At 48.7% G+C, this 135,237-nt stretch overlaps 41 protein-coding genes across 41 annotated transcripts; 22 read left to right on the forward strand and 19 right to left on the reverse strand.

Annotated features, from left to right (window-relative positions):
* Nucleotides 1–468: 468 nt before the first annotated feature.
* On the reverse strand, nt 469–1,115 carry PEX2_020520 (uncharacterized protein; the record flags this gene model as incomplete). Its single annotated transcript, XM_016739327.1, has 3 exons — nt 469–744; nt 807–914; nt 1,113–1,115. The coding sequence occupies 3 exons, from the start codon at nt 1,113–1,115 to the stop codon at nt 469–471; spliced, it is 387 nt and encodes a 128-aa protein (XP_016599266.1).
* A 2,935-nt stretch (nt 1,116–4,050) lies between these two features.
* On the forward strand, nt 4,051–5,077 carry PEX2_020530 (Short-chain dehydrogenase/reductase SDR; the record flags this gene model as incomplete). Its single annotated transcript, XM_016739328.1, has 2 exons — nt 4,051–4,165; nt 4,227–5,077. 2 exons carry the CDS (start codon nt 4,051–4,053, stop codon nt 5,075–5,077), a joined length of 966 nt encoding a protein of 321 aa, XP_016599267.1.
* A 179-nt stretch (nt 5,078–5,256) lies between these two features.
* PEX2_020540 (NADP-dependent oxidoreductase) lies at nt 5,257–6,528 on the reverse strand (the record flags this gene model as incomplete). Its single annotated transcript, XM_016739329.1, has 5 exons — nt 5,257–5,732; nt 5,782–5,913; nt 5,967–6,137; nt 6,190–6,305; nt 6,353–6,528. The coding sequence occupies 5 exons, from the start codon at nt 6,526–6,528 to the stop codon at nt 5,257–5,259; spliced, it is 1,071 nt and encodes a 356-aa protein (XP_016599268.1).
* Nucleotides 6,529–7,799: 1,271 nt separating this feature from the next.
* PEX2_020550 (uncharacterized protein) lies at nt 7,800–8,484 on the forward strand (the record flags this gene model as incomplete). Its single annotated transcript, XM_016739330.1, has 4 exons — nt 7,800–7,965; nt 8,021–8,146; nt 8,203–8,358; nt 8,411–8,484. The coding sequence occupies 4 exons, from the start codon at nt 7,800–7,802 to the stop codon at nt 8,482–8,484; spliced, it is 522 nt and encodes a 173-aa protein (XP_016599269.1).
* A 1,275-nt stretch (nt 8,485–9,759) lies between these two features.
* Nucleotides 9,760–12,353, reverse strand: PEX2_020560 (OPT family oligopeptide transporter; the record flags this gene model as incomplete). Its single annotated transcript, XM_016739331.1, has 5 exons — nt 9,760–10,294; nt 10,344–10,512; nt 10,568–11,459; nt 11,512–12,026; nt 12,089–12,353. 5 exons carry the CDS (start codon nt 12,351–12,353, stop codon nt 9,760–9,762), a joined length of 2,376 nt encoding a protein of 791 aa, XP_016599270.1.
* A 6,104-nt stretch (nt 12,354–18,457) lies between these two features.
* Nucleotides 18,458–19,880, forward strand: PEX2_020570 (LysM peptidoglycan-binding domain-containing protein; the record flags this gene model as incomplete). Its single annotated transcript, XM_016739332.1, has 3 exons — nt 18,458–18,475; nt 18,573–18,742; nt 18,800–19,880. 3 exons carry the CDS (start codon nt 18,458–18,460, stop codon nt 19,878–19,880), a joined length of 1,269 nt encoding a protein of 422 aa, XP_016599271.1.
* Nucleotides 19,881–21,455: 1,575 nt separating this feature from the next.
* On the reverse strand, nt 21,456–23,320 carry PEX2_020580 (Amino acid/polyamine transporter I; the record flags this gene model as incomplete). The annotated part of the gene is made up of 6 exons (XM_016739333.1): nt 21,456–21,920; nt 21,990–22,327; nt 22,383–22,757; nt 22,806–23,002; nt 23,060–23,130; nt 23,180–23,320. The coding sequence occupies 6 exons, from the start codon at nt 23,318–23,320 to the stop codon at nt 21,456–21,458; spliced, it is 1,587 nt and encodes a 528-aa protein (XP_016599272.1).
* Nucleotides 23,321–23,766: 446 nt separating this feature from the next.
* Nucleotides 23,767–25,111, forward strand: PEX2_020590 (uncharacterized protein; the record flags this gene model as incomplete). The annotated part of the gene is made up of 4 exons (XM_016739334.1): nt 23,767–23,958; nt 24,007–24,111; nt 24,169–24,536; nt 24,586–25,111. The coding sequence occupies 4 exons, from the start codon at nt 23,767–23,769 to the stop codon at nt 25,109–25,111; spliced, it is 1,191 nt and encodes a 396-aa protein (XP_016599273.1).
* A 574-nt stretch (nt 25,112–25,685) lies between these two features.
* On the forward strand, nt 25,686–27,059 carry PEX2_020600 (Transferase; the record flags this gene model as incomplete). The annotated part of the gene is made up of 1 exon (XM_016739335.1): nt 25,686–27,059. The coding sequence occupies one exon, from the start codon at nt 25,686–25,688 to the stop codon at nt 27,057–27,059; it is 1,374 nt and encodes a 457-aa protein (XP_016599274.1).
* A 296-nt stretch (nt 27,060–27,355) lies between these two features.
* On the forward strand, nt 27,356–30,684 carry ams1 (alpha-mannosidase; the record flags this gene model as incomplete). The annotated part of the gene is made up of 2 exons (XM_016739336.1): nt 27,356–30,006; nt 30,057–30,684. The coding sequence occupies 2 exons, from the start codon at nt 27,356–27,358 to the stop codon at nt 30,682–30,684; spliced, it is 3,279 nt and encodes a 1,092-aa protein (XP_016599275.1).
* Nucleotides 30,685–31,023: 339 nt separating this feature from the next.
* On the reverse strand, nt 31,024–31,996 carry PEX2_020620 (chromatin modification-related protein EAF6/MEAF6; the record flags this gene model as incomplete). Its single annotated transcript, XM_016739337.1, has 3 exons — nt 31,024–31,290; nt 31,395–31,622; nt 31,799–31,996. 3 exons carry the CDS (start codon nt 31,994–31,996, stop codon nt 31,024–31,026), a joined length of 693 nt encoding a protein of 230 aa, XP_016599276.1.
* A 334-nt stretch (nt 31,997–32,330) lies between these two features.
* Nucleotides 32,331–33,159, forward strand: PEX2_020630 (low-affinity Cu transporter; the record flags this gene model as incomplete). The annotated part of the gene is made up of 4 exons (XM_016739338.1): nt 32,331–32,429; nt 32,490–32,694; nt 32,805–32,982; nt 33,042–33,159. 4 exons carry the CDS (start codon nt 32,331–32,333, stop codon nt 33,157–33,159), a joined length of 600 nt encoding a protein of 199 aa, XP_016599277.1.
* Nucleotides 33,160–33,358: 199 nt separating this feature from the next.
* On the reverse strand, nt 33,359–34,974 carry PEX2_020640 (putative F-box and JmjC domain protein; the record flags this gene model as incomplete). The annotated part of the gene is made up of 2 exons (XM_016739339.1): nt 33,359–34,553; nt 34,688–34,974. 2 exons carry the CDS (start codon nt 34,972–34,974, stop codon nt 33,359–33,361), a joined length of 1,482 nt encoding a protein of 493 aa, XP_016599278.1.
* Nucleotides 34,975–35,516: 542 nt separating this feature from the next.
* Nucleotides 35,517–37,049, forward strand: tif1 (putative eukaryotic translation initiation factor 4; the record flags this gene model as incomplete). The annotated part of the gene is made up of 5 exons (XM_016739340.1): nt 35,517–35,550; nt 35,715–35,789; nt 35,852–35,920; nt 35,980–36,338; nt 36,396–37,049. 5 exons carry the CDS (start codon nt 35,517–35,519, stop codon nt 37,047–37,049), a joined length of 1,191 nt encoding a protein of 396 aa, XP_016599279.1.
* A 94-nt stretch (nt 37,050–37,143) lies between these two features.
* On the forward strand, nt 37,144–37,380 carry PEX2_020660 (uncharacterized protein; the record flags this gene model as incomplete). Its single annotated transcript, XM_016739341.1, has 1 exon — nt 37,144–37,380. The coding sequence occupies one exon, from the start codon at nt 37,144–37,146 to the stop codon at nt 37,378–37,380; it is 237 nt and encodes a 78-aa protein (XP_016599280.1).
* Nucleotides 37,381–38,476: 1,096 nt separating this feature from the next.
* PEX2_020670 (fumarylacetoacetate hydrolase family protein) lies at nt 38,477–40,140 on the forward strand (the record flags this gene model as incomplete). Its single annotated transcript, XM_016739342.1, has 5 exons — nt 38,477–38,532; nt 38,639–38,850; nt 38,972–39,377; nt 39,639–39,776; nt 39,882–40,140. 5 exons carry the CDS (start codon nt 38,477–38,479, stop codon nt 40,138–40,140), a joined length of 1,071 nt encoding a protein of 356 aa, XP_016599281.1.
* A 1,277-nt stretch (nt 40,141–41,417) lies between these two features.
* Nucleotides 41,418–41,960, reverse strand: PEX2_020680 (glycosyltransferase family 1 protein; the record flags this gene model as incomplete). The annotated part of the gene is made up of 1 exon (XM_016739343.1): nt 41,418–41,960. The coding sequence occupies one exon, from the start codon at nt 41,958–41,960 to the stop codon at nt 41,418–41,420; it is 543 nt and encodes a 180-aa protein (XP_016599282.1).
* Nucleotides 41,961–44,753: 2,793 nt separating this feature from the next.
* PEX2_020690 (cytochrome P450) lies at nt 44,754–46,173 on the reverse strand (the record flags this gene model as incomplete). The annotated part of the gene is made up of 5 exons (XM_016739344.1): nt 44,754–45,144; nt 45,213–45,484; nt 45,533–45,780; nt 45,837–45,988; nt 46,049–46,173. 5 exons carry the CDS (start codon nt 46,171–46,173, stop codon nt 44,754–44,756), a joined length of 1,188 nt encoding a protein of 395 aa, XP_016599283.1.
* Nucleotides 46,174–47,122: 949 nt separating this feature from the next.
* Nucleotides 47,123–48,591, forward strand: PEX2_020700 (wax synthase family protein; the record flags this gene model as incomplete). Its single annotated transcript, XM_016739345.1, has 2 exons — nt 47,123–48,009; nt 48,063–48,591. 2 exons carry the CDS (start codon nt 47,123–47,125, stop codon nt 48,589–48,591), a joined length of 1,416 nt encoding a protein of 471 aa, XP_016599284.1.
* A 471-nt stretch (nt 48,592–49,062) lies between these two features.
* Nucleotides 49,063–55,207, reverse strand: PEX2_020710 (Oxoglutarate/iron-dependent dioxygenase; the record flags this gene model as incomplete). Its single annotated transcript, XM_016739346.1, has 12 exons — nt 49,063–50,652; nt 51,852–52,341; nt 52,400–52,557; nt 52,608–52,836; nt 52,892–53,013; nt 53,066–53,247; nt 53,316–53,546; nt 53,608–53,819; nt 54,051–54,360; nt 54,434–54,761; nt 54,831–54,992; nt 55,049–55,207. 12 exons carry the CDS (start codon nt 55,205–55,207, stop codon nt 49,063–49,065), a joined length of 4,173 nt encoding a protein of 1,390 aa, XP_016599285.1.
* Nucleotides 55,208–55,771: 564 nt separating this feature from the next.
* PEX2_020720 (non-ribosomal peptide synthetase) lies at nt 55,772–72,298 on the forward strand (the record flags this gene model as incomplete). Its single annotated transcript, XM_016739347.1, has 5 exons — nt 55,772–56,367; nt 56,433–68,284; nt 68,355–69,449; nt 69,512–70,520; nt 70,597–72,298. The coding sequence occupies 5 exons, from the start codon at nt 55,772–55,774 to the stop codon at nt 72,296–72,298; spliced, it is 16,254 nt and encodes a 5,417-aa protein (XP_016599286.1).
* Nucleotides 72,299–72,468: 170 nt separating this feature from the next.
* On the reverse strand, nt 72,469–74,134 carry PEX2_020730 (uncharacterized protein; the record flags this gene model as incomplete). Its single annotated transcript, XM_016739348.1, has 5 exons — nt 72,469–72,771; nt 72,826–72,977; nt 73,030–73,600; nt 73,646–73,976; nt 74,025–74,134. The coding sequence occupies 5 exons, from the start codon at nt 74,132–74,134 to the stop codon at nt 72,469–72,471; spliced, it is 1,467 nt and encodes a 488-aa protein (XP_016599287.1).
* Nucleotides 74,135–75,099: 965 nt separating this feature from the next.
* On the forward strand, nt 75,100–76,434 carry PEX2_020740 (uncharacterized protein; the record flags this gene model as incomplete). Its single annotated transcript, XM_016739349.1, has 1 exon — nt 75,100–76,434. The coding sequence occupies one exon, from the start codon at nt 75,100–75,102 to the stop codon at nt 76,432–76,434; it is 1,335 nt and encodes a 444-aa protein (XP_016599288.1).
* A 3,588-nt stretch (nt 76,435–80,022) lies between these two features.
* On the forward strand, nt 80,023–82,905 carry PEX2_020750 (putative cell wall protein; the record flags this gene model as incomplete). Its single annotated transcript, XM_016739350.1, has 1 exon — nt 80,023–82,905. The coding sequence occupies one exon, from the start codon at nt 80,023–80,025 to the stop codon at nt 82,903–82,905; it is 2,883 nt and encodes a 960-aa protein (XP_016599289.1).
* A 985-nt stretch (nt 82,906–83,890) lies between these two features.
* Nucleotides 83,891–85,422, reverse strand: PEX2_020760 (PWI domain-containing protein; the record flags this gene model as incomplete). Its single annotated transcript, XM_016739351.1, has 5 exons — nt 83,891–84,161; nt 84,239–84,768; nt 84,918–85,088; nt 85,155–85,245; nt 85,319–85,422. 5 exons carry the CDS (start codon nt 85,420–85,422, stop codon nt 83,891–83,893), a joined length of 1,167 nt encoding a protein of 388 aa, XP_016599290.1.
* Nucleotides 85,423–86,425: 1,003 nt separating this feature from the next.
* Nucleotides 86,426–89,058, forward strand: PEX2_020770 (serine/threonine/tyrosine protein kinase MPS1; the record flags this gene model as incomplete). Its single annotated transcript, XM_016739352.1, has 2 exons — nt 86,426–86,445; nt 86,490–89,058. 2 exons carry the CDS (start codon nt 86,426–86,428, stop codon nt 89,056–89,058), a joined length of 2,589 nt encoding a protein of 862 aa, XP_016599291.1.
* An 819-nt stretch (nt 89,059–89,877) lies between these two features.
* On the reverse strand, nt 89,878–90,932 carry PEX2_020780 (rRNA-processing protein NSA2; the record flags this gene model as incomplete). The annotated part of the gene is made up of 5 exons (XM_016739353.1): nt 89,878–89,893; nt 89,952–90,164; nt 90,247–90,789; nt 90,845–90,855; nt 90,930–90,932. 5 exons carry the CDS (start codon nt 90,930–90,932, stop codon nt 89,878–89,880), a joined length of 786 nt encoding a protein of 261 aa, XP_016599292.1.
* Nucleotides 90,933–91,382: 450 nt separating this feature from the next.
* Nucleotides 91,383–92,168, forward strand: PEX2_020790 (mitochondrial 54S ribosomal protein bL21m; the record flags this gene model as incomplete). Its single annotated transcript, XM_016739354.1, has 1 exon — nt 91,383–92,168. One exon carries the CDS (start codon nt 91,383–91,385, stop codon nt 92,166–92,168), a length of 786 nt encoding a protein of 261 aa, XP_016599293.1.
* A 332-nt stretch (nt 92,169–92,500) lies between these two features.
* PEX2_020800 (uncharacterized protein) lies at nt 92,501–95,609 on the reverse strand (the record flags this gene model as incomplete). The annotated part of the gene is made up of 3 exons (XM_016739355.1): nt 92,501–93,146; nt 93,211–93,839; nt 94,206–95,609. The coding sequence occupies 3 exons, from the start codon at nt 95,607–95,609 to the stop codon at nt 92,501–92,503; spliced, it is 2,679 nt and encodes an 892-aa protein (XP_016599294.1).
* An 867-nt stretch (nt 95,610–96,476) lies between these two features.
* PEX2_020810 (fungal specific transcription factor domain-containing protein) lies at nt 96,477–99,730 on the forward strand (the record flags this gene model as incomplete). Its single annotated transcript, XM_016739356.1, has 12 exons — nt 96,477–96,577; nt 96,626–96,893; nt 96,968–97,064; nt 97,118–97,201; nt 97,427–97,537; nt 97,603–98,048; nt 98,098–98,243; nt 98,300–98,320; nt 98,381–98,459; nt 98,507–98,777; nt 98,855–99,029; nt 99,094–99,730. 12 exons carry the CDS (start codon nt 96,477–96,479, stop codon nt 99,728–99,730), a joined length of 2,436 nt encoding a protein of 811 aa, XP_016599295.1.
* Nucleotides 99,731–101,410: 1,680 nt separating this feature from the next.
* Nucleotides 101,411–103,549, reverse strand: PEX2_020820 (putative C6 transcription factor (OTam); the record flags this gene model as incomplete). Its single annotated transcript, XM_016739357.1, has 2 exons — nt 101,411–103,148; nt 103,227–103,549. 2 exons carry the CDS (start codon nt 103,547–103,549, stop codon nt 101,411–101,413), a joined length of 2,061 nt encoding a protein of 686 aa, XP_016599296.1.
* A 1,496-nt stretch (nt 103,550–105,045) lies between these two features.
* PEX2_020830 (DNA-directed RNA polymerase II subunit RPB4) lies at nt 105,046–105,692 on the reverse strand (the record flags this gene model as incomplete). The annotated part of the gene is made up of 3 exons (XM_016739358.1): nt 105,046–105,173; nt 105,311–105,438; nt 105,502–105,692. 3 exons carry the CDS (start codon nt 105,690–105,692, stop codon nt 105,046–105,048), a joined length of 447 nt encoding a protein of 148 aa, XP_016599297.1.
* Nucleotides 105,693–106,060: 368 nt separating this feature from the next.
* Nucleotides 106,061–107,672, reverse strand: trm5 (tRNA (guanine) methyltransferase; the record flags this gene model as incomplete). The annotated part of the gene is made up of 4 exons (XM_016739359.1): nt 106,061–107,028; nt 107,077–107,154; nt 107,213–107,314; nt 107,378–107,672. 4 exons carry the CDS (start codon nt 107,670–107,672, stop codon nt 106,061–106,063), a joined length of 1,443 nt encoding a protein of 480 aa, XP_016599298.1.
* A 789-nt stretch (nt 107,673–108,461) lies between these two features.
* Nucleotides 108,462–109,561, reverse strand: PEX2_020850 (Zinc finger, GRF-type; the record flags this gene model as incomplete). Its single annotated transcript, XM_016739360.1, has 2 exons — nt 108,462–109,321; nt 109,405–109,561. 2 exons carry the CDS (start codon nt 109,559–109,561, stop codon nt 108,462–108,464), a joined length of 1,017 nt encoding a protein of 338 aa, XP_016599299.1.
* Nucleotides 109,562–109,944: 383 nt separating this feature from the next.
* On the forward strand, nt 109,945–111,261 carry PEX2_020860 (ankyrin repeat domain-containing protein; the record flags this gene model as incomplete). Its single annotated transcript, XM_016739361.1, has 1 exon — nt 109,945–111,261. One exon carries the CDS (start codon nt 109,945–109,947, stop codon nt 111,259–111,261), a length of 1,317 nt encoding a protein of 438 aa, XP_016599300.1.
* A 230-nt stretch (nt 111,262–111,491) lies between these two features.
* Nucleotides 111,492–114,600, reverse strand: PEX2_020870 (PX domain-containing protein; the record flags this gene model as incomplete). The annotated part of the gene is made up of 7 exons (XM_016739362.1): nt 111,492–111,719; nt 111,789–112,932; nt 112,980–113,076; nt 113,134–113,758; nt 113,829–114,137; nt 114,196–114,425; nt 114,498–114,600. 7 exons carry the CDS (start codon nt 114,598–114,600, stop codon nt 111,492–111,494), a joined length of 2,736 nt encoding a protein of 911 aa, XP_016599301.1.
* A 932-nt stretch (nt 114,601–115,532) lies between these two features.
* Nucleotides 115,533–118,269, reverse strand: ace1 (putative C2H2 transcription factor (Ace1); the record flags this gene model as incomplete). Its single annotated transcript, XM_016739363.1, has 5 exons — nt 115,533–116,721; nt 116,781–117,056; nt 117,110–117,354; nt 117,432–117,685; nt 117,765–118,269. The coding sequence occupies 5 exons, from the start codon at nt 118,267–118,269 to the stop codon at nt 115,533–115,535; spliced, it is 2,469 nt and encodes an 822-aa protein (XP_016599302.1).
* A 2,764-nt stretch (nt 118,270–121,033) lies between these two features.
* On the forward strand, nt 121,034–125,567 carry pex6 (AAA family ATPase peroxin 6; the record flags this gene model as incomplete). Its single annotated transcript, XM_016739364.1, has 3 exons — nt 121,034–121,223; nt 121,290–125,031; nt 125,117–125,567. 3 exons carry the CDS (start codon nt 121,034–121,036, stop codon nt 125,565–125,567), a joined length of 4,383 nt encoding a protein of 1,460 aa, XP_016599303.1.
* A 1,793-nt stretch (nt 125,568–127,360) lies between these two features.
* PEX2_020900 (uncharacterized protein) lies at nt 127,361–128,542 on the forward strand (the record flags this gene model as incomplete). Its single annotated transcript, XM_016739365.1, has 1 exon — nt 127,361–128,542. One exon carries the CDS (start codon nt 127,361–127,363, stop codon nt 128,540–128,542), a length of 1,182 nt encoding a protein of 393 aa, XP_016599304.1.
* A 1,352-nt stretch (nt 128,543–129,894) lies between these two features.
* PEX2_020910 (GABA permease GabA) lies at nt 129,895–132,224 on the forward strand (the record flags this gene model as incomplete). The annotated part of the gene is made up of 15 exons (XM_016739366.1): nt 129,895–129,980; nt 130,043–130,076; nt 130,135–130,204; nt 130,268–130,509; nt 130,563–130,677; nt 130,728–130,806; nt 130,861–130,895; nt 130,945–130,973; nt 131,035–131,092; nt 131,145–131,346; nt 131,400–131,477; nt 131,538–131,666; nt 131,716–131,863; nt 131,921–131,999; nt 132,055–132,224. The coding sequence occupies 15 exons, from the start codon at nt 129,895–129,897 to the stop codon at nt 132,222–132,224; spliced, it is 1,554 nt and encodes a 517-aa protein (XP_016599305.1).
* Nucleotides 132,225–132,621: 397 nt separating this feature from the next.
* On the forward strand, nt 132,622–134,084 carry PEX2_020920 (questin oxidase family protein; the record flags this gene model as incomplete). Its single annotated transcript, XM_016739367.1, has 4 exons — nt 132,622–132,828; nt 132,914–133,059; nt 133,125–133,252; nt 133,315–134,084. The coding sequence occupies 4 exons, from the start codon at nt 132,622–132,624 to the stop codon at nt 134,082–134,084; spliced, it is 1,251 nt and encodes a 416-aa protein (XP_016599306.1).
* Between the last annotated feature and the right edge of the window lie 1,153 nt (nt 134,085–135,237).

A 135,237-nucleotide genomic window follows, 5' to 3' on the forward strand; every position in this document is an offset into this window, starting at 1 on the left:
CCCCCCCCCCCCCCCCACACATATTGAAAATTTTATAGCGACGGAGGGATTCTAGCGGTAAGTTGGATCTCGCACTTCGGTTCCATATGGAAAGTAGTTCTGATAGCTTTGCAGTCTTAATCGAATGGGAAAGTCTGATTGTCATTGTGCTTTCTCCCAGATTCAAAATCGCCTTTCCGCGGCGAGCACTAGGGCCAGACGCCTTCGATTATCAATCATGCAAGGATACATATTTGATGGTAGACTAGCGCGAAGAAGAACTGATGAACTCATTTCCGTTGACTTTCACTTAAATTTCATTTACCACAACTGTGGATGAACAAGGTAATTTCTAGCCTCATATTTGTTCAAACCCATGAAGTGATTGGCTACGATATTGTGTTCTCTGGTACCTCGTCCTTCCATCCTCACGACCTTATCAAGGCATAAATTTGCCTCAGATGAACCTTCTGTTGTGTTTGTGATAACTTAAGTTGACTCGTTCCTTTCAGTGCCATTAGCGGAGATAGTCGGCTCGTTGGCCGGAGTGGTCTCAACAGCGTCCTCGCTCGGCATCGACTCGGTGATCGGAGTAGCCTCAACAGCGTCGTCTGTGGGCACCGATGTCTCACAGTATAGAGCCAGTGGAGATGGCTTTGGTTTGCGGAGCTCGAGTGATCGGAGTGGGTGCGCTACCTGCCGCTTTGCGCGACCCCTCAGGCCTAGGTGAGCAAATGAGCCCGGTAGGGTCCTAGTAATAGTGACCTAGAATTACTCAATAGTAATTAATATAGGTGAAAGGTAGCATTTAACCATATAGAACTTACCGTAGTAATGGAGGGCTTGTCCTGGCTTTCATCGTGGAAACCGCGGAATGGACACTCTCTCAGCGGGTGGCTGATTTGGCCACATGCTGGACATGGGCGTTTGGGTGCCTGTAGATATACGCAGATGAAGTCAGTTACCAGCTGAACACTGAATGGATATCTGTGTATTGAAGTCTGTATGGCACGATCTCCCGATGTATATAAGCAGCCCTATGATGGTAGTTGCACTCACCCAGGATCGCGGGTCACAAACCAAGGCTCACAATACTAGCAGGGAACTATAGCAGACAAAGTGAAATAGCTTACCATTGTAGAGCTGCGGGTGTTGTCACCCAGAATGGATAGGGGTTGAGAATTGGGATGGAGATGGAGAAAGGTTGATGTAAAGAGGTTGATGTAAAGAGGTTGATGAAGAGAGACTGATGAAGAGAGACTGATGAAGAGAGACTGATGAAGAGAGACTGATGGAGGTGAGGTGGGATAGGGAAATAGTTGTTAAGATGATTGTAGAAGCAAACAAGAGTTTGAAAACACAAGTACTAGGTATTTGTAGATATCTCTGGCTACGACTATAGATATACAGACATAAAAACAGGGCAAACAAACGACAAAGTGAGTCAATTAGATCTCAGTTTCCATCCAACTTTAACTCAGATTCCATTGAATAATACGGGGCACTAATCTCACAAGAAGTGCCAACGATCATGATATTTGTTTAACCACAAGTGAGGATTTAGGTGGTAGACCTCTTGATGGAATCATTCACTTTCAAGTCCTCACTCGTCCCGCTATCAAAACTTGCCCCATGTTAGCGTTCTATTGTGGTAGATCACGAGGACTAAAGCCTACTAACTGTGCTCAGTGCTCATATCGAAGTAGTGCGACAGGTCACCGATGTGTTGTTAGTCGCAAATTTCCTCGGTTTCGATCTCCGTGGTAAGACACGGCAATGAGCTAGCGTTTCCTAGCGAGATACACATATTTTGTTAGTCAGAGTCCGAATCAGGGCTCGCAGAGATATTGTATGTCGGTAAAATAGCATTTTGCGTGCTACTGGACATGGAAGCTCTAGTCCCGAGATGCACGACCTCGAAAGTCAAACGAGAAGACATAGGAGATGTAAGCCTAGTTAAAGAGAATCCATACAGTATTCAAATGCAGACCTGCCGTTGCAGTGTCTCGCTCACAAGAGTCTCCCGGTTTACGCAGGTGAGCTCCTCCATTGCAGAGGGGAGCCGAGGGCGCCATGGTGATGCTGGAGAGAGGAATTAGAGAATGGGAGAGATTATGAAGAAGAGGAAAGAAGAGAAGCAAGATCTCAGGTGGAACCGACTTTGGGTCAAAATGGAAAGACTGAAGATAGGTATCTGAGCCTCAGGCTGTGTTAGGTCCGATTTGCGAAAGCTGTTTGGGCTCACTTTCTACTCAGATTTCCTGTTCTCTTGCATCTCACGCAGCCATTGTGGGACCAAGGCACCGGGTGTCAATATGTCATCTGCGGAATTGGCCTTGACTTTGGGTTCAGCCTTGGCCATGAGGTTCCGGTTTCAAAGTGCCCTCCAGTTTGGATGAGACCAACAGCCCTTACCAGTTGGTAATCAAAAAGGAGCATTTGTAATCTCTCACTTTTAATTCAGATATGAATCAAATTTCATTTACCGATATGGTTTGTATGTACCTAGATAGACACAACCCATTTGTAGATGTTTTGTTGAGCCTCCTAATGTTGGAACTAAAAGTGGAACTTCAGATATCACACCTCACACTGGTTATCATCCTTGTTGCCCTTTGATGCCTCAATCTCACTATGTACGGGAATTAGCCTCAAACCAGATTCATATGAGACTGGCTTGTAAATTTTTGGACTTACTTTATGTTTTCAGTCGTGGAGTGGGCTCCCTGTGCGCCGTCAGTCGAATGACGATCATGCCTCGACAAATGCGAAGGGAAAACGTGCGCTGACTCTATGTGTGGTGGAACAAGCAATGGGATCACGGATTCCACGTGTCGCAATGCGCGGGGTGCTAGTGGCACTGGTGGGCGATGAACAGGAGAGTCGCCAGGACGTGGGAAGGGGTTGTTGGGATTGGGCCGATTAACCATGTTGAGCCGGCGCTAATCGGACTTTATTAGTAACTATACTCGGAACATTCTTTAGCCAGGGGTTTTCGTCTTACCTGGAAGGTCATCATCCCACGTCTGAGATTTAGGAAGACAACGAATGGGCATTCCGCATCTAGATGACTGCTGCTATGGCAGATTTCGCAATGCACACACGCTTCCTAGATATATGCATATTTCAGGTTAGCCAGTGGTCAAATATAGAAAAAGCATTGTGAAATGGTATAGCATTATGCATGTCAATAGCTATGGGAAGCTCCAGGTCCAAGATACAACGATCAAGGATAATTGGAACCAAGTAAACCTGGCACGCACTGTTAATATACAAACTTACATCTGTAGTATCGCGTTCACCAGTCCCATTCCATTGCCACTGATCATCCCCGTTGCTGGGAGGAATCCGGGGTGTCATGATGAAAAGTTGATAAAGAAAAGATTGAGGGTGGGCATTTGAGAGAGAGAAGGGAGGAAAGAGAAAGAGAAAGAGAAAGAGAGAGGAGCAAGATGTCAGTCGTCGGTGATCTGCCAAAAAAGTGAAAGATTCCAGGCATATAGACATCTGCACCTCTTGGGTTGAACTTTCGGATGCCATTTACCTGCTACTCAGATGTTGCTCACTTCGTCTAATTTGCTTTCTTTTTACTCGATACAGACTCTTAGCTTCCGCGTCGATGCTTGTTTCTTTCATAAAGCACATTTCTAGCATCACCCTTTTCACTGAGATTTCACCTACCAAGAACCACCGATCACCCACAACGACCAGAGTCACGCCACGCTGTAAAATGCCTACAACAATATAATGGGAGAGCATGTGGCTAGGGGGCTTAGCATAATAAGATAAAGTTGAGCTTAGCCACGTACCTACCTAGACACTTTGTCAGCCCTGAGAGGCTATTGAGGTGGCTCCGTGGAAATTTAGTCTACGGAGGATACGTACTTCTAATCCTAATATACCGTCGGGGGTCTCGGAACTTTGAAGGTTCTGCCTTTATAACAACTTTCAGTTCAGCTCGGGGAGATACATAGTTAGCTCGGTACATATATTGAGTCTGTTAGCATAGGGTATAATTAATTCAACGCCGAACGCAACCCAGCCCCCCAACATTTCCTACCCTTCATCAAAATGTCTGGATGGATGATAGCTGCAATAGACGCACTTAACTATGCGGGTGCAGTAAGCTTCACACCTGAAAATGATATCCCAGATCTGACTGGGAAGGTCATCTTGGTCACGGGCGGTAGGTTACACTATATTCAATGGTGCATTGATGCCGCATCTAACACTATTCACTTCCACAGGAAATGCAGGTTTGGGCAAAGAAACGGTCCTCCAGCTGGCCAAGCACAATCCGAAGAAGATTTTCCTCGGCGCGCGTTCAGAAGCAAAGGCAGAGGAGGCCATCAAGTCGGTGAAATCATCCGTTTCAAACGATGCCGAAATCAGCTGGATACCGTTGGACTTGATGTCAGGTAAATCGATCAAGAGCGCAGCGGAGCAAGTGAACGCCCAGTCGTCCCGTCTCGACGTCCTAATACTCAATGCTGGTGTGATGGCTCTGCCCCCTGGGGAGACTGAAATGGGCCATGAAATCCAGTTTGGCACGAATCATACCGGGCACTTCTATCTCACCAAATTGCTGCTGCCAACAATGCTCAAAACGGCCGAGGAGCGTGGCTCGGATGTCCGCGTCGTGTCACTCGCTTCTGTGGGGCATAATTTCGCGCCAGCATTCGAGAAAATCTTGAATCAAGAAAAATTGAAGAAGGTTAACACAACTGCTCGGTACGGAGCGTCGAAGGCTGCCAATATTCTCTTCGCCGCGGAACTCAGCAGGCGGTATCCGTCAATAACGTCAGTGGCGGTTCATCCAGGTATTATCGTAACGAATTTATATGACGCTTTAAATTCGCAATCTGTGTTTGCTGCTTTGGGCTCAAAGATTTTGCGTTTCTCTGCTTCAACAGTGCGCCAGGGTGCGTTTAACTCGCTGTGGGCTGCTGTTGGGGCTAAGAAGGAGGAGCTCACAAATGGAGGATATTATGTCCCAGTTGGAATTTTGAAACGTCGAAACAAATGGGCATGCAATGAAAATATGGGGAAGCGCTTGTGGGAGTGGACTGATTTGGAGCTCACCAAGGCCAATCTCTAACAATATTATCTCTTTGTAGGCCGGGGCATGATTTCAGCACAGATTGCCACCTAGCTAGTTGATAATGAACTTGAATACTTTCTGCTATGTGGTTTTCAATTATATGTCCCTGCTTGATTGTGAGCAATCTTGGTATACATCTGACGGAGGTTCATTTTGAGATATATTAGTTGGACAGATCACGAATCGGCAACTTTGACAACCAACTTCCCAAGACCTCCCTTCCCACTGTAAACGACCTGGCATGCTGATCGCACTGCTTCGATGTCCGAAAGCTCAACAGTGTTTCCAACTACCGTTCTCAGCCTGCGCCCCTCAACATAACCTCTCAACTCGTCCAGATCTTCACCAGTCGATTCCAGAAACATATATGAATACTCAACACCATATCGCGATGCCCTGAATTTACGGACATAATCGGAAGCATTAAGTCCCATTCGTAGAGCAATAGGAATGCTACTCTTCTGGGGAAGATCCGTAACTGAGGATTCCTGGAGCTGGTTGCCCGATGGCATGGTCGAAATTGAGACAATACATCCGGATTGTTGTTTCATTAGGCAGAGGTAATCCATTGAAGAACCCACTGTGTCGAAGAGGAAGTCCACGGAGCCAGACTTAATAGCCTTTCTTGGGTCGGATTTTGTGTAGTCGATTACTATCAATGTGTAAGCAAGTGTTTATCCAGGAGGAATTTTAGTTCTTACTCTGATCGACTGTTGCTTCGCCTAGTAGCTCCATGATCTTTTCCACCTTGGAGGTCGAGACTGTGGTGATGACCTTGCCTGCATGGAAGACATTCTTTGCCAATTGGCATGCAAATAGACCTGTCCCACTCACTTTCATCATGTTAGACTCATACACGACAGTTTGCAGGACAGAAGCAACATACGGCCGGCGGGCACAAAGACAGTCTTTCCAGCCAGATCTCCTTTGTATTTTCTGAGTGCTTGAAGTGCAGTCATTGCTGCCAGAGGGATTGAGGCTGCATCCTCGAAGGACAATGAAGGTGGCTTCAGGGCAATGTACTTCTCTGTACATCTGACAAATTCACTGCAAGACCCTAGTATTCAAATGTCAGTGGGATCCTATTTGATCGTCGCGCCAGCACATACCTCGAGAAATCTCCGGCAGTCTAACATAGACTTCAGCTCCCACTTGAAATCGGGTCACATCCGATCCAATCTCTGTGACTATACCGGCACAGTCATAGCCAATTTTATATGGAAAGCTTTGTATGTTAGCTACACTTTTCGCAATGTATATGGAGTCGCATACGTGTCTTTCACCGCCAATTTCAACATTCCACCAGCTTTCTTCACGTCAATTGGATTGATGCTCGCCGCATGAACCTTAATTATCACATCTTTTGGATCAATGATGTCCGGCTTGGGCAACTCAGAAAGCTGGTAGCCCGATGGCTGTGAGTATGATGGGATGTTCAAGGACAACATATCCGGTTGAGATTTTCTGGGAGATGTAGAAATGCGAAAAACAATGTCGCGACCACACTATATAAATGGATTGAGGGTTGAAGTGAAATTTTAGGTTAAATGCCGGATGGTCTCATACCTAATATACGATTTCCTCTGCCACTTCTTGGCGTTCCCTTTCCGTTTTAGTGGTCAGATCTTGCCGCTTTTTGCTCACTGAGCAGAACTGAGCACGCCTCGAGGAGTATTACATAAGCGCTCTGCTCTGCTTAGCTGAGCATCACCTGACACTCAGCTGACTCACGACGCGACCTCAATAAAATGCACTACGCTAGTCTGGATCACGTGCCACCTTATTCTCTAGATTGTCCCATCAAAAAAGCACTGGGATCATCAATCATTCACCCTCGTTATCTTACTGCAGTCAATTGCGCCACAAATGAAGCCTGCTAATTGATCAACCAATTAGTATCATATACCATAGCACATACCCCTGAGAGCAATCATTCTAGTACCCTATAATATCCCAATTAGGAAATTGGTACTAAGGAAATTAAGTGAGTCTGCTTATGTTGTAGGCACTCGCATTCTTTTTTGAGGCAAGGCAACTGGTGATAATCTTTGCGGGATTTGACAGCAAAGTCATCTCTAGCGCCAATAAGTTCATACTTGTATACAACATATGCAATTGTCATCTCGTTGTGGGGCTTCGAACTTTCGGCCTCTAGGAGCCTGCTAGACTGACGATAGTTCTTAGACATGCACTAAATTGCTTGGCCAATTGCTTATTCGCTCGTAGTCCACTAAAGTTCCAAGAATTTAGACTAGCACTGCTACTGCGCAATCCGCAAAATTGGGACAGGCCCCTCAGTAAACAGACAATGGTACGGTGGCAAAGACGGCAACGAGAGAAGGAGCATCACATTAATGGCGCTCTGAACAATGCTCGGAGGCTTGCTAGTGAAGACTTTGCGCGAATCACGATGCTAAGCGCATTTTTGCAGCATGATCTATGCTTGACACTAATGCATCTATCGAATCCTCCAATTGTAATATTAGCAAATCCAACCAATTCCATCAATAACACTCGACTTACTACTCCGTAGTCAGCGTAGCATTGCATGGTACGCATGCTTGCGGGGCAAAATATGCAACAGTTACTATGATGATAAGCCATTTGTTCACATGTGGCTTTCCCGCGTAGGCAATTTTGTATAAAAGCAGGGAGACTCCTCGAAGACACTGAACTATTGATCTCTGTACCTCACCCATCCCATTTCTTGACTTGCAAAATGAAGACCAGCATCACTCTGCTTCTCAGCGCGGCCTTCGCCGGTGTCAGCATGGCCTGCTCCACGCCGGGTAACTTTATAGTTACCTTCTATGGCTACCCAGACAATTCTCCTCCTGGCCCCGGTACTGCCCACGACTGTGGAGGCCGCAACTTCGTTGCTGGGGGTATGATGCTTCTTCAACAACTGCTGGCTCCTTTGACTAATGATTCCTCTGGCAGGCACCGGCACCCACTCTGACCCCGTAACAATCGCAACAGCGCCTGGCGAGCTCAAAGTCTGCGAGACTGTGTATCTTCCGCTTCTGAAGAAATACGGTCGTTATGAGGACGATTGTGCGCAGTGCAGTGAGTATACGGTTCTCCTAATCCCCTAGTCAGCCCCTTTACTGACCGGCCTGAAGTCACCGACCACAAGAACGGTAAACCTCACATTGACATCTGGACCGGATCGTCCACCACCAATGGCGGCCAGCACCAGATTGATTGCGAAGATGATCTCACCTTGGGCGGCCGCTACTCTATCGTGCGCGACCCGCCGACTAACCTTGCCGTCAACGGTACGTTCTTAAGCATCAATTAACATTCTGAACTTCCACTGACGTATTCCAGCTGCGCCTCTCTTTGTGCCCCCTAAGACCTGCCACACGCAGAACGTTTACCCTGACAACGAGGCCCGTTGCTAGGCTATCATTGCCTTGGACTACATGCGGCAACAGGAGCATAACCTCTGTAGGTATACAGTGGATATTTTAGCACCGCATTCTTTTATGTGTTAGAATACAATGTGTCAAATTGAAGCAACCACCTTGAGAAAGAAATTGTTCAAATCTATCTATATATATTATTTAGCTCACCTAGTTGCGTATGACTATGCAGGCGCTTCTTTCAACCGAAGCAAGAACTCGAAGCCAAACGCCGAGTCTCAAAGAGTATACAGATGCCATAAAGAGTGTGGAACCAGCCCATTCCTGTAACCCAAAACCCCCAAAATTGCAAGCCCATACCCAAACCCATACATAAGAAATTAATAAATGATTGCAGTAGAGTGCACCTTCCACCTTCCAACTCCCACTTCTTGCTTTTCACTCTCCCTTCATAATCTCTGCTCTCCTCCTGCCTCAGTTTCAATTGATGTTGATGTTTTTCGTGGCCAGATCATCGGCATGATTGTCAGCCCTGGCTGAGTTTCTAGCGTCACAGCTTTGTTTTTGTCATTGGGTAATACCCATTGTCTCCCACACCTAGATCCATTGCCGTAAGGCCTGTCGATTCGTCGTCGTCCTCGGTTTCAATATGTCGGAATTGCTGGAGAAGACCTGTTTGGTGCATAAAGTTGACCACGTAGCGGGTGGCCGAGTATTAAGGAGGTTCAGTGCTGATAACACGATTTTTGCCTGGTAAGTCAGGCAGTGACACCTCATAGTCTCATGAATCTCAACATTATGCAAGATCACAATTCTCTGAGTCCCGTTCAAAGTTATTCTATTAAAATTTGCATGTAAAACATGTTAAGGGGCGTCCAATAACAAGTTTCTGGCTTGTAGCCCAGCCAACGGTGAGTTACTCATTGGCAAGAAACTGAAACCCAAGCTTAAACCGGCGCTTGGAACAGCAATGTGCTCGGGCTTGTTGTTAAGAAGTGCCAATGAAAAGTTTTACCTGGTAGATGGAGAAGGAGCCTTTTGATATTATTGCAAGGTTAATTAGAACGGATCTACAGCATAGAGTTCAAGAGGGTGAACTTGGAACAACCTTGGAAGGCGACACGATGTCTTTGATTAACGTGAGTTGCAGAAGTAGAGATTATAATTCACGACCAGTGTTGCCAAGTGAGTGCTCTGTCTTTAACAATACAACCAGCTGGTCCTATTCTAGGCTTGGCTGAAAGAACATATAATTATGCCAGGATATGAGTGAAAACACGGAAACGTAACGGAAAGGCTCAACAACAGCCTCTTTCAACCCTCAGGATTGTACAGGCAGTAGTCGTAATTGTTGACACGGTTACCTGCCCACGCCGGGAAAGCAACTGAGTTTCCAGAACCACCGAAAACTGCAAATGTGGCCAAAAACACCATCACCTGGGTGCCACCGTCCAGTGCAGCAGACAAAAGGTAATTCCACTTCGTAAACCATTGAGGTCGGTAACGTCGCAGATAGAATTGACCGAAAGCTCCCAGAATGTAGTAGCTGGTGACAGAAGCGTTCAGACCAACAAAGAGGTATCCAAGGTACCACAAAATAATAGATGTGTTGAGGTATGCCCAAATTCGCTGGCGGGGGAAGAAACGGTGCATGATGTAGAAGGGCAATGGAGCGAGGAAGCCAATCAAGAAAGATGCTGTGACCCATTGGTAGCGAGCACCAATAGAGAACATCTGGGGAGCAATAGACCAAGCAATGGCAAGAGTGTTGAATTGCTGGATTTGGGCGCCAGACCAAATGTTGGTTCCTTCGGCGGACTCGAGGATAGTTGCTTGATTTTGGACAATGCTGAAGACAAGTTAGACTAGATATCAATCTTGCAAGGTTTTTGACTTACGTTATCATCATGACATAGTTGAGAAGGGCCCCCATAACACAGCCAATGACTTGAGTGACAAACGTAGCTTTTGGTGACAGTTTGTTCTGTTGAGCCAGTTTCAGATCACGGAGAAGAAGTAATCCTTGCGTGATACCATTGTAGGTGTATGTGGTAAAGTACATGTTAGCTGGGATTTTGTTAGTGGAAAAATATCAAAATTTTGAAAGTAGCGGAGTGCATACCCAAGGGACGTCCAGGCATCATGTAACCCGCAAGCATTTGGAAAATCGGCTGCAAGTTGTATCCGAAGCCCGTAATGGCATACTGCGCTCCAAAGAAGACCATGAAAACGATAAGGAAGATGGTCGCGATAATAAAGCCCCACCACGGAAGAGTGGACTTCATCACGTATAAGCATACAAGACCAGTGATCCAGCTGGCAGCAAACACTAAGAAATACCAACTGCTCGGGACTTCCTCGTAGTCAAGCATCAACTTATAATGAGGGTCAATTAGAGGGTCCTGACGAATTTGCTCCTTCTCTTCCTCAGTGCGACCACCGCCGTGACGCCAGAACATATAAAGGGAAGGGTCCAAGATCTTCTTCAAATTGCTCATTGTCATCCAAGCCCATCCAAGGCTGATTTCAGCGTAATTCCAGAGGAACATGTGAACAATAGTGGCAGTGAGCCCAGCGTTGGATGTGATGAGATAGTTCACGTATGTTGCGGTAAGATAAGGCGCTCCAGCCTGCTCTATCAGAGTGCTGTTCACAGTGAAGTCTGCGTTCATGATTGAAGTCTCATCGTATGGGACAAAGTTGGTCGTGTTTGAGCTCTGGTCATAGAGGAGTTGAGACATGAAAGGGAAGTCCTGGGCTCTCCAAATGTTTCCGTAGTAAAGTGCCATGGAAAGGATAATACCTCCGAGATAACCGATGAGACTGTTGACCAAAGTTTGCAGCGGCATCCAAAGTGGTGATCCGAACCCGGCGATGTAATTCCAGTCAAAGCAAACTGACAGGAATCCCATGCCCTCGTTACCCTGAGAGCCTCCGAACAGGTTTGTGAAGACGGCGTTGTGTTGATCAGCCAAGCAGAAAATGGAAACCGCAGACAAAAGCGGGAAGATGTACTAGACGTTATCAGAGCCTGTATCGTGGATTCATGTGGTTGAGCAAACGTACCTCGGGGAACCACTCCCAGCAAAAGATTGCCGCAAATACGATCCAGAATACCTTGAATCTCTGTCTGGTCTCCTCCTTCGGCTTGTGCAGGGTCTCCATGACAGTCGTGATGGGTAGATTAATGGGGTACAGCATTGAGGTCGGGTTCACCAAAACATTCCGCATCATGCCTGCAACACCATATCCAATGAGTTGTGAAGAAAGAGTAATGAAGATTCCTGCAGCTTGATTAGGATATCCTCCGTAGTAGAGTTTTTGCACAGCCAAAGCTTCCGTTGACAAGGCCGAGACGGCTGCCGCTGATGCCATGAGGACTGCCGCAGTGTGCTCCTTTCGGTTCCACGGGAAAGGGTTAAGAAAACGGCCAATGACACCTCTTCGGGGGATGAAGGTAGACATGGCCGTACCCATAGTTTGAGCAAGGACAGTCAAGAACATGACCGAGACGTAAACAACCTGGGGCTTGAAGTACATGATTTCTTGCAAGACCGCTCCAAATGCGGACAATCCAAGACCTGATTTCGGGTAAGCGGACATGCTAAATTATCACAAGGGACACCGCAATGGAAGGGCTTACCAATGAAGAACATGCGGAAGGTCCATGGATTGAGTGTTGGGTCATCGTCGACTTGAATGACATGCGTGACAATCTCCTCCGCGGTTGTAAGGGGAGCTGCCCCTTTGGAGAGAGATTCGGAGTCGTCGTAACTCGGAAGAGGCACTTCCTGAATAGCACCGGTCTTATTCATATCTCCGCCCTTCTCCCCAAGTTTTTCGCTGATCATCCCCGCAGAGGTTTCGTGCTCAACCAGGCTATCTGGGTTGGTTGGCGTCGCCGCCATGTTGAGGAACTGACAAAGGTTGTGATGTCTCAGGAGTCAGAGGTGAGATGGGTTCATGCCAGGGTCAAGAAAAAATTGTCGGGTGGGGTCTTCTGATATATCTTTGATGAGCGACCAACGCAAGAAATGACATTCCTATTCTGGTTTCTAGTCTCCGGGGCTTAAGCACATGGTTTAGCCATGGAACCCAGCTCGTGGCGTGATAAGAGAGACTGATCTATAGTGTTTGCAGTGGGACTGGAACAAGCACTTGTCCTAAAAGAGAAAGTCGCCACACGCTTTAGATTCCCGCACTCACATGGCCTCAGTATCGCCGACGGGGGGCCGTGGAGCAGCATTCAAATGTATCGCTTTGACGCCGATAGCTATCTATTCTCATTAGCGATTAGTGTGGCGTCTGATTCGTCCGTTGTGTTAGAATAAGTTACTAAAAATGCTTATACGTAATGTGGATTCAACGCTAGCCTATCTGCAATCCCAAGGAGGAGGAGCGGGATCCGTCGGAAATGGGGCGAATTTGCAGGACTTGAACCATACCACACTCCATAACATTAAACCGTGGGGATACATTGGCTGTCTTATCTGCGCTTTGACCAAGGAGCACGCTACTAGAGTCCCAGGGAGCTTGGAGTGGGCTAAAACTAATATAACTAAACGACGGTACCCCGACGGAGTCCGCAACTTGGTTGAGATTCGATGAAAGGGCCATTGATTGGGATAGAGCTTTATCAACTTCTTTTCTCAATCACCATCATGACAAACCTGATTCCATAATTATTTTTTTTTAAATAGAGAGAACTAAGGTAGAGAAGGAGGGCAATCTATTGGATTAACGGATGCTATACCGAAGTGAAGTCCACTAATGTTAAGCTTTTTCCAGGCCCAGGTCCAGGTCCAAATCCTATTTCCCTTAAGCTAATCCAAGCATTTCCGTTCTCGGAATTAAGCACATTCAAGCATTTTTCCAAGCATTTCCCAAGCATTTCCCAAGCAATTTTGTTTCGGAAAAACTCCACGAACCCCGCAGTTGAAAAATAGCGTGACGTGGCCAAAGCGGCCCTCGTACGGAAGGCCCATTTCTGGTTAAAGCGGTCACATAGTCGTCGCCACTACTCCGTATTTCGTACCTCGTATTCACTTCCGAATACGACTCTTCACGTTCTTTACTTTCTCCTTGGTCTTTTAAGGCATCTAGGGCTTTGGAATTGAGGATTTCTGTGTTGTTACGCGACATATTTCTCTACCTCAGGCAGTGAGTGAGATATCAGGAACGGTTAATTCCATCTAAGTTTCGACTTTACCCATTTTTAATTGACAGGGTGGGGCTCGCAATCACCCTTTTCTGGCACTTCCTCCGACTGGCCCCGTGGGTGAACAAATTGCCCTTCACACATTTATCCTAGCGTCGAAGACACCATCCCGAGTCTCGTGCGGTTTTGCAGTAAACCCCAGACCGTCCCTTAAAAGCCTTCGAGGCAGTGACGGAAACTCTTACATTCCTTGCTCTGGCACATAATGGTGGCCGAAAATTTGGTAATATCGCAGATATGAGCAGTACAGTGCTAGCGTCTGTGTGGGCGCAGCTATTGAACCCAACTCGCCGAAGGCACAAGACATTGGAGTCGGAGTTCCGGGGAAATAAAAAAAGGCACCGTAGCACGAGTTTCCCAGTGTGGAGTCACCTAAGGCATATTGGGAATTCCAACCGCGGATATGTCTTAGTAGGACCAATCAGAAGTTGTTCAAGAAAAACCAAAGAGGGGCATTTAGCTTGCCTTCCATTGGATATCACAAATGGGGTTTCTCTTTTTCAGCATCGAGGTGATAATGGCAGCCATGGCGATACTCGAGGAGAATCTAATTGTCCAATCCTTTGATCTTGTCTTTCTCTGGTTCCCCATAGCCCTAGCCCCTTTGGTTCTAAGTATCATCTGCGTCGTGATAGGTCGGTAAGACACCAGAAAAATATTCAAGCTCAAACTTTATTTCATCTACTTCTCTCACATATCGTGTTTTCAGTTTAATAATCTCAGCAGACCATGTCCTGAAATCATGAGCTTCCATTCGGCCTGTGCTCATGATAATCTACCATCAAGGATTAGGATTTTATGAGCTTTGGAATCCATCCGAATTCAACGATCAAGTTACTATCTGTTTCATTCGGCTGGCACCCCTGACGTACAATTGTATAGAACCTCATTTCATCTAGAGTTTAGCAGCGTGATAGTATGTCCTCTTGGTCTTTAGTATCCTCCTATTTTCATCGCAGATAGATTCAATATCTGCATGAGCATGAAAAACATAGCTACTCTTTTCCAATGGCTTTTAGTGCGTGGGTTATCAGCTAAGGCGGGTTTCAGCTGAGGGAGACTCGCTAGGTCCTTAAAATCTCGCTTACATAAGCTCAACATCATTCCAAGGTTAAATAGATACTAGAATCCCTAAATTCCCTAAATTCTCTAAACCCCTAATCATAACGGGGCCCTAATAGAGAATACAGCGCTATAGAGGTGAAACATAAACGGGCGTCCACGGGTCTTCTTCCCGATTAGCTAAGTTGGCAGAACGGCCCCGTCTCCCTCAGCATTCTACGAGTCTCCTTCAACGAAACCCGCTCTTCGAGACCATCAAAAAGTACTTCACAGATGCATAGTATTCTTATTGTGGGGTCAGGTGCCCTTTTAGGTATAGACTGAGTCTGGACTGAGTGCTCAATAATGCCCCCACCTGGGCAGTGCTCCGATCAAAATCTGAGTAATCAGTGGACCTGACTAACATATCATGTGACTTAATATGAGTCGGACTGGAGTTTACTCAGCGAGCCTGACTCTGAGCGCCCTCATTAAAGCGGCGCCATCATAGTTCACCTCCAGACCCACAGCAACGGGTCAACTATCTATCCGGTGCATGCCAAGTGCTAAGATTATTCAACATGTCTCGGGTCTTTACCTCAACAGGTCGCAGAGATTTAATCAAGATGGAATCTCCGAGAGATCGTCAATTACTCGAAATGATTAGTATTGCGGGAAGGGTTTGCAGGATGTCTTTCAATACCAAGTTACCCCACAGACAACTACAACAATTTTATACAATTTTATACACAATATATATCATGGCACAAAACTCGCAATCTAACGCCTAGGAGAAGTTGAAGAACCGTATTAATTCCTTGTACATACATATATAGCTAAGCTCTTGCTGACCGCGAGTTATAGCCGTTAATTACCGTTATAAGGTTGACAGCATGCAGGTCCACGGTGGAGGCGTCCCCGCTGAGCCTTCGATCCTTATTTTGCTACCCATGGATATCATCTACTCACTCAACACAAAATCCACCACATTTCGACTCAAGGTATACTATAGGTGCCAGATGACTTATTGATCGGTCATTGTGCCAAGGGGGATTCTAACCTCTACATATGGAGTACAATTTCTGTGCGTATGATCTCAGGCTTCTTTCTCCCTACGTGTTACATTGTACATCACAGACAGGGGGAACGGGGTTGGGATTCTCAGGGGCTGGTTAGCAGGAGGCTGTTCGGGGTGATCATTTGAATTGAAAAAGATGGCTGTGAAGTCTAGCCAATGCGGCAAGTGACGATCATGGATCTTCACGAGGGACTGCAAAGTACAAGACAACACCCCTGAGATATGGACGGAGTATGCGCTCATATATTGATATCGGCTGTGTTTACGGGGCAGTATAGATGGAATTTGCGAACCGAATTGTACATGGGAAACCCATTATTGCTATTCTGCATATCAAATTATGGCTCGTCTTGATTATCTTCAAGAAATTCGAGTCCTCCAGACATGGGCTGATTTTTGTGGGCTCGAGCCTTGCCCAGCCTCAGTCTCAGCCACGGTCTTTGATTGAAGCCCCTACTGTATTATATACTTCCGCTGTACGGAGTACGTCGTACTCAATACCGATTAATTGTTTGAAATAATATTAGCGGATGAAGATCAATATTTTGATAAATACGAAGCGTGTTTGTGTATAAAATAACAGTGATAATTAGCTTCTTGTACAACGAGTGACCACGTGGACGGAGTAGTCATTGGGATCCAAGTCCTCAATTTACTGTCTAACAGCGTCGGATCCCAGCTGTGTTCCCCATCTCTTGGCGTTTTTAACTTTTACAACAGACTGAGCCAAAACACGGAGCTGGCAGCACTGATTTCGGAGATCAGGTGGCCGTTTGTTAATGATATTAAATATATCTTGGCCAAATATACTCCGTATGCGGAGTACTCCGTACTACGGACTACTTCCTTAGTGGGTTACAAATATTGAAGGCTTGCGTGCGGGCTATTGTGGGCCATTTGAAGGGTTGCATGATCAGCGACTTAACGCACACATTTGGAGCCTTAGTGTGTTAGCAATCTCTACTTCGTAAGACAAGGTAATTTGAAAGATATCGATCGTAATTGCAATGGTGTTACAAAATGATCGTAGATTATTGATGGCTGGTGGCCGGCCTCATGTCCTAAATTTCTGGCTAGGGGAGTGAGTGCAGAGTAGATCTTCAGTCCATCGATCACCTCATCGATCACTGTCATGCCTCCTATGCATAATATGTCGCATTGAATTGCATAAATCAGCCTCGGAAGTCCGAAGCTACATTTGCGATGAAGGCTGGGCACCGGAGACGGTCGATCCGACCGAAATCATTGTTTGATAAATCCATGATTACTCCGAAGAGTAAGTGTACAACACACAACATAAACCTCTCCGAGGTACGGAGTAAAAGTGAAAGAGATCAAGAAATGAACAACGGTGACCTTCTTTCACCTTCTATTGTGGGTTAGGCAAGGCAGAGAAGTACAGCTTACAACATACGCGTTAACAGTTATTAAAAGAACTTTGTTTTACCGGTGAGTCTGCCCCGAGAGCAGGCTGATCGTCCCCACTACACTATGGACAACCTTCACAATGACATCGTGTTCGTGTCTCGTAGTTACTGTGACTCGTGTATTATTAATTGCAGGGTTGGACGTGGTCATTACAAGCGTAAAAAGGTGAAGCTAATGAGGCCGAAATGCTGTAGCTCGGGTAGAACTATAATGCATGATATAGTGGTCCTAATAGAACTGAATACTGAATCGGATCAATTGAGAGAATCTACCCACCTCCCATGAATAATTATCCCGTGAGAAAATCCGAAAAGAGAAAGAAAATCTGGGCTTTGTCTGAGTGAGACCACGGCGAGTTAGACCTGATGCCTGAGAAACCAGGCCACAATCAGCCACCAGCGCCTCGGTTTTTGAACATTTCGATGCAACCCTACTCCGTACATATTACCTCGCCTCTTTGTTTGGCTTATTTTGTGAAACAGACAGTGTCCCACATGCTTAGCTCCAAAGTAATAAATTACTTAAGTTCAAGTCCGAATGTAATGAAGTGATAACGTGATAAAGTGCTGGATGCATGGATACCCGTCACACGCAATGAACCCCTGAAAGCATCTGTGGGAATCGTCCAGGTACCAGGGGACAAATTCAGGAACACAACACACAACCAACCGGAATTCAAATGTTCAAAGTCTCTCGTATCTGATCAACCACTTGAAGGGCCAGAAGGGGAGGCAAAAAAGACGAACTTAGCCATCGGAGTTCCACATGGATGATCCTAGCCTCCCCACATAGGGCCAATCACCAGCCCACGAACGGGGTGATGAGCGCTAACGAACACCAATGAACGCCATCATCAACTCAAAGGCCCAACTAGGTTCGCCCGCAGGGGCTTAATGGCATCTGAAACTGGCCAATGGCTCCATAACCAGGCGACCGGGTCCCCTCTTGGGCAGTGTTTCAGCCCTTACAGGTACTAAACCCTCTTGCGCAAGGCCCAAAGCCCGCTATTGGACCACTTTTACAGCCATCTCTGAACGTAATTCGATTCCGCTGCGGGCCTCGACTGATCACTTTACCAAACGAGAAATGAAGGGCAAAGGGCACACAGCTACTCGTGAGTACATATACTTTCGTTCCCCGTCTCCTCTTTTCTTTCTCTCGACCGTGCAAGCAGGGCTTCTTCCACAGTTCTATATCGTTTCTTTGTCGCTTCAATTTCGTCGTTTCCCCTCATTCCTTCTATCAAAATGTTCTTTCCTTCATTGGTATGTCCATACTTCTCATGAACCGGTGGTTGAGTGCGATATGGCCCACAGCTCCACCCCCAACCAACTATGGAACCATAGCTAATTTTGCACATAGATCCTGGCTGCTGGCAGCCTGTCCACTCTCATTCAAGCCATTCCTCATGGCGCGAAGCACCATCACTCTTTGCACCGTCGCGCTGCTGCTACCTATGCTGTCATGGGCGGTGACGGTGAGGCATCCGACGGATGGCCTACCATTAGCCAATGGTCGGAGTACGAGACTCTGTGAGTAGATCACCCCGAAACGCGAAGCATATCGTCGCGCTAAACATTTTTTTCTAGCTGGGGTCTCAACCAAATTCTGATTGCCGCATCATGCGACAACTCTGACGACGAAACAAGCGACATTAACACTAGCATCAAGTCGATCGCCAGCGAAACTGGCGTCGACGCTCGATTCATCCTTGCAATTATTATGCAAGAAAGTAAGGGCTGCGTTCGCGTCCAGTCCACCAACAACGGTGTTGAGAATACTGGTCTCATGCAAAGCCACGATGGCGAGGGCTCCTGCAATAAGGACGGTAGCAAAACAACCCCCTGCCCCTCCTCCATGATCACGCAAATGATCCAAGACGGCACCGCTGGAACCACCCAGGGCGACGGTCTCAAGCAGTGCTATGAGGCCCAAACCGGTGGTACTGCGGCCAAGTATTACAAGGCCGCCCGCACATACAACTCTGGCTCTATCGCCTCATCCGGCAACCTCGGCCAGGGCGGCGCAACCCACTGCTATGCCTCCGACATCGCCAACCGTGTCCGCGGCTGGGCCGGCGACGTGAGCGAGTGCGTTGAAGCTACCATTGGAACCATTACTAGCGGCGTAGAGTCGGCCCTCGGTGGGGACGACGGCTCGAGCAGCACCTCTACCTCAACCACTGCTGCGCAGTCCACGGAGACTGCTGAGCCTGTCCAGACCTCGTCCAGTGCTGCAGAGCAGCCTGTGACCACCGAACCCATTCAAACCTCCTCTGCTCCTGCCCAGGCAGCCGAGACATCGTCTGCCGCATCATCCGCCACATCCACTGAGACCACCTCTGTGGCACCTGCCCCCACCTGGACCCCTAGTTCGAACGTGCAAGTAGCCGCACAGACCACCACTCCGACTCCATCCTGGACGACCAAGTCTGCGCCAGCTGCAACAACTGCACCAGCAGCCTCCAGCTCAGCATCCGGAACAGCCCCTCTCTACCCCTACGCCTCCTCATCATGCCAGAAGTACTACACCGTTAAAGCCGGTGATTTCTGCGACAAGGTGACCGAAGCTGTTGGAATCTCGTTCCTAGATCTCCGCAGCTTGAACCCTGGCCTCGACGAGAAGTGCTCGGATCTGTGGCTCGGATATCAGTACTGTATCAAGGCTTAAGTGCGAGCCTCTGATTGATCTACTTTTGGATCTATCTACCTCCTTCTTTCACTGATTCCCAAGATCTTTTGGATCTACTTTTACCCTTCTTTCCTCTCCTTAAGGCGGTGCCTTCTTTGTATATAGCATGAGCTTGCTCTGCAAAAATTGGCTGTGGGCGATGCTGGCACCCGCCCATGGTCTTTTTACGATGAATGACACCAACAAACGCTTCTTTTACCACAATTCTTGGCTTTGCACAATCTTTGATCCTCGTAGAGTATGCGTAGACACATGGAATACCACTTTGGTGGGCTTAAGTCTAAATGGATAAGCATAGTACTTTTTGTAGTCGACAACACCACCCACTTGGAAGACTTGCACGTGTATTGCTCATTGCAGCAGTTCTCTGGCAATTCTCGTAAGGACTGTAGCAGTCCTGCTCTTGCAACGGAAGCGGTGAAAGCACATTCACACGTATTTGCGGTCTCTAGAAATGGGAATGCCCGAGTAGCTGTGATATTATTTAAAAACTCCATATCTGCCAATGGAGTGTTTTTTGAGTTTCCTGGCTTGTCGCTGGGTATTAATGTCATTGTGAGTTGGACACAAAGGCAGACAAAGAGTAACGCTTTGGCCGTGTAGAAAAAATGGAAAATGTGACAAAGCTATTGTTTCAATGAAAGCTGAGTGTCTCTGCTAAAGGCCCGAAATGAAAGAATTCAGTCGAAAATCCAGCATGGCTTTCTCTCTCTGATCTTCTATTTAAACAAACTTGAGCCCCGTGTGTCTGTTCATATTCGGCCATTGCAGTCAGCGATTTAATCTACCAAACAGTCACCAAGTTCGTCAAGAAACTCTCAATATGATGCAACCAGGTATGTTCAGATATAAGTTTGGGGGTCCAGGTCTTCCTGAGTGGGAGATGAGTGATTACGAATGCGTTTATTTTGTGACAGTGCATTTCCATGAGAGATACAGGAAATATTCCAGCGAAAAGCTCATGCAAAGTATGATCCGTCGAATCAAAAATGGGAACGCTGAGGTCAGCCTTAAGCCTCTCCATCGCCTCACTCCGCGGTGTATCTCAATGCCAGTCTATGGACCCTATGACGCCCCGAGTGCGGTCATTCTTGCAACCGCTAGAGAAGTTGCAGAGACGCGCTTGAATGAAATCCACCAAGGATTTGTGGAGATCGACATGGATCTTCTTTTCGGCGGTGAAAATTAGAATATCATGCTTCGATGTTTTTCGAACTTGATATTTTGGCTTGCAATATATGAATAAAGTCTTCTGCTTTTCTAATTCAATGTTCTTCTGTTGTACATCACCCGTAGTAAATAACTGATATATCGTACATTCTTATTCTGGCACTTTGATACTAGCAAAAAAGACATGCATTTAGTAAAAGCTAGTAGCTGTCTATCATACTCTAGAGTAGGACGACCACTAACTCAAAAGACCTACATCTTAGTCTAGGTAACTGTTTAATTGCAATTAGCAACAAGCGACACATGGGCTACTTCATCTATGAGTTCATACCATAATCATGATCCTCCTATCGTGTTAAATGTAGTATAAATAAACAATAGATATCAAGTTTTTAACTGAAGTTCTCCCCCTTCTACAGCCAGCCGAATAACCTCCTTGTTCAATCCCTCCCACCGAGTCCGTCCCTTGATAAACCAATATACGAAAGCAAACAAAGTAGTGGCACCAAATATTGGTGCCGCATAATTCATGTTCTCGCCAGTAACTGGCAACGCTGACGGGAATGCTAGCCACACTGTTACCCAGGCAGTATACACTAAAGCAAAGACATTGACCGGAAGTCCCCAGATACCCATATTCCAGTTTCCAAGGGGCGCCGCATGCTTTTGAAGCCGATTGTGCACCATGCAACTAATAGCAATAAAATATGACACAAAGAGGCCGATCGACCCGAGTGCAACGAACGCCCCAAAGGCGGCACCGTCGGCGATGTTCAAACACGCTAGAATCATGACAACGAGTACTGGAAGCCAAACGGCACGGATTGGGACGTTGTGCTTTCGGTCGATCTATCGTTCTTGTTAGCAAATATCTTCTTCGTCGTCTTTATAGTACCGTCTACTGCGGGTAATACATACATAACTAAACCACCGAGGTAGGGCTCCATCACGAGCCCACGCCCACGTCAATCTTGAGACAGACGCGATGCTCGCCAGGTTGACGGACAGCGAGATTACAAGTAACCCACTCACCATTGCGGTGGCGGCTTTCACGGACCCGGTTGCTTGCCGGCAGATCTCGATTATCGGGAAGCTGGATTTCTGGGCTTCCTCCACCGAGCCCATCGTGAAGAGCATGCAGATGACCATTGCGTATGCCAGGATACCGTTGGCGACGACGGTATAGAAAATAGACCTAGGAACGGCTTGCTTTGCTCGACGGACCTCTTCACTCATGTGTACTGCGCCGTCAAAGCCTGCAATACTTAGCTTGCTGTCTGTGCTTCTTCCAAGCATGTAATGTGTACGTACCAACAAACCCCCAGACAGGAGTCAGCAGACCTATGTTCCATGCGGGGAAGTTCGCCCAGCCCGAGGTACTTTGCGCGTGTAGAAAGACAAATTCTGGTGTGTGACGAGGTGCTAGAGCTGTGAACACAACCAGAAACACAATCAAAAGGCAGATGTGCAGAATACCCGCTAGCATTTCAATCCACGGAATTAGCCAAAATGTGTACATGTTCATCAAAGCCTCGACAATAAGCATGCCGACAATGATGAGAGTTATGTGCCATTGCTTTGGCTCGTACTCTGGGTAGTTCACGCTCGCTAGACCCTGGATCATTGTCGCAGTGGTGTTGGCAACACCGGCGAGTGTGGAGATCCACGCAAACCAGGTCACCCAACCTAGATAATGTTAGCCTTGAGCAAGGAAGTATTCCATAATTGACACACCCTGCATCCAAGTGATGAATTTTCTCTGACTCGGCGGTGCCAGGTAATGTGTCCAGTGATACTGAGCCCCGGCAATTGGTTGCATCGATGCCATCTCTGCTAGCGAGGCAGATTGAGCCATTGCACCGAACACCACAATCACTATACCCCAAGCCAAGGCTTCAGGTCCACCGTTTGAGAGCACCGTGCTCAAATTCCTACAGAGTGGTCGCGTTATTAGTGCGGAAGCACAACAAGGGATACAACTCTCATACAAAGCCTGAGTTTCCCAGCTCGACAAGTAAGTAAGTGAGAAAAAAAATATCTGGGTGAAATTGAAAAGTCGCTATCTACTGTCTCAGCTAGGAAAATTCCATCGAATTAAGGAATCGTACCTTAGGCGAAGCCTGCTCCGTGGGTCCAGTTCTTTTAAGCGGGCGGTCATAGGCATTGGAGACGTTTGCATCTCGATCTGGTGCAGCCTTTCCAACGACTTTATTTCCCCTCTCGAAAGAGAGCATCTCAAGGCGCTCCATTTGTTCTTAGCAGAGCAACAAGTCAGTCGATGACGGGAAACAAAATATTAGACAAGTCTCAAAGAAAGATCGGAGAAAGAAAAAGCAAAACTGGCATAAAGGCCATGAATCCAAAAACAAGGATTATGCAGAATCCTTGTCTTACAGTGGATCGTCCTTGTCTTGCCTGGATGGGATCGGCGTGTGCTGCAGCACCAGTATTCGGCCTGCTTTGGAGGTGGGACCAGAAGATGCACGGTTGTGGAACTTGAGATAGACCGATCAGTCGCAAGACAGGAATTATCGTGCTCGTGTGCCTCTGGTGGTGTGAAAGATCCAATAAAGAATCCGATATGAGGATACTCGGACAGTGGTTGGTTTCTCCATATATCATGTAATGTCTCTGCTAATCTACGGCATAAACATGATCTTGTTTAACGATATCCAACAAAAATCTTTCGACTGCCATGTCGTCCAGTATAACCGTTCTCCTACCGCCCCTCTTGCCTGTCACTGATAATGATCATAGTGCTTGGGTGATCACCGTGAGCACTATTCTACTTATTATCACTATCCTTGCGACAACAGTCACCTTGATATCTCGCATCCGCGTCTTGCGCAGAGTTTCCTGGAGTGATTCAACTCTATTTCTCAGCTGTGTAAGTGACTTTTCATCCACTGATTTCCTTCTCTAATCAATTCACTAGATCCTATTTATTCCTCAGACTGTGTTTGTGAATATAGCCAGCACCTATGGCATTGGTAAACACCGATATGCATTGAGCAATGCCTCATTTGAAAAGTATAGCAAGGTAAGAAGGTTAAGCACTTTGTCCAAATCTTGAGGCTATATTTTTAACATAATCAAGGCACTCTTCACTAGTCAACTCCTCGCCGTTCTTGTCTTAGGATGTTCCAAGGCTGCCGTTGCACTTCTAGTCCTATCTTTGCAACCCTTTGAGAAAATAACGCTTGCATGTAAGGTTGTTCTGGGCTTGATCGGTGCCTGGGCCCTGGCTGCACTCATAGCACTAGGGAAACAGTGCGACGAGCCCCAACCGTGGAACTCCAGCCCCGAGCGATGCGTGAACCAAGAAGCTTTATATATCGGTTTGGGAGGCATACACATGTTATTAGATGTGTTGATCATCGGGCTGCCAGTTGCTTTGCTACACCAAGTCCAGATAATACGGTGGAAGCGTCACCAAATCTCTGCCCTGTTTGCGATGCGGATCCTGTGAGTAGATCTTCAAGCACTAACAAAATTCATGTCTAACTCCATGCAGTGTTCTAGCCTTGACCATTGCTGGCCTACACTCACTTCCACCAATATATGACTCTAAGCCCCTAGATCAAACATGGCATACCCTCATGCCAGCCATCTGGCTACAACTAATCCTCAGCTCATCAATTCTCTGCACATGTATCCCAACCCTCAAACGTGTCCTCGCCGAGCTCCAGACAGGCATGATGGCCGGTGTGGTTTCAGACTTTTTTGAGCATTCCGTCTCGGGTCATACCAACTCGGGAGATCGATCAGCGTCCAAATTCGATAATGCCGTTGGGCAGAGATCGGGATCGGGATCGGGATCGGCGTCTCGCTCCCCAATTCTAAGAGACTCGCTAGATGTCGAGCGCGTGGACAGCCAAAAGAGCCTGCGCGAAAATGCCATTGTGCAAACGATCGACTACGAGGCCTTTTACGAAGGGCCTGGTTCTTCTAGGGCCTCATCTTCCCATGGCTGTGAGAGCGATGCTCGGAGCACATATCCACATGTTGAAACCTCAAAGCGACTGGTGCTCAAAGGTTGAGATTATTCCTGAGAGAGTATATCCACTCTTGTGGATATATTTATTTGTGTAGAAGTTGCGCCATTATATCCCCAATTAGATTATGTTGCGTTTAGAGCGTATATATTTTTTCGAAGTATTCCGCCATCAAACTATGTAGATCAGTCAATATATAGATCTCCTTTGGAAATCTTGGATGATATCTCATTTCTCCTGTATAAGGTTACAAGTGAGGTGCGAGATACGACTGGAGCATCTGGTGCCTACATCGTATTCCCCAGAAGGTCTCCTTTTTCGCCCCCTATGGGGCTGTGGATATCAAGTCTGGGACCGGCAATTGATGTTCGTCTCGGGTAGGTTCTGTGATGAATAAATGAATTTACACAGAGTAAATCCGTTTTCTGCCATTTAAAAGTTTATCCCAGGAACTAACCACATTGAGGTAATTTCTAAATGATTCTCAGTGAGCAATATTGACTCACGGGAAACGGGGACTTGGTGGGGCGATTGGTTATATATCCACTCGAGCGGAATAGAAAAGCTTAAGAAGGATGCTACATGCTAAAACTGCTTTTTTTGTTTTGTTTTCTAAACAATGACAGACCACGTTCTTGATATCCTGGGCCAAACCCCGGACCTCTACAAGCTATACACACAAATATGTTCCATTTATCGTGTCCCCGAGACATCTTCTCATGACACCATCATCGATACTCTAAGAAACGGACTTGACCGACTGGCAAAAAGTTTCCCATGGCTTACTGGCCAGGTTATCAATGAGGGCGCAGGGGATGGTAATACGGGTATCTTCAAAATAACTCCCCTCGAAAAAATCCAGCTCGTGGTGAAAGATCTACGACATGACCCCTCCGCACCGACAATGGACGGGCTTCGCCAGGCCAAGTACCCTTTTACCATGCTCGACGAGAACGTAATTGCTCCTTGCACGACTCTAAACCTACCGGGGAATTTGCCAAGTATCACGACCGAGTCAGCATTGGTGTTCTGTGTCCAGGCGAATTTTATCGAGGGCGGTTTGATTCTCACGCTGGTCACTCAGCATAATGTCATGGATATGATTGGCCAAGATTTCATCGGCGGATTGCTGTCCAAGGCATGCCATAATGAGCCTTTCACAAGCGAGGACCTTGCAGTCGGGAACATGGATCGGAGTCATGTCATTCCACTACTGGATGATTCGTACACCCCGGGCCCTGAGCTCGATCGCCAGATTGTGAAACCCCCGCCAAGCGTCAAAGATATTGTCTCGGATCCTGTTACACCCCTAAAATCTACATGGGCTTACATCGAACTCTCTGCGGCACAGCTTGGCTCCCTCAAATCTCTCGCCACGAATACATTGCCCGCCTCCACGGACTTTATCTCTACGGACGATGCTGTCAGCGCTTTTATCTGGAAATCCATCGCCCGTGCCCGGGCTTCTCGCCTGGAACCGACTTCTAAATCGATGTTTACGCGCGCAGTCGACATGAGACAGCGTTTTGGGTTCCCCCAGGGCTTTCCAGGTCTCCTGCAGAATTTGACATACAACACCAACACTATCCAGAAACTATCCGAAGAGCCCCTAGGTATCGTTGCCGCCGAGCTTCGGTCCCAGCTCGATCCCAAGAAGAATGATCTTGTATTCAATACACGTGCCCTCGCTACAGTTCTTAGCCGCTCGGCTGACAGGACCAAGGCGTCTTTTACTGCCACAGTCAATGTTTCATCGGATTTTATGCTTAGTTCGTGGTCGAGGATTAGCTGTTATGATCTCGATTTCAATCTGGGATTGGGCAAACCCGAAGCTGTGCGAAGACCACACTTTACCCCCTTTGAAGGCTTGGGGTACTTGATGCCTCGATCAGCTGCTGGTGAAATGCCTGTTGGTATCTGTCTGAGAGATGAAGATTGGGAGCAGTTAAAGGTAGATGGGGAGTTTACTAAATATGCTGAGTATATTGGATAATATATTTTTTTTAAAGGCATGTGAATAATTATCAAAATGATCTAATAATACCCATAAATATATCCATGGATACTATCCAGGTACATAGTTGAGGGTATCGTAGCATCCACTGTCGATCACCGTCTCCGCATTCCGTCGTCTCCGCATTTGGGAACTTGGAAGAGTCTCCTTCCTTCACTTCTCACCCTCTCTGCCCTTTTACTCGATTCCTTGCGATAATACTACTTAGGTTTACGTTAAATTATATCAAAACGTTATTGTTTGTTGTCTCTTCTTCCTAACCTAAAACCGTCAACATGGGTGGGGAAGTTCCCTTTCGCCCCGCTCCTCCAGCTTTACCCCAGTTAGCTGAACACCCGGTCGGCCAACGTATCAAGAAGATCTACACCGATCGTTTGAACCAGTTCACATCGAACGGCCAGTATGAAGGCCAAAACCTCGTCTCAAAGTATCACGAAGCCACAAACTCGGACGAAGATCATGTCAAGCTCTCTGTTTACTCGGTTCCGGACCTGCAGCGACCAACCTTCAAAGAGGCGACCGCTCAGGAATTCAAGCCAACTCACATAGGCGCCTCTTTTGGTCCTAGTTGGTCCACGCATTGGTTCCGTATTCACCTCACAGTACCCGAGGACATGCTCCAACGGGAGCATCTAGAGTTCCACTGGGATGCCAACAACGAAGGTTTGATCTGGACAGAGGACGGTCATCCGCTACAAGGCTTGACCGGAGGTGGAGAACGGACCGAGTTTATTCTCCCCAAAGATTGGTGCGATGGAAAGCAGCATACCTTCTATATTGAAATGGCTTGCAATGGCATGTTTGGCAATGCTCCTGGTGGCGATTCGATCCAGCCACCCAATCCCGATAAACACTTCACGCTCAGCACGGCACGAATCACTGCGATAAATCTAGCTGCCCGAGCACTTTACTATGATTTCTGGATTATTGGGGATGCCGCCCGAGAATTCCCAGGTGAGTCGTGGGAGTCGCATGAAGCCAATGTCGTGGCCAATTCTATCATCGATACCTTCATTGCCGGCAATGGAAGCAATGAGTCTATCAACGAGGCGCGCAAGATTGCTAGAAAATATCTTGGCAACAAAGTGGATTCGTCCGATGTGTACGACACACACACACAGCCAATAGTTTATGCAATTGGCCATTGTCACATTGATACTTGCTGGCTGTGGCCTTGGGCTGAGACTAAGCGAAAGGTAGCACGGTCGTGGTCTAACCAATGTGATCTGATGGAACGGTATCCTGAGCACCGTTTTGCCTGCTCTCAGGCTCAACAATTCAAATGGCTTAAGCAGTACTACCCATCCGTCTTTGATCGCGTGAAGCGATGGGTAAAGAAGGGCAACTTTCAGCCTGTCGGTGGGAGCTGGGTCGAGCATGATACAAACATGCCAAGTGGAGAATCGCTGGTAAGGCAGTTTTTGTATGGCCAGCGATTCTTCGAGGCAAACTTCGGTAAACGAAGCACAACTTTCTGGTTGCCAGATACCTTCGGGTACTCTACCCAAATCCCTCAGATATGCCGCCTGGCTGGGATGAGCCGTTTCTTCACCCAGAAGCTCAGCTGGAACAACATCAATAACTTCCCTCACACTACATTCCAGTGGGTTGCGCTTGATGGCAGCCAAGTCATGTGCCACATGGCTCCTGCCGAGACCTACACGGCTGAAGCGCATTTCGGCGATGTCAAGCGCAGTGTTACTCAGCACAAGTCGCTAGATACAGACAAGACATCCCTACTTGTATTTGGGAAAGGTGATGGAGGTGGTGGCCCGACCTTTGAGCACCTCGAAAAGCTGCGTCGCTGCCGTGGTCTCAGTGACCAGGTTGGCTTATTGCCCCGAGTCCAAATGGGCGAGTCTGTAGATGACTTCTTTGCAAAATTGGAGGCAAAGGCTGCGTCCGGCACTGATTTTGCCACCTGGTACGGCGAGCTCTACTTTGAGTTGCACCGTGGTACATACACCACTCAGGCAAACAACAAGCGCAATAACCGCAAATCTGAGTTTTTGCTGCGTGAGATCGAGCTTCTTGCAACCTTTGCCACCATCAATGCTTCCCGTGGTGGATATAAGTATCCCAAGAAGGAAATTGACGAGATGTGGGAAGGAACCCTCCTTTGCCAGTTCCATGATTGCTTGCCGGGTAGCTCCATCGAGATGTGCTATGACGACTCAGACAAGTTATATGCCGAAATCTTTGAGACGGGAGCCAAGCTGCGAAAGAATGCCCTCGAGGCTTTGGGACTCACCGGTGATGCCAGGAGTGAAAATTTCATGGCTCTCAACACCTTGCCATGGCCACGCTCAGAAGTCGTTGCAGTTCCTCCAGCAGTGTCCGCGTACAATGGATCCAGATACGCTGTGGCTGTTGGTACAACTGGAGTGATGCAAATCCAGCCGGCTGACTTCAAAACAACCACTTCGGTGACCGTATCCGAGATCAAATCTGGTGTCTTCCGGATGGAGAACGGTAAGCTCAGGGTTGATGTTCAGGATGGGGTTATTACATCCTTATACGATGTGGAAGCCGATAGAGAGATCGTGGCAAAGGACCGCAAGGCTGGCCAGCTAGTCATATTCGATGACAAGCCTCTTTACTGGCAAGCATGGGACGTTGAGGTGTTCCATCTTGAATCACGAAAGGAGTTGCCCGGGGGCAAGACGACCATTTTAGAAAATGATCCGCACCGTGTGAGTGTCATGACTGAGACGCAGATCAGCGACAAGAGCTGGATCAAGACCACAATTAGCCTGTCGGCATCCATATCCGATGAGCCCTCATACGTGGAAATGGAAAGCGAGGTGGAATGGCAAGAGACTATGAAATTCCTCAAGGTCGAGTTCCCAGTTGATATCACCAACACCGAAGCATCCTACGAGACCCAGTATGGTATCGTCAGGCGCCCGACCCATTATAACACCAGGTATGCACCGACCTTCCACATACTTCACAACGATACTAATTACTCTGCAGTTGGGACATGGCCAAATTCGAAGTCTGCTGTCACAAATGGGCCGACCTCTCCGAAAACGGCTACGGAGTCTCCATCCTGAATGACTCTAAATACGGTTTCGCAACATGCGGTAACCTGATGCGCCTTTCGCTGCTCCGTGCGCCCAAGGCACCAGACGCCCACGCTGACATGGGCCGCCACCACATTCGCTATGCAATTCTTCCCCACGCTGGTGCCCTCGATGCCCGAACAATCCGCGCGGGCTTCAATTTCAATAACCCACTCGTAGTTGAAAAGGCCAGCCCTAAAGCCTCTGCTTCCAATGCCCTGTTCACATCACTGTCTATCAAGGGTGCGCCATCCTTGATTCTGGATGTTGTCAAGCGCGGCGAGGATGATGTTGATGTTTCGTGGGATGGTACTCCTACCCGTCCCGGGAAGAGTGTTATTCTGCGTGTCTACGAATCACTTGGTGGTAAGGCTCGTGGTACCATTGAGACCACACTGCCTGTGAAGAGTGCTTTCAAGTGCAATGTTCTCGAGGATAATGAGAATGACGGGCTTGTTATTGCCGCCAAAGATGATCGTTCGGCGATCAAGATCGAGTTGAGGGCATTTGAGGTCGCTACGTACCGACTACAGCTGTGATTATAAGGAACATATTTGAGTGGCAGCTTTGAACCAGACCCATGGAGTATCACAAGGCACCCATAGTATGTACCTACCTCGCGTCGCACTCAATCGGAAGCAAGAGAACAAATGATATATCCGACAACGCTGTAGTCTGTAGTCTGTATAAGTTCGTGATGTACATGATATCCCATCGTAGGTGTAATAAGACAGATAAATCCCATTTCCATTTCCCGCTACGCCCAACACAACTCCTCCCAGGAGTCGTGTGAAAAGACAAACCAACCAACTCCGAAAAAGCCAAGCAGATGCAAGACGGGCGCAGATCATAAAGAGGAGTGAATCTCTCAAAAAGATTCAGTCTCTCCCATAGCTGATCTTCAGCCGCTTAACGGAAGGCTTGTCCTCGTCAGAAATATCCTCGGTCTGATTCTTGCCCTTCGTATTCTTCGACCCGCCAGTCGCCTTCTTCTTGTTTTTTGAGGAGCCATTCGAGCTCTTCATCCCGCTGGCGGAAATCGACAGCGGGTCAATCTTCATGGACATGCTGTTTCCGCCAGTCGTAGAGGTCGGTGTCGCTGCGTGGGAAGGCGTTGTTTGTACAGAGGAAGGACCGGGGGAATCCTGTGGACACAACAATAATCATTAGTCCCCATTTCAAATCAAAAACACCATACTCAGCATCCAAGGCAAGCATTTAGTTCCTTGTTTGGGTCGTTTCTGCATACCAGCATGTAACTCGCCGAGCTCCGCGAGAAAACTCGATCCGATTCCGTCACCTGCGCCTTTCGCCTCGATCCGGCCATGCTGCCACCCAAACCCAGTCCCGCGGCGCCGAGACTCGACCCGCTCGCGGAGCCTTTGATGTAGTTGTCGAAGCCCTTGATGATGTTTCCAGCGGTGGTTTCTTCCAGATATGATTGTTCGAAGCGGAAGATTTGGTCTTCAAGTTGAGCCTGGGGCAAAAGGTGGGTTAGCAGCACATCACGGTAGAATGGTATACACATCTATGGGTGGTCATTTCGCGACGGTGCAAGATTGGAGAATATGCTTGCGCAGCGAAAGAACAAAATTCCAGAGAGTGAACCACGTACGGTCCCTGGAGGACAAGAACGCGCGAAACTGCACTCACCATGCTCTTATCCATTAATCGCTTTTTCTGTAGTGTGTCTCTCAGCTCGCGGCGCAGTTTCTCGTAGTATGGTAGCCCGCGACTCGCGGCATTCTGATCCGCAGGCGCATTCGGTGCCCCTGTTGTTGCGCCAGCTGTGGGCGCCGCAGCTCCGGTGGTCGCGGACGCGGTTGTTGGAGCTGGTGCAGTATCTGCCATAATTGGAGGGCGGGAACGCAATGGGTAGAATATTGATTTTACGTCAAAAGGACGTATCTCATGCGCAGAAGAGACGAAATGAAGTTGAGATCGGGGTGGAAATTGTGTCAGTGCGTAGTCAATGACCGCGTTGGGGATCGAGAGAGTTATAGCCGGTTGGAGATCTTATCAATGTTTGTCTTGTTTGCATTCCCCTCCTTGATCGTCGGTGATGTGCTTTGTTTGTTCTCTCGCTTCGTACCACCTACGGTCTTACGAGTATATTGTCATTTTATTTTGAGACGTAAGAGGTCTCTTATTGCTGTTCTCGCATAGCTATTTACGACTGTTCAAGATGGACCACTCGATGCACACGGGCATGGAGCATGGTGATATGGGCCACGGGGGTATGGGCCACGGCGATATGGATATGGGTGGGAAATGCAATATGAATGTGAGATATAGCCTTCGGTCTACTTTGATCTCATACTAATGTTGAATCTTTGTATCGTAGATGCTGTTCACCTGGTCGTCCGAGAATTTGTGCATTATCTTCCGCAGCTGGCATATCACCGGTCCCTTTTCCTTCCTCTTGTCCCTCATCGCTATCGTTATCCTTACTGCTGGCTACGAGGGAGTACGGTCAGCGACTCGGAAATACGAGGCTGCCCATGCACAGCGGCTAAGTGCGTTCCTGGGCACTACTGCCACTACTGGGGGTAAGTGATTTACTCTTTCCGTGGGTCAATCGTTTGATATTGGAGATATGATAGGGAGATGGTATACTCTGAATGAGCAAGCTTCTTATTGATGCCTTGGCTCTCTGCAGACGCTGAGATCGCGGACCCTATCATTGCCAACGGCCTGGCGGATGCAATCTACAACAATCACCACGAAAGCTCACCACTGCTTGTAGGAAGCGAGAACAGAGCTGCACTGGCGCGCAAGGGGAAGCTTACCATGGCGGCTTTGTATGCCATCCAGGTGTTCTATAGTTTCTTCATCATGTGAGTGCCTCCTAGCAATTCCTCTAGCCTCGTCCTGGCTTGCTGACTTGGTGATTTAGGTTGCTCTTCATGACGTATAACGGGCAGGTCATGATTGCGGTTGCAGTGGGCGCGTTCGTTGGGTACTTGGCTTTCTCCGAAGATACGTCAGCTGCAAAGACAATCGCGTGTCATTAAAGGATCCAATCCGGGGCATTGACAAATTTGCAGACTCAGAGGCAGGCGTAGAAGACGACCAGTATGCCAAATTTTGAATTGGGTTTGGGATTGGAGTGGATGGATTTGAGAGCCATTTCCGGCGGAGAACGGTGCTGGTTTGTGGTGGCGACCTCGTTGTTTTGTGGTTCCATCAATCTCTCTTTTTTGCAGTAATAGTTCATGGAACTTCAACATCACTCCCATCATCACCAAACCCAAAACTGAACCCACCTCCTTCAGTCTCTTGCCCATCAGGGGTGTCCACTGTTTTCCCATGAACAATATCCTCCCACTTGCGCTTCTTGCCTTCGGTCTTCTTCTGCAACTCGTTCCAAGCCTGCTCTAGTAGGTCGGGATATGCCTCGCGCATACCGGTCATAAACCGCTCACATGGATTAGCCACGTTCTTCCGGAATCCAGACACCTGGTCCGGCTTGTTAGACAAGAAATCCAAGGCAGCACCGAGATGGCCCCGGGGAATAAAGTTCTGCGTAATAGCGATCGACGGCTCCAAGTTCACGACCAAATGCCACCACCCAGACGGAACGTGTAAGATCTCACCCTCGCCGCAGATTCCTTCCACGCAGCCCGGGGTCCGGCGTGCCTCGGCATGGAATCCCAGTAGCCATTCGGCAATGCTCAGCGGAGAAGTCACCTCGCTCTGGTCATCCGACACAAAGACACCTGGGGGCGGGGGCTGTTTCGTGCTGGACGGGAACATGATCCAATATTTGGGGCCACGTAGGACGGCATTCCATGCGCTGGTGGCATTGGGGTCTTTGTGGAACTTGCTGCCGGACCGCTCGGGACCAATAATTAGCCACTGATGATCAGGGCGGTCGTCGCCAAGCACGGAGAAGAAGTCTTCAGCGAAGCAAGCTGGGGGCCAGTACGATGCGTCGGGTGTGGTTTCTGGAGATCCGACGGACAGTCCCATCTTCGAGACGAAGGACCGGTCGAATAGGTACAGCGGGCTCTCGTCAGAGTTGTCTGCCATATAGTCGCCGTAAGTGCGCATGGCCCAGTCGACGGCTTCGGCACGGAACTTGGTCTTCCCGTATCGGGCGAGCAGTGACCCAACGGTCCAGTTCTTGTATGCTGGCCAGGCCTTGACAGGCTCAGTCAAGATGAATGGTCGGTCGGTCCACTTTGCTTGGAATTCCTCCGGTGACAGGTCTTGAAGTCGTGCAATCTGGTTCCGCGCCGGGATCTTGGAGACATAGGGGTCGAGTGAGATGTGTGCGCAGTTGAACGGCCGGTATAGAGAATCGGAGAATAGCTGGGAACAGTCCACCATGGGCACTTTAGAGGCAGGGATATTGAGATATGTTGACCGCCATGTTCCTCGCCATGTGAAGTCTTCTCTTGGGTCACTGCAACCAGACTTAGTATGGATATCGTTTGTGTTCATTGGGAAATTATTATATTATAGATAAGGGTAGGGCTCAAGAGCAAAACATCACTCGGATCTACATAATTCAACTGGATCTGCAGGCTTGTAGCTTACCGAACAAACAGCGCCTTCCAAAGTTCTTCAGCCCGGGTAAATGCATAAAAGGCCTTGCATGTCCGCCCGATTCTCAATAGGCTTGGCCCGTCGAAGCCCTCCAACAATAAGAGGATTAGTTCGTCTGGTAGATGTTGGAAGGTGCCTATGGCGTTGCGAAGACTCCAGGTAGCCAACAGAGCATTCCCACTTGGTTTCACGCCTAGTGGGTGAGAGGGAATGGCCTCCCTTATTATCTCTGCATCTTGTGGTGATGGATGACTCGGCAACGACGTGATGTCAGGCATGATCTGAGATTGGCACTTTTAGGGCTTCAAAGATGGTTTTTTAGTGGCGACCTAGCCCAACTGGAAGGTAGTTCACCAAGTAAATGGGAACAAGAGAAACTGGATTGACAAAACCAAAGAAACAGATTCAATCAATAATTTTCACCACACCAATCAAACCAAAAAACAAAATATAATCAACAAGAGGATGTTTTGATGTTCATCTCGCCCACTCTAAACTCGCTTGGGCTTGGTCACACCTCAATATGGAAAGCGGTGGGATAATGCCCCGTAAAAAAAAAAAGCGTAGCAAATGGCGCCGCGGTTGTGGCCATTCGATTTTTTCGCTTTTCTTCTCTTCCTCTTCCCACCCCATTTGTGAATTTCACATCCAACCCCTTTTTTCAACCTTTCCTAGTATCCTATAAAAAGACTCTTTCATAAAGAGTCTGAGGTACTAGAAGTCAACTTTCCCACGCAGCGAACCTATACAAGTTCGCTAAAACTACCCCACCACACCGATCACAGCCAACGCCTGTGATCTTTTCTATCAAACCGCAAATATGGCTGACAAGGGTCTTGAGGATCTTGCCGAGGGTATGTGCTACATTCCCGTCACTTTTTGATTAAAGACCCGTTACTTGGCTTTTGGCTTTCGCTGGAAGTCGCAACCGCGATCGCATTCAGTCTTGGGTGGCGTCGGATATGGAAGGCATTATATGAATATGGAGGCTAACATTGCAATTTTTTTCTCTCAATAGGGCAGATCGAGTCTAACTACGATGAGGTCACCGACTCCTTCGACTCCATGGACCTGAAGCCCGAGCTGCTTCGCGGTATGTACCCCTTCGTCTTATCAGGTGGGGTTGAAAAAAAAATACTAACAGTGGGATACCAGGTGTCTACGCTTACGGTTTCGAGCGTCCTTCCGCCATCCAGCAGCGTGCTATCATGCCCATCATCAAGGGTGAGTTTTGCTTTATTCCAAGCCCACTTTTAAAATTCGCGCCTAACCTCTGAGGTCAGGCAACGATGTTATCGCCCAGGCTCAGTCCGGTACCGGTAAGACCGCTACCTTCTCCATCTCCGCCCTGCAGAAGATCGACCCCGAGGTCAAGGCCTGCCAGGCCCTGATCCTTGCTCCCACCCGTGAGTTGGCTCAGCAGATCCAGAAGGTCGTTGTCGCCATCGGTGACTTCATGTCCCTCGACTGCCACGCCTGTATCGGTGGTACCAACGTCCGTGAGGATATGAACGCTCTCCGCGCCGGCCCCCAGGTCGTTGTCGGTACCCCCGGCCGTGTCCACGACATGATCCAGCGCCGTGTTCTGTCCACCACCGCCATGAAGCTCTTCATCCTCGACGAGGCCGATGAGATGCTGTCCGTAAGTTTTTTATAATTGATATGATGTGTATCAATCGGTTCTAACTCTTTTTTTCAGCGTGGTTTCACCGAGCAGATCTACGACATCTTCCAGCTGCTTCCCCAGTCTACCCAGGTCACTCTGCTCTCCGCTACCATGCCCCAGGATGTCCTCGAGGTCACCACCAAGTTCATGCGCGACCCCGTCCGTATCCTTGTCAAGAAGCAGGAACTTACCCTTGAGGGTATTAAGCAGTTCTACATTGCTGTTGAGAAGGAGGAGTGGAAGCTCGACACCCTCTCCGATCTCTACGAGACCGTCACCATTACCCAAGCTGTCATCTTCTGCAACACCCGCCGAAAGGTCGACTGGCTCACCGACAAGCTCACTGCCCGTGATTTCACTGTCTCCGCTATGCACGGTGATATGGAGCAGGGCCAGCGTGATGTTATCATGAAGGAGTTCCGTTCCGGTTCTTCCCGTGTCCTGATCGCCACTGATCTTTTGGCCCGTGGTATCGATGTCCAGCAGGTTTCCCTGGTCATCAACTACGATCTCCCCGCTAACCGCGAGAACTACATTCACCGTATCGGTCGTGGTGGTCGTTTCGGTCGCAAGGGTGTTGCCATCAACTTCGTCACCGCTGACGATGTTCGCATGCTCCGCGAGATCGAGCAGTTCTACTCCACCCAGGTTGAGGAGATGCCCATGAACGTGGCTGACCTCATCTAAACACCCTAACTCTTGACGTCTTGATGCGGTTTACGATCGCAGAATCTGCGTTAAAAGTGGCTTTCTGCGTTTCCGCCTGCAGTGTGCCGGGGAAATGATTGGGGCTATGCTTCCGCATATTGAGTCGACAAGTCGACGCCCCGGCCATTCCCCCGGCCCTTGCTATGGTTTCCTATGTCTTGCACCAACGGAGATGAGACATGTTTGCGTTCACCTCTTGCTGCTCCGTTTTATCTTATTTTTTATGCATTTCCCTCTGTTTTTCCCTTGTCTGTATCTAGCTCGCTCTTGTTGGTTAAGGATGCTGCTTCTTCTCGTACTTAATCAATAGACCGGGCCAAAATGTGACTTGTTCCTCAGGGCGTCGTCCTTGAATGATATTAAAATACGTATTCTGTTTATTGAATATATATACCTAGGGTAACTATCACCAGCTTGCCCCCGGTTGATCAGTACCTGTTGTCTAGATTCCGTAATATTAGTTATTCTTTCCTCTCACAAGTGTGTGAGGACCAGAGGGACACAAGCGCAATTGATGTCTGTTTGACAGCCATTGGGCCCATCATCTTGAGGCCCAAAGATTTGTCGCCCGTAGCCCAAGCTTCATCACGAATTGGAGAATGAAGCCCTAGTTTCTGAGGCCCCCAAGATTTTACAAATTCAGTATACTCTCATGAAACGGAACCTTCCCGGTCGGTCGTAAGTAGGAGCCACATGTTCCGAACTTGCAAGCAAGGCCAGAGGGGGTCATCCGGGCCTTCTTCAAAATCGCAGCTCTCTAAATCTCAGAAGCGAATATGTCAACGCTTGGAATGTGCCTCTACATTGACAATTATCAGGCCTTTGAGCTTTTTCAATATCTTTGCACTCAATATCTCTCACTTTATTTGTCTTTTATAGATATTGAATTCCTCGGAACATGTTCCGATGCTCGGACAAGCGAGCCGATGGTTGTGGCTCAATGTGGAAACTGTTGATATACCAATTCACAAATAACGAAAGCCGTATTTTAATAAACAGACTGTGGTGCTATTGGGACTTTTGTGCGAATAATAACCCGTGTACTTCGACACTCGAAGTATAAAATTCAATCAAACACAATATATATCGCGAATCATACACGTAGTAGTGGAGGTTAATGTATTGTTGAATAGTACCCTAATTGATCATCATTGAATTCTATACTCCGTAGTGTCAGATATATAGATACATATAAAGATACATGTCTTTCTCTCTATTTTCTTTAGCATGCGAAATAATGCTCTACATAGTGGGTAAAGATACAAGCGGTCGGCGCAGAAACCCGCCCAATTCTGGAGTTCTCCGCATCGTTCGGAGAACACCCGAACCTCCGATTAACCCTCCCCCACGACTTCTTTCCTTGAGTTCTCTTCTTTGTCAATCGCATAGCTCCAATTCCCTCCAAAATGGCTTCCATCCGCGCCAACTGCCGCAAGATTATGTGTATCGGCCGTAACTATGCGTGAGTCTCCCTGTCTCCCCGCGCCATATTTCCCTCACGAGTTCCGACAGCGGCGCCGCTTTCTCTCCCTCTGGGCCATAATTGCTAACAGCATGGATTGATACAGCGATCACATTACCGAGCTCAACAACACAGCCCCCAAGCAGCCATTCTTTTTCCTCAAGCCCGCATCATCCATCCTCACCCCCGGTTCGGGTCCCGTCCTCCGTCCCAAGGGCGTCAGCCTGCACTATGAGGTCGAACTGGGACTGGTGATCGGCAAGACCGTGCGCGATCTCGATCCCAACGACGAACAGGCCGCATTGGACGCGATTCAGAGTGAGTGCAGCATGCGATCCGGATCTGAATGGGCATACCGCATTGTACACCACATCGGTGGACTAAGGACATGGGATCAAGCAGCAAGTCGCTAACAAAACAAAATCATTGTGGTAAACAGGTTACGTACTCGCCATTGATATGACAGCCCGCAACGTGCAAGATGAGGCGAAGAAGAAGGGCCTTCCTTGGTCCATCGCCAAGGGCTTTGACACCTTCCTCCCTATCTCGCAGGAGATCGCCAAGTCGCGCATCCCTAACCCACACGACGCATTCCTGCGCCTGAGTGTTGGCCAGAATGAGCGTCAGGCTGACTCAACTAGCCTGATGCTGTACCGCATTCCCCAGCAGCTTGCGCAGATCTCACGCGTCATGACGCTGGAGAAGGGTGACATTGTTCTTACCGGTACGCCCAAGGGTGTTGGACAGGTCAAAGCGGGTGACGTTATGAGGGCATCGATTGAGGTTGGTGGAAAGGAGATTGAGGAGGGACGGATTGAGGTCGAGGTGCAGGATCGCGAGGGGCGGTATGAATTCAAGGAGACTTAAGTTTTTTTTGGGGTTGTATATTTTGACTTATAGAGACTAGAAGTATATATGGTGAAATCATCATTTGGAGATTCAAAGAACAACAAAGTGATCTACCGGGCACACATTTAGGACACGACAAAAAACATACAAAATAAATAAAATAAAATAAACAAATCCAGGGAGCCCTGGAGCATCCATAGCAACATCTCTCATCAGAGTCGAGAGTGAAAGAGGAGCCGTGAATAAGTTGGCAACAGGTTCCCCGTCTGCCAAGACATTGCAATGTTTGCCTCCGACTTCAAGGACCAAATGTTTTCCTCGACTCAAACATCACTAGACCTATCAACATGCAAGTCGCAGAGATTCTCTCAGACATCAATTCCCTCCGCGTCTGCGTAAGTATCATGCTTCCTCCAGAAGGCTGCCCCACTACGACAAACGCGTCCAGGCCGCGTTTTGGAGAAACAGTACCCCACCGGATAATATGACAACGCTGACAGCATGGCACAGGGTCACAACGAGGCCCTGGCACTGGTGAATGTGCACAAGAATATCACAGGCTCGGATTCAACCGAGTCTGGTAGCGCATTGGCTGATAAGAGCCCAGCAGACGACAAGGCCGATCTTCGTCGTGCAAAGGAACTGGTTGAGCTACACTATGAGGTGAAGGCGAGACATGCCAACGGAACTGTTGACGAGGAGCTGAGCCAAGCTCGGCAAGATGTCCGGCGTGTTCTGAGGGAGCTGTCGACTGTCTAATCACTGCCATTGGGACTTTTCTTTTTTGGATATGGAAACGGGCGTTCAGGATCGCGGTTACTGTTTTTTTTTTCCTTTCCCATTTCCTCTTCCATCATTTTTTTGATTGAGCGCATGGATTTCGGTGGGCTAGTTTGGTCCAAATATCCTATTGGATTCATCTTGACTTGCTCTTTGCTTATGACATTCTCCCAAATGCACACTCACACGCCCCGAGTTCATGAGAAAGGGAACTGTGGAAGTCCATGAGTTGATGAATTTATTGCATCTGCAGACCCTCACAACTCTTTCTGGACGTACTGTACGATCTGATCATGAGCAACTACGCGTCCTTCGGTCGTTTTGCACAAATCTCCAATGACCCTGGCCCGCCTCTGAATCTCTTTATCCTTTATCACTCGCAGAAGGGCCGAAGACAGCTCTGATCCGTTTATTTTTGGTGCCACATTGCGGCTTCCATGTAAGCCAATGCCTAGCCACTCTACTCGGGCCGGACAATCGTATGTATCGAACCACTGGGGTAGAATGACCTGTGGAGTACCAGCCCTGGGAAGAGGCATCAGCGCCTTTTCTTTCATTAATGTGTGATCTCAAGGAAAACTTACTTGCATGCCTCGAAAAATGAATTGGCTCCTCCATGGTGGACATATGCAACTATATTACCGCCTTCCAAAATAGATATAATCTCTGGCTGGATCCATGGGAAAATCCTCGCTTTATCAGAATTAACAAGAGGTCCGAGAATATTCTTGACCTTCGGGGAGCTTTCCCAGTCATATTTGAGCTTCCACAAGACCTGCATATTAGGGAACTCGTGCACAACAGCCTGAATTGCCATCGTCATCTGCATTGCATCATCCTCTGGGGCTTGAACATGTGATCCAAGACATATCAGAATCGTTGGTTTCTTCAACCACAAATCCAGTGCTGGATCGCTTTCTATAAGCGACGAAAATGACCGGACGATTGGACCACAGCTAATGACATTAACCGGGACATGTAACGGAAAATCCATTTCTCGGAATGAAGGTGAGAGATGCAGATGGTTTTCACAGTAAGGCGCCACGTGGGGAAATGTAGTCCGAATTCCTGCTTTCATTCGAATTTCCAGAAGATCACGAATGGGCTTGCCGAAGCGAACAATCCATCCGAAGCAAAACACCATATATATATTTGCCAGTATCAGTCTCCATGGTAGGGGATATGGATATCCTGATCCGGTACTGAATATGAAAGTCAGTGAGATCTTCGAACTCCATCAAGGAGATATGAGTTGCTCACAGGGGGTATTTCCAAAAAATCCCAGCCTTCGGCTGGACAGTTACCACGATATCTTTCAAAGGCACAGGCCACAACATCGCAATTCGCGACTCAATACTGCGAGCGGCATCTAGTCCTAGATGCAACAGCGGATCTGCAACCACGACTACCGGACGAACATCTTTCAAAATCTCGAGACAGCTCCGGTATGACAGTATATACTCTTCAGGCTTCCATCCCAGCACGGATATATTGATTAGGTTACATGCGTCACGCGTTCCGGCAAGCCCTGGCCGATGACATATATCCGGTATTGTACGGGTCACGATCTCAGACAGGGATGGACCTGCAATTGGATGAAAGTGAATGACTTGGTCGTACCCGGGTTTGTCATTTATCGCTTGCACCCGAGTCGATAATTCCTTGAAGGAGGCGATGTGGATTTCGAACTCGCCACGGCGTAGAAACTCTTCGGCCACTGCAAGTGCGACGTTAGACTGCCCATGCTCGGGGCTTGTGAGGAAGAGGATAGGCTGTTTTGGAGGGGACATGATGTTCATTTTTTCGCTCGAGTTTTCTATGGGTCCTAATTGAATAGGTTGTTCCTGGTCACAGGTTTTATTTTGAGTGTCTGAACCATGTATCCCACCATTATAAGATGCGTTGCATCTTATAAATACTAGCCGATGTATGGTTACTCGGTGCTTACTGAAGTAGACAAAGGGGAATATTCATTGTGTGGGTTCTTTCATAGTGACTCGAAAGGGAAGGTAGTATCCGGGTGTCATATTTGTGGCTAATCTCTCATAAAAGCCCCGAATCTCATCCTTGAGCTTTAAAATGCTTGCTTGTGTATCATTTGATATCCTTTCATTAAGGAGAATAGATACCCCTGTATTAATGGGAACAGGGACCACGGATATGCAGGAGTAAATGAACGAATTAATGGCCTGTATATAATTTCCGACCTAAGTATCCAAGTTTTCGCAAGCACCCAAGAGTGACGGCCAAGCCGACCAAGTTCAGTGCGAACAGAAACAAGAATGCAGTCCGATAGCCGCTCATCCATGTCTCTGGGGATTCGTGCAACGGAGGCCTCTGGCCAGGGGTCTGGAGTAGCTGAGTGCTGACATCGTTTGAAATAAGTGCAGCCAATGCCATTCCTACGGAGGCTCCAACCATTGCCACAGTGCAGAGCACTCCCACTGCAAGCCCCTGAGTTTCTAAAGGAAAAGACCCAGCGATCATCATTGTGGCAATTGGGATAACGGAATTTGATGCCACTGAGTTCAATGAAACGGCGGGCATCGCACAGTTCCAGTAAGGCCAATCCAGGCTCAATGTAGCCATCAAGAGTGGAGAGAGACTAGAGAGCACTATTGCAATGACGAGGATTCGGTTCGCCTCAACACGAGATGAATATTGTCCAATGAGCAGAATGCTCAGCGCGCCGGCGATTGGGATTGGCAGATATTGCCAAGAAGACCGTAGAAGCGAAAGCCCCTGTGCTCGTTGGAATACGAAGATCATAAGCTGCGAGGTGGAGTGAGAAGACGCGTAGACGAAGAAAACAACCAGACTGATGGAAAGGAAATGGCAGTTTGTCCAAAAAGAATTTTGAACGTGCTGTGTGCTGTCTCTTTCCCAGCAATCATGCCAGAACAGGAATGCAACCAGGAGGATCCAACCAAGAGCAAGAGGAACGAAGAGGCCCGATCTGCCAATAGTTGCTACATTGTTTGTGATGACACTAGTTTTCATTTGATTAGCGTCCTAAAAATATAGAGCATAGTTGAGATTGGGGATACGTACGCCAATGCAGAGAACAGGAGCGCTGTCAATGAGGTAGCAAGCAGAGTTCCAGACCAGTCGATATCCTCAGCCAGTTCTGACCAAGGGATATATTTCGGTTCATGGGCCTGTTGGGGAATCGTCCAGATCGATAGGAGGAACACAAATAGGCTCAAAATTGCGGCGCAATGAAAGCCCCATCTCCATCCGGCTGTCTCCGAGAGTAATCCACTAAGGACGATGCCAACCCCAGAACCAATAAATTGACTTGCACTCGTACAGGAAAATGCCAAATTGCGTGACTTCCCAATTGGAAAATTCTCTCCGTGAATGCTCATTGCGGAAATGAAACACATTGGGTAAGCCACACCAGACACACATCTGACAGCAATAAGCTGCGCGCCGGTCCGAGCTAGTCCGCTAGCTAGATGGCAAACAGTCTGTAGAAAGCATCCGGATAGAAATGTTCTCCTACTGCCTAGGATATCTGCTAAAGATCCTGCCAGTAGGAATGTGCAGCCTTGAGCGAGATAGTACATTGACATTGGCCTGTGGAGTTGTGAGCGTGGCTTGTTTTGTGTAACCAGATTATTAGAGATGTCTCTTACCATAATTCAATTCCAGGGCCCAATCCGAATTCAGATGAAAATTGTGTGATATTGAGGGTGACTAGGCCGTTGAGTGCACAGGCAATAAACAATACCGAGGCCGTGCAAATTATGATGGCGAGTCCATGAGAGTGGGTGTCCGAGCGGGGGAGGGACCCGAGAAGCGGCTGATCCTCAGGGATCTGGAGATCATCTAAACATTCATATTCTGACACTGGATGATGTCTAGCTTTTTGCATTCTTGAATGTTGAGATGATTGAGATGATTGAGATTCAGGAACAACCCTGAATGTTGGAAATCTTAAAAAAAAAAACAAAAAAGCAAAGCCAAGAGCCGAGACCCTTGAAAGTATTGTAATTTCAACTACGGGGGTATTTTTGAACTCTACTAATCACATGCCGGTCCCAAGGTCCACTATTCAGGTTTCCCCCGGGCTATTCGCCCGGGGGTCGGGACCTGACTTCGGGAGTCAAAGTGGCTTACATAATTTACTGTCAGGACCCCTAACCATGGAAGGAGCTTGGTGCCTCGGTGCCTTAGGTAGAACTATACAAATTCCAGTCCATATCCATATAGTAAAAAAAATGTATTTATAATTAGAAAAATCTAGAATTTTGACCATGAGCCTACAAGGATAAATGTGAGGTTTATGAAACTGCAATACTAGTCTTGAATTCCAACTATTCATATTTGTATTGGAATTAATATACTAGGTTTTGCAGAGAACACAAAGGACATTGATCATTTGACTCACCCATGAATCCAAATGCTCGGCGAGGACCAAAGTTATAAACCTATTGATTGTTTTCAAATATACAACGCAGCGAAGAAAGTTATATCCTGATCCTTAAATCAAGATCATCCAGAGGAGTTAAGAGAGTTGGCAGAAAAACACCATAAACCAATGGAGCAGTTACAGGCCAAATTATGTGCAATTTAAACTAAAATCATGATCAAATATCCACTAGGTCTGGCGAATCGCTCGGCTCCCATGGATGTTTGTCCTCCACTGAACGAATGAGGGATTCATGAGCCACACTGCGAGGTCCGATGTGGAACTTCCATGGTTCCGGATGACTGATAACCCCAGGTTGGAATTTTGGTTGGACATCAACTTCTTTCCCATCTTCGACGGATTTTGTTATATTAAAGACAGCAATGAATTGCGCTGCACTCAAATACAATGTGATATCTGCCAAGATACGGGCGGGACAGATGCGACGCCCAAATCCAAAGGCAAGATCATGAGGATCTAACTCGGGCTCACGTCCATTAATCTCTAAAAAGCGCTCTGGTTTGAATGCCATGGGATCATGGTAAACAGTGGGATCATGCATCATAGCCCTTTGGTAGATGTCAGTAGACCACTATAGATTTGAGATTCGGGAGATTAGTTGGGAACTCAGACTCACCAGATGTTAGGCATAAGCAATGAGCCCTTTGGAATGAAATATTCTCCCCAGTTGCTATCTTCACTTGATGCGTGGGGAAGTCCCATAGGTGCCACTGGATGCCATCGCAAGACTTCTTTCACCATAGCATTGATATACGGCAAACGAGAGCGATCGCCGACTGTTGGGAGCTGGGAAGACCCCAAAACTCGATCAATCTCATCTTGGGCTTTACCTTGGACCTCGGGATATAGTGTCATTGCAAGGAAAAAACATTCCATGGCACACACAGTCTAGAGAAACTTAGCCAAAGACAAGAAAATAAGGATCGAACACCTCACGGTATCAGCACCACCTGTATAAAGTGATGCAGCTGACCACTTTGCAACAAACTCTTCTTCGGATCCGGGTGAAGGGCATCCCGTTGTTTTAAATAAGTTAGAAAGATAAGAGGGCTCATACCGACCTTCTTCTGTTTGCCGCCGTGTGAATGCGTAGGGCTTTTCTGCGACCATCATGAGATTCTTCTTCCATGCTTGAGCAGTGCGCTTGAAACTTGCTCCCGGAAGCCAGGACGGGACGTATTTTACTGTTTTCCGTTAATAAAACATCAACAGCCAGTTCACGGCAAAGATAGAAACATACAAGCTGGAATAATATCAACCAGCCAGACACCCGGTGTACTGGCCTTGGAAAAGTGCTCAAGGGCCAGATTTGCAATATGCACCAATGAATCACGCTTGTGTGACTCAATAGTATACCCATATGCAATTTTGAGAATGATAGCACCAGCCTCTCTGTGAAACAAAATATTCTATGTCTTAGCGCTGAAAGAGATGGTTGGGACATCTGCTCACGTTTGGATGTGCTCTATGAGCTTCGTCGGATCTTTGAGAACGCGAAACAGAAAGCGGTGGGTTTCCACCTCTTGTAGAGGATGAAACTGAGCCACAGCCGACTCGGATCCAATGTATGGTTGCATTGCCTTGCGATAGGAGCGAAATCGAGGAGAGTATTTTTGCATTGCCAAAAAGTTCTCCCATCCCACCCTTTATCAGCGCATCAGCTCTGTGTCCAGATTCAACCAAGTAAGTGCACTGACATTTCGGACGCAAAAACTAGATTTGGCCTTGAGGAGTATATTGAAGAGCGCTTTGCTAGTAGTTCCATCGCGGATTTTGCGTCATTCAATATTACGATAGTTTGTCCCAGCACCGTGATAGAGCTGACCGGCCCTGAAGATTCATTGCGTTAGCATGTGTTTTGCAAAACAAGAACAGGCGTAAAAGCCAACCGTAAGCCTCTTTGTGTTGCAGCCAATGCATCCAGTCTTGTGTCCCTGGCGGCGGTAGATCGGATATATTGCTAAGCACTGGGATTGGGCGTGGGCCCGGTGGCAGCGGGCCAACAAGCCTCTGGCGGGTCAATAAGAATTTGGCGACATAGAGGACAAGGGCTCCCAGAAACAAACTAAAGAAAATAATGAATAACATCGAGATGGTTGAGTACTAAGAAATGAAGATGATAGAGGAACTAAAAATGGTTACAACAGAAGTAAAATGGCACCTGTCAAATTGGTGACTTGCACTTCTCGCTCTGTCAGAGTAAAAAAAATCCAGTTTTGTTAATAAGACTGCGCTGCAACCTAAAGGTTTCAAGGTTCTCCTATTGGCTTCAAGCTTACCAGTCCCCGCATATACGTGTCCCTTGCTTCCCCGCGGCGCTGCATACCACCAGAACTACGGAGTACCTAGGTAGAATGTGTAAAGGAGAAAGTATGGTCTTGAACAAGGTTACCACCTGGGCATTGATCCATGATCCTGGAGACTCCATCCAAGGCTCAGCAAAGCTCATTCAAATCCTAAAAGGAGCTCAACAAAGATCCCAACTTCGATAAAAACATATTTTTATTTTGAACCTCAAGGCCCTTTATGGCATCCAATCAACTGGTCAATAAATTGGCTGCGGAGTCGGGTGGGGGTGCGGCTCAAATCGTAATGAGTGCAAATCGACCTCGTCAACTCTCAACTCTCACACCTGGCGCCGTGATGTATGGACTATATGACTCGACAGGTGCAAATATATTGGAATTTTTCTACTTCTACCTAGCCCAAAATGTGATCCCTGCCACCCTTATCATCACCACGCGGAAAAGCTCTCCCTTACGCTATCTGTGCATTCCAGGAATGATATGGGTCGCGAGTAGGTTCATCCGTCCCTTTGGCTCGTCTGGCAGTCCCACTTGGTGCCAGGCCATAACACAACTTGTTATTGCGACTTTGCAAGCAACGAATCTGTTGTTGCTCCATCCTTTGGCCAACTCAGACATCCCGCACAGCACAAAGAGCATTCAAGACTTCACATCTAGGTTGATTGCAGCATTTCGCTTGCTTTCTCAAACCCGCGCTGTCAATACACAATGGCAGGTGAAGAATGTGCCCTCTCATCCAAAATATTACCTGCGGCGGGGTATGCAGGTCCCAACACGGGGTCGATTCTTGCTGCGACAGCTAGGAATCGTCGCATGGCAGTGCTTGGTGCTGGACATCGTGCAAACAGTGTCGCTTCAGCAGACTAAGGAATGTGGTCTGCATGAGCCCGCATCATTGGAAATCGAATGGATGGTACCTGTTGGACAATGGGTAGAGCGAATAGCTACGCATCTGTCTATTTGGTTTGTAGTAAACCGTCTAATCACTGATCTGGCATATCGAGTACTGTCAATATTCTTCGTCGGGATCGGGCTAGATTCTCCTGCAGACTGGCCACCAGCCTTTGGGAGTATGGCCGATGCGTTCACATTGCGCAACTTTTGGGGGTGGGCAAAATTTATTTTATTGGGATGCATAATTATGTTGACGCATTTTACAGGAAATTCTGGCATCAATTCATGCGACAGCCGTTCACTTCTATCAGTAACTTCATCGCACGAGATGTTCTGAATCTTACCCGATCGTCAACACTCGAGCGATATACCAATCTTTTTATCGTCTTTCTCATCTCTGCGATATTCCATGTCATCGTCGACATATTGCAGAGCGTTCCCATGGAAAGGTCCGGCTCGATGCCATTCTATTTAGCGTTTGTCCTCGGGATAATGCTCGAGGATGGCGTGCAAAATATTTGGAAACGGGTACAAACATCAAACGACAGACACGAAAAGGCAAAACAATCATCAGGAATCGTCCCGCTTTGGAAGCGAACTGCTGGGCTAGTATGGGTCATGCTATGGCTTGGGGTCACCTCGACATGGTATTTTACTCCGATGATTCAATCCACGAATGACGATCTGCGAGTGATTCCTTTTAGTGTTGCAAAATATATCGGTTTCCAGCCGCTCGTGGGCATCGTTGTGGGTAGTGGAGTTGGCATTGCAGTTGTGCTTGAGGTCGAAATATGAGACACAAAAACATCTGCTCTCGGCACAAGGACATAGATCGCCGGATAGAAATTGGGGATCTGGAGGTGCCATTGTCCATTGTTAGTATCGGCAAATCAAAGGGAAAGGAAGAGCCATGATACTGCTTTGAGAGAGGGAAAGAGAGAAATCATAGGTCTTCTCCGCTTGAGGCACGCATCATCCCTAACGACGGTGTCCACGGGTAAACATTTTGTTTGATCTCCACAACTCTAGAGGTCACAAATTATTGAATTCTATCCCGAAAATGAAACCGTCTTCGCTTTGGCCAATGACTCTCACCAAGCGCTATCTCGAGTATATACAGGTTGTCGTACTTAATTGGCTGTTATGTACTGACATTTTTGCCCCCTGCCAGGTCACGGCGAGAATTGATAATCCGGCATAATGGCGTTGTTTGTCCGAGTTAAAAGCAGATTCAGTTTTGAATCACCCCCGAAATGGATGCAATCATCAAATCGACGCATCAAGACGAGCAACTCCCGCAAGATCCAACTCATGCACGGTACCCCAGTTCTTCTCTAGCTTCTGGATGGCCCGTTGCTGTCCATATCGAACCAAGAATCGATAGACCGCCACATATGCACTGTTCAACGAACCAACCACCCACCCATGATGGACACTCGCAGCCTCCCCTACGATGTGAAACTTGCCATCGGCCGCTGGGAGAGACAAAGAAGGGTAAAGATTGGTGAATTGCCCAGGGGCAAAAAGCGCAAAGGCCCCCGACGAAAAGCGTGAATTACCCCAGCAGAAAGCATGATGATCCCGATACAGGTTTTTCAGTTTCTCATAGGTGATTCCGTGCTGTCGGTGTTGCTGGGCGAGATCACGAAGGACAAGATCAAGTAGATCATCCTCCTCATCTACACCCCCATCTGAGCTGACGGAAGACGGATTGATCAGAGCCCCCATACGGGTGGCATCTTGGCCCCAGGTGTACGAGGCCAACAAAACGGCTGGCTGATCCCAGTTTTCTTCGGCGATATTGGATGGGTAGACGCAGGTCCGTGAGGGGAGGGTCGATGAGACACTGCCGCCCCCTCGAATCCCGCAGTCTACGATCCACCATGGATACGCAAACTTGATACCCACCTTGGTAGAGTCTTCATACCGCAAACACCGGATGGCTTCCTCTTGAACAGGATCAAGATCGAGTGTGCTAGTGTCGATGCGCTGCAGACATGCTAATGGAGTAGTACTAAACACTGTCGCATACCCATCGCGAGCTTCTTCCTCGCCTGCACATGACACCGAAAGATCGGCGCTGTGATTGAGGGCAATACAGCGAACGTTTTTACCGAGCTCAATGCTGCTGTTTCTGTTAATTTGACGGCACATTCGCTCAATAACTACGGAAGAGCCACCGTCGACAGAATACCATTTCACTGCCCCACTGTCCTCGGACGCTGTTGTGGATTGATCGAGGTCAAAAGAGTCCATGACACTCTCTGAAAAGGCTTGATCAAACATTCCTGTGCCAGTCGTGTCGCTCTCGGCAGATTGGATTGTCGTAAAGTCTGACTTGTGGTTGCCTCGGAGATATTCGCGGGTGCTCATTGCATCGGCTTTCATTAGAAGCTGGAACCCCTGCACAAAGTTTTTTTGCATAACCTTCTTATAGGGGCCGAAGGATTGACTGAGAAGATTGGCGGATGAGCAATCTTCGGTCTTGAGAATATCAGGGCCTTTCGTGTTCGTGTCTCTTTCCCGCATGTCGAATTCCTTCAATGGTACTTGCATTCGGCGAAAGAGATCAAATACTCGAGACATGATGGGGATATCTGGAAACCGCATTGCACCCACATCGTAGTAGTCATTGTGCGCCTCAGAGAAGCGATGGGTATAAATGCGGCCACCAATGCGATCCCAATTGGCCTCAAGGATATCCCAGGAAAGATTTGGGACCTCCAGATCCTGCAAAATCAGTGCAAGGTACAGACCTGCAATCCCAGCCCCGATAATGCATACTTTGGTATTTTTGTCCAGGGGAGGGTCTGAGCTTTCTTCCTCTCGGTAGCTTGTGAGAACAGAAGGGACAATCTTCTCGATCGGAGTTACTCCAAAATTACCAGGATTACCAGGACCGCAAATTGAACAGCCTGGACAACAAGGGCATTCAAACGAATGGGCAGTCGGGTGCTTCAGAGGATCCTGACATAGAGAAACTCGTATAGAAGGCCTCGATAATACGTCACGATATGGAAGCTGGAGCTGCATGACGAGATCCAAATGGGTAGAGACCAGTGCAAGTGAGCTAAAAGGTAGAAAAGTATGTAGGTGGGAGGTAAGTATGAAAACCACTTTCCTATGAAAACCACTTTCTGTTGTATGGAGTATGTAAATGAAAAACTACCTTGGGTATGTAATTTTGGGGGATGTTCTATTTCTGTTAATTACAATGAACCTGTATTTATTACAGTCTATCTATAGACTACGGCTGATATCTCTCAATCGACGGGTGCTGATGATGTGATCCATGAGGATGCACCTACACTGGCACTCTGGGAGGGGTAGACACATAGGGGGATTCGACTGGGCATTGAGAACATTTCACGTCAAGATTCGGAACCATTCATGTTAGTCAATTGCACATATATCTTTGGGGCTGGCTGAATTATGACTCGAGCGTAAGCAGCCTGCATGCGTAGATGTGAAGAGGTGTAACTGGCGAGGAACGTGCATGCACCTAAATGATGACAGGGTCGAGACCTGTCATTATGCATATTATTGCGTGTCTTACGGAAATCCGCGATGAATTGTTACTTTTTTTAAATTAGAAAATAATTGGGATCTTTTTCATTCGTCTAGGTACCGACAGCCCTCTGAGACATATTTCAGAGCGTATCTCGCTCATGTGGCAAGATTCACGTTCTTACGGAGTACATGATTCGCTAGTAATTAAGTCAGATACTACTTCAAGCGCGTATACATATCATTTGCCTATGTGGGTTAGACTCTTTTACTGGCGAAATCAAATTTTTAATATGAAAAAAAGCGCGAAATCCACTCGTTCAAAGCACTCTCCCAGCCCGCTAGTTTGCTCTAATCCGTGTTTGCCTATCACTAAACCGTTAAATTATCTGGGGTTGTTGGATTAAACTTTTCGTGGCAGCATAAGCAGGGAAGACGTTCCTGAAGTCCCCTCTCTGATATCGAAATTGCGTAGGAGCTGTTTGAATAATGATATCAACGAAAGCACTCCACGAAACAGACATTATCAAGTTATATTGAGCGCATACCGTAACCAAGGTCTTGTATAGGACCAGGACCCCTATGTGTCGCCCGGGACACTTGCGATAGCCAAATCCCCAATGCGCATCATAAGCATTCCACACTCGCAACTGCTCCTCCGAGGCCTCCAGCCACCGCTCAGGAACAAACTCTTCGGCATTTTCGCCGTAAAGCTGAGGGTGGGTGGAGATGGTGAAGGGACTTGTAGCGACCGCAGTACCTGGAGGAACTTCCCGATCTAGAAGACGCAGTGGCCTGTCTGGCGAGCAGCGCCATCTAGGAGAGGCCGTCGCCGTGATACGCATGGCCTCCCGGACGCAGGCATCAATAAAGGGGAGGGCACAACATTCTGTGTAGGTGGGCGAGGGGGTGGATAGGGTCTGCTGGGTAAAAGCGTTATCAATCTCTTGGTGAGCTCGCCGAACGGCCTGGGGATGTTTGGCCATTGTGGTCACCAGATGGCTAATCGTGGTGGCGAGTGCATAAGGACCACCAAGTCTGTGCGAATGGAGTTAGTATGTATTGAAAGGGGGACGTTTGGGTTGGGGGAACTCACACATCTGAAACTAGCTGGTCCTCGATATCCGATAGGGGAATGCCTTCTCCTGTCGCAGATTTGGCTGCCAGCCATTGATCCAACATGGAGTGTTCCCATCTTGGCTTTTCCTGTGTTTTGGAAGTTTCAATGCGCCTTTGAGTGATATCATGCACTTCCTAGATGAGGCTCAGAGCTGCTAGTCATAAAAATTGAAAGAGGCACTTACAGTAGTCCACATGCCCATGCCTGTTGAATCGTCGCGGCCGCTAACAAATAAACGACGACCCAAAGAAGTATGGGCCGCTAGCCAAGCGATGGGGCGATATCGACTAAGCGTCCATTGCCGGAAGATACGATAACTGCTTTTCAACATATTTCGCACATCGGACTTGTGGTCTAAGAAGCCGAAGCTCTCCCCCACACTCATTGGCACGTAGACATCAAATGAAAAATATCTGAGCCTAGTCAGTCCTCGGTTCAAGATTTCCTGTTCGATACAGGACCACTTACTTGACCCAGGCGCCCCAGTCTATGGAGGGGTTTGTGTGGGTTTCCTCATTGAGAATAGAAACCCACTTGATAAGAGTTTCATCTACAAGACCCTCAAATAATTGCACCCGCGATACCGAAAACTGTTCTAATCAATTACTAGCCCCGAGGAGCAATATGTAAAATGTGACCTACTGCTTGTCCAAACTGCCGTTTGGCCGCGGCATACTCCAGATAGCTGGCCTTGTTGGTGGCCGCGCCCGGACAGGTAAAGTCTTTGGGATAGTCTGTCTTGTCGCTCTGGCGATGATATACCACTGGGATCAAATCCAAATCATTGAATGTCAAGTGGTTGGGACCGCAGCGAACGACCGGCCCTGTTTATCAATTAGACCAACGACCAACGACCAACGAAAGTCAGATCGATTGTAAACGTATTACAGACCGTATTTGCGATGTAAATCTTGGTACCAAGTCTTTTCTTGCCCGCTCCACACGGCGTAAAAATGCTGGAAGCTAGAGGCAGCGACCAGCTTCGGCCCAGGAAATCCTGATAGTGGATGGAAGTACACTCGTCGCACTAGGAAGAGAATGGCCCCAGCCAAGAATAATAGCCCGATCCTGGAGCAAAATTCCAGCCAGTCCATATCGTAGATGGAGTGGAACCAAAGATCAACTGCTAAGGTCAGGCGAATATAGATAAAGTAGGACTGGCTGAACCCCCATGGTTAAACTACTTCCGTCCATGCGGATTGTGATCTCTATGATCTGTGTGATTTTGTGAGCTGAATTCTCTGACTTCTCTTGAATTGCATGCATTCCCTGCATTCCCTGCATGCACATGGACCCCCTTGCATAATAGCGGGGGCGTGGAGGAGAAGAAGGAGGGGTTGGTGTAGCCAAGGAAACGCGGCCCGGAGCCCGTCGGTCGGATAAGCCGCCAAGAATCCTGCAGGTAAACTAGCTTCGTCAGCTCAAACGCCATTGTCTGTGATGACACTGCATCGCTACAACGCAACTATCGCGCCATTTGATTTAGATTGGTCTTACTTGTACGTAGCTGAGATCGGTATTGATATATCAAATTAAGTACTCCGCACAAATGTGAGATATCACACTACCCATGTTGTAAGATGAGAGCTGAGAAGGCGTGCGCATGCAGCTGAACTATCAGGCGTACGTGCCCTCGATGCGCATGTGCTGGAACTCATTGGCCGTCAGGAAATTTTGCACTGGCTTGTCGTCGTCCACTAACGAATCCAGTAGTGGACGAAGAAGCGCTGCACGATCAGGTTTTGCGAAATACGCAATCGAGTAGCGTTCTGGGACCATATTACCCTGGTTTTCACTTTTTGCCAGATGTACCCGGTGTCGGGCACTATGCAGCCCTGTCCACATCTGGAGACAATCACCTACATTGACAATACACTCATGGGGGCCAGCACTGTCAGCCGGAACAAACACTCCGCTACCAGGGGGCTGTTCCATCTCTGTAACTCTATCAGCTTAATTCTAGTATAGAAAAGATGACACCTTCCAAATTTGGAAAGTGGTATTGCTTACCCAGGCCTCCAACATTGTCTTGGAACAATAGAGTGATAGTGCCAAAATCCGTGTGCGCCGCAATGCGGGTGGCATTGGCAAAGTCAGCCTGATCCACTTCTGGATAGTGCGTGAGCCGCAGTTCGTTGGTCTGTGCGGTGTGCAATTCACGCAGAGAGTGAACGGGCAATCCTAAGCCAATCGAAATAGCATCCAGAATGGTCAACTGGGCATCATGACAGACAGTGAAGAATGAGCTGAGTGTCGTTTGAAAGCCATCGTGAACTCCTGCTGGGGGCCAGATATTGGAGTACAGCGGATCTTGTTCCGATCCAATGTCATAAGACTCCTGATCAATTGGTCAAATATGTAAAACGAAAAAACAATCTTGACAAAGGTATATATACGATCTTGGTACCTTCATATCCCTGAGTAAGGGTTGCGTGGCCGAGGAGCGATAGTTAGACACAGTTGATATGTTCTCCAGGCCAACGGGACTAAAGCCCCGATGGGGATGAGCCGTGGGAGGATGGGGTGACTTCAGTTTCTGCTCCATTGGGAGATCGAAAAATTTGTGACTCTGGATGCACAATGAGTAAGAGGACCTTCAGACAGGCATTGAGGGAAATCTCGCACCATTTCAAATGCCCGGTCAATGCTCTCTGGAGGGACGCCATGATTGACTAGCCGTACCCAGCCTGACTTGCTCAACCCGGAAATCAACTCACGGCAGAACTGATCTCGCTCGTCGGTGCTCCCACGGTGAAATCTCGAAAAGTCAAGTTGCTTAAGCATGACTGATAGAGATGTCGTGAGGAATATGGTGAAAGTTGTCAGATGCGTGAACACTCGAACTCAAGGCTAGATTTGCTAGTAGATGTTAAAAGTTAGGAAACGCCTTTTCAAGGTGATTGCAGATTGATAGTCCCCCGAAAAAAACGTGGAAGTAATGGTGATCATATGTTGTGACACACCAGGTCGGTACAACATGCTGTTCGTTATGTAAATCACATTGCATTCCAAGGTCTGCGCTGAAGTGGACCCTGGGGGCCTCGGGACCCTTCCGATCAATAACAGGTCTAGCTACACCATATAACACAACGTGCTCTGTAATACAACAGCGGTGAAACCAGTCATTTCTGACCGCATGGCTCTAACCCGATCTTGCATATGCATACATTGCCGAGTGCGCACTATCGAATGAATATCCACAAAGTGGAGACGATTCTTGGCCCGTTCAATGCTCCATCCCTGATACCGAGAGACCGGTGTTGTCAGAATTGAGATTAAGAGTCCATGACAACCTTTCCTTGCAGTTGTGCAACTACAAACTTCAAAGCATCTTAATAATCCATCAAAATGTTTGCGAAAAAGACGAACGGGGGCGCTCCGCTATCAGCCCCGGATGCGCCTGATGCGGAATCACCTTCATCGCAAGAACTTGATGACATCTGGGATAGCAACGCTGTAGTGCCAGAGACTGTCACAGGATGCGTTCATGATTTGGTTTCTGAGGTAGCGCAAAGACAACCAGATGCCCTCGCGGTTTGCGCGTGGGATGGAGATTTTACCTATGCTCAACTATCCGCCTTGAGCGATCATGTTGCTCATCATCTCTGTGAAATGGGCATTCCCCAGAAGTCCCCAGTCGCCCTTCTTTTCCCTAAGTCACGATGGACATGTGTTGCCATGTTAGGTATCATCAAAGCCGGATGCGCGGCGATTGCTCTTGATTCCACCCATCCAGATGCGAGACTTCGATCTATTATTAGGCATGCGCAGCCAAAGGTTATGATCTGCTGTGCAGCTACTCGAAACAGAGTATCTCTCTTGGGAGATTCACCTATCCTTCAGCTCGACAATAGTTTGTTGGAGACTGCAGGTACCGTAAAACAGCACACGGTCGATTTACCTGTGGTATCATCGAAAGACATAGTCTATATATCTTTTACCTCGTAAGAGATCCATGACATAATTCTCTAGGGGAGTAAGAGTGCTGACTTTGATGCTTCAAAACCAGCGGAACTACCGGCGAGCCCAAAGGAGCGTGTATTTCCCATGCCAACGTGAGAAGTGCGGTAAATCACCAGGGGAAAGCTCTTGGCTTCCATCGAGAGTCGCGCGTCTTCGACTTTGCACCCTACTCCTTTGATGTGGCCTGGAGTAATGTTCTTCACACGCTGTGCGCAGGCGGTTGTCTGTGCGTTGCCAACGAGCAAGATATGGTGAATAACTTATCAGCTGCTATCATGGCTTTTGCGGCTACTCTGATCAACGTCACTCCCACTGTTCTGCGAACAATTAGTTCGGTCCCACCAACACTTCAAACTGTACTTTTGAGTGGAGAGATGCCATATCGAGAGAATGTGACTCAATGGGCTGGCCGTGTTCGCCTACTCAATACATATGGTCCCACTGAGTGTACCTGGAAATGTACCTTCTCACACCTCAATCGCTGCGAGGAAGGCCGGCCGGATATTGGGAGAGGAATAGGATTCTGCCTCTGGATTGTCAACCCCAACGATAGCAGCCAGCTTGTTCCCCCTGGCACTCCGGGAGAACTGTACCTCGAGGGACCCATGGTTGGCCAGGGGTACTTGTTCAATCAAGAAAAGACTAGCGAAGCTTTCATTGACAATCCACCATGGCTTTTATCTGGCAGCTCTGCTGTTCCGGGACGGCAAGGCCGTCTTTACAGGACCGGGGACTTAGTTAAGACCCGCTCGGATGGAAGCATCCTGTTCCTAGGGCGGAAAGATGTCTCTCAATTGAAGATCAGAGGTCAACGGATTGAAATTGGCGATGTCGAGCACCATGCGCGTGCTTGTTTGAATGATACACTGACGATCATTGCGGACATCGTGCTCCCGAAGGGAACCGATACTGCATTGCTTGCGCTCTTTGTGCAAACTAGGAGTGAGAACTCCGAGACTGTCAAGACTGTGATGAATAATCTTGTGTGCGATTTAGACGGTGTGTTGCCAGCATTTATGCTTCCCGGAATCTATATTCCCGTCGAAGAGATACCGGTGGCTGCCACGGGCAAAGTCGACCGGCGAAAACTGCGAGATCTTGGAGATAGCTTGTCCTTGGAGCAGCTTCTTCAATTACAGTCAACTATTCTGCCAGTTCAAGAACACCGTGACCCATCAACCGTCATGGAGGAGCAGCTCCGTGGACTCTGGGCGCACGTATTAAACATACCATCGACTGGAATTAGTGTCACAGATAGTTTCCTCCGTCTAGGAGGGGATTCTATTGCAGCCATGCTGTTGGTCGCGGCAGCACGGAATGCAAGTTTATCCATCACTGTGGCAGATGTGTTCAAGAGTCCAGTGTTGAGTGATCTTGCGCTCATTATGAAGGAAGATTCTTTCTCCTCTGAAACGGAAGGAATTATCCCATTCTCCCTAATGGACTGTCCTGCCAATACCCAAGAAATGCGCGAGGAGGCTGCTAGACTATGTAATGTCGAATTAGCTCAAGTGGAAGATGTATATCCGTGCACCGCGCTCCAACAGGGCATGCTCTCTATCACAGCGCGAGGTGAGACCAATAACGTTGCACGGACACTGTTCGAACTTCCTAGTCACACAGATATCTCCCGGTTCGAAAAGGCATGGCTAAGCACCGTTCGCCAAGCATCGATCTTGCGAACACGGGTCATCGACCTAACCAGCAATGATCTTGTTCAAGTTGTTGTCGAATCTCCCATCATGCTGGGCCGATATGATAATATCAACGACTTTATCGAAGATCCCATTCCAATGGGATTGGGCGTCCCTCTGTGTCGCGCTGGCCTGGTTTCTGGAAACTCTCCCAGTCTGATTGTTGAAATGCACCATTCAATATTCGATGGCTGGTCTACTAAGCTGATATTGGATGCCATTGAAGCTGAATACCATGGGAAGATGGCCCCTGCATCTATCCTGCCCTTCCAGTCATTTGTCAAACATACAAAAGGGATGAATAAGGAAACATCCTTGCTCTATTGGAAGACCTACCTGGACGGAGGGTCTGAAACGAAGACTTTCCCGTCTCCGGGGTATCGACCAGGGGAAAAGCTTGACTTTAACCACAACGTCTCTGAGATGCCGTGGGCACATTCTGGAACCACACCTTCATCGGTGGTTAGAGCAGCATTGGCCCTGTTACTGGCCTCATACACCAATTCCAACGATGTTAGGTATGGCGCCACGATCAGTGGACGACAGGCTTCTGTGGCTGGGATAGAACGAGTTGCAGGTCCGACAATCGCAACTGTGCCAGTCCGCGCTAAATTTGACTGGAATCAAACAGTCGAGAGCTGGCTTGAACAGGTCCAAAGACAGGCAGTGGAGGCGACTGAGCACGAACAGCTGGGGCTGCAGCACATTGCTGGACTGGTTGAAGATGCCAACCTTTTCCAGCTGCTCCTGGTAGTCCAGCCGGCTCAGCAGGCAAACACTCACGACGTGGAAGGTCTTTTCAGCCGTGTGAGCAGTGTTGTTAGCAGTTCTGATCAACCCGGCAGTTTGAAAGTCGTTTGCAAGGATGGAGAAGCCGACACTGTGGGCATGTACAACCCATATGCGATGATGATTATCTGCCAATTGCACGAGTCTGGAGTTGAACTGAAGATCAACTTTGATTCTGGTGCCATCGCAGTCAAACAAGTCCAAAGAATGTCAATACAATTTGAACATTTGCTGCGACAGCTATGTTCAGAGGAGTGTACTCAGATGAACCTACGCGATATAACTGTTGCTACCAAGGACGACTTGGCTGATATTTGGTCATGGAACGCAGCGCGAATTGAGCCCAAATTTCAATCGATCACTGATGGTATTTATCGGCAAAGCGAGTCGAAGCCAGAAGCAGTTTTGATATCTGCGTGGGACCAGCAGTTCACAGCCCAACAGGTGCAGGCCTGGTCTGGAACGCTTGCTGGTCGACTTCTCCACAAAGGTGTACTTCCTGGCTCGATTGTTATCCTGGCCTTTGAGAAAAGCGCTTGGCAGGCAGTGATGATGCTTGCAGCCCTCCAAATCGGTGCAATTGTTCTGCCGATGTCTGTACCAGTTTCCAAAACTCGCGCCCTGCAAGTCGTTGAGAGCTTGCAGCCCCATATTGTTGTTACCTCCACGTCATCTGATTTGTCTCCATTTCACACGTTGACCCCAGTGCTCAGTATCACTGACCTCACCATGCCGGAAAGAAAAGGGTCCGATGTTATTCAATCACCGCCATATTGCCATCTGCCCAGTGACCCTGCTCTTATTCTGTTTACCTCTGGATCTACAGGGACACCAAAGGCTATTGTGTGGAGTCACAGCGCCTTATCAACCAACATTCAAGCCGCAATCATGGCATTTGGACTAACCGATACCAGCCGAGTCCTCCAGTTTGCCGGTTATGATTTTGATGTGAGTACAGTGGAGACTTTGTCTACCTTGATTGCTGGAGGTTGCTTGTGCATCCCATCGGAGACAGACCGAAGGAATCGGCTGACCGACGCAATAAATGGCTACAACGCCAATTGGATGTGCCTCACCCCGTCTGTGTCAGAGACCATGAACCCGGGCAATTTGTCATCTATGCAAACAGTGGTATTTGCGGGCGAAAAGCTCGAGCACAAAACTGCTCTTCGCTGGCTTGACAAACACAAGATTGTACATAACTGGTACGGGCCAGCGGAAGCCTCGGTCGCCACTTCGTGCCTTGTAAGTCCCGACAGCTGGCGTCCAGGTATGATTGGGCAAGGTCGTGCCGGGCTAGCATGGCTTGTCGACCCGAAAAACCCGAACTTACTGGCTCCAGTGGGAGCAGTGGCTGAGTTGTGTATGGAGGGCTCTATGCTAGCTCGGTATGCTGGAGCCAATGGCGCTGTGTTGAACAACGAGAGTTTTATTTCCCCATCGTGGCTGCAAGATGGCCACTGGAAGACCCCTGGTCGACCAGGTCCAGTCTATCGTACCGGGGATCTAGTTACCTACGACTCGGATGGCCGTATCATCTACCTTGGGCGTCTCCAAGACTCTCAGCGAAAGATCCGAGGTCAGCGCATTGACTTGGGTGAAATAGAGCGGTGTATTCAAGACTTCTTGACTGGTCTAATGGACACAATGCTTGTCGCAGAGATATTTTCTCCTGCCGGCGGTGACAACGATACTTTGGCCCTCTTCATCAGTCCCACTGATGCCGTTCGCCGCGCAGACCCTCAAGCATACCTTCAAAGTGCATGGCCAGTTGATGCTTTAGAGAATCACCTTGCCAGCATTCTCCCATCGTATATGATTCCCAGGGTGTACATACCGCTTAGTGAACTTCCTATCGGTCCGACTGGAAAGACAGACAGGCGACGATTACGAGAGATTGGAGGTTCCCTCACATTGGCACAATTGGCAAACATGCAACCGACCCGAAAACAAGCCAGAAAGGTGAACACAGATAATGAGGAACTATTGCAGCAAATGTGGGCTCATGTGCTGGGGGTTGAGCCGGATGTCATCTATGCGACCGACCACTTCCTTCGCTTGGGAGGAGACTCGATCAGCGCCATGCGGCTCGTTGGAATGGCCCGCACCCAGGGCTACTCCCTCACTGTTGCCGATGTGTTCGATTTTCCCGAACTAGAGATGATGGTCGAGAAAATGGTCCACGGTGAGGATCATGCGGACATGCAAGATGTTCCAGCATTCTCCCTTCTACCCCTGGGGGTAGACGAGTCATACTGTCGATCATATGTTGCCCAAATTTGCTCAGTCTCCCAAGATCAAGTTCTCGATGTCTACCCCTGTACAGCACTTCAGGAGGGATTGCTGGCGCTGGGAGCCAGAAGACAAGGACAATACGTATCTCGTAGTGTGTTGCCACTTCAAGACGACATTGATCCAGACCGACTCAAAAGTGCCTGGAAAAAGACAATCGCCAAACTGTCCATTATGCGAACCCGAATCGTGGATCTCCCCGGCAAAGGGCTTGTGCAGGTTGTCCTCAATGACACACCCTGGAGATCTGGCCAAAATATCCAGCAGTACTTGCACAACGATGAAACAGAGCCGATGGCACTAGGGACCCAGCTCTGCCGTGCAGCCATCATCGATCGCACGTTTATCTTCACCATTCATCACTGCTTGTACGATGGCAGCTCACTGCCCATGGTGCTCCAAGAACTCCAGGCCCAGTATTACGACCAACCAGGAAGGACTGTCACTGGAGTAGAGCATTTTATTCGCCATTTGAGTCAGATCAATCCTCAGGAATCAGACGATTTCTGGAAGGCGCAGCTGTCTCGTGCTGAGTTCCGTTCATTCCCCATCCTGCCATCCAGCACGTACGAGCCGCAAGCCAGTGACTTCATGGAGCATCCGATTGCCCTGGACTGGCCTTCCAAGGGAGCGACCCCATCCACAATCCTTCGTGCAGCGTGGGCAGTCCTCGCATCACAGTATGTGGCCTCCAGTGATGTCATCTTCGGAGTGACAGTAAGTGGACGACAGGCAAATATAAACGGCATGGAGAACTGCGTAGCACCAACTATTGCAACGGTTCCAATTGCTGTATCAATTGATTGGGAGAATACGGTCGAGACATTCCTTCAAGGCCTCCAAAGACAGGGCCTGGACATCATGTCCTATGAGCAATACGGCTTGCCAAACATTCAGCGAGCTAACGGAGACCGCAATGCCGGGTTGTTCCAGACTTTGCTGGTGATCCAGCCAATAGCCACGGGGAACAGTTTACATGAAGACAGCCGATTGTTCAAGGCACGCAGCTTTGCGTCCAATTTGAGCACTTTGGGGATCGATCCTTTCAATGTATATGGCTTGATGGTCATCTGTCAACTTACTTCCTCGGGGCTTAACCTTCAAATGAGCTTTGACCCAAAGATCACCGACAAGCGGCAGATTAAACAAATTGTTTATCAGCTGGAGACAGTCATTCGCCAATTGTGTACAAAGTCCCCCGACAGGACGACACTAAAATCCATTCAGACAACAAGTGAGCTCGATCTGGAGCGCTTCTGGGCGCAGAACGCAGACCTACCCTCAGACCCCACAACGTTTGTACATGACAAAATTAGTCTGTGTGCCAAAGCGGACCCCGAGGCTATCGCAGTTGATGCATGGGACGGCCAGTTTACATACGGCGAGCTGGATCAGGTTTCTACCGTTGTTGCGCGCAAGTTGATCTTGCATCTGGGAGTGAAGAAAGGGTCCGTTGTGCCCTTATGCTTTGTCAAGTCTCGATACATGCCACTAGCTCAGGTTGCAGTCTGGAAAGCTGGTGCAGTGACCCTGCTACAATCAGCAGACATGCCAGAGCAGAGAATGAATCGTACTTTCCAGCACCTTCGGGTAGAAGTTGCCCTGGCTTCACCCGAGCGCTTGACGACGGTCTCGAAGTACGCTCGCTGTATTACCATGGAGCAAATATTGGACACTCCATTGGAAGAAATTATCACGCCACTACCATTGCTCGAGATGGATAGCCCGGCCTCAATTCTGGTGTCCTCCGGTAGCACGGGTGAACCAAAACATGTTCTTTGGAGTCACAGAGCTCTGGCTGCAAACGCAGAGGAACCGACCCTGCGTTTGTTGGTAACCCCCTCTTCACGCATCTTCCAATTTTCATCGTACGATTTCGATGTCGCCACCCTGGAAACAATCATTGGGCTGACTCACACTGCTTGTCTTTGTATTCCATCAGAAGCTCAACGTCTCGATGGCATTGCGGCTGCAATCAATCACTTCGGTGCGAATTGGGCCTTTATCACCCCGTCCACCGCCCGGTTGCTGCATCCTCAAGACGTACCAGGGCTGTCCACTATCGTGATGGGAGGTGAAAATGTGTTGCAGAGTGATGTCGAAAGGTGGAAAGGGTACTGTTCTGTCCGCAATTGGTACGGGCCTGCAGAATTCCCTGCAGTTACTGTCTACCCGGCCGATGAGCCCAATTGGTCCAGCGGTGTGATTGCACGCATTGACTCGTGCCGCTGCTGGCTTGTAGATCCTCAAAACCGCCACAGACTCGTTCCATTTGGTGCGATCGGTGAGATCGTGGTACAGGGACCTGCACGCGCGAGTGGCTATGTCGGAAATGCTTCTCTCACAGAAAAGCACTTCTACCAAAATCCCACATTCCTGTCTCGAGGTTTCGGAAGTGCTCACCCAGGCAGGCAGGGCTGTGTCTATCGAACAGGTGATTTGGCCCGATACGATTCCGACGGCTATCTGGTGTTCTTGGGGCGGAAGGATTCTCAACTCAAGGTGCTTGGTCAACTAGTGGTGCCCAAGGAGGTCGAGACCCAGATTCAAAAATGCCTCGATCGGCCAGGCAAGCTCACTGAGGTCATAGTCGATGCCATCTCGCCCCCAAGTGGAGGCGGAGTGATGCTCGTTGGGTTCATCGTCACACAGGAGGATATCAACCAATTAACGAGTGGACTCAGCCAGAAGCTTCAGGCGGTTCTTCCTCGCTATGCAGTCCCCTCGTGGTATATTGCACTTCAAAGCGTTCCTTTGACTACTAACGGGAAACGAGATCGAAGGCGGCTCCTCGAGATTGCTGCGTCGTCCACTCCATCCAGCCAAAGATCCACGGGGCGGCTCCCAGTCTCGACCGCTGAGATCACTTTAGCGAAGCTGTGGTCTCTTACTCTAGGGACAGAGCCGGAGACAATCTCGGCCACCGACAGTTTTCTGCAGGTTGGAAACTCTATTGATGCCATGCGGTTAGTAGGTACCGCTCGCCAACACGGCCTGTTGCTCACTGTCGCCGGAGTGATGGAATTTCCAATCTTAGAAGAGATGGCCACCCTGCTGAAAAACCTCGAGGATGCACCAGATGAGAACATTGAGCCATTTACGCTGTTAGATTCTGGCCGAGACAAGAAGCTTGCCCGTCAGCAAGCAGCATTCGCTTGTGCTGTCGATGAGGCCGACATTGAAGATTTATTTCCTTGCACTTCTCTCCAGACAGGTTTGCTAGCTTTAACAATCAAGTCCCGCGGGGATTACACTGGTCGCAATGTGCAGGAGCTAGGTCCTTCGATAGATGCCCACCGCTTCAAGCACGCGTGGGAAGAGCTGGTCCGCATTGTGCCTATCCTCCGCACACGCATTGTCGATATTCCTGGGCAGGGATTTGCTCAAGTCGTGATCCGAGAGAAAACTGCTTGGAGCAAGGCCGAAAGCGTGGAAGAATACATGAGCCAGGATCGCCAGTCTCCCATGGGGTTGGGAACACCTCTCATGCGTTGTGGATTGTTTTCATGCAAGTCAACCAATGAAACATCTGGTGCTTCCGGTCCAGTGCGCTGGTCCTTTGCATTAACTATGCATCATTCGATATATGATGGGCCGGCTTCAGCTATGATAATGGGCACGCTGAAGAGTCTTTACGATGGGGAAACACCGCTTCGACTGTGTCCCTTCCAGTCTTTCGTCAAGTACATCTCCAGTCGGAATAAAGACGCCGGAGTCAAATTTTGGAAAACACAATTTGAAGGCTGTGAAGCTTCGCAATTTCCACTACTCCCTTCGGCTAGTTATCAGCCAAGAACGAATTCCACCAGAACTGTTCTAATCGACGATATTAAATGGCGAACTGATGGGTTCACTCCTTCAACCATCATCCGCGCAGCATTCAGCCTCGTGTGCGGTCAATATGCAATCTCGTCCGACGTGGTGTTTGGCACAGTTGTCATGGGCCGCAAAGCTCCCATTCAAGGCACGGAGAGGATCGCAGGTCCAACCATTGCCACAGTTCCTGTGCGTGTGCAGATCAAAAGTGATGCCACTATTCTACAATTTCTCCAATCTATCCAGGACCAAGAGCGAGAGATGGTCCCTCATGAGCAAACAGGATTGTCAAACATCCGGCAAATTAGCACTCTGGCAGAAGAGGCATGTCGCTTCCAGACCTTGCTCGTGATCCAACCACCTGAGCAGGCTATGGATGATACTGGCTTATTTATCCCTCGGTCTGCTGAACAGGATGAGGCCACCCGATACCATAGCTTCAGCTCTTATGCGTTATCGGTAGTGTGCAACCTCGAGACAGGTCGGTTGAGGGTCGAATTTTGCTATGACTCTGCCATTATCCAGTCAGAAACCATTCAAACCATGGCAGCCCACCTGGATCAGGCCCTTCGGAGCATGTGCACACATAAATTGCCCCACACAACGCTAGGCGATGTCAACATGATGACACAGTCTCATCTCAATGATATCTGGACCTGGAACTCAAAGTTGCCTGCCGCTATAGATCGATGCATGCATGATCTAATTAAAGAAGTTGTACAACGCCAGCCAGACATAGTGGCTATCTCTGCGTGGGATGGTAGTTTAACATATGCTGAGTTAGACCGGCTGTCAACCAGGCTTGCAGGTCACCTAGTGCGGATGGGGGTGAAAAAGAACATGATTGTGCCGCTCTGCTTTGAAAAAAGCTTGTACGCCATGCTCGCCGTCCTCGCCGTTATAAAAGCCGGTGGTGCCACTCTTCTCTTGGATCCATCACTGCCAGACTCTCGTCTTGATGGTATATTACAACAGGTAAACCCCACTGTGTTATTATCATCAATCTCTCAAGAACAGCGCTGTTCACGATGGGTGGCTCATCCAGTGGTCTTGGGCAAGGGATCCACCTTATTTGAGACTAATGCGACAAATGGGACCACCGAAAGTCATGACCTACCGTCTGTATCTTCAGATGACCTTTTGTACACCGTCTTTACAAGTGGCAGCACCGGAACCCCCAAAGGGTGTCTCATGCATCACCAACAATTCACCAGTGCAGTAGTCCACCAGCAAGCCACGCTTGAAATGAACTCAACTACACGTCTCTACGATTTTTCATCCTACTCCTTTGATGCTGTCTACTGGTGCCTCTTTCACGTATGGAACGCCGGAGGCACGTTATGTATCCCCAGCGAGGAAGAACGGAAAAGCGATCTGACCGAGAGCGTGCGCCGGTTTGAGACCACGCACATTTTTTTAACCCCCTCCACTGCGCGGTGGATAGACCCGCAGCGTACTCCTACCCTGCGGTATCTCTTTCTTGGGGGTGAGGCGGTCTTGCCAGAGGATCTCGCTCGATGGTCCCCACATGTCAACACATTTGAGGTATATGGACCCTCGGAATGTTCCGCTATTACGCTCTATCATCGAGTTCCTAAGACTAAATCTGCCGCCGTGCACTCTATCGGGAAGGGTATTGGCGTTCTGACCTGGGTGGTGGACCCCGGGGACCAGGACCGACTGGCACCTCTTGGAACGGTAGGTGAGCTATATCTCGAGGGACCCCTAGTGGGACAAGGTTACTTCCAGAATGAAGAGAAAACAGCAGCTGCCTTCATTGAGAATCCACACTGGTTAGGTCAGGGCTCCCCTGATGGAACAGTGCCGGGACGGCGTGGCCGGATGTATAAGACTGGTGACCTTGTCAAATATCATCCACTCACTGGAAATCTCGCGTTCGTGGGCCGAAAGGATACACAGGTCAAACTGCGAGGCCAACGCATCGAGCTTGCAGATGTTGAGCATCATGTCATGCATTGCTTAATGGATCGATCTTCGTCAAAAGCTGCGCCGACAGCAATTGCAGAGGTTATAGAGCCAATAGCCACAGGTCGGCCAATGCTTGCCGTTTTTATCGACTGCGAGCAAGCACAGTTGGCCGACTTATTGCCTTATCTCGAAGCTGAGTTGCCGAGTCGGGTTCCATCCTACATGGTGCCCGCAACATACATCGCGGTTCCCTCTATGCCCATGGCGGCGAGTGGCAAGACAGATCGACGACGGTTGCGCGAGATAGGTTCCAATTTGACTCTGGAACACTTGGCACCCAGAGACGCCGCAACCACGTTGCCTCCCAGCACAGCCTCTGAGTGCCACCTACAAAGTTTGTGGGTTGAAGTCCTCGGTGTACCCGCCGAGAAGATTGGGGCTGAAAGCAGCTTCGTTCGTCTGGGCGGCGACTCCATTTCGGCGATGCGATTAGCCGCGTTGGCTCGTATGCAAGGACTAGGCTTGTCGGTTCACAATATTCTCACAACGCCTCGATTGTCGGAGATGGCACAGACAATGTCTGCCTTGACTTCAAAAGACATCAAGGAGATGGAAGCGATCAAGCCTTTCTCTCTCTTGAAGCACCCCTCAGAACAAAATGTTATCTTGCATGACTTCGCAAGCCAGTGCCACATCCACGTCAGCCAAATTGAAGACATATTCCCATGCACGGGTGTCCAAAAGTCGCTGCTCTCCATGACCGCCAAACGCGCCAACTCCTATGTCGCTCGACTCTTGCTCAAACTGAGGAAGAATGTCGATGAGTCACGGCTCGTGAATGCGTGGGAAATGGTGAGCAGAGCTTCTGCCCCCATTCTTCGATCACGAATTGTGGACTGTCCAATGGAGGGGCTCATACAAGGTACCGTGGATGAGCCGCTACACTGGGATGTCACTCAACCACTGCAGCATTATCTTCAAGAATATCAAACCAGACCCATGGGTCTGGCTACCCCGTTGACTCGCCTAGCCATTGTGGAAGATGAACACAGCCAGGAGCGTTATTGTCTGCTCACTCAGCATCATGCGATATATGATGGCTATTCATTGAACCTTCTCGTGGACGAGGTGTCCAAGGCTTATGACGGCGTCCTTGATGAGCATGCCCCAGTAGCATCATTCCAAGCTTTTATCAAGCATGTCATGGCGGTGGATTCTGAGAAAGCAAAGGAGTTCTGGGGTCATGAATTTGCAGATTTTGAGGCAATCCCCTTTCCAGCATTGCCTCATGCGGATCATCAACCCAAAGCAGATAGCACAGTACGACGCAATTTGGAGGCATTCCAGTGGCCACAGCGAGATTGCACTCCGTCAACTAGTATGTCTCTTTTAATTTCTTTCATTGCCCTACTATTTTCCCTGGGAGTTGCTGACATCTTTATCATCAGTCATTCGTGCATCGTGGGCCATCCTTACTGCGCGGTACATGGACTCGGACGATGTAGTTTTCGGCGCCATGGTCACGGGCCGGCAAGCTCCTCTTCAAGGTCTGGACCGCATGGTGGCACCTCTTATAAATGCTGTGCCTGTCCGAGTCAAACTTGACTTCCAAGAATCGGTTGATAGTCTGCTCACTAAAATCCAGAAGCAGTCCATCGACATGATTGCCTACGAACAGACTGAGCTGCTCACAATTCGACGCATTGATACAAACACCGATCGCGGAAGCCGATTCAATACTCTTCTCGTTGTTCAGCCTGCAAGTCAAGGCTCGTCTGACGATCATCCTAATGGCCCCTACGAGCATCCCAGAAAGCTAGTCTCCGCCACTCAGGATCTAGATGACTCCAATCCAAATGCTATCATGATCATGTGCCAGCTCACGAACACGAATGGTCTACAGCTTGAGTTCAGCTTTGATTCCAGTGTGGTGGATGCAGCGCAGATGGAACGAATTGCCTCTCAATTTGAACACGTCTTGCGTCAAGTGTGTATGGCAACGACACAGCCTGTCGATCACATTCAAACCCTCAGTGGTGCCGATATTGCAGAGCTATGGGAATGGAACTCGTCTGTTCCCCAGGCAATCTCTGAATGTGTGCACGGCCTAATTACTGCAACTGCGCAGAAATATGGAGGGCAGCCAGCAATCTGCGCCTGGAACGGCAATTTAACTTATTTTGAGTTGGACCAACTTTCCGATCGCTTGGCCTCACACTTGATCGCCTTTGGTGTTGGCCCCGGTACCGTCGTTCCACTTTGCTTTGAGAAGTCTATGTGGCATCCAGTGGCAGCTCTTGGTGTGATGAAATCGGGTGCTGCCTGTCTCTCAATGGACTCGACTCAACCAGAATCCAGACTGCAGTCTATTGTGAGACAAGTCAACCCCCGGGTTGTTCTAGCATCGGCCAAAACTGCTGGACTAGCTGGTCAATTATCTGATGCTGAGGTCATGATTATTGACCAAGATTACCTAGACTTAGTGGCCAAAGATATTCTCACCCAGCCTTTGCCCACAGTTCACCCATCTAATGTGTTATACGGTGCGTCGAAATTGGCTTTCTTTTCGTTTCTCAAATAACTGTACTAACCTTTCCAATATTAGTGGTATTCACCAGCGGCTCCACGGGAACACCTAAAGGCGTCGTGACTACACATCAAAATTTTGCATCTGCTGCAGTGCATCAGGCAGAGATGCTGCGTATTCAGCCAGGCACACGCATATTTGACTTTGTCTCTTATAGCTTTGATGTCTCATGGTCCAACACACTTCAGACATTGATCCGCGGAGGCTGTCTTTGTATTCCTGACGAGTTGGAACGTCGAAACGACATCGCGGGGGCCTTCAATCGCATGAATTGCAACTATTCGTACTTCACACCCTCCGTGGTACAATCTTTGGACCCATTAAGCATACCTGCACTCAAAACCTTGGCTATGGGAGGAGAACCCATTCCCACCACCGAGGTTGCTCGTTGGAAGCAGGCTGAGGCCGTCATCGGCATCTACGGTCCGGCTGAGTGTGCACAGGCCCTCACATTCACTCTTCTCCGGCCAAATGGACGTAACAACCATGTAGGGTACTCATACGGAGCCCGGACATGGCTAGTGCAACCGGACCGTCCCGATCGTCTGGCTGCAATTGGCGCTGTGGGAGAGCTTCTCATTGAGGGTCCCACAGTCAGTCGCGGGTATTTTGATGACTCTGACAAGACTGCTGCTGCGTATATCCAAAATCCATCATGGTTGTTGGAAGGCGCACCAAGCATTCTGGGCCGTCAGGCCACCCTATACAAGACGGGTGACCTACTTCGATACAACTCAGATGGGTCGCTGGATTTCCTCGGTCGTAAGGATGGTATGGTCAAGCTGCGAGGCCAGCGAATTGAGCTGGCTGAAGTAGAATACCATATCCGTGCTAACCTCCGCCATCCTGATCTATGTGATGGCCTTGCAGCAGAGATTATTACTCCCAACAACAGCAGTCCCATTCTCGCCGTCTTTTTTGCCCTGTCCTCCCATGGAGAGGCGCGGTCCGAGGAAGACACTTTATCGAAACTGGCGCACTTGATCGACGGTTTGGAGGATAGGCTCTCCAATTGTGTACCGCAATAGTATGTATTCCCTCACTCAACTCTACTTTCCAGCTCTCAACATATGCGAGTGGTGTTAACAATATTTTGTTCCTAGCATGATTCCTGGTGCCTACATCCCCATCGAAAAGATTCCAATGACTACCACGGACAAAACAGATAGAAGAACTCTACGGCAGTTGGGAGCTGTTCAAACTTTGGAGAAGCTGGCAAAACTACAATCCCACGGGAAGACTCATCGCGCACCTACCACAGCCATGGAACAGAAATTGCAAGTACTATGGTCGGTGGTTCTTGGAATGGATGCAAACATCATCAATGCCGACAGCAACTTCCTCAGAATTGGTGGAGAGTCCATCGCAGCCATGCGACTGGTGGCCGCGGCACGAAATTCGAAGCTCTCGCTCACAGTCGCGGATATTTTCAACGCGCCACGGCTCTCTCAACTCGCCCTTTTAGTGAAGGAAGCCGCGGAGGAGGAGTCTCTGCCACTGTTGCGTCCCTTCACTTTGCTCCAGGCCGATGATCCAAAGTCCTTCCTCACTCAGTTTGTCGATCCTCTCCTCGACCCAGGGGCTGGGACTGTTATTGATGTACTTCCTTGCACCGACTTCCAAACTTGTGCAATTTTAGATGCTTTCCAAGACCCGCCCAGCCGATTGCCTCATTGGATCTTCGACCTCCCAGCAGATGTCGACTTCTCACGGTTAGAGCGGTCATGCCACCAGCTAGTAGACCGTCATGACATCCTTCGTACAGTGTTCATCCAAACACAAGGTCGATTCTGGCAGGTCTTGCTCAACCATTTGAATCCCGCATACGACAACTTCCAGGCAAATCACGATGAAGATATTACAACCTTCGTTGATTCCATTTGTGAGCTGGATCGAAAAAGGATTCGAGCCTTTGGCTCTTCCTTCATTCGATTCATGGCAGTGCGGAGTCCCTCTGGGAAGCACCGACTCATTTTCCGGATCTCACACGCCCAGTTCGACGGCTTTAGCTGGGATACGGTTCTCCGCAGTCTCTCTTCACTCTACTGCGGCGAAACTCTCTCTGACGAACCGAAGTTTGCCCAATATATTGCTTACAGAGAGGACAAAAAGGCAGACGCCTTCACCTACTGGACATCACGCCTTAAACATACTCCAAATCCTAACTGGAGTAGCATTGATTATTCGAAAAGTGTGTACAGTACCAAGGACCGTCTGACCATGAAAGCAACGGTTCCAATGCCCGAAGGCCGGTTGGTTGAAGGGATGTCGCCCGCGACTTTATTCCATGCAGCTTGTGCTATGGTATTGTCCCACCAGTACCAACAACCTCACGTTGTTTTTGGTCGACTTGTCACTGGCCGGTCGATGCTACCGAGCAGTCTGCAAAATGTGGTTGGTCCATCTATGACCGAGATTCCTATCAGCGTGCACATTGACGACCATGCTACTATTTCTGGTGTTGCATTGCAGTTGCAGCGTCAGCTCATTGAGGATTCCCGATACGAAACCGCCGGGATGGAAGAAATTATCCGGAACTGCACTAACTGGCCTGATGACGCAAAAGACTTTGGCTGGCGGACCTCTTTCCAGCAAGAAGATGAACGTAACTTCACTTTCCTTGGGACAGAAAGTCGGATATCGTTCTATGAGGCAGACCTGCTGCCTCGAAACCGACCGGAAATATACGCTACCCCACGCGATGGGAAGCTGGATCTCGAATTTGAGGGCAATCGCCAGTTGATCAGTGAGGATCATGTTCGAAGCTTTATCCAAGGTCTGGAAAAGGTGTTGAGTGACATTTGATATGCGATACGAAAGTAGCCTTTCATTTATTTTTCATAATGCAAATTTCGATGTCATCAAGTTCATAAGACATCTAAAGTCTAGTGATCGTTTGAATTTCTTAAACTGATCTCTAGCCGTTCCAAGGCCAACAACACGTCCTGTTCTATAGCAGGGCTGTGTAGGTTATTTTAGTTACTCTGTATCTCTAGGCCAATTCCGACCTTCCCTCTCGTGAGTCTGTAAGCCCAGAGGGCGGCAGTCAAGCTCACATCAACAAAGTCGAAAACAAGAGCTCCGCCAAAAATGATCGCATAATATGTCCACGCTAAAGAATTTGGCAAAGATATCACTGTTACAATAATCGCCCAAGGCAGCATCCAGAGGAAGTTGGATCCAAGTGATTGGTAGAGGTACCATCGTGGCGATGTCGCCAGAAGAATTGCCGCAATCTGGCAACTTAAACCATAGAATATGTACGTCCAGTCAATATTCTGTTATATGTCAATCGACATTGGGCTCGCCATTTCATTCTTTTTCTCACATACCTTCCACATAGTTTGAGTGATCTTTGCCACAGCCGTCGAGTCCGATAAATAATGCGCAAATGCCTCAATCCCACGCAACGATAGTGCAATGCACATGATAGTCTCGAAAGCCAATGCAACCAGGCAAGAGAAAAGCGCTGGTTGAATCAGCTCTACAAGGGTGAATCAGTAAGTGGCTACCACAAGACCTGGCACTACACCTACCAATGACATCATTTCTAGTTGCCTTGGGGTATGCAGTGCCACTTTCAGCACGGAACTGGCCCCAGTTATGACCCACAAAAGCCAAAGTGGAAGCCTCCAATGCCTGCACGGGAACCATGACAAGCCCCCAGCGGATCGTGTTGAAGACTCCCCAGGAAGTTGCATAGTCACTACCTAGTAGTATGATTCTATGAACAAGCCACAGATATATCGCATTTCGGATAGCCGACTCGGCAAATGTGTAAGCACTAGGTTTGATAAGTGTCAATAAAGCGGAAAGTCTACAGCGCAGTCTATGCGGGCCATCTGCATCCTTTTGGCAGCGCCTGACGACAACGGTGAGAAAGTACATCAGTCCGAGCAAAGACGATACACTATCACAAACAAGCCGAATTATGGCCTGCATGACAATCGTAGGTTTCCAGCGACCTACATGTACCTTTGAAATGACTAGTAGATCGAGGACGATGTTGATGAGGAACTTTGCAGAACTGATGATCAAAGGCACGTCGGGGTTATCCAGCGCCCTTGTCGATGCAGATAAGGCGGCTTCTATAGCAGACGTCACAGCCTGTACAGATGACAGTCGTACATAGGTGATAGAGGTTTGTCGTACCTCCACTGGCACGAATCCCGAGGCCAGAGTCTTGGAAGCAGCCAAAAATATCACTGTCATTGTTATTCCAAGGGCAGTCTGTGCAAGGATCATTGTGTAGGCCAGGTTCAGCCGTAAGGAGACACTCTGCGTAGACTTGTTCCCAATGACGAGCCATGCAGAGCGGGGCAGGCCCTCGTTAAGCACTTCCACAATCACTCCGATATAAGTGTAGATATCTGTCGTGACGACTTGCTTCGCGTCGATGTTTGCCACCCAGAGCTTGCTGAGAGTGCTGTACAAGGCGGGAAGGGCGAACGCTCCCAGATTAAACAAAAATGAACCGAAATATCTACCCAAGTCAAATTCCCTGTTCAGACAGAGGGGAAAATACACTCACGATTCACGACTCCATGGCTTAGCATTTGGAACAACCTCAGGCTCCTCTCTCATCCCCTGCTCCCTCGCCCTATTGCTTCGTACAGTAGGTTTAGTAGCGTCAGTTTCCATTTCTGCAGATGATATCTGAGTCACGTTCAGAGGGAGGAGATTGGGGTTTGGAAGAGGGGAATTCTCTTGGCACCTTATGCTTGTCTTTACGTGGGCACTTTAAGACGTTGAGCGTTGATAGGCCCATCTTGAGAAGGGCAAACAAGCTAGAAGATGAGATAAGCCACCAAGTTTGACATTGTCGTCCCAAGATATTGTCAAAAAAATCAATTTCTAGGTATTATAGTACTCTTAATTTATTGAGGTTCAAATTCCCCGTGAAAATGATTCCACATCCCCCTTTTATTAGTTGGATTAGTTCGGCCGGTTGCGTTCTAGATCACCATCAGCTAACTACTCATTTCTATTCATTTTGATCCAATTTCCTTTGATTACTAATTTAAGTCTCTAAAGCTATCTTTTAGTAAAATATGGTAAAATATGGTAGAAGTCTAGTGGCCTAGAATGCCTTAAGCGTGGGTTGAAAAACAGGTCATAAATCGAATAATTAGTAGGCTCTATTTTCACCCGATCTGGGCTCTCTTAAGCTAGTTCAGCGATTCCAAAGGTTTAAAATGTAAAATATACGTCTTAAATTAATAAATATAAGTAGTAATATTAAAGGGGACTAGGCAAATTTTAAGCGCTAAATTTGCTTTGAATAGGATGCAATTGATTAAGGTGTAACTGATACTTTGATACGCTCTATGCCTAAGAGACTGTTTACACTGCGTAAGGCAAGGAAGTATTATATTAAATGTTCAGTTGAGTTCGTTGGCCATTTTTCTATTAATAAGAATTAAATATGTGTTCAATAAGTTGATGGTGTAAAGATATATATTTGATTGGGGGGTGGGTAAAATTCAACTGATGACTACTCCGTCCTTGGTGAGGGCTCATGCACCTGACAGAGCCGCATGCTGTATTCCCCTTTCTTCCCCACGTCCACATATTATCTTTTTTACATTTAGAATGAAATTTCAAGTATGCCACGAAAACCCATCTCAAAGTGTGATCATGGGTCTATATGTTTGTCCTCTTCTTCTCATGCTTCGGTAGCAGGGTTCAGAAGACAAGGCCAACGGCAACGTCTCGCTGCCATCAAAGCAGACAACCGAAGCTTTCCACGAGAAGACAAACTCTTCCTTGAGGAAGATGACAGAGTTTTCCCTGCCCCTTTGTTGCTGCCTGGAGATGATCTTGCCGGAGACCTAGATGACGCGCAGAGCTTTCAAGAATGGCTTGATGGCGAACACCGCAATCCGATAACGGCTAAGCAAAAAACTGTTTATGTCGTTCCATCACCTCAAATTGACGCAAATGTTGACTTCATGCGAACATGGAAAACACCAAAATGTCCAGATCATGAGCTTTCCACAAAGCCGCCTAGCACAAAGGACGTCCAAGACTATCTGACTGCCTTCTATCACGGTCTTCCTGTCAAGATGATGCCACCATCTACCTTGCGGTTTATTCCCTGGGAAGAACCCCAAAAGAAAACTCGGAAAAAGATGGGCCCGCAATACCTGGGTCTACAATCTGGCGATGAGTGCGTGCGGATTCGCTCACGTACTTTGTCAGATGGGGTATATGAGGGCCAAGTCAATCTGGACGATCTTCTGGATACTGCTATTGGTATTTTACCGAAAGATGCATATGCTCTCCTAATGCTTGTGGACTTCGATCTCTACGAGGACGATGATGACGAGTTCGTATGTGGCCGTGCATACGGAGGAAGTCGCGTTGCAGTGGTATCTAGTGCAAGATATAACCCCATCCTGGATACTATTCAAGATGTCGAGCGTCACCATGCATGGCCCGCGTCGCATTGCGAGAAGTATATGTCTGCATGTGCTTCAGCAGAGCCAACTGCAAAGAGACAGAAAAGATCTCAGGTCAATAGCCGAGTATCACAAAATTCGACTTTAGAGCTAAACGGACCTGTGAGGGATGCAGTATCAGTCTACCGCTCCCTCCCAGAGGTAGATTCATCGCCTTCCTTGCTGTCCGCGCTGTGGTTGGGTCGGGTTTGTCGGACGGCGAGCCATGAGTTGGGTCACTGCTTCGGTATTGCCCATTGCGTGTACTACGCGTGCTCAATGCAAGGCACCGCGTCTATCTGCGAGGACGCAAGACAGCCGCCTTATCTCTGTCCGGTCGATCTGGCGAAAGTTCTTTGTGCTACTTCTATGTCTGCGTCTAAGCGATACCGGGCTCTTCTAGCGTTTTGTGAACGACCGGGTAATAGTGATACACATTTCTTCGGACCTTTTGCGACTTGGATCCGAAGTAGGCTAAGTCAGATCAAGGACTCGACTTAAGTTTCTTGATCAGCATGCTGCTCTCTGCTTTGCCATGGTGATGATGATAAATGGATGTAGATGAACACAGTCTCTTTCACAAACTCAATAGAATAATTAGGGTTATGAATAAAATTGATCGAGAATATTGGAACAGGAACAGGAACATTCTAGAAAAGAGTCTATGTACATTATAGAGTTGAACCATGGTACTCCCTAGATGGAACCGAACTTTCGACTTCCCAAAAATGGGGTATGCCTTCGAAACCCACTAGTCTTCACATGTGACATGCGACGTCTCGTCCTGTCTTCATCGGCGAACTCCCGAAATTCTTTGAACTTAGTTTTAACTCGGTAAAACTGCCAGTCGTGGTGTGGTATGAGTTCAGGGAGGACCGTGGATGATGCGATGCCGGAGCTCGCCTTAGAGTGGAACGATGGGGTTGAGTTGATGTATCGAAGTTTAAATGCGGCGATCGATTGGAGAGACTCGGTCGGGACAGTAATAAAATCCGTTTCCCGTTTCGTCCATCTCAACAAAACTGAGGCGTCGTTTCAAGCCATATGATCCGAGCACGTTACAAGGTTTCCATTTAGTAATTGTTGAAGGCATCTGTCCTGCTAACAATAGACAACGGGCAACTTGCGAACGGGCTAGTAGTATGAGAGGTCTGTTCGCTATTGCACTTTTCCAAAAGCAGGACTAGTTCGCTTGTTCCTAGTAGCCGACCTTGTTAAGCTCATGTTTCAAGTTAAGAGTTAGGGGTCCTCAGTTTGAGGATGTCTTGCTTTCAGCCAATCCATACTCGGCAGAAGTTCGGATGATGGTGCATGAAACTCTCTGCTATGGCTTTGAAGCTTTAAGACGTTTCACCAGTTCGTGAACTGGTGGATCATCGATCAGCTGTGCGGTCAGAGAAAACAAAAATAGATACTGTTTCAAGTAGAGTAAGGTTCCTGACGGACCGTGGATCTGGGCATTGTTGATGAGGTTCGTGTTCGAGCTTTTTTTTTCCCTGGTTATGTTCCACTATGAAACATCCGACACCCTCCGAAAGGGGGTGGTAAGATGTGGGGAATATAACACCTCGGTATGAGAGATGTAGGAAAGAAAAATCTAAGTTGTAGGGTTAAATGGTTTCCACGGTGATTTCAAAATAACGAAACTATTAAAATAAAAAGCCAAAATAACACCTGATAACTCTCGTTCTGGGACTATTCTCGGCCGATTGTTCCGAATTAACGACTATCGCATTGAGGCGTCGGACTATTTGAGCCTAATGATTTTTTTGAATAGTTTTCTTTGTTCTAGACCATATTTCGTACTCGGTACTTCGTAATCGTATATTTACTTGTACCTTGGATATTATTGAGAGTTGTGTTGGCAGAAGTAGAATTATTGTTCAATGAAGGGTTAGGGGGCCATCGGGTCAGGCATGAAAATACGTACTTTGTACGGAGTATAAGTTTGTTCGAATCCCGAAGAATAGAAAAAAATTTCCTACCTGCATTTGTTTCAACATTTGCTAATTCTTAGTCATTTTGTTCCGAGGCAGCCGTAGCAAAGATACTCTCCTGCATTAGGCCGATCCTAGCAGCGGGTCGGGGAGCTGCAGCTAGAGATGAGAAGCTGTAGTAGTCCCATATCTGGCACCACCAGCCTGTTACAAATCAGCCCGATCGCAATTTCCAAGGTGCAGGTGCTGGGTTATCCTCCAAGTTAAGAGGCTTACCATCACATGCGGTGTCTGCAGCCACTGCTCGTGGAGCTCATCTGCGTGGAGTGAGACATTGCATTCATTCATGCAGATCACTACGTTTAGTGCTGTTTGGGAGCAGGTAGTTTGTGGAGCAGCGGAAAAGAAGCTTAATGGCTAGGGTTATTCCTCGAAATGTTGTATTCAATAGTCCCCTGTCAAGGGTTTCGGGATCTGTCTGGCTGACTGCTACATGGGGCGCCATCAGTACATTAAACAAGTACGGTTCAAAGACAAAATTCACGAGTCTAAGGGATAGTGCTCTCTCCACTTTAACGGCCAAGGAAACGGCCAAGGAATATTTAGCTTGTTTTTGATACCTGACTATCTTTGATAGAGGATTCTTATTTGACTATGCAACCCGCGGAGTGGAGTTTTTCCCATGCGTGACCTGCATAACTTCATATTTCGTTCATATTCCACGCCCGGCTATAAGTAGCGTCTTGACTAGTGCAGGTTGTGACACTAAAGGCCTAGATGCTGACATCCTTGTTTGTGTGTAGAGTATCGTGGAAATTCGGGTTCAACTGTTGGTATCGGCTCTGTGTTGTAGTGTTGTATGTTGTAGCTATTATCTGCAATATTTGGTTCTACAATGTACTCTTCACAATCTGTAGAATATAGTCGTATTCACTCATAGCGACCGTATACTTTGGGAAAATCTCTCACGTTATGCTACACTCTATATTCCGTACTTTTATCTCCGTATATATATGAATAATATCCGAGCCCCTCAAAAGCACCTTAAAGGCAGACCGAAAATTCAGTTGGTGGCTGACAGGTACCCGTAAATAATTCTTAACATTCTTACTATCTCCGGAGTAAATATATTTGAGTTGACAGGTGTTTGACGGAATCGGACATGTCCATCTTTGCCTCATATGGTCAAAAGCGTGCATACTGTGCCTGGGCTAATTCCCCGGCTGTGGAACATGCATTTTACAACAGCCCACTCGGAATGCCGCATAAACTTATTACTTGAGATTTAGATACATGGACTTGAAGTGCTATGAGGCATGGTACCCCAACATACGGAGTACATCGTAGAAAGGTAGAGTAGAGAATATAGTTCCGACTGTGGAGATAGAAAGGGGGTAACTTCAGATTCGATTTTGATACTCTGTACTCCGTACAAAAATTTGGATGTTAAAGGGTTTCAACCGTTCCAAGGTTGATCTTGTTGATCCTTTTCCCCTTAAGACTTGGCAGTTTTCTTTTCTTTTTATATTTTTCTTTTCTTTTATTCTTTATTCCCCATTTCAATCTTCGTGGGGGGCACATCTTCTAGGACTTCCAAATGAATTTACCGCAATGAGCCAGATAGAAGAATTAAGATTTAGATTTTGGTATGATGAATATGATAATGTGATCCATTTTGCAAACTCTCTAACCAGAAAGCCCACAAAGACCAAAAATAGCTCGGAGGGTGGTCCACAATGCGGTAATGCACCGGTTAGCCTCTCAGGAGTCATGATCCACTTGAAATATCCAAGTCTCCATCTCTATCCCTGAGCCCTAAGGGGTCGATACCTCCAAATGTGGAATTGGAGACCGGGGTAGAACCAGTATGAGTCTGTTCCGATGTGGTGCCCTTAATCGATGTGCCCATAAACCTCCCCTCCCGGCTTGAAGTTGATCAGGGGTATATAAACAACGATGGCGATCACCTCTTCGGATCTTCAATTGTTCAACTGTCTTTTTCTTTTTTCAATCTTTTAGTCTATCGTTAATTCCTTTGGCGGCTTTTGCTTGCCTTTCCAGTCTTTCGCTTCTGTATACCCTTGGTCAGAAGATTTATACTTCCAACAGCTTTTGACCTATACATTCGTTAATACAACACACAAAACGCAACATGCGTTCTTCTCTCGTTTTGATCGCCGCTCTGGCGAGCGCTGCTCTCGCCTACCCTACCGAAAGGTCCGTTGAGCCCCGCACCCTGGGCCTCCTCGGGGAGCTCCTCGGCGACATCACTGTCGACGTGTCTTCCATCCTCAATACCATCCTCCATGGCCACTCCTCCGTTGAGCTCTTTGCTGGTCTAAGTGCTGAGGGTGCTGCCGCTCTTCAGGGTGGTGCTCTCGGCTGCAAGTCCGGCGCTATCCACTACAAGGCTAAGGCCGCTCTCAAAGCTTGGCTGCTCTTCCACGCCAACATTGACCTCTCTCTCAAGAAGTCACTGATCTCATGGTGTGAGGGTAACGAGGAGCTCGTCCTCTCCTCAGACGTCCTGGCTGCTCTGTCCGTGTACATCCCCGGATGTGCCGACATCGCTGCCAAGGGTCAGCTTTTCGTGACCATTGAGGGTATCTTCGAGGCTGCCAGCCTCGAGTCTGCTCTCGTCCTGAGTGCTGGTGCTCAGGCTTCCCTTTCCGCTTGGATTGAGGCTCAGCTTGGTCTTGATGTGGGCGTCAAGGTCGGTCTGAATGTCTGCGCCGCTGGCGGTGTTGTCGGCAGTCTGTCGGCTGATATCAAGGCTGCCCTCTTTGCTTGGATCAGCAGCAAGGAGTGTGAGCTCAGCGCTCACCTCAAGATCACAGTCCTTGCCTGGATCAATGGTCACGCCGGTGGTGACCTTGTTGAGATTGGTGCTATTGCTGACACTGCTCTCTCCACCATCTCCGTTGGTGCTTCCATTGGCGTGCACGTCCTGGAGTCCGGCCTCCTGTCTATTGGCGGCCAGGCCTCCCTCGCCGCCTTCCTGGGCGTTGATCTCGCTGGTAATCTCGCTGCTGATGTCAAGCTCGGTCTCGAGGCATGCGCCAAGGGTGGGCTCGCCACCGCCGTGGAACTTGATATCCGTACCCAGCTCGCCATCTGGCTCCACAGCTCCGACTGCACTCTGGGCGTTGAGCTCAAGGCTGTTGTCCTTCTTTGGCTGTCCTTCGCTGTCGAGGCTGATGCCTCCGTTTCACTCGACCTGGTTGGTGGTCTTGTCGGCGATGTCACTGGTCTCCTGACCGAGACCCTCACCGGTCTCAGCGTTGATCTCCGTGGTGCCCTTTCCCTCTGCGCTGCCGGCGGTAGCCTGGTTGACCTGACCTTCGCTGCCCGTGCTGAGCTCGCTGCCTTCCTCAGTGGCTGCACATCCATTGAAATCGATACCAGCATCCAGATCATCATCATCGAGTGGTTCACCGGCTGCAGCATTCCCGGTGCTCCCTCCGCCCCCGCCTCGTCTTCCGTTCCCAGCCTGCCCTCCAGCACCCCTTACCTGCCCAGCACCTCCGCTGTGCCTTCCGGTCCCGGTGCCTCCGTCTCCGTCTCTGTCTCTGTTCCTGCCGGCACTCCCATTCCCAGCGGCCCTGCTGCCTCTACCACCCCCTGTGATACCGAGACCTCGGTCATTGTCGGCTCCACTGTGATCCCCGGCCCCAGCGGCTCCGGCTCTATCACTGTCACTGTCCCTGTTGTTCCCACCGGTACCAGCCCTGCTGAGACTCCCTCCGGCGTCTCTCCCACCGGCACCGGTGTCCCCGGAGTCCCCAGCGCCCCTGTCTCTTCTGGACCCGTTCCCTCCGGCCCCGATGCTACCAGCACTCCCTGTGATACCGAGACCTCGCAGATTATCACCTCAACTGTGATTCCCGGCCCTAACGGCTCCGGTTCTATTACCGTTACCATCCCTGCCGTGCCCACCGGAACCAGCCCTGCTGAGACCCCCTCCGGCGTCTCTCCCACCGGTACCGGCGTCCCCGGAGTCCCCAGCGCCCCTGTCTCTTCTGGACCCGTTCCCTCCGGCCCTGATGCTACCAGCACTCCCTGTGATACCGAGACCTCGCAGATTATCACCTCAACTGTGATTCCCGGCCCTAACGGCTCCGGTTCTATTACCGTTACCATCCCTGCCGTGCCCACCGGAACCAGCCCTGCTGAGACCCCCTCCGGCGTCTCTCCCACCGGTACCGGCGTCCCCGGAGTCCCCAGCGCCCCTGTCTCTTCTGGACCCGTTCCCTCCGGCCCTGATGCTACCAGCACTCCCTGTGATACCGAGACCTCGGTCATTATCACCTCGACTGTGATCCCCGGTCCTAACGGCTCCGGCTCTATCACTGTCACTGTCCCTGTTGTTCCCACCGGAACCAGCCCTGCTGAGACCCCCTCCGGCGTCTCTCCCACCGGCACCGGTGTCCCCGGAGTCCCCAGCGCCCCTGTCTCTTCTGGACCCGTTCCCTCCGGCCCCGCTGCCACCTCTGTCCCATGTGACACCGAGACCTCGGAGATTATCACCTACACTGTGATTCCCGGTGGTCCCGGCGAGTCTGGCTCCAAGACCGTCACCGTCCCTGCCGTGCCGACTGCCACCGGACCTGCTGAGACTCCCTCCGGCGTTGCTCCCACCGGCACTCCTGTCGCTACCGGCCCTGCTGCCAGCACTCCCTGTGACACCGAGACCTCCGCTATCGTCACCTCCACTGTGATCCCCGGTGGCCCTGTTCCTTCCGGCGTCGCTGCCACCACTGAGGTGCCTGTTCCTTCCGGCCCCGCTGCCACCACTGAGGTTCCCGTTCCTTCTGGACCTGCTGCTGCCAGCACTCCCTGCGACACCGAGACCTCCGCCATCGTCACCTCCACTGTGATCCCCGGCGGCCCTGCTCCCTCCGGCCCGGCTGGTACCACCGAGGTGTCCGTTCCTTCCGGTCCTGCCCCTACCAGCCCTCCCACCCAGCCCTCCGGCGGTGAGTCTGTTACCACCAAGACCGTGACTGTGACTGCCACCGTCTGCGGCTGCGAGTAAAGCAGACACCATATCTGGATATATTCCGAAGTCACGACCCTAGAAGGTCTCTCATATTATTTCCTTCAACTTTGTTATTTTCTGTTTTTTTGCCCCCTTTCCCACGACAAGATGACTTCCCCCATCCCACCCACCCTGTGATCTACCGTCCCTAGCGTCTCTGTAGATATCTAATTCTAATTCTAATCAGTTTGTGTGGCGATTGAAAGATCCTGTTCATCATGTATATCACATGTATATCTCATGTTCTGGTGTGCTTATGTATGGTTCTGGGTCCATTGACAGTCTTCTCCCGGCGGATATTGGCATTCTGAAGATCCCTTGTTGACTGATGAGTTGAGCATATATACATTCTTCCCCTTTAATGGAGTACATTCCTTTATGTTATTATGTTGGGTCTTTTGAAACAATTTTAGCGATATATTTTCATACCTTAAGAATCTTCCGAACTAAGCATTTCACCAAGTAGCTAGCTAAGGAAACTGACTGAAGTTTAGGAGAACATCATCATCTTTCCCATTATCAAGGACATTCCGCCTTACAGTGTAACAGAGCACATTGATCATGATAAAAAAACAGTAATTGGAATTCTTACAAAATACATGTACAGCGCTAAAACGCACACATTTCGTTGGGAGTAAATCTCAAAGTTCAAGTCAAACATGGCCAGTGTTAATTCCTCCCACTGGTTCTTGCTGCTCTCGTTTAGTCCTGCTTTGGCTGTGAGGCACTGCTCAGCTTCTCGCTAGAACGGCGACGCATGGCGATACATCTCTCACGAAGTAATTTCTCACGAAACTCAGTTGAATGTATCCATGCAGAAACTGGTTTATCGGGCTAAGTGTTGTGAGTTTGTTAGTATCCGATTCAACATCGTAACTCGAGAAACAACATGACTTGTGAAATTTTTAGACGAACATTAAGTAGGAATTGAATCTGGGTGGTAAAGGATACAAGGTGGAGGTCGGAGCAGGAATCTTTATTCTCAATGACCAACCTGCTCGGCAACTTTTGTTTCACTGTCATCGGCTTTGGACGGATCATCGGCTTTCAAGGGGGGTGGGTTGGAATCCTCGTTCTCATCAGCCATCTTGCGTCGTTTCTCATCAGGGTTGTATCTTTCCAAAGAGCGGCGCCGCTTGCCGTCAGTTTCCTTCTTGGGGCTGCGGCTGCGGCTGCGGCTACGGCTCCGACCACCGCTGGGGCTGCGGCGTCGACGGTTCTCACCACGATCACGTGTACGGTCGGGGCTGCGGCTGCGACTGCGGCTCAAGCGACGAGAATCGCGGCGAGCATAGCGTCCAGATGAGCGGCGAGATCTCGAGGGAGATACGGGCTTAGGAGAGTCTGCCTGGCGCCGTGTGTAACGAGGCGACGAGGATACACTGCGGCTGCGAGAGACGGAGCTTTTTCGGCGGCGGTCTCCTCTGGGGGAACGTGAGCGCGGGGAACGGCTGCGGGAAATGGGTCTTGCTTTAACACGGTCACCGTAATCCGGACTGCTGCGTCTTCTGGCTCCTCCGCGGTTGCGTCGCTCGGGAGATACTGAGTTGCTTGGGGAGCGGGGGCGGCGTTCGTGTCGCCTGTGGCGTGGCTCGTCGCGGTTTCGGCGAGATGGTGACGATGGCTTTGGGGATCGAGATGGAGAACGAGTGCCGTGTGGAGATCTGGATGGCCGGCGGCCGCGACGATTACCAGGCGGCACGTAGGAGTCAAAGTCACGTCGCGATGGAGGTTCACGGAATCGGTCTCGGCTACGGTCTTGGTCTCTGGGAGGCGAAGATCTTCTATTGAAGTCTCGTCCCCGACCTCCACGGCCACCGCGATCACCACGATCACCACCTCTTCCTCCACGTCCGCGGTCTGGTCGCTCGCGGCGTCTCACATCGTCCAGCTCTCGTTCGCGGTTTTGATCTTGTTCCCTTTGGCGTCGAAGTGCTTCGCTGGCTTTTTCAGCTTCGAGCTATGTTGTAGTATGATTAGAAAACATCCGAGGACGAGGGGACGCTTACAATCACCTTCTCTTGTATGAGCTCAAGCTTCTTAGCCTCCAAGAGCTCCTTCGGGACGCCCTGTGGATTAGCCTGACCGCTTAGACACAACGACCACAGTTCTTGACAGAACTTGGGGGTATCTTTGTCTAGGAATCCGGTGAGTTGGATTTGGAGGGATTTGATATCGGGCTAGAAACAGAAACAGATGTCAGCAAACTAGGGTCGAGACGCTAGAGATGCAACGGCCCAACGTACGTAGCGCGGTCCCTCGAGATGCGCGAAACAGAGCTCAATAACGACGTCATCCTCGTTCCCCAATATCTTGGAGATTTGACTTGCGATCCATCTACATAGGTGGGGGAAAAAAGCAACGTCAGTAAACCGGAGATACCGAAAAAACCCCGGGGAAAGTCACTTACTTCTTCATAACCTCAATATTGACCTTGGTCATATCCACCTTCTTATTGAACTCGGGCGGGAACTTAGTCCGCCTGATCAGCTTGGCATCCACGCTAGACGCCATTTTTTGCTAGAGTCCGAGGTGAGGGTAGGAAAGTCCATGACCAGCAAACGAGAGATAGATGTCCGCGGTGCTCTAGTTGCACTCTTGGTCGTTCGCGGGTGCCGTATTAAGTTTGATGCCCGATCTATCAGGCGACGAACTTATCAACAGTCATAATATCAACGACGTTCTTATTACCTAGGTGGATATAAATACTCTGTAGCTCAGTCTATAAATTTATACTTCTGTAATCATTTATCTTTCTTTTTCTTATATCTTCTAAAGAAAGAAACGAGAAGGGAAGGATATGCTAGGCAGACCTATAATTTTTCCCTCTTAGAGTATATATGTCTGTGCCCCGGTTAACAACTGCTGTATATGTATGTGTATTACTTTTTGGCAGTTCATAGCTATAGTGTGATGAAATTCAATTTTATACAATGCCAATGCACTATGGGACTCATATGAGCTAAGAATAAACACTAATTTTATATTCTTTTTAGAGTATGGGCTCATATTTGTCAAACACCTCAAAGCTATATTCTTGTATGATTATCTTCCAGGGCTGCTCTGATAATCTAGAATTTGTGGAGAATCGATAATCAATGTCTTGTCAATGCTGAGTATATACGAATCATCACGTTTCGTTCCTTCTTCGGATTTTTTATCGACATAAATTATACTAAATGTTAGAAGACAAAGTGATGGACATTTAGATGGATAAAAGAACCTCCATATTTACTTGAACTCAAACTAAATAGGAGTGCAAACTTATATGATACTATTAGGATTGAGGAGTATGACAGCATTGAAGAGTTTAGTTTAGTAACTAGGGTATAGATGTAGAGTGGAGGTTATCCGGCCGACCCCATTTATCGGGTATATGTAGTGGACGGACTGCGGCTTCAAATCACTTAAGATAGTGGGAAACTCTTACCAGAGAAAACTGGGGTATAATCAGCACCTAGAGCCTTGTCCATCTTTGTGCAATTCTCTTTACTCAAACACAGAATCAATTCTTTCAATGTTCTCTGGTATGTTGTGGTACAGACGTCGCCATAGCAACACCATGCACGTGACCTGTATAGCGCGCCCGCGACGAAACCTCGAGACCGGGCTTTCTCCAGGATCAACAAAACAATCGACAACTTTGGAGGGGCCACATTGATCCACGACTTCAATGTAGGTATTATCGCCATGGCCTCCCCGAATTCCCTCCCAGCATACAACGAGCTGTACCGACAGCCAGCCCGACCGATGTCCCGATCCGCGGTTTCACGTTCGGGTTCCAGACGGGCATCTCCATCAACACAGGCTCTGCCCAGACATTACTCTGGGGACAGCTCCGACGAAGAGGTCCCCGAACCTAAATTCAGCGCTTCTGTAAAAGCATTGCTTCATGGAGATGGATTAGGTTCTTCGCCTCATCTACAAAAGGCACACATGTCGTACGAACCTCGAATTGAAACATCAAGACAGCAAAGCCGCTCACCACGAAATTCGTCCCCACACGACTCATCTAATGGTAGCCCGGCTCCAAGAGTCGTCCGTATAGGAGCCATCTCATCGGCTTCCCGATTCTCACGCGAAAGCTCCCCACTATCAAATAGCCAGAGCGCAGAACCAGAGCACCACAGCCGGCCCAATGATTTTATTACTCCCGCTCCACGCCAGCGCAGTGTTCGCATCAACGTTTCGCGCAGCAACACACGATCCCCCGCGTCTGTCTCGCCTTCAGGAAAGCGCTCGTCGGGACGCAATTCGGCCGACGAGTATGGTAGTGCAGAGCGCTCGGATAGTGATCGGAAATCGCAATATGATGATGATCCTGCGATGCGATATGGACTTTCCTCCGCGTTGCGAGGGCGCGGCGGCGAAGAAATCGCTCCACATAGTTCGCTGCGTGTCAAGCGGGTTGGTCGACTCGCTGGCACCTTCTTGAACGGTCCTGCCCGGAGGGGCGTACTGCGTCGTCAGAGCGAGGAAAGTAACGAGGAAAATCACCAATATCTCTCGGCTGACGGCGTCCGGGAGGACGTGGAAGGAGAGGAGGAGAATGCAGAATACCGACCTCGCAACCCAGCAAAATCTTCATCCCCCAAGGTGTCATGGGCTGACCCAAGCCCGCCTCTTGTGCGTGAATCCAATCGACCAGAATATCCTCTCCGCCCTGCTGAGGTTGAAGGACCGTTTTCGAGGTCATCTTCGCCAAAGTCATACGGCTCGAAGTCCACACCCGCTTCATCAGATATGTCTTCCAAATCCTCAATCGCGAAGGAACATCCTGTATTCAAGGTTCCTTCAATACCGGCTTTGCCATCGGTCCGTGACCAAGAGAATGAACCACCACCAACTTTCAGGCGCACAAAGCCCCAGGGGTTGAATGTGTTAGATAAACCTGAAAAGTATAATGTTGTTTATGATACCGAGAAGAAAGATGTAGCAGAGACGCCAGCAACAAACTCTGCACGAAAGATACTTGCCACGCGGAGTAACAACACCCCTCATAGGGCCGCTCCTCCTCCTCCGAAAATGTCAGTTCTTGAGACTGCTACTTCCACAGGAGGCGCATCGACATCCCAATCGCGGAAAAAGAAGAGTCAAGTCGCGATTAATGGCAAGCATTTCACTCGACTTGATTGCATTGGTCGAGGCGGCAGTTCCCGTGTCTATCGAGTGATGGCAGAGAATTACAAGATCTTCGCTCTCAAGCGTGTCAATCTTGAAGACGTCGATCCAGTGACTTTGACCGGATACAAGGGTGAAATCGACTTATTAAAAAAGTTGGAGAATGTAGACCGTGTGGTCCGCTTGTTTGACTGGGAACTGAACAATGACAAACATGCTCTTAGTGTGCTGATGGAGATTGGAGAGTCTGATCTCGAAAAGATCCTCACCTTCCGTCTAAACGCTGAGGATGCTGTGTTTGATATCAACTTCACCCGATTTTATTGGAAGGAGATGCTCGAGTGTGTCCAAGCTGTCCACGAGTACAACATTGTCCACTCGGATTTGAAGCCGGCCAACTTCCTCATGGTTCAAGGCCGACTGAAGCTTATTGACTTTGGAATTGCGAATGCGATCCAAGATAACACGGTCAACGTTCATCGTGAACAGCAAGTCGGCACGCCAAATTATATGTCCCCTGAAGCATTGGTTGATTCCAACGTGTCGCTCGGTCTGCCTTCAAGTGTTGGAAAAGTTATGAAATTAGGAAAACCCAGCGATGTCTGGAGTCTGGGTTGTATTCTGTACAAGATGGTCTACGGACAACCACCATTCGCCAAGATTGCCAAATATTATGAACGCATCATGGCTATCCCCAACCCCCGTGTCCAAATCGATTTCCCGGCCTTCGGCGTCGGTGGCATCCCAGTGCCTCCTGGACTTGTTCGGACTCTCAAGCGCTGCCTGCAGCGCGATCAGACCCTCCGACCAACCATTGAGGAGATGCTTGGCCCGCGCGATCCATTCTTGCACCCCGATGCCCAGCTTGAGGGTGCTGTTCCAGTCACCCAGGATATGCTTGGCCGTATCCTGGCCAACGTTGTCAATCACTGCAAGGCCCGCGGTGTACCCAGAGAAGAGGAACTGGCTGCATGGCCCGCAGGATTCTTTGCAAAAATAAAAGCAGCCCTTGAAGAAGAAAACCCATGACAACACCCAACCACTCCTTTCACTTTATTTCCTTTGTTTTGACTGCCGTATTGGCTTTTTCTGATGTTTCCTTCTTGGTTAGAACGACTTAACGACTGGTGTTGGATATGTGAATCTTTTTCTGTCTGGGTCTGCTTGGTTAATTTGCGGGATATCTCACTGTTTGTGTTTCTTTGCATTGTCTCTTCTCTTCTTTCTGCATCATCCTTCGGGATGTTTGTCCGACCCAACCATCTTGCCTTGTGGTGGGTATTTCTTGACGAATCTCGGTTTCAGCGCAGCGTGTGGATTTTCATTCCAGTACATGATTTCATTAGCCTTTTCATCTTTTTTCTTGCATTCGGATGGGTATTGTTTGAGTACCAGCGTTCTTAGACTGACAATAACCTCCCATTTGGTTAAGATGTTTAATTGACAACCCTTGGCTATCTTCATTACTTGGATACTATACTGCATGTTTCTTATCCTGTGGGCTACCCGGAAATCAAATCAAGTCTTCGATTCATGATCCATATAACGTCTTACAATGGGGATCTGACTTGCGATGCAGATGCTGCTTGTCTTCATAAAATCATAGTTGATAAATGCCTGACTATCTAAAAACTAGCTATGTCCATTCAGAAGCCAAACATGCGGAATACTTTTCGTTTGAAATCAATGGACTTGACTTTGCGCCATTAACACCACCCAAGAATAGAACATTTGAACAGTCTTGATAGACCGTATGTATCAAGAAAGGGAAATATAGAACTGCCTGAGCATGGTATCGAAGACAGGTGTGTACCTGCCGGGAATGTAGAGGAAGTGCTTGTAGTCAATTTAGACAAGGAGGACCCTATTGGAGGTTAGTTTGGGATATAGCATAAACAAAAGGAATTATCGAAGCAACTCACGCATTAACACAACCGTCGTTCTCGGGGGTGTTGGTGACCTGGGCCCATTTACCCCAGACAACCTTACCAGAGGTGGTAACAAGACCCAACTCGGAGACATTGACCTCAATGATTGTTCCCTTGGTCAAGACACCCAGCTGAGTATAGAGAGGGTTCTGGGGGTTCTTCTTGACGGACAGAATGGGGAGCTGCACGGTGACAGCCAGCTCGGGACTGAAGGGAAAAAAGTTAATATACCGTATACAACCAAAATAAACCGGAGGGTGGCATTCTCCCCCCCAGAGATAAAACATACTGTGTGACGTTACACTTCTTGTAACGGAGACCCATGGGACGAATGAACCGCTCGTACTTAACAGGACGACGGGTGAAGTCGTTGCCAACGAAAGTAGGCTTGGTGATCATACGCTTCCAGGCCTTCTTGTGGGTCTTCTTTCCGGTGTTGATAACCTTGAACATCTCCTCCTCGCTGATACCCTTGACCTTAGGCAGAGGGACAGCAAACTTAGCAGCCTTCTCATTACGCTTGTTCTTGATAGCACTGGAGAGGGCCTTGGCGTTGGTCTCCTGCGAGCGGTCGAGCAGGTACTGGGGCAGAGGGGTCTTGGAAGGCTCGTCGGGTGCGGCGGACTTGACGTTCTTCTCTTCCTGGGCCTTGATGCGCTTCTTCATTTGAATCTTCTCCTTGTGGCGATTCTGCTGGTACAGCTTGGCCCGCAGACCACGCAGGTTCTGGGCATCGTGGGACGCCTTGTGTCCCTCACGAGCCTGACGCTTTCGCATGCGCTCATCGTGATCGAGGCGCTTGCCGTGCTGCTTCTGCCAGCGCTCGATATACCTGGTGGGAAAATGTCAGTTAAAGATCGGGCGGTGGCTGGCGGGGAGAGACGAACTCGTTCTGAGGCTGCAGGTAGAAAGAAAAGTTAGTAAATTGATTAAATTAGACATTGAGAGACCAGGAAATCATTAGGAGCTTACCATGATGAACGACGAATGAACAACACGAGGTGAATGGGTGATGAAGTTCTTGCCTTGAAGATCTAATCGAGACCGAAAAAGTTGTGATGCGGGAAAAGATAGCGAGGCACGTGACGCTCCTTATCGGTAAGGCCGTTTCTCGAGTTCTTCAGCTTGTATAGACTAAAAGAAGAAATGATGATGAATGGTAGAAAATTGGAAGGAGATAATTGGTACTCTGAAATGAGGATATGCACTTTAATTCACTATCGTAATATTCCTCTCTTTTCGTTGCAAATCTGCATCCTTAACACATATATAAAATCTCACGTGATACTACGGGTGACAAAGCGGCCATTTGCGCAAGTAGTGAATTTCTCTAGTTACGGGGAAGCCGCTCTTCTATCTCGAATATCAACCACAGCGAACCACTTCCACTCTCGATCATTGAGCATTGGCAAGCGGTCAGTCAATATGTTCTCACGCTCCGCTCTACGGAGCTTCGCCTCCGAACTGCGCTGGGCGGCGCCGTCTACAATTTCATCCGCAGCTCCCCTGCAGCAACGAGCATGCCTTCACCAAAGTGCTTCTTTGATGAATTCGCAACAACCTCAGAGCCAATCGGCGTCCAGCCATCCTGAATCACCTCTAAGCGCCACTCCCCGGGCTCAAGATGCCCAACCAAAGACTCACCAGGGCGTCAAGGCCTCCGCTTTCGACGAAAACACCATGACACCCCAAACACGCGCACACGTTCCCATTGCAAAGCAACCCGTTGCCCCGACTTTCACCTCCCCTCTCCAAGTGACAAAATCTCTCATGTCACAGCTCCCCCACCTTGCCGGCCAGAAGCCGCACTACATCGTCGCTCAGCTGCACGCACGACCATACCTCTTGACCGAAGGTGATCACATTCGGCTGCCCTTCCTCATGCCCAAGGTCAAGGCGGGTGATATTCTGCGATTCAACCGTGCTTCCGCACTTGGATCTCGCGATTTCACAATGAAGGGCTCACCGACTATCGACGAGCGTATCTACGAGTGCCGAGTTCGTGTGACGGGTGTGGACGCAGAGCCGCTACGCATCAAGGAGAAGACGAAGCGGAGACAAAGGCACGTTAAGCAAGCCAAGAGCAAGCACCGTTATACGCTCATGCGTGTCATGGATGTGCGGGTGAAGACGCCGGATGAGTTGTTGGCGGAAGGCGCGGTGGTCGTGGAAGACTCAGAGGACAGCTCAGTAATTGAACCCCGGTCATAATTGGGTTGTTCGGTGTTTGGGTGAAGCTTTTTTTGAGGCGAAAATGTGATGCCGGACCATGATCCGACAGCGGTTCGAGGTATTGACAGTACTACTCGAGATATGGTCTGATCATTGGGCTGTTGGTAATTGTCTTGCCGCCATGCATTGATATCTTTGCGGCATATTGTACAGATAGATCGATTTGGGCTGTTCTCTGTATGCATTGTATTCTATAGTATTGAACTTTTTCAGAAGATCTCTTATTGCAATGGTGTAGGGCATCATTAAATAGATATAGGCTCTTCCCAGTTCATTTCTTGGGCCAGCCATTATTGCATCAACGTTGAATTTCATTCAACAAAGCTCAATATCTCACCCGCAATCTTCTCAGCGAATGCATACACAACAGATCGTGGATGACCACGCGGTAGAAATGGGAAACTGCTGGCATCCACAACGTTCAACCCCTGCACACCATACACATTGGCATGGTTGTCAATCACAGCCATCGTGTCATTCTCACGTCCCATATAGCACGTTGCTGACGCTTGGTAAATGGTAGACATACTCTGATGAATGAACTTAAGAATCTGAGCGTCAGTGGAAACATCGAAGCCTGGGAAATACTCTTCCTGTTCGGCCACGCCTAGCTTAGCCAACTCCGCCCAAATCTGCCGCTGTCGCTTGAAAGCCTGAATAGCTAGATTCATATCAGTTGGATCTACAAACCATTGCGGATCGATCAAGGGTGGGGTTTTCATGCCAGGGCCAGCGAGACGGAGTGAGCCGCGAGATAGAGGAGCAGTCAATGATCCACTAAGGGGTGCATATTGATGCCCATCCTCTGCATTGGCAATGACTTTGTTGAGATTATAGCCGTTGAATGCACTGATTGGTAACCATTCCAATTCTGGCCAGTCGAATGGGAAACTTGATAAGGCGAGACGAAATTTGCGAGTCAGGTTTAAGCGGAATGGGTCAGGCAATTTCTCCCAGCTGTAGTAGCCTGGTCCAAAGATAGATTGGGCCCCAGTGGAATTTTCTCTGTACTGCTTCGCACCAAGTGCTGCTATAGTTGCATTTGTTAGCCGAGGCTGAAGCTGTGAGGACGCTCACGCGGTGTGTAGCCCTGGAGATTGGGTGGCCTTGCATGTTTTGGCCCACGCCTGGGAGGTCCTTGACGCAGGAAATACCAAGGCTACGCAGATTGCCGCATGGCCCAATGGCCGAGATCATCAGTGGCTGAGGAGACTGGAAGGCACTGGCTGATAGAATGACCCGGTTGCGAGCGTGGAGTGTAAAGTTGACTGGTCGAGTGCCAAATGTGCCTTCAGTCGATACCTGGACCCCTGTTACACGCTTATTATCGTCATCAAATAAGATCTTTTGTGCCATGGTACTCTTGTACACCGTGGGCCCGACGCCTTTGTCCAACACGGCCTGAATAAAGCCGGACTCAAAGCTGGAGCGATGCGTGTTTTGAGGGTCGATGGTGAAGGTCGCAAATACAGAGCCAAGCAATCCACCAATGTTAAATCCATCAATCTGCCTCATGCCGAGGGATACAGATGCCTTCTGGCACCATGTTCCAAGCGCATGCACAGCATTGCTAAATGAGACCTCTAGCGGTCTGTCTGTGGGATTAAATGCATATAGAGTCTGGCTGCTCGTGGAGTTGCTGTGTAGCGCCTGGTTAGGAGTATAGTGAACTAGCTTTTTGAAGTAAGGCAATAAGTGTTCGAAGCTATAGCTCTAGTTATCTACCTCATCAGCCCAGCTCTACATGCTGTCAACTGGGGTAGCGAATCTCTGTTCACCAAAGATTAGGGGTCCGAAGATATTCTCGTTTAGAATTCCCCGAAGTATCTGGTGGAGAGTTTGCAACTTCACAAGGCGGCAAGGCCTTGGAAAAGGGACACAGCAGTATTTTTGATGTAAATTTTTGCTTGGGATGAAGAAGTAATAAAATTGAAGATACTAATCAATATGAAAGAGAGGTTTCAAACAGGGACTATCAGCATAAGAACCTTCATCCTATACTATAATCTCCTTTACCCGCAGTTTCTGTCGGCAAACTTCCAATGACTTCCGTTGCATCTCGGCATATAGATGGAACTCATCCGCCACACATGCCCCTAGGAGCCGCTGGAAACCATCGAGGTCTGAATCCGCGCCCATTATCAGTTGCTTGGACTGGGAGACACCACCCAAGTTGGAATTGAAAATTCCACCCGCAGACAAAGGAAGGAAGTCTTCGTACGTGATAGCCTCATAACTCAGGATCTCCTTGTTGAGAAGATCCTGAAGTGAAACTGGAGGCAATTGCTCCTCCGATAATTCCACGCGTTCGTTAATTAATTGATCACCCAGTGGTGTCAACCGATATGTGAAATATCCCAGTCTCTGATCGTGAAGATCTGACAGACTATCGGGGAACTCTTTGAAGCGCTCTTCCAGTAGCGTGTCATAGGCCTTTCCTTTCAAGCCATTCTTTGCAGCTTCTGCATTGACTCGTTCCAAGATTTGATCATAAAGCTGGCGACCTTCCCGGGTCAAAGCGTAGCCTCGTTGCTCCACTTCACCAAAGCGTGCTGTGTGGGAGCCCTTCACATAGGATCCAGACGGATCCCTGAAATATACGGTTTCCTCTAGAGCCTTGAAGCTTGTCTGACGTAGAAGAATTGGGCATAATCGTTTTGGTGGCCCCTCAATACGATCCTTAGCAGGCATTCCATGATCCAACATCAATTGTTGTACAAGATCGATATCAATCGTTCGGGGCGTTAAGTGGTTGATATGAGAACTGGGGAAAGAGACAATGTCCGCAATCAGAGGATGCTCAGCTTTGAGATGCTCGTATTCTTGAAGGGTGACTGTTGCTTTTGAGTGCCACCGGAATGTCTCAAGACCATTACTGATGAGCTCTGTGCATTGATCCGGTGTCAAAAAGCCCTGGCTCTCTGCTATATCCAATAGAGCAAGAAGTCTGGGCGTGAAGATGTTTCTTTGCTCTAGCGCTTTCTGAGCTAGTTCTCGAGTCCTTTCTGTTAAAAGCTCCATCCGCAAGACTGTCGTGAACACTCGAAATGGGTTCTTCTCGAGTGCCTCTTGGGTATTTGGTCGGAAGGCGGTAGCGTGCATGGGGAATCCAGCGACGCTGAGGTCGTAGTAGCCCACAGGGTGCATGCCCATCACAGCAAACATGCGACGAACTGTAGCCAGTTCATGTGCTGTCCCTAGTCGGATGGCTCCATGTCTTTCAACCCGATGCCGGGCGGGCAAAATATCATCTGGATTTATAACGCGATCCCCCTCGATATTCTGGCTATTTTGAACTGTTTTCGCGTCTGCTTCCCAGACTACATCGATTAGGTCGCCGTAGAGAGGAACTTCGCTCTTGTACATTTCTGAAAGCGCATGACAGAAGCGCGATCGCAAATTGTCCTGATCGAAGGCCATATTGAATGTTTAAGGGATCGGATGTTGATCGGAGAATGAATGGCGAGGAATGAGTCGTGTGAGATTTGTAGAAGTGTGTTATGATTGAGCAGGAATTATAAAATGGACTATTAAACTGGAGAAGATCACGTATCTTATATACCCCGGAGCATTGAGTCAAAGCTGATATCAACTCACCTGCTTTACCCGCTATCTGACGCCTTGCATCGGGGAGATAAGTCACCCCGGGAGTCATCTCCAGGGCTAATCCGTTTGATAACTCTTATTTACATATCTAAATGATTAGATAGTAGGCTCAGTATTGTTATACCTGCTGATAATTACATTCATTCCTTCATGGATGTATGATTTGAAGGTGAAAGTACTTTGTACATCGGGTCTTATCCGTCGGAAGATTGTCTTCCGACGGAACAGCATTGTACCTACTTTGTGGTATTATTCAAACATTTAAACCTGTTATTCTTGAATTAATAAAAGCTATAGCTTCATATCAATGGATTTCAGTGTATTGGAAGTAAATAACGAGGTAGAAATCAGCTATGCTCTCTCGTATAGCTTACGGCTGGTTCCTCTCAATCTATATACCCCAATAGTAGTGAAATCAAAACATATAGAAATCCTTTTTTTTTCAATTACCGTTCTTTTCAAAACCAGACAATAACATACAAACGCTTCCCCAGACCCCGCAAAATCCCCGCGAGAGCCCGCGAGAGGTGAAGAAATTGAAGATTGGCGATTGGTTCGGTAAAGGGGTGTTCCACTTGGGCCAACTCTCATCAGATTAGGCGGAAGGGGAGATCATCGTTCGCTTCTCAAAACACAGTAATCTCCTAGAATAGCCATGGAAGCGCCTGAAGGCAAAGCACGATGGGCTTCGCAACGCCGTGTGCCGCGGGCCTCACGGGCATGCGAAACCTGCCGCGCTCGGAAGACCAAGGTAGGCCGAACTTCACCTTGAAATTGCCGGGGTTTTTTTTGGCCCTTTCGGAAACCAAATCCACTCTAACAATCGGTAGTGCGATCAAGCCCAACCGTGCTCTTATTGCGCATGTATCAATCCCACCTCTTGAAATACCGAGGCAGCAGTTAACCCAGAGACAGATCACTCGTTTGACTGCGTGTTCCGCGCTTCTGATGGGCGCGGAATCCCCGTCGATTCAAACAAAAGGAAACGAGATGCTGGAGAATCCGAGCAAAGGTTGGGGCTTTTATCACATGGGTTTCCGCGCGTCGTCTCTAATCAGATGGAAAGCCAAAGCAGCACTAGGCCATCTCCTTGGCCGGGTATTCATCAACTCGAGACACCCAAAGGCACGAGCAACTCTAAAAAGACGCTATTATCAATTGGCTCTCCCCAGGCCCAGACCCCGAGTTCGTTAAGTGGCCGTCCCAATGTTGTCAATATCACACCCAAAACAACGATCGTGTCGGCTAAGCCATCCGACGCTTCACAAAGTGACCACCGCCCTTCTGCGATCCTAGAATAACTTAACTAATCACCCATTTAGTCCGAAATTCCGAATTAGGGGATGCTGCCTCAAGAGATGGTTTAAGCGGTGTCAACCTGCATACCAATGGTACCGAGTTCTATGGTAATTCGTCAAACCTAGCATTCCTCGGAAATTTATACGCAAGAGCACAGAATCAAGAGCTCAGAGATCAAAATCAACCAGACGAGACTCCTCGGCAAATGCCAGCTTCACCCAAGTATACTAATCCACGATCTCAGCCTTTGTCGCCAGAAACGAGCCACAGCAAAGATAACAGGAGATCAAGCAAATCACAACTCTCAATTGTGAATTTGCTTTATAATGCAGATTACGTCGGACATCCTTCGCCCCAATCTCATGATGGGGCAGAGTTTACAGCACAGAGAAGTCCGCCAGATGCAGATAGCCTCAAAAGCAGGACTCCTACAATGAACAATGGTAAATTTTCCTTTTGTCTTTAATGTTTACCACAGCTCATATGAGTTTCTGACTAGAAGTAACAGACCATGACATCAACTTAGAAGCATTATTCCCCTGTCTTACAGAGACTGCGCAGATGGAGATCGAGAAAACCTTCATTGGCAGCTACTTTGCGAACAAACATTACATCCACCCACTACTTTCTAAAAGTAGTTTTATGCGACGCTGTGGAAATGAAGCATGGCCAATTCCAAATCGCCAGGGACTATTCCGAGGAGTCACGAAGTTTGCAGGGTTATACTTTGCGGTCGTTGCTTTGGGTGCGATCAATGCGAGCCCGAACGAGACCTCCTTACTCGAACATTTCTGTCAGCAATTTGTCGATCCGAATCAGACACAACGAGCTTTGAGGGGGCATAGGTTCACTGCCCTTGACTTTGCTAAATTCTTCTTCGGCCTCGCAAAACGGACTCTAGGTGATCTTTTTGAGAGTTCCTGTTTAGAGTCTGCTCAGACTCTTCTTCTTTTGGTACGTCTATGTCAATATTACATCAGAGGGATGCTCATATTTCTATTAGAGTGTGTTCCGTCAAAATTCGTTACAGCCCCATAGCTGTTACATGTACAGCGGGATGGCTGTCCGTACAGCAGCGGCTATTGGTCTCAGCTCGAGCATGTCTTCTCTGCCTCCTAGTGCGAGGCGAGAAGCTAGACGCACCTGGTGGTAAGCCATGAGCTCAAAATTAGAGTAAAAAGCAAGATACTAACTCTTCTATTTAGGTGTATCTACTCCCATGAAATGTGAGCGTCTACCTCATCAGGATTGTACTTCCCGAAAATGATACTAACATCGATCTTTAGAGAAATGTGTTGTTCCTCAGGACGTCTGGACAGCATGAAAGAGTTGCATTATTACCAGACCTCCCTCCCCAAGATAAAAGTAGGTGGCATCCCCTAATTTGCATGGTGCCATCCTAACAGACCCAGGTTGATGCCGATGATCTCGATCCCGATGCCGAAGACCACGACATAGCGATGATCCCGGCAATGGTCGCCTTAGCCCAAATTATGTCCGAAGCATCTCATCAATTGTACCACTCTATGCGGCGGTCAATAGCTGATAAATCCTGTCTGGCAATGGCACTTGATCAGCGACTTCTTGAGTGGAAAGCAACATTGCCCGCTTTCTTGAATCTAGATGCACATGCACTGAATGACCCCGAATGGGCATTCAAGCAGAAATTGGTCTTGAGACTAAGTGGGGCTCCCTCTACACACCTCATGTTCCAATTCAACGCATTCTAGAAAGAATCACTAATTGAACCTCATGTCTAGGATACTACAATACTCGAATCCTCATCCACAAGCCATTCCTTGTGGCAGCAACTGCAAATACAGACACTTCATCAACGGACCTTTCCGTCCATCTACATACTTGCCTCACTGCCGCCCGGATGAGTATTAATATGCAATACGAGTCATTCCTGCATAGAATCTACATTCGCACCTGGTCAGCCACCATACCTCTTCCTCCTAAGAAAGTATAATTAACAACCCTATTTCCATTATAACAGGTGGTACAACACAACATATGCACTCTACGGTTCAATGATCCTCCTTCATCTCATTCTATCAAACTACCCAGGCCTACCAGACGACGAGCTCCTCGAAGACGTTGAAAAGTCTCTCCAGATCTTCTCCTCTATGGGCGACATCATCGTTGCCCGTCGCTGTGCCGAGATGCTCCGCGAAGTCCTCGAAGTTGCACGCACATGTCTGGCTAGAAGAAGACGGTCTGCCCATAGACCTAACCACAGCCAAGACCGAAGTCAAAGCCAAAGCCAGCTCCCTAGACTCGGAATGCCATATACATCATCAACAGGAATCTTAAATTCGTCTGAGGCTTCATCAGATGCAACCACATTAACACGAATGCATTCCACTCCAAATTCGACACCAACAGGAGGCGAGATCGTCTTACCAGAGGCAAAATTACCCTCACCCATGCATGGATTATCCCTCGACACACCATTGTCTATTCTAGAACAACATACTGATTCAGACGACGGAGATTTCCTTTTTTCGCTCTTCAGCAACGGCACGCAGACACAGCCTGATCGAACGCGGGCGGAGATGCTGGCCAATTTGGTGGATCCGAGTGTTTTGGAGGATTTTGCATTTGGAGGAGGGAATGAGTTCTCATTCTTTTAGTTGAGAGTATACCAAGCGTGTCAAAGGAATAAGATCCCCCCAACCACTGTGTTTGAGCATATTGTAAGTGATACCTTTGTGTATCATATGGAGACATTGGCTAGGCGTTATTCATGATTGAAATAGTAAGAAGGGTCAGCCTAATAACCCACGGGAACTCTAGAAATTATTGTTCACTATCGCAACAGTTACATCAAGAGGCTGATAAGTGATGGGGTTAGGGAGGAGGAAGAGGGAGGGAAATGACAGCCAGAGTCCTAATTGGTGAGGCGTATTTATACTAGTGGACTTCCTTCATATCCATTCATGAGAACCTTAAGGTATCTTTTCAAATCTCTCTTATGTCTCTCTCAGATATCTCTCAGGTGTCTCACAGGCGGCTCAAGATGGTATAAACACGCTTGAAGTTATCCATGACCCGATCTTCCAAGACTCTGGATTCCGTTTACTCCCACATGTCCTACTTGACCTGACGGCCAGCAACTAAGTGACTGGTGTGACGGGGATGAAGTTGTGAAGCTTAAATTCAAGTCTTCCAATGACTTCTCCGAAGCCCGCAGTGTCGTCTCACGTCCGATACAATGGAAAGAGGGAGGTGTCCTAAACCCCGAGTGTCCTGCAAATGCGACATTCAAAATGTTTAACGATCAGATACAATCGATTCAGTTGGTAAGCTGAATTTCCCCTTTCCCTCTATCCACAAATACCTCGATGATCATTACTGACTTCATCTTTCTAGGATCCCACCCAAAACTCTCCGATATCCCACAATGCCCTGAAAGCCAGTATTCTGAGCGAGGGACTGCTCGCGTCATGTGAGCTTCTTGTTATGGACTTTGGCAAGTTCAAGAGCACCTAAGTTGCCAAGATGATCAGGGATAATCAGCTTGGGATAGTCTATAGCAGTATGAAGACATTGGAACAACGGTTTGGAATTCTGTGCCAATTGAATATCGGACCTGCTATCTCGCGGTTTGGCATCACACATATGCGGTAGCCAGACAAAGCGTGGGCTATGCGTAAATTATTCAACAAGGACGATCTCTTCTATCTTGTTCTAGGGAATCCAACATCGACCATGTCATCAATGACTTCAGAGTCGCCATGGACAACGCTCCTCGGTTTCCATTTGCTGGATATTTCGGAAAGCACTTCGATAACCCGTTCATACAGTCGGGAGACTATTCATCAAGCGAACAGGTCGATTTTCGAAGGAGATTGCAACTATACTGTCGTCCTTAAATACATAGGGTACCGGAATTAAAAAAATAAAATCATAATTCATCATCCAACCTATATACATAATTCCCGTCTAGAAACATTGGCGAAAAAGAAACCACAAAAGCAAGCACCAAGCATAGTCTGGTCCAATCCAGACATTCCAAAGCCAGGGTAATTCCGTCGTCACAACGTAACAGGTTTTAGTCCGCTGCGAGGCAAGCAGACTCGGTGCATGGGGGTACATGCACCCATAATCAATAATTTCAAATAAATCAAGCGCTTCATTTCATAAAATCAAGCACAAGTTCCCGAGAAAACGCCATAGCAGAAAGAAGGGGTCATGAGAGAACAGCAGGGAGAGCCCAGAGGTTCAAAATGAGGTGATATGAGGTCGAGGCGGAGTTGACAAAACACATGTAGCATGGGCGAAGAGAAAAGGTAGAAGAGAGGTGGACTTGATCACAGGGGCGCCATAGAGGCTTCCCCCTCCCCATCCTCCATATCACTAACAGATGTAGCTGGTGATGCAAGACCCGACATAACCGAGCTCGAAGCCCCCGTGCCGGCGGCATCCATCATAGCCTCATCATAAGAGCCAAGCGCCGAAGTCGGCATGCGCGGCGGCGCATTCTTGCCAGATGACGCCATGAGCTCCGCGATCCCTGGCTTTGCGGGGACGTGCTTGTGTAGCGCCGTGGCATTATCGAGACTTTGCAGGGCAAAGCCCATGAACTCGGCGTTCTTGTGGCTGACACCTAGAGTCCAGCGGTATTCACACAGCCGAACGCGGTAGAAGTCTGCTTCCTCGTTTGTCGGGGCGGTGATGCGAAGTAGCATGCCGAAGGAGCCGATGAGGGAGAAGTTGGTGCGCGCGGAGGCGGGCCAGAAAGAGCGGAGGTGAGCGGGGCGGAGGCGGTTGACAAAGTCCATTGCGGAGATCAGGCGCGTTTTTGCGGCGGAGCGGCAGATGTGCGCGAGGTACTGGTCTGTGCCTTCGGCGAGGAGGGAGCGGACGATGCAGCGGTGCAGGGTTATTTCGGTAGCAAAGTAGGCGAGGTGGAGGGCGCCGTTGCGGGCGTGTTCGTCTGTTATTGTTTCGACAAGTTCGCCGGTTGAGGTTTCCATCTTGAGGGATGGTGGGAGGGAGGAGAACCAGTCCTTGAGCCGGATTTGGGCTGGTTTGGCCTTTTCTAAGATCATGCGTGTACGCTGGTTTCCAGCGGCGGAGAACTCTTCAATGGCGTGCAATGTATAGAAACGGTCGAGGATGTCGGAGAGGATGGTTGTTAGTGCGACCATATGGCAGAAAAGAAGAGGGCCGTGGCCGACAGCGGTTTCATCGTGCGAGGAGTCAGTGCCGGAGGAAAAGGCGTCCGAGAAGTCCTGCTCTACGAGATCCTTTACCGTCCAGTTGAAGGCGAAGATATGCGAGGGACGGCCGTGCACTAGCGACGACCATTTATCCTGCATATACAAAGCCCACGCGAGGCGTTTCCGCAGGCCTTTTTCCCAAGTCTCCATACGCCAGTTTGTGCAGTCTTGATGTAGGCCCAGCTCGAAGGCGGCCGTGACCAGCTGACCATTTAATGATGCTGTAGCTAGAGTCGACTTCTGTGTCAGCAGAAGCCCGGCTTGGATAGTCGAGACGCTGGGGAATTGTAAAGAATCCATCAGCAGCTTTAAGGCCGAAGCCTCTAGCCGTGTGGCATCGGGTTTGCGTGCAGTTTGCGAGGCTGCACCGACGTCGACGAACTTCAATGTCAAGACGTAGACTGCGGCGAGTAGTAGCGGTGAGAGACCACGGCGCTCACGGTATGATTGACGGAACACATCCTCTATCAAAATCGGGAAGGAAGGGTGTACATGGTCAAAGAACTTTTCGATCAGTGTTGAGCCGTAGGGAGCGACCAGGCTCTCAATAACATCGAGTGACACGGCCTGCGAGTCACCGCCAGGCACGGTGTCGACGACACGCATGAAGGTACCGTCGTCGGCACATCTCCGCACGCGGGAGTTTGAGACTGTGCATTCGTCGTATTGGTCAAGCGGAAGATAATCCAGCAATGTTGGCTCCAGCTCAGTGGTCATGCCAATATACTGGGTTGACTGGTTAAAGAACCCGGGGCGAATCATGTTCACTGCTAGCGGGTGAGACTCGGTCTCCGGGATAGACTGCGTCGGTTGTATTGTTGAAGGTCTAGAGATTGTTAGGGTCCAATTTCTCTTTATATATGGAGCTGATGAAGTATATCCCCAGCTGGTTGTGATTCCATACCGCTTAATTGCTTCTGTGGGCTCCTGTCCCTCCTCCAATTTCCTTTTCTTGGATGTAACTTCGGATTGGGGTGTGAGGCTGAAGGTACAATCCTGGCGATGAAAGTCGCATGAGTAGCATTTATTGACCATTTCGTTCATGGCACACCTGCTCTTTCTGCGGAGACAAGCGTCACAGCTAGCTCCATTCCGTACGCGGGGAAGGGTTGAGTTGATGGAGATGGGGGATGGAGAGAGCGTTGGGGTCGAGCCAGTCTTTCGGCGAAGATCAGGGGAATGGGTTTGGGAATAGCCCGAAGGCTGGATAGTGATAACGGTAGCCATGTGGACCGGAACTAGCCCTGGAGGCACGATAATCGGGCAAATAGGAAGGGAGATAGAAGCGGTGATAGGGTCTTCACGGAGTGTGCTCCAGACGTGTCACTCCGCAATCTATACAATCTTATTCAAGATCTCTCTTTTCTGAGTATACAGAGTCAGTCATTGGATGAGATCATGGTGATAAGAGAGACACATACTCTTATCATAAAAGAAAAAAAAAGTTGGTTATCTCCGAAGCAAGTGCACGATAATCCAAAGCCGGCACCGGAGATCGAAAAGAGAGGTATATCAAGCAGATGAACCTGCAAGTGACTGCAGCAATATGAGATGCCGAATAGTTCGCTCCGTCATTCCTACCCGTTCAAAGATCTGGGGAATAGAGCGAAGGAGGAAGATTGAGGAAAAGAAAGAATGAATTCCATGATGACATCGATCTACGATGTAATAGGTAATATAAACTACCTAAGTAATGGCTTAATTCCGAAAAATGTTGTTACTTACCCGAGTACCAGACGATCAGCTTTTTGCTCTCGTAACGAAAACCTCTATTAAGTTAAACAAGTGACTGACAATTCTGACATTTCTGACAATTATGACACTTTAATTGTCAAAAGATAAGCTGACCATTGCTGATTGGTTCTGAAAGCATACATTGCATTACGTACTGAATATCCTTAGGTCATCATTTTGATTTAATTCCCTACTTGAGGTGGGATATAGATCAAATAGGATCAAATAGTTAGATAATGAGAACCTCAGAATGGCCCGATCTAATTTTAAAATTATTTTAAATATCCCCTTTTTCTCTCTCCCGTTCCCCAGGGATTGTCTTCCTGCATGACCTGGTGGCTTTCTGACTGGTCGAGTGAGTGCTCTACTAGGATCTCCCGAACCAATCACCATCCAGTGATAACGGCTTTCCACCTAACCAATCACAGTTGGTCCCATACTAAAAGTCGCAGTAGCGCCCGAGGGACTCTGCACTCAAAAACTGTGGGGTGAACGTAATGTGGAGGGGAAAAGCCTAAGAGCCTATATATGCACTGTATGCGCTCTATGCACTCTCTATGCACCTTGAGTGCTGTCCCTAACTCGCTATATCCTTTGACCGCTGTGCAATCTAATTTGTAATGCATTTCCAAAATAGGCTGTTTTAGATTTACAAATACTAGTCCCCGGAGTGGAACACCCCGGAGTCCAGGACACGTTCCCCGGCACATGCTAAATTCCTACTCCGTACTCCGGTGGCAAACGGAAGAGCACGGACTTGGCTAAACTGATGCCCAGAGTATGTAATAAGAAATAAGCTGCAATGGTTGGCCCGGGGAGGTTTCTATTATGAATCACCAGTGCCCCCATTGATACCTTTATGGTATGTATGTTAATCCAAGGTTGAAATCCTGCCCAAACTAAGAAAAAAAAAATAACGCCTTCAAACTCCATGCTCCTAAAAATGAGGCATCCACGGTGAAAATGCGATCGACTTGTGGCGTATGCTTTTACTCGGTGAAGTTGCGCAGCTTGGTCAGCTCATCCAGCAATTCTTGCAGATCTCCATCGGAGATCTTGTTCTGAAGACTCGGAATGAGAGACTTGGCCTCCTCGGCATTGTCGCAACACAGACTACCTATTCAGAGGAAGACCCGAGTCAGTGAATCTGAGTTTACCATGTCTTCCTTCCAACAATGCAATCCAGGCGCATGCACCATGGATCGGATAATCTCTTGGCTGATGGGAGGAGGGGCAGTGCAAAGCAAAACTCACCCAGTTGCGACCGTTCAAACATCTCCAACTCTGTGTGAGAGTTCAAAAGGCGTTCGACTGCCTTAATGTTCTCTTCGTCCTTGAACCGAGCAAAGACATCCAAGTAATCCAACGTCTTGGTCAAGTTCCTGTAAAAAAACATTACAGGTAAGCATTCGATCTCGATATCGAATGGTCTATGGTCCACTCACTCCGGCTCTTCGTATTTGTTGCCCCCGCGCCGCTTGTTCTCCAGGACCTTGTGGATAACGAGTCGTGCTTCCGAAAGTGAGAGTGTGTGCGTGTGTTGGTCAGCGCCCAGCTTGAGCGTGGAGGCGGCTTCGAGCTCGCCTTGCGGCAGCGCGCGCTTGCGGTGCGTGGGTGGGGGTAGTTGGATGCTCATTGTGCAATTTCAAGGGCAAATATCGTAGGTTCGCTTATGCAGCTTAGTGCATCTAAATTGAATGTAATGGTGAAAATAGCTTGCCCGAAGTTACTTCGTCGACCCCGTGTATCTGCTGTAAAGAAGATGAGGTTTGACTTGTTTGGCGCGACGTTGATCTCTGCAGTTTCAATTCCGGCATTTCAAGGCGGTGACGGCGTCACCGCCTCCCCCTCGTGAAATCAAACAATAAAATCCGATGGGAAGCAAAATCATCGTACTTATTCATTACTATTAGTACTATAACAAAAATTGTTTCTTAGGGTAACGAAGTCTTATTTTTGTTCATGGAGCAAGCCCCAAGTCTCATATATAGCTATGCAACAACTCTATACCTTCCGAAAAGCGACCTCCCGCGGCAGACGGAAGCTAGCGCAGAACATCTGCTTCTTGGGACTAACTAGCCTCACATTGTGAATGGCGAGTTCCACTTCCTGGTTACCCTTGCCCCCCACACAGTCTTCGACAGTGATCTTGTGCCCGATACGCTCAGAGATTCTCTCGCAGATGTCGATGTGATCATCCACCTCGTTATCTGAGTGTCCCGAGAAACAGTAAACGTGGACCATGGGCAGTTTTTGCTCCGTGTTGGGTGCAAATATCTGTTCCTCACCAGCATAGAGTCCGGGGAAGGCATCAAGGAACTCAATAGCCGTAGCAGGCAGGTTCATGACATAGTGGTTGACAATGGTAGGACGGGTGTATTTCTTCGGCGCGGGTAGCGGGCTCCCGTTGCCTTGCGCAGCCTTACGCTGCTTCTCTCTGCCCACCTTGGGGCGGATAGTAACGGTGAGAGGCTTTGCATTCAACAACAACCGACCCGAGGAACGGATAAACTCCCGACCATCCTGGTTGAAGGGGGTAACGAAATCTTGCACCTTATTACGGGTAATAGCATCTTGCATGACTTCAAATCCATGCGGGTTGAGATCGTTGGCCCAGACAAAGATCTTCTTCCGGCCTGCTGGCACGGCGAAGGGGCCGACGCCGGCCATCACGTCGCAGACCATTTCGCTGGGTTCGAACTTCTCGACCAGGCGGCGATGCTCGGTCTCCAGGCGGCTGTTCCAGTAGACGCGGGCATAATCGAATCGGAACTCACAGTCCTGCTCGTGCTGGATGACGTTCAGGTCATTCTCACCAGTCAGCAGTTCGAATGGGAAGGTGCGGAACTGGCTGTGAGAGCCGACGTCTTCGGTCTTATTGATGACGGTGCGAACAGTCGGGTTCTTGTCCATAAGAACCTCGGCAAGTATATGCTTATATGGGAAGTATTGGGCGCGAAGATTGAGATGCACTGTTTCGTCAGTATTGGGTTTATAGCCAGTGAGTCAGACAAACATACAGACATGCCCCACTTGAGTGAAGCCTTGAGGGATCTCTTCCATGAGCTCCTCGGGTAGAATCGATGAGATGATCTCAGCTATGACAACATTAGCATGGAATATTTAGCCGATGATAAAACACGATGGCAAGCATACCGTATGACCAGTAGTCATACTCCAGTAGCAATTCATAAGGCCCCAAGGCGACCGTTCCCTTATTTATGAGCTCGTTGATGGTAGGCGACCATGTTTCCTTATCTATACACTCAAATTAGAGCCTATCCATCAATGTTAAGGCCAACCCAGGCCCAATAAACCTACCATCAACCTTCAAGTCTTCGCGTAACAGCATAGCCTTCCACACCTTGCCATCTTGATCCTTCACCTCACGGATAGGGCTAATGCGTGGCAAGAGCAGGATATCGCGGCTCTTAATCAAATCTTTCCGCACGTTCGAGATATCGCTTGTTTTAAAAACCCGGGCGACAGAGAGGGGCACGCTTCTTCGGAAAAATGACCGGTCGAGTGTGCGCATAGCACGGTTCACAGGGGGTCGAAACATGGCAGAGGTCTCGTTGGGCGTAGCCTGCTCGGAAATTGAATCTGGAGGTGTCATTGGAGGTGGAGATTGTTTATTTTTGGCCTCTTGGGGATTGTCCACTTGTTCGAAGCTCGAGGCGCATTGCGGCGCGATAATTTATTTCTTATCAACCACGTGACATCTTATCTAGATCTAGATCCAAAGAGTACATGTGAGATGTAGAACGAGATGTGTCGGGATCGCTCGAATTATTATATATCTTGGTTGTGAGATGATTACTTCGAGAAATGTCGGAGCAATAGTGAACAGTAGCCTAAGGGGTAGTATTCAGTTTTATTTCTCCCCTATGCTAAAGTACTTTGCATACACAGCCATGTACCCCACAACCCTCTCTACTTCACATTTGCAATGTCTCCTGGCCGATTAACATCACATATCCGGTATTATCATGAACATGGCTTGTTAACTATGTGCATTGACATAGGCTTCAAAATTGGTAGACTATGTCACTAGATGTCCTGTCACACCGTACAGGATCCTCTATGATGCTCGAGCAGTGCTAAGCTCAAATCTCGGCTTAAAAAGTAGGGCGGAAACAATATTTTCACTAGACTGCTAAGCTCGTCATATTTTCTGATTAGAGTATGCTGAATTTGTTCGCTGATGAAACAGGCTCATGATTTCCCTGTTTTTACAAAATGTTGAGACGAGAACATAATAAATCGCAGATCGCAAAGCTAACATATCATCGTAACAGTTCGTGAGAAAGGTGGCTCATGCTGAGCCAAAGTACACTGGACATTAGAATGTCAATCTCTGAAATCAACACTGGTAGTCTCTGCTGCTTATGCAACACAATTTGCCTCAATAGGGCTTCATCCCCTCAATAAGAGAACGATCCAGTTCCCTCTGGGCTTCCAGATTAGAAACGCGGTCTTGCAGCTTCTTAATATCGCCATCCTTCTTCTTTAATGCCAGTCGTGTCATATCTCGCCCACGAATAATCCCCTGCGTCTTCAAGTCTTGTCGGTTAAGCAGCGAGACCACCTCATCATGCGCTTTGTTTGGCAAAACAACACTATGCTTTTCCAGAATATCGAGTAGACTCTTTGCAAGATCCGAGGTGTCAAACTTCGAGTCTGCAGACAGGACATCGTTGTATTTGCTAGGTGTGGGTGTCATGCATAATTCCGCAGACGAAGGAGGGAACATATCGGTGCGAGAGGAGCGGCATGAGAAAGGCGTCGCAAGTTCAGACTGGTCGTAGGGAGAATTATTATTTGTGACTTCTGCCAATTTGCTCTTGCCGGGTGAAGTCACCGCGGCGGTGCGGGGAGTCTTGAATGGGGATTCGGGATTGAAGTTGGGTTGTGAGATGAAGGTCTCAGTCCGGCTGGAGGATAGTGCCTTCACAAGCTCGTCATTGTCATCCGAATCGTCGTTCCAGCCAAAATCATCTGATGCTTCTGAGATCATTCTAGCCTTAGCTGTCTTGGGGGGTGACTTGAAGTTGCGCTGCGGGGTATCAATGAATCTGCGCTCAGTTTGTGGAGTGAGTAGTCCGTTGTTCATACGTCCTGGAGTACGTCTTGATGGGGTAAGCGAGGTAGGGTCGAGTTCGGAACGAGAGTTGGCAAGAACGGCTGCTTGCTCGCGCATTGTAGCGTCATCTGCCCACAGGAAGAAGCTGCATTTGAGATGTGAGACTTGCGCGCAAGTCCAAACTATTTTTCATGTCAGTCGGCTAATTTATATCAGGATGCAATTTAAGCATCATCCAAAGCTTCCATATCAGGATTCGACATACACCATTTCCCGAAGTTTGGTCCCTGTTTCTTAGTTTCACGGCGAACGGCAACCGGTCGTTCTGGGCAGTTACAGCGCCAAAGACCATCTTTGAAGAGCCCACGGCGCAGAGGCGCCGTAGTTCCTGGCGAGCCTGGGTATTTCTGAGGGGACGACATTTTATACAGTTTCCCCCCAGACGTTGTTCACGAAGGAAGATGAACGTTGTCGCCATGGAAACTTGCTTATCTTATCCGGACTCCACATGGCCTTGGCACTTTTCAAGACATTCTATGGAGTCCTCATCCCCAGGTGGGTTACAACATTGCTATGAATAGAATATAGGATATGGAGAACAATCCGAGACAATATCGCCTACTTTGTATATTTATTCCGATCACAGATGACCTCATATACAGTTGAGGCTAAGGTCGGATCTGCACACATCCAACGCCATTATTATAAAGAGCCTAACCCCACGTCGAGTCTATTCTTATATACAATCCTCCAACCACCCCCATGATCAAGCCCTCATTCTTCGATACCCTTTTATACGCCTCAAATGCATACACTATGTATAAACCCACAAGGACCACTCTCAACCCTCCCTAAAGAGCTATATCTCGCAATATCTGATTTCCTCCTATCCCCGTCAGACCTAAATGCTTTCACATGCACCAACACCATAACCTACAACCTCCTAAACAACACCCTCTATAAGCGCGATGCAACCTCACAAAATCCGAAGTCCCTCTTCTGGGCCTCAACAACCGACACAACCTCAACAGCCCTAAAATCCCTTTCCGCAGGCTTCGACATCCAGTCAAGAACAGACACAGATGCCCGGCTAAAAGGCTGCACCCCAATCATGCTAGCCGCTTTGCACAATAGTATTGCAGTACTCAAACTACTCCTGCTAAACGACGAAGCAAACCCAAACACCCGCGACAGGAAATGGATCCGCCCGCCGCTGTCCTGGGCTGTCAAAGAGGGCCACTCCGCCATAGTACAGACCCTACTGAATGATGATCGTACAGACGTCAACTTACAAGATAAGGCGGGGGATACCGCCCTTATGATTGCCGTCAATCACCAGCCCAAGATGATGACACTGCTTCTCTGTAGCGGACGGGCGGACCCGCGCATGCCAAATCGGCAGGGATGGACACCACTCAGCCGAGCTGCGCGTGAAGCAGATGGGGATGTGGGTTTGCTGCTTGCCAACCATTTGCGGCTGATTCTTGAAGGTGACAATGGCGCTGTGCATTGCCAGCATGTGTTTTTCTATGCGGCTATCATGGGGCATGTTGATATTGTGCGGTATTTGGTCAAGTATTTTGGGGAGAAACTTGATCCCAATGCCGAGGGACAGCAGTATGGACGGGGGGCGTTTTCAATTGCGGCTTCGGCAGAGCGGCTGGATGTTGTACAGTTTTTGCTAGGGTGGGAGGTTACAGATCCTAATTTGCAGACGCATTGGAAGAGGCAGACGCCTTTGTTTGTTGCTGCGGAAAATGGTCACGAGGAGATCGTGGGATTGTTGGTTGGATGTGAGAGGGTCGGGCTGGAGATTGCTGATATGCATGGGACTACACCGTTGGGGGTTGCGACGGAAAGAAACCACGAGGGGATTGTTAGACGGCTGTTGACTGGGTCTAGGCGGGCTGATCCCAATACTCGTGATGAGAACGGTCAGACGCCGTTGTTTAACGCTGCATTTTACGGTCACGTAGGTGTTGTAGAGCTACTACTTCAGGCGCACGGGATTGATCCACAGTTAGGCGATACAGATGGGAAGACGCCGTTGGAGGTGGCATCGGAGAATGGCAATCAGCAGGTAGTGGAGGCGCTGCAGAGATACATAGGTAGCCCATCATGAATATTCTGGTCTCAATTATCATGGCTCATCTGGTGTGCAGTCCCTATCATACGCTATATCTATCTATTCCTCCCAACAACCCCTCGGCACAGCCATGAGCGAGCCAGCAAGTCGAAGCAAGCGAGTAACGGATCGGTGTATGAAACAAAATCAGATAGTGGGAATCAAGCGGGAGAAGCCATATCTATGGCGGTATCACGAATGTAGCAAAACAATTCTAATATCGGCATCTAATCAGCAAGCACATGCCGCAACATGGCACCGAACGGATCAGCAAGCTTGAGAATCTCCGTGACCTCGGGCTTGATGGGTTCACCCGCGGTACGGCGAAGTTGGTCCTGCTTCTTTGTCCGCCGACGGCGCTCTATGGCGATAGGATCGTCAATGTCCTCATCTCCAGAGTCTTCATCCGAGGCATCAGAGGCTTCATCCGAGATAGTGAGGTCCTCCAGATCAGCCTGTAAGTCCAGGGTTAGTCTTAAAATTCAAATTCATTTTTTGAAAACAAGTGGATAGGAAACACATACCTCGTCAAGACCGAAATCACTACCCCTGAAAGTTGTAGCTCCTGGAATGGTCTCCCCAGATGTACCTTCAGCAGCCATCTTCTGGCGAGTTTTGTTCAGATGCCAGCGTTTCCGGTCTTCTTGCCACTTGATAAGTTGGTTGATTTCTGTGAGAGCAAGGTCTTTGTCGATCTGACCAACTCCAACAGCGCCTTGGAACAAAGCATTGATGTCCATTTTGCCTCCAGCGGGGCCATTGCGCAGGAAATCGAGAATCTCCTCGATCCAACCCATTAGAGACTGGAATAGGCCATTATCGTGCTGGTGCACTTCGTGGATGAACTTGTAGAAGTTGGCCTCGTGGCGAGCACACAGGTCGATGAAGGCCTGCACTGTTTGGTTCGGATCGGCAGAGGCATCCTGGCGCTGGGCACTCTCAATCACACTAATAGCATCGTCGGCAAATAGAGCAAAGTCCGTAATGCTATTGTATACGTTGGCAGATTTGTAAACCCGGACGAGCGGCTCGTAGAAGATAGTGAACAGATCGCGGAAGAGCTGAAGTGTGACTGGCTCCTCAACAATGCTCAACATCATCGCCTTATCGCGTTGGCGAGTGTAAAGCTTCAGAAGTTGCTTCATGTGAGCGAACCATTGGGCTCCCTGTTGCATTTCCAGGTCTACATTCTCCACGGCATAGTTCCAGGCCACGTAGCCGTTGAACACCTTGCCAATCTGATCCGGAGTGAGTTCGGGTGACAGTAGTTCGGAGCGAAGAATGGCCACAATTATGTCGACATCGTCAGCAACAGCCTCTTCTCGGATCTCATTCTTGACTTTTTCCTCGGCATCCGCGAAGCTCTTGAGCTTCTGAGTAAGCACATTATCTTCAACTTTTGAAGCCAGAGAATCAATTGACTTTTGGAAATCTTTGATGCTTTCGTTTAGGGTTAACGAGAAGATGCGTTGCAAAAGTGACCGTGAGCCGAAGGGCTGTGCCATGAAAAGGTCTAGAACACCGGACATGACTGCAGCAGGGTTGGCGATACGAATCACATTCTTCATTAGCGTGTATGGAACCAAACCGTGGATTCTCTTCGCCTGTGCAAACAACTCAGGGGAATTATCCTCGGCGAGGAACAGATGGTATATCGTTGCAGCAACCCTGTTCAGTGTTAGTAGGGCAACCACCAAGAAAATCAGACAACGTACTCAATACGGAGCCACTCAGCAAACTTCTGATATTGCGGGCTGAGGTCTGCAATTGAGGGCTTCTCTCGGATCTCGGCGAACAGTTTTGTCAATCCATCTAAAATCCAAGTGAGATTAGCGACCCATCTTATTCTGGAAGGAGCTCGCGACTTACTGCTCTCCACAATGTCCCGCCGGAACTGCTCCATGTACACGTCCAGCTCCGCCGCTCGTTGCCTAGCAATCTCATAGAATCTCTTCTGTTCCTCAATCCTCACAGCATCCATGTTCTTCCGTTTCTGGACATCAATCAACTCTTCCTCGTTCAACTCAATGGGGCGAGCAGTCAAGAATTCTTCCATGACCTTAGATTCAGCAATACGCTTGTTCTGCAATATAGTGCGTAGGAACGCGCGCAGCGACACACGCTGCTCCTCCCGGTACAGCACAGTCGCCCTCGACACGTCGCTCGTTGATGCACGCGGTGACTTCGTTGATCGCATTGATCCTCGGGAGATCGATCGCCGGAGGTCCCCTGCGGAAAGAGTTGGTGCAGAGAGACGATCCTCAGCAGCACTCGTGTCTTGTGTGGAGAGGGATGAAAGAGACGAAGCGTCATCATCTGCACTAGAGCCCCACCAGCTCGAGGTGGAAGAAGACTTGTTCTTTCGAGGAAGAGGAGGGAGTTGTTTTCCTGGCAGCTCGGTCCTCAGTCTCTTATGAAGCTTGACAAACTCTCCATATCTCCTCCCAATATGGACCTCCTGTTTGTCGTGGCGACGAACTCGAATGATGAATTCCTACAACAAATCTTGTCAGCAAAAAGATTCCCAGTCCCCAAAAGGTGATTTTCGAAATTATGAAACTTACTGCATGTTGATGGTATCGCACTGTCCGCTTGACAGAGGTTGTCCGAACAGCAGCCACGTTCACATCCCAACCATTGATTGAATTACCCTCGGGCATATTAGCTAGCAGGCCCGAATCCTGAGCACCACGCTCTACGATCTCCATCTCGGAGAATTGGATGCGCTCCTCATATCCCGACGCGGTCGGCACACCCGAAACCATCATCAGCTCCACGAGCTTCTCGCATTTCCGAGCCAACTTCCGGCGCTTCGTCTCCTCCAGTCGATCCTCGGAAGACGAGACATGCTTATTGGCGAACGATTCCAAGAACTATACCCCCAGCTGTCAGTCACTCTGTTCCTCCACAGGTTCCACTGGAAACACCCACAATTTGTAGCTTATCCTGCCAGAATTCCTTTTCGCGGGCTTGGTCGAGAAATGGGAAGTTGCGAACATGGTGAACGAAAATATACCGAAGAATAGGCAGCTCGGAGTCCACCGGTGCGACCTCGCCGAATTCCGATCTGAAGGGGGCGCCGAATCGTTGGAGCGCGGTAGGGGAATTTAGCTCGGAGATTTCATCTCGGACTTCGCAGGCAATGAGCTCGCGTTTGAGGTCTGCGCAAATTATCTACCAGTCAGTAAATGCGAACATGGAATGGATTATCATCATCCCATCCTCCGACTTACAGTGTTCTTGCTTGCCCGTCAAGACCTGGCCTGTTGGTGGGGTTGCACCGACATCTCCCTTACCGCTAGGGAATGCGGGATCAGGCGATTGTATTTCCGGCATATTGAACGGTAATTCGCCTGCTCACTTGAGAGGGAAACTGAGTCCCTAAGAGATTGAATCGCGCAGCCAGTGTCCGAGGTGATGTGATGAGAATTGCAAGCACAGAATGTGTCTGCCTAAAAAGGCTGGTTGGCGCTACAATCAAAAGAGCGGCTAAACAAGGCTGAATAGGACAGAACACTGGGTCTCACGGATGTTTTGCTTCTGTGAAAGGTGGAAACGAAAGCAAAGGTGGGGAGGGGCTGGAGCGGAGCAGGAGACGGGAGAGAAAATGATGTCGTCACCTTCCGATATTTCTGATTTAAGGTGATCTTGACACCTCTATAAGACTATATATGAGAGTATATATATCAAGCCTATGTTATACTGCTACTCCGTATATATACATATATATAATACGACATACTAATTTTTGGTTCAACTCCGCCCCCAACCTATTTTGATCACCATGGCCACTTGACGTAGTCCCTCACTAAATGCCCGCAGGTTTCGTACGCCAAGGCTAATTATAGTGTTGCCTATATTGTATTCGTACTAGTTCTGCGCCTTACAAGGCGAGGTTTCCCTCGGTAGTGTCATCGGACTATTATTATGGATTCTGGAGATCCAAGTGAGGGAACTAGGATATCTCTTTCACTCGGATTGGTAGAAAATTACTTGGAACAGGGCTCGGACCGCTTCCTTTAATTTGGGTAATTCATTCAAAGCGCTTAAAACATGTGGAAGGAATACAAAAAACTACTATGCTCAATATGAAAGACAGAAAAAGATACAGGACTTCAGCCATGTTATTTGGAGTAGAAAAATTAAATAAAGATCAAAGCTGAAAAGATAAAAACAACCCGCATTTCCATCGCTGAGAACATAAAATCCGCTTGAGAAAATAAGTATTGAGAAGAGTATTTGCGAAGAGCCCCAGAAATCCCACCATTTTACTTCATGAATTCCAGCTCCATGTCGCGAGGCAGGTAGTGTCCCTGGGGTTGTTGGCCATTCCAGGGCTGCATGCTCTGCAGCACGCGCTCGTGCTCAAGAGAGGGGAACATCTGCGGCCGAGGCTGATGGTATTGAGCGGAGTGGTCGCTAGGAGTTTGCATCATTGGTGGAGCACCGCGACCCATGTGAGCGCCCTGGTTGTAAAGGGTGAAGTCGTTACCCGCCTGGCCCTGGAGTCCATATTCGTAGCGCTCAGAAAGAGTGTCACCGACGTTACAAGAGTCCGGTGAGTACAACATGGCGTTGCCCTGCGCACCGGGAGACAGGCCGGAGGGCTTTCCAGATGCATCGTAGGAACAGTGGCTGAGGTCCATTTGCTCGTAATCATTCGAATAACCCTTCAGTACCTCGAGGGAATGACCCTGGGGAAGCTGCGCGGCCATTGCAGTGTAGTCCTCGTTGGTGGGATAGTCCAAGTTGCTCCAATCGAGGTCGAAGTTGATGCTTTCAGTACCGGTGAGTGGGGATCCATCAAAGGACACGGGTCCCATCAAGTCGGGAACCGATTCGGCAGATGGGATAGACATGGAGTTCATAGACTGGCGGTGCATTTCCAGAGCGGGAATCAAGCCGTTCGGGTCACCAGCTTCAAATTGACTCTGGAAGCCGCTCAGGTTCACCGAAGTAGGGAACGAGTTGACATCGGTCATCAGATAGGGAGAGGTTTCTCCGAATAGAGGGAAATCCTCCCCGTGAGCAAGCGGAGGAGGGTCAGCAAAGTTGAATTGGGGATTCTCAGGCCAGTTGTAAGTCTGGTCGCTAGGAGAAGGACTGGGCCCAGGGATTGGAGAGGCAAAGTCGGTCGTCTTCGAAGCAGGAGTAGACACACTAGGAGTCTGCGGAGTGGCCTGGGCAGAAGAGCCTCGCTTGCTGCCAGTGCGGCCGTTGTTCTTGGATCGAACGTAAACCCATCCATGGGATTTTTCCATGTGCTGTTTACAGTTGCTGGCACGCTTCGAAGCGTAGGGGCACTTGTGGAATTGACACTTGAAGAGGGTGGGCTTGTCCGAATGCCTGTCATTCATGTGACGATCACGTTCTTTCTCGGTGGGCCAACCTTTCGTGTGGTAATTGCAGTCAGAGTACTCACACTTCCAGGGGCGAGTGTGTGTTTTCTCATGTTTTCTATGAATGTATTAGCATTTTCATTCTGATACTCCCATTCATAGAGCAGGATAACTTACGTCAAGTCACAAGGGCGCTTGAAGACCTTGTCGCAGTCGGCGCACTTTTGATTGATGTTCATGGGAGGAGCATCCTTCTTACGGCGGGCCATAGAGCGCTCAACGCCCTCATCGACCGCATCGTCGAGGTTGATAGTACGCTTGGCAGTACCAGGAACATCCGCCTCATAGGGCTTTCCCGTGGCCAGGGAAATTGGCTTTCCGTCTTGCATGATTACAAGTTCGGCGGACTTCCCATTCTTGGACAGACCACCTTCCAGGGTAGCCTTCGGGATGCTATTTCGAATTCGTTAGATTCTGCAGTCCAAATCAAATAGGATATCACATACGCAGAAGAGTTAGAATCTTTGTTAGACTCGGAGCCCTGAGTCGCCTGGACTCGCTCGCGTTCAGCACGAACCATTGCTGCGTATCGTCGAACCTGTGAAACAAGGTCAAGGAAGTATCCGTTAGTGTAAGGACGATCGGCTGGTAGTCGTTGATCACGATCGTTGAGATGCGAAGTCGAAGTATGCAAGCACTGGATCGTAAACTCGCAAAAGTTGAGATAAGAATTCCGAGAAGTGGCGGAGTTCTTTAAATAAAGTAAAATAAAAGAATAAGCAACCAGAACTCCATAAACCCATTGAATGGAACAATGTATTGACTTACCGGCGCCAACCACAATAGGGTTTTCTCGAGGTCACGCAAACACACAATCTGCTTATTGATGATGCGCTGGGGGACGCTTCGGACCAGTGCGTGGAATGGTTTCAAGCGGGGCTCTTTCAAAATAGGAACAAGCACGAAACGTTCAATCTGTTTGCAGGCGGCCGGGCCCAATTGACGTTTTGGCGACGAACCAGTGTCAAAGGCTGAAATAGAGCTTGTGATGGCGGATTGATTTTCATGAATACCATCATTCACTATTCATTGTTAGGGCTCAAATAGGGAACAATAGGGGACAAAAAAGGACAATGGATTCTTGTGGCATGTGACACCTACCTTTATTTTGCAAGTCAGCGAGCCCCTCTTCGCTACTGACAGAAGTTCCTAGTCCACTGTCGGACTCGTGGCTATGCTGTTGGCTAGCCTTTTTCTCGTCTAGTGGGATGGGAATACCGCGATCCTCTTCATTTGAGGAACGTGGGGAGTTAGACTGGGAGTTACTGCGCGCCAACCCACTCTCCAGAGGGCTCTCACTGCCAGCGGTCTCGGAGCTCTGGTCTTCGGTTGGTTCCAGAGTTAGACGTCCTAGGATGGAAGTCATGCGCTCTTCAGCAACAGTGATAGCTTCCAACGAAGTGGCCGAGCGATGAGGCAGGGAGCGGAAGTTCAAGACAGGGTCGCGATCACTCGATGGAGGTGAAGTGGGGGTATGGAAAGTCTCTCCTTTCTTCAGAGGCATCTTAGAATCAGGCGAGTCGCTCGACAGGGTGGGAAGGGCGGTGTTTAAGACGGGCCGACGACGCGGGTGCACCCGCGATGGCTCAGTCTGGACGGCAGACATGATTGGGCGTAGTACTATGTCGACCAAAATTTAGCATATATGTTCGGATAGGAAAAGGACAGTGGATTGCGACTGATTGGCTCATCCCATGACTCACCGGAGAGTTGTCCAGATGATTCAAGAAGTGACGTACGGTCGAGTCAGAGATGCAAGCCTCAATTTGATGCGGATTATCTCCGTTCTTTGGTATATAACAGCACCGCTTCTCTTGGATATCAACCAAGACTGATCAAATCAACACACTTGAACCAGTATGAGGCCCTGGAGATCTATCACGATAGCGATCGTCCAATAGTCTCTGGATGAACATGCACTCCTAATCCAATGTGTCGCGGGGGGGTCGGAAAACTCCAAAGCGGGGTTCGAGGAAGAGAGGATCAAGAAGACCAGCTCAAATAGCGCTTGATCAACGATAACAATATTCAATGACCAAATGGATACTGAATCCTCCGGATTCAAGATGCTGATGAAGTTCCAATGCTGAGATATAACGTTCAAGATGAGTGTTTAAGTGGTGAGCCCCACTAAATACGAAATCTGTAATCTGTAGTTTCCTTAGACTGAAGGCAGCGATGAAGAGCAAAATAGGATTGAAAATGAAGAATAAACCCGAACACAAATGATGGGGGAATAAGCGGATCAAGGAAGAGAAGGGACCGGAGGCTCATGGCGTGTTGGATGTCTGCCTGATAGACGAAGACGCTAAGACAGAAATGGTATAGAATGCGAAGGCTGAGCACATTTTACACTCTATGATTGGCCTTGAAAGGGGTTTGTATGGTAAACAAATAACGGTAATTAAACAGGCTAGCCTTGTAGGTGGTTCCCGCGTGGCCCCCAGCGGGTATCATACCGTTTCTCCACTGGTTCCACTACTTTCTTAAAATGGAAACTCGGGATCCGCGGAAACATTCAGAATTCCGTTCTAAAGAGCCTCACGGAAAGGCCAGGCAACATCTTTATTTCTTGCGCGTCCTCGATCTCCCCCCCCCCCCAAACCCAAAAGCATCCTTTGATTTTTCTAGGGATACGGTCAAAGCCGATGGAGTCAGCGTTTGATTTTCACCCATGTCTACGTCACCTGTTGCCAGGATCATGCCATAAAATAAATCCGGACAGGGAAAATTGGGGAAAATCACTAGGGCGCTTAGTGGCATGTAGACAACCCAACGCCCCAGGGTCTTGGCCCCCAATTGACCGACAAACAAAAAAAAAAAAAAAAAGGGTCCCACAACAACCAACAAAAGTGAACCCGTCGACTCTTTTTTGGGGCCATATGCCAACTCATCCAAGGACTGATTCTAGACCAAAAGTACGAAATACTCCGTACTGGCCGGTTGATTTCACGCCAAATACGAGCTGCACATGCGCACTTGAGCCTCCTGTCACCGATTGTCGTACTTGACCGGCCCAATGATAGTTTCATCCTGGTCCTGCTCAGCCTGCGTCCGTCGGACGAAAATTCACCCGTTGAAAACACTTTCTACCCGTGATGCTGTGCTGATCTCTGTTCGTACTAACCCCTCAACTCCGCCCTTGTCTGACTCCTCCTCCCCAGTGCACAGCCCACCTGTCAGTACATTAAAAAGGGCCAGCTTTCCAAAGAGTACAACATATGTATGCTTGAATCAGGTGTCTGTAGTGTATCATTTACTTTACAACTGTACTTGAAATCAGCAGTCCTATCTGCAAGGACCAACAACGCCAACCCTATTAGCATGTTCATACGGAGTATAGTTCATCATATGTCAACCATATTCATGGCTACTATAATGGCTCTAGGCCAAGGTATTGGTATGGAAGTCTATCCTGGCAAGCCATCCGGGGAAAGCAATCAGTCAGCAACATTTCTTAATCCCGTCTAGGAATATGCCTTATCTACAACATACATCACCTTCGGCGCGCTCACCCGTCATCGACCTGACTATTCCAGGCTGCGATATTATCAACTCGAAATGCAACTGCCTAATAGGTTTCCCTACGGAGTACTCCGTGGTCATTTGCTATATGATGTCCTGCAGTATCTGCTAAAAACTCTAGTACTACGAACGAGTCTGCCTTCCAAGGTTGACATCGAGCAAGCTGACAAATATATATCTCCGACCTCCCGATGTCGGGAGGAACTTAATTTGGTCAAACTTGTTCCAACGGCAGAAAAAGAAAACAAGGTTCTCGAATATAAAGCTCTTCTATTCGTTTAAACTGGTTAAGACTCTAGGAATCAATCAGAATGGACCTACCCCGAATCGAATGATGTCAGCCATTTGGAGCTCTAGGGCTGGGGAAGCTTGTGTTTCCCACGTTATCACAAGCAGACAACAGCCAATGATGCTAGAGCACGCTTGTGACTGGGATCGGACAGAAAGTCATTCACTCTCCAGTACTACTAGAGCCATCTGGACAAATCAAGAAAAGTGCAGCAGAACTGTAATATATATATATATATATATATATACAACATATCCTCCCTGTTCATCCGTACATACCTTCCTACATACTCCCCAGCCGATTGGACCTCGGCTTCGGGATATGGCAGAATATCGGGCGGTGCCGAGATGCCCGCGTGTTGATTTCCCCCGGATTCTGGATCCGGCGAACGTCGTCTTCTCCCCTCAGTAATTCATTAAACCTGGCGCAGTATACTGTAGGTTGTCTTTTCATGTGCGCTTGTTAAACCGATGATTTGGTGATTGCATTCCGTTCACACCTCCTCCTATCTCCCCCGCTTCATTTACCGACGCCAAGCGGACCAGACACCGCATCCATGGACTTCGAACAGTATGGGCAGAGCTCCCAGCAGCCTCGACAACGGAGAAGAAGAGCCGGAAAACGGCGATTGAACAATAAGGCACCCATCGCCGCACGTTTGGCGCTGGATCCCCAGCTGCGCGGGAAGGTCGGCATATTATCCGAGGATCTAGCGAATGACCTATTCCAGCAGCAGGCCCTCCAAGGTGAGTGTGAAGCCACTTCGACTATTCTTAATGTAAAAGTTAACCAATCCGTCTTCTTCTGACTAGATGTCACGACTTCCGACGATGGAGTGCTATATGTTGCGATTGCCCCTCATACACCGACTTATACCTCTGTAGAAGATCAGGCCTGGACGATACTCCCAGTGCGCATCCAGCCAACAGAGAGATCGCCAGTTCCAATGTCACACTCGACCGTGCTGTTTCCTGAATCGGCAGACTCACTGCAGCCTTTCCTCCAGGCTTTGGGGAAAGTTGACTCGTCACGCAACTCTCTACAGGCACACCGTTCCGTAGAGATTCGGATTCTGGATGTCGCCCCAATTCATCTCGATACAATCTTTGTGACCGTCGAGCGACATCTCCTCCGCAATCATGATGATATTCAGAGCAAATTTGGTGGTGGATTCACGAATGCGCAGGGGCCGAATGGAGTCTGGGGGAATGCGGGGAAGTCAGTAGAAGCCAAGAAATCTTCGAAACGGGCTGCAGCAGATGCCGAACAACGCCTAACTGCAGCAGTTCGTGAAGCATTGGGAGCTCAGCGCATTGTGCATACCGGAGACGTGCTACCCCTCCCACTCCCTTCCCATCCCATAACTTATGCGCCACCACCCCCCGTGCGGATCTCATTCTGCGAACCCGTTTCGCAAGGCTTGCTGATGTCAACGACAAAGATTGTGCTTGTCCAGGCTCGTCCTCAAGGACTCCGTGCCCAACAAACTGTGCCCTCAAGATCTGCGCTTCTGAAGCAAGTGGCCGAGGACGAAGCTGACGACACTTCTAACGAACAATTTTATTCTGCAGCCGAGGATAAACCTGGAGAAAGTGGTACAGAAATGGAGGTAACATCAGCTGCCGAGGACTCGGAAACAGAGGGCTCAGCAGGATCCATGAGTGACTCCTCGGATGATTCTCTGGAAGACATGATTTCTCTCAGTGCGCCTGAACTGCCACAGCCACCATCCGGGGTGATGTCTTCTTTGACTTCGGCGACTCCTAGAGCCGGTGGTCGACGATTAGATGGAATCCATACCCCCGGGTCTGTGGCATCAAATTTCACATCGGCCACCTTGCGCCCTGGCCGTGGCGGAGGCAAGACCTTCAAGGTGGAAGGTCTCCTGCAACAAGTCCCAAATGAAGTGCTGCACCCCCGGCCTCGCGACGACGAAGACGTCGACTCTTTTGTCTTTGTAGATATCAGCACCCTCGCCAAGATCGGATGCTTCTCCGGCGATTGGGTCAGAATCGAAGCTGCCGAGGAGCCCCAGCTGAACATGTTCGCTTCCCTCAAATTTGGGAGTTTTAATGACTCCCCTGAAGACTCAGGCGATTGGCGCCCAGTTAAGATTTTTGGTCTTTCGGGTCTTCCGTCCTCCAAGCCGCGGTATGCCATTAATCACTCAAGCGAACGCCGGTCCAGTATTTCGCAACGTCCACCCGCCCGCTTGACTCCTTCGGTCTTCGTTCCCCCGTTGCTTCTTGGTAACATTGAAAATCCCAAGTACCTACGGATCTCTCCTATGACCTTCGCTACTCTTAATGGCTCCTCCAAACCTGGTCTTTTGCATCAAATGAAGAACACTGCTGCTAAAAACCCGCCTTTGGCAAAAGAGGTCACATTGCTCAAGGTTTCCACTCCTCTCTCAATGGATCGGGTCCTTCAACCAGCGCTATTTGCAGGATTGAAGCAGTACTTTGAGTCACGCCGGCGTATCCTCAAAAGTGGCGACCTGGTTGGAATTAGTGTGGACGAAGGACTTGGCAGAGCGGTATTTTCTGGCACCGCTGGCGGTGACAGTGCCAGTCAGGAAGAAGACATTACTATCCGGCTAGGCCAGGGTGTCAATGCAACTAATGCCGGAGCCCGCAAAATCGGCGTCGCTTGGTTCCGTGTCGGGCAGGTAGCCCCGACTACTGTAGAGGAGCTGGAGGAGACGGGCGAAGATCAGTGGGGCGGAGTTGCTGTACTTGATCCTGCGACTACGCGCATGGTACAGGCTGGGAGCGACGTCAGCCGAGTTCCCGGCGTGTTGGGCAACGGGTGGGAGTATTGGCTGGGGGTCAAGACGATCCCAAAGAGCGTCCATGATGTCCCAACACCGCATGGCATTGTTGCTGATCCACCTCAGTCCTTTGTCCCATTATTGCAGCAGCGAATCCGTGATCTGATGTCTGCTGCCACAAGTCCGCGGGCTATTCAGCTGGGAATGAAGCCCGTCTTCATTCTCCTCAGATCCCAGCAAAGACATATTGGCAAGGCAACCATCGCAACCCGAGCGTGCTCGGATATCGGCCTCCACACATTCCCCATCGATGCGTACGACATCTTGACAGAAGGCGGCGCAAATGGTGGCGATGTCAAGACTGAAGCATATCTCAAAGCTCGAGCAGAACGGGCTTTCCACTGCGGAGCAAACTGCACCGCATTGCTGATCAGGCATATCGAGGTTCTAACCGCCGATCGCATTGTCACGGCAATGAGCGATATCCTGAACGATGCCAGAGTTGTCATTGCCACCACCACTGATGTTGAAACTATCCCCGAAGGTATCCGCAGCCTCATCACCCATGAGTTCGAGATGGGTGCGCCGGAGGAGAAAGAGCGCGAAGGCATTCTGCGAAATGCCGTCGCAGAGCGCAGTATCCGACTGTCTGCGGACGTGGAACTGGGAACTATTGCTCTGAAGACCGCAGCTCTTGTCGCAGGAGATCTGGTCGACGTCGTGGAACGAGCTGCCGGGGCGAGAACAGCTCGCCTTGAAAGTCTGGCCGAGGCTAGCAAGAAGCTCTCCGGCTCGGAGGTCTTTGTCAGAGACGTCCTGCTGGCAGGAGGCGACGGTGCACGAGGTGTCACCAAGGCAGACTTTGACGCTGCAGTAGAAGCTGCGCGGAAGAACTTTGCTGATTCAATTGGTGCACCTAAGATTCCAAACGTTGGCTGGGATGACGTTGGTGGATTGACTAACGTTAAGGATGCCTTGGTCGAGACCATTCAGCTGCCACTCGAACGGCCCGAGCTCTTCGCCAAGGGCATGAAGAAGCGCAGCGGTATCCTGTTCTATGGCCCGCCCGGCACCGGAAAGACTCTGCTTGCTAAGGCCATTGCCACCGAGTTCTCTCTCAACTTCTTCTCCGTCAAGGGCCCCGAACTGCTTAACATGTACATCGGTGAATCTGAGGCGAACGTGCGCCGGGTATTCCAGCGCGCTCGGGATGCTCGTCCCTGCGTTGTGTTCTTCGATGAGCTGGATTCCGTTGCCCCCAAGCGTGGTAACCAGGGAGACAGCGGTGGTGTTATGGACCGTATCGTCAGTCAGCTGCTCGCAGAGCTAGATGGAATGAACGGCGGCGAGGAGAACAGTGGTGGAGTTTTTGTCATCGGTGCGACTAACCGTCCCGATCTGCTTGACACTGCACTTCTCCGCCCTGGTCGTTTCGACAAGATGCTCTACCTGGGCGTATCAGATACACATAGGAAGCAGGCAACTATCCTCGAGGCTCTGACGCGGAAGTTTGCTCTCAGCCCCGATGTCTCGCTTGACCGCGTTGCGGAACAGCTCCCTTTGACTTATACTGGTGCTGATCTTTATGCACTCTGCTCTGATGCCATGCTGAAAGCCATCACTCGAAAGGCCACTGCAGTCGATGAGAAGATCAAGACTCTGCCAAATGGTCCTGTTAGCACTGCTTGGTTCTTTGATCATCTCGCTACGAAGGAGGATGTGAATGTGATGGTAACCGAGGAGGATTTCCTGTCTGCTCAAGGAGAGCTTGTGCCAAGTGTTAGGTATGTGTTCACTCCACTCTCCCATCCCACTCTACCTCTTGTCTCCTTCCTCTTGGTAAAATACTATGATACTGACCCCTTCCAGTGCCAAGGAACTCGAACACTTTGAACGCATCCGCCAAACCTTTGAAGCAGTGGACAAGTCAAAGCAAGACCCCGCCGCTGCCGCGCCACAGACAATCGCAGAGGCAATGGAGGCATTTAACCTGGGCGGCTCAGCCACAATAGAAGAGGCACCGGTCACGAATGGTGACAGTCACACAGCCGAGAGTATTCCCGGTCGTATCAAAGGCCTGAGCAAATGGCCAGGCAACCTTGTCCGCAGTGTCAGCGGCCAATCAACAACCAGCAGCAAAGGGAAAGGAAAGAGCGTCAGCAAGAAGGGAAAGTCCCGCACCGGTGCGGAATCCGATGGATCTGTTGATGGCGACGATGAGGACACGGCATATAGTGCCAATGCCAATGAGGATGAAGATGAGGATGATTATGTTGTTCGGACTGATCACTTGAAGAACCCCATGCAGGGGGCTGAGTAGAAAATCTGGCACCGTCCGTATATTTTAACGTGCCGTCACTGTTCAGCTAGCCGACCAGACAGGCGGCCTTTGTATCTACTATGCTGATTTGATATACCTATTGTTTATCTGTACATTTTTTTATTATTTCCTCTGCTATTGCTACATCCCTAGCCTTCTGTTACGATGAGTGCACGCAGGTCAACGCTGCAGCTCCAGAATGGAGAGAATCCTGAGATCTTTAAACCCATGAATCTTTCTAAATTACTTTGTGAGCATGGCTATCGTATTGTTATTTCGAGTTTCCTTTGTTATCACAGTCTTGCAAGTTCAAAGGTTGTTGAGAGAGGATCTAGAGTATCTACAATGAAGGTGTAGATATGACTGGAAATCTCTGAAATGCGTGAAGAAGAGAGAAACTATCTACAGGCATTGACTAGACTAAAAACTAGGAGCCAACAGAAGTCATTGTGACTTCCAACACCCCCGACGACTAGTGCATAGTCGTCCTGCATAGTAAAGAACTCTCCTGCTCGATAAAAACCAGTTTTGTGACATGAATCTGCCCCCCATCTTTGTATGCCAACCGGAAATTCAAATTTGCAGTGCTTTTTTATAGGCCATCAGACCCATCTGTGTGATCCACCGCTGTAACAATGTTTCCCTAGGGGTTTGGTGAAACCGTCTGCAGCCATTTCCGCTGTGGGGATTTCAATGAACTCGAAATTACTGGCTACAGCTTTTTCTCGGAGCCTGTGGAAGCGAATGGCAATATGCTTCATGGCTGCGTGAAATTCTGGGTTTGAAGCCAAAGCAATTGCTCCATTGTTGTCGGCGAAGATAGGAATTGGTTTCTTAGGAAATCCTTTAATGCCCAGTTCGGTAAGCAATTGAGTTGACCAAATTCCTTCCTGTACAGCAAGTGATTTAGCAATTTATTCACTCTCTGTAGTGGAGAGAGCGACGCAGAGCTGTTTCTTCGAAGTCCAAGAGATCGCTCCACTAGCCATCTTGAAAAGGAAACCAGATGTAGAGAGTCCTTTCTCGCTATACGGGCCAACCCAGTCGGCGTCGCAATAACCAGATATTGCTGTATCTTGCATACCAGGGTAGGAAGTGATCGTGAGAAGCTTCGTACCGGCGAGGTAACGAAATATACGCTTAAGCAACCTTACTAACTCTTTAGCTTCGGGGCTAGTTAGAGCACCTCAATCACCTCATCATCGTATATGTAACCTTAAGGTATCCCCCAATTTGTCTGTGGGCTCCAGACCAAGTTCAAGCATTCCATGGGCCAGTATATGCTCTATCAGATCAGAGTGGGAGAGCACATGAAAGGCGCAATGGTGTAGGATGACCTCTAGCTTAGCCTTGTCTACGTCCACGACCACGAGCTCACTGAGAGCCTCGCCTCTAAACAAGATAGTATATCATAAATAAATATAGGAAAGTTCCGCTTCTCACTGGCATCGTGTTTGTTATGCCAGGCTGCAGTCTTGTACTTTCCCATTCGCTTTCCCTCCACACCTTGGATGTTTGTGTCTGTTTCTCCTTGTCACTCCTCACCTTTTTTCTTCACATCTTCCTTCCTTCTCAATCTCTTCCCATCGATTTTTAATTCTTCTCAACCCGCGTGTTATCAGGTTCGCGTTATCATCCACATAGAATGTTTATCCATATCATCCACTAACGCGACACTGATAGGGCTCTTCCATTCATTGACCGCGCGCGTTTCTCCAAACAGAGCCCTCTCTTATTGCCGTCTCTCCAACACATTCAATTTCACATTGTGATTTGCACGCTGATCTGCCAGAATGAGTATCAAGCTGGACCCGGATCAGTTGTCCCGGGGACGGGCTTTTGCCAATAGCTGGGAGCTTGCTAGGCTGCTACAAGTCATCGCAAAAAGCCCCCGTAGCTTGGAAACTGGAATCGTCGATATCGAGGTACGGCCTGTGCCAGAGGCTATCAGATCCAAGGAGAAGGCTACGGAGGACTTGGGAAATATGAAATGTCTCCCGAACGAAGTCGTGGACCTAATTGTCAACAAATTGGACATGCCAAGTGCTATAAGTCTGTCATACGTCAACCGCATCGCCAATCACTTTGTGCAGCAAAGTCCGGTTTCATATCTGAGGCAGTGGGCCCCCGGTATGCCGAAGATTCTCAAAAAGACTCAAATCCACAAGAACTGGTCCATTCATGAGCTCAAAGAGGCGATTATCCGTGAGAGGTGCGTGGTATGCGGCGATGCGTCTGTTCAACTCTATCTTCCGACGATGGAGCGTATCTGCCATCCATGCGTGCACGAAAACCATGCATACTGGTGTCTCCCCGTGGAAAAGGCAGCCATAATCTTCGGCCTTGACCTACCCGATCTCATTAATACCCAAACCATGTACCTGCCGAGGCTGAACAAGAATGGCTTTGATTTGGGGGATCTTGGCGCCTGGGTTATTCCTGTCAAAGTAGCGCTGACCAAAGCCCTGGAGTTGTATGGCACCCGCAGGGGTATTAAGCGCGCTGTGGAGGGTACTCCGTCAAGTCCTGACACAGACGAAGAACAGGGTACCCCCGATGACGAAGAATTTGTGGTCCAAAACCAGCATGACATTTTTCGCGCCGCTTCCCTGAATTCCCCGAACCCTGTCAAGCTTCGTTTGCTCATCTCGAGGGGAAATTATCATCAACATGCTCACCACCATGAAGTTGCCTGTCGGGTGCCTGTCGTCAATCGAGACAATACGCGCAGAGTTCTTTACTCGTGTCGTGGTTGCACTGCTATGCTCACGCACCCCAAGATGGAATCAATTTCCGACAACTACATGCAGATGATGGGGCTTGACCCTGCCCTCGACAAGTATCAGCGATCGTTTGCAATTTTCCGTCGCGCCTTTCGTGTGTGGACTACGGACGAGATAACTGAGCATATTCGAACCGACTGCATTGGGGCTTGGTTCCTGCTGGATGCTGAGGATCGGAATGAGATTTCATAAGTGGCTATATCTCCCTGGATGCAAGGAGTGATGCCAGCCAGGCCTCATGATCTCCAAAACATTTGTGGTCGGTCAAAGGAGCTACTGGCCCGTTTACCTGGCTGCGTTTGCCGAAACAAGTCATGGCTTGCCATTTGAATAATGAAAGGTTGGAATTTTTGAGGATTCGAATTTGCATGGATGATGTCAAGATGTGGCTTGGGGGCGAACAATGTATGCAATTTGTACATCCTGCGGATAATGAAAGTGCGTGGCCGATCAATGGCAAATTTGCTTTCCTTTGTGTTATGTAAATGTTCCCTTCCATTCTCAATAGTACCTTGTTATCTTTTCTTTTTTTCCTTTCTTGTCTCTTTATCTTGCCAAAAGAAGGACATTGTGGCATGATATTGGCGTGATATCTCTATTTGACTTCGGGATTTCCGAGTGGAGTGATTTGAAACACCCTTAGAGAGAATATTCTGTATTTCGGAGAGTCAAATCAAGATAGCCGGTTATAAGGGATGATACGCTCGGGGCAAAATAAGGTCAAGGTCCAATATGGAACGCTCCACCGGGGCACTCTTTGCCACTTTGTAAGGGTACTGATAGAACGATCCAATATATGGTGGATAAGAAAGATCGGAGTCCACCCACTCGGTGAAGGTAAGATATCTTTTTACATAGCAGTATTTGTCGCTCGAAGAGATAGCAACCTTGGAAGGTTTGCGGCCCACCGCTCCACATAGATTTGGCTACCATCCATCATCTCAGCCCAATTCCCTGAGACAGGAATATCATAGCCTAAAAGTTAAGCCAAGAATGCTGGCCAAGCCCTTGGAAACTATATACCTTCATTTGTCACGTACATCACACACTATATCCTCGCTATTTATCCGTCTCCAACTGATCGTCCACTTCCCCCAGTTGCATTTCTTCCCGCTAGTCAGACATATGGGTCCAAATCTGACCAATTAAATGTCGACGAGGGCATAAGCACTGGGGCTGCCGCCGCAAGCCTTGGATCATCGGTCCGCGACAATCCAAGGGCCCGATGATCGTGTAACTTGTAACTGGCCGAAATCGCCGCTCTCGGTCCGCCCAACCAGTCACAGACACCACTGGTTATCTTCTTTTCGTGTTCCGAAGTTCCATACCCCAAATCAGTTACCTAAAACTTCTCCGTACTCGGTCTATTCCCCCGCGGGGAGCCAACGGTAGTGCAGAACGAGAAGATTGAGAGAAGAGGAATTGATATTCGAGAATCTGTCATCACGTCGTTCCATTCGGGGCCTGCTTAAGATCCCATGTTTCTCCTTGTCTGACATTTTTTTCTCTTCATCACTTGTTGCCCGTGGTACATATCACTCGCCATGGACAAAGACGAATATAATAGCGATGATGCTCAGCTGGCTCAGCTGGGCCATAAGTCCGAGCTGAAGCGAAACTTCTCCATGATGTATGTGCTACAATGGAACATGAATTCCTGGACTGTGCTAACCTGTGTCTTCGTTTTTGAAGTTCGATGCTGGGTCTTGCTTTCGCCATTCTAAATGTATGTTACGCGACCGGTATACTAAATTTTATATGAATCACCAACTGACATTGAACAGTCATGGACCGCTTTGTCGGCAAGTTTGGGGCTCAGTTTGCCCTCGGGAGGCAGCGCTAGTATTGTCTGGGGTATGTATTTCCGCGGCTGTCTGTCAAATCCTAAAGATCTAGAGCTGACATGAATCCCAATAGGTCTTGTTACAGCAGGAATCTGTAACCTGTGCATGGCCACTTCCCTAGCCGAGTTTCTTTCTGCATATCCCACCGCTGGAGGCCAATATCATTGGGTCGCTGTGACTTCATGGAGAAAATGGATGCCAATTCTTTCCTGGATTACGGGCTGGATCAACTGCTCTGGCTGGGTTGCGCTGGTCGCAACTGCCGGTCTTTTGGGCAGTCAGCTCATCCTGGGTGTGATCTCTCTCATGAACCCGGTAGGTTGTACTAGGCTGCAATATCGATATCTTTGACTGACTTTCACATCCAGAGCTACGAACCCCAGCGCTGGCACCAGTTCCTAATCTACTGTGGCTACAACGTCGTTGCCTTCCTCGTCAACGCCTTTATGAACGACATTATGCCCTTTGTCACTAAGGGTGCTTGTGAGATATCCTATATCGAGCCGTTGAAGATCTTCTACTAATTCCCACAGTCATCTGGTCCCTGGCAGGATTTGCCATCATTTGTATCACCGTACTTTCATGTGCCTCGCCAAATTATAACTCCGCGAAGTATGTCGTGTCTGGTCGATAACTCCCTAGAACCGAAAGACTAACAAAAAACAGATTTGTCTTCACCGATTTCATTAATACAACAGGATGTAAGTTTCATCTTGTCATTATCTATGGTTCTTGAACTGACTCTTTTAGGGCCTGATGGAGTCGCATGGTTGCTTGGGGTATGTCGTTTCATGCGAGAATTCATGCGAAAATTCATGAGCATATCTAACATATTCATAGCTTCTGCAAGGTGGTCTTGGTGTTACTGGCTTTGATGGCGTCGCCCACATGATTGAAGGTAGCTTTCAGAGGTTTGAACTTATCATGGATTCGAGGCTAATGGACTACAGAAATTCCCAACCCCTCGGTTGAGGGACCTAAGATCATGATCGCTTGTGTCGTTATCGGTACCGTCACTGGAGCAATTTTCCTTATTGTACTGCTCTTAGTGGCTGGCGATATCAACAACATTATTGACTCTGCGGCAACTCCGCTCCTTGCAATCTTGAAGAATGCCACCTCGAACAACGCCGGCGCTATCTGTCTCCTGATGTACGCCTCACTGATCTTCCGTCACTTTCTTGTTGTGCTGACACCCTCTCAAGCTTCCCCCTAGTCTGTGCTCTGTTCGCTGCAATCGCCATTATGACCACTAGCAGTCGCATGGTGTACGCCTTCGCGCGGTACGTTTTCATGGGCATTTTATCTTTCGAAATTGGCCATTATACTGATAGTAGTTATAGTGATGGCGGTCTCCCTGCGTCTGCCTTCTTCGCTCGTATTCACCCCAAGCTAAATGTCCCCCTGAACTCCCTATATCTCAACCTTGCTCTCATCACTATCTTCGGTTGTATCTTCTTGGGATCATCCAGGTAAGTACATGCATAACACTTTATCCTGGATCTTGCTAACATCTCCAAGTGCTTTCAATGCTATTGTCTCAGCGTCAGTGGTGCTGCTCGGTATCTCATATGGAATGCCAATTGCAGTCAACTGCTGTCGAGGAAGAAGAATGCTACCGGAGCGCTCATTTGTCCTGCCAGAATTCCTTGGCTGGACCGTCAACATCGTATGATATCCTCCCCTGCAGTTTCACCGAAACTATTATTGACCCAAAACTTCTCAGATCTCGTTGCTGTACATTATCCTAACTACTGTCCTCTTTCTCTTCCCCCCTGACCTGCCTGCCACTGGTAGCAACATGAGTGAGTTGGCTCTCTCTTCTTACGATGCAAAAGCAAAGCTAATTCGGTTTGATAGATTACTGTGTTGCGGCATTTGGTATTGTCTTTTTCATTTCTGTCATCCAATGGATTGTGGATGGACGCAAGAATTTCGTCGGTCCCCGTATCTCAGTGGAAGTCTTCAATGGAGAGGCTGGCGCGCAGCCAGAGCAGCCGATTCCAGTTGTTGAACAACATAAGGCTTAGAGCTCTGGATGGCCGGGATATCTTACACATAATGTAACTTGATGGCGCAAAGCGTAGAGTTTTCAAATAGAATACCTCGCAATTCAGCCAACTGCTATTTACTATCTAGGGACAGTAATAGGTGTTAAAATGATACAAAATTCCATATTTAAATAATTATCTACCTCAGTCGTCATTTTCCACTGAAAGAGCGTTTTTGTATATTTACTTTTTTCGGAGGCAAGCCGAGTAGCAAGCTGGAAAACGTCCCGCCCGACGGGATTCACAAGGCTGTCATGTGACCAGATTGATAACCCAAAATTTGCTACGTCATCCCTGGATATCAACTTCTACTTCACGTGACGATTTCCCAACAGTCCCATCCAAACGACTACACACGGCCACACTCATCGTCACCATGTTTACTGTTCGATGGCCATCATTGCCATCGCTTGGCTTGTTTTCGTCCTCGCCCACTCAGGCCATTGATCTGCCCCCGGTCAAGGTCCATGAAACCGAGACAGCTCAAGACAAGCCAGACCGGGCATTCAAGCACCTACTGAAATTGAATCATGTCGAGAACTCGCTATTCGACTGCCGCAACTTCCCTAACCAGTTAATACATGTGAGTGATCTGCATTGCATTGGTGTCGAGAGCTTCCTATGTATGCATTCCTCGTCATTAGTCCATGTCATTGACCTGTCTGCAGCTCTTGAGCTCCTCCTTCCTGCAAGGTGCAGACGCCGATACTTTAGGCCGCATATATGAGGAGGAAGTGTCTGATCTAGTTAAATGGAAGGAATCACCGGCAGAAATCACTACTCTTGACTGGCGAGGCCACCTGGGATGTCGAGGGTGGGTTGCTGGACATGTCCCAGCCTTTTCTTTTCCGCTTGGGACTCTTCATTAACACTAAGTAGATTTGATCGAGCGTTCGTGGATTTTTTTGAAGATCAAATGGTCCACCTCGGCTATGACTGGAAGGAAGTTGTAGCCGAGTACCTGTTTGCCAACAAGGAACCCATGTTTGACTCTATAATGGCTTCTCGTATGTATCATACTCCTCATGAAAGCTTGGCTTGACTCTTCACACGCTAACCGTCTGTCTAGTTGGACTGCCATTAATCCATCTTGCGTACGCCTTCGAAATGGACAGCCGTGAAATCGCAATGGAGGCACTTGGGCTTGCAGCAACCTGTCACAATGACATATACAAGTCCCTGGAGGACCCCAAACACTCGAAAAACGAGGCATCATATGAATCAAAGTCACTATTTGCAATTCTTGACCTGGTCCAGAAAGATGAGGACTTAGATGGCCTCTTTCCCACTCCGGGCAGCGACAACCTCGATACCCTTTTCGTCAGCCGCAATGCCGTGCTCCTCAACCACTGGAAGGCATGGAAGATCGAGAATCCAGTTGAGCAGTTCCGCGAGAGCCAAGAGCTTGCAGCTGCCTTGCTAGTTGGAACAGCTGCAGTCGACTCGACTGGGCATTACGATTGGTTCTTCGCTTTGAACCTCACAACTAGCCACGCTGTCCGTGTCGTGCTACCGTTCATACCTCCCCAGTTCCAAATTTCTCTTCTTAAACAATGGTGGTTAATCTGCGTTGGCATCTACGTCGCACAACTGCGGCCTGAGATCAAAGTGGACCAGATCCGGAACTATGATCTGAATGGAAAGGACTGGGAATGGGTTGCTGGGAAAGCTGTCAATGGTGAATTCTCATCCAATGTGTACTTTGTAAAGACCACTCGAGCACTGAAGGAACTGGCCTTGACTTGGGGCGATTCCGATAGCTTCTTCTTGAAGGCTGCTGTGCGATTTGTCACCGAGTTCAAACGTTGGCGGGGTAACTTTGTCGGATACGAGCTGTAGGCTTTGTTCATATGTTTTTCACTCCACTCAGCTCAAATTTATATACGATTTAATGAATAATTGAAGAAAATATATTGACAAATCACACAACAGGATATATGAGGTCACGTGTAAATATTGTTGAATGTTTGCACTGTTTGTATTTAAGAAACACAAGCAGGCATGACATCGTGGACCGAGATCACCACTAAAATTAATTGATCTCAGTGCGACATGTTTCTTACGACCTTAGACAATTAGAACTCCCAGGTCTGCGTGATTGCTAAATAGTCACCCCGGTCACTCACTCTCTTTCCCCTTATACTTTTGGCCTAGGAGCATCAAACACCGCCGGTCATCGACCCCATCCCTACGCGGAACACACTCGCATACGCAACTTCCACAATGCAGGATGTCGATGTACCCCTCTATCTACACGCGGAATTTCTTCCAAACATCCGCCAGATAACCCTTTACGTGTCACTGCCCGGGACGGAAAACTTTAATGGAATCCGACCAGATATCCAACTTTCAGAATCAAGAAAAGCAGTCACCGTCTCCCTATCAAAACCATTTGAATATGTCACAGAAACAATCAAACTGCCAGCGCGAGTTAATGACGCGTCTCGGCGCGTGTTGAAAACAAAACCCTTGCCTACGCCAAAATCAGATCCTAATGGCACTGGAGATCCCAGCTACGATTTTTCTTTCCGCATGCAGGTTGATCCCGACGAAGAAGCGCTGGCGCCTCGGGATGAACTAATTGATGAATTTGCACCCTGGACAGCAGAGGAAATGTCGGCCTCTACTCGTATTCGTTGTCGCGAGTGTGAACATGTTTTCCTTGATTCCTCGTTAATATCGAAGTCGGTTGATCAGGGAACAGGTCAAAACATAACCCCAGGATGGATCTGGAAAGACCTTCCAAGTGGCAATTGGGCTGAAATGATGGATTTCTGGCATTGCCACAAACCTGACCCCCATGAGGGCCACGAAAAAGAGGAGAAAGACTCCGCGCTCGAGATCGAGGAACAAACGGCACAGACTAAAGGATATGGTGCAGATAGCCATGTTGTAGCTATCTCCGGCACAGTTTTTGTTGATGTTGCCACTTTCCTTCTTGCTGAAGCAGACTGTACAGGATTGAAAAAGGTAAGATCTCTTGCCCCCCCCC

Source organism: Penicillium expansum (genome assembly GCF_000769745.1).
Source record: "Penicillium expansum strain MD-8 chromosome Unknown contig53, whole genome shotgun sequence".
NCBI classification, from domain to species: Eukaryota; Fungi; Ascomycota; class Eurotiomycetes; order Eurotiales; family Aspergillaceae; genus Penicillium; species Penicillium expansum.